Source organism: Lotus japonicus, chromosome 1 (assembly GCF_012489685.1).
Source record: "Lotus japonicus ecotype B-129 chromosome 1, LjGifu_v1.2".
Taxonomy (NCBI): Eukaryota; Viridiplantae; Streptophyta; class Magnoliopsida; order Fabales; family Fabaceae; genus Lotus; species Lotus japonicus.
The window spans coordinates 66,848,896-66,991,875 of record NC_080041.1 but is presented as its reverse complement, the minus strand read 5'-3'; the positions used below and the strand labels follow the sequence as shown (position 1 = coordinate 66,991,875).

General features: G+C 38.7%; 9 protein-coding genes and 1 non-coding gene across 12 annotated transcripts; 3 read left to right on the top strand and 7 right to left on the bottom strand.

The window, feature by feature from the left end:
* The first annotated feature begins 11,857 nt into the window (after positions 1 to 11,857).
* On the top strand, positions 11,858 to 11,966 carry LOC130734870 (small nucleolar RNA R71). The gene has a single exon (XR_009018208.1). It is a non-coding gene; the product is annotated as a small nucleolar RNA R71 (small nucleolar RNA).
* Positions 11,967 to 41,248: 29,282 nt separating this feature from the next.
* On the top strand, positions 41,249 to 43,881 carry LOC130740665 (protein trichome berefringence-like 7). The gene is made up of 3 exons (XM_057593341.1): positions 41,249 to 42,601; positions 42,911 to 43,069; positions 43,374 to 43,881. Exons 1-3 carry the CDS (start codon positions 41,706 to 41,708, stop codon positions 43,663 to 43,665), a joined length of 1,347 nt encoding a protein of 448 aa, XP_057449324.1. The 5' UTR covers positions 41,249 to 41,705; the 3' UTR covers positions 43,666 to 43,881.
* A 245-nt stretch (positions 43,882 to 44,126) lies between these two features.
* On the bottom strand, positions 44,127 to 46,806 carry LOC130740674 (alcohol dehydrogenase 1-like). Its single transcript, XM_057593352.1, has 9 exons — positions 46,635 to 46,806; positions 46,016 to 46,152; positions 45,876 to 45,922; positions 45,340 to 45,748; positions 45,170 to 45,245; positions 44,998 to 45,059; positions 44,783 to 44,878; positions 44,528 to 44,689; positions 44,127 to 44,435 (listed from the first exon to the last, which is right to left on the bottom strand). Exons 1-9 carry the CDS (start codon positions 46,669 to 46,671, stop codon positions 44,319 to 44,321), a joined length of 1,143 nt encoding a protein of 380 aa, XP_057449335.1. The 5' UTR covers positions 46,672 to 46,806; the 3' UTR covers positions 44,127 to 44,318.
* A 1,488-nt stretch (positions 46,807 to 48,294) lies between these two features.
* LOC130740683 (WAT1-related protein At5g40230-like) lies at positions 48,295 to 51,349 on the bottom strand. Of its 2 annotated transcripts, none has more exons than XM_057593361.1 (6): positions 51,010 to 51,349; positions 50,798 to 50,911; positions 49,345 to 49,579; positions 49,095 to 49,253; positions 48,848 to 48,999; positions 48,295 to 48,761 (listed from the first exon to the last, which is right to left on the bottom strand). In XM_057593361.1, the coding sequence occupies exons 1-6, from the start codon at positions 51,246 to 51,248 to the stop codon at positions 48,623 to 48,625; spliced, it is 1,038 nt and encodes a 345-aa protein (XP_057449344.1). In that variant the 5' UTR covers positions 51,249 to 51,349; the 3' UTR covers positions 48,295 to 48,622. The 2 variants fall into 2 exon arrangements, with proteins under 2 accessions (XP_057449344.1, XP_057449352.1); XM_057593369.1 differs by having other exon boundaries at positions 50,798 to 50,922; positions 51,010 to 51,142.
* A 3,899-nt stretch (positions 51,350 to 55,248) lies between these two features.
* Positions 55,249 to 57,918, bottom strand: LOC130740640 (alcohol dehydrogenase 1-like). Its single transcript, XM_057593308.1, has 9 exons — positions 57,760 to 57,918; positions 57,141 to 57,277; positions 57,001 to 57,047; positions 56,465 to 56,873; positions 56,295 to 56,370; positions 56,120 to 56,181; positions 55,905 to 56,000; positions 55,650 to 55,811; positions 55,249 to 55,557 (listed from the first exon to the last, which is right to left on the bottom strand). The coding sequence occupies exons 1-9, from the start codon at positions 57,794 to 57,796 to the stop codon at positions 55,441 to 55,443; spliced, it is 1,143 nt and encodes a 380-aa protein (XP_057449291.1). The 5' UTR covers positions 57,797 to 57,918; the 3' UTR covers positions 55,249 to 55,440.
* Positions 57,919 to 61,492: 3,574 nt separating this feature from the next.
* On the bottom strand, positions 61,493 to 64,317 carry LOC130740649 (alcohol dehydrogenase 1). The gene is made up of 9 exons (XM_057593319.1): positions 64,161 to 64,317; positions 63,463 to 63,599; positions 63,328 to 63,374; positions 62,745 to 63,153; positions 62,559 to 62,634; positions 62,320 to 62,381; positions 62,106 to 62,201; positions 61,856 to 62,017; positions 61,493 to 61,772 (listed from the first exon to the last, which is right to left on the bottom strand). The coding sequence occupies exons 1-9, from the start codon at positions 64,195 to 64,197 to the stop codon at positions 61,656 to 61,658; spliced, it is 1,143 nt and encodes a 380-aa protein (XP_057449302.1). The 5' UTR covers positions 64,198 to 64,317; the 3' UTR covers positions 61,493 to 61,655.
* A 1,893-nt stretch (positions 64,318 to 66,210) lies between these two features.
* On the bottom strand, positions 66,211 to 73,456 carry LOC130740628 (putative transcription elongation factor SPT5 homolog 1). Of its 2 annotated transcripts, XM_057593298.1 has the most exons (22): positions 73,009 to 73,453; positions 72,011 to 72,252; positions 71,778 to 71,924; positions 71,529 to 71,687; positions 71,367 to 71,450; positions 71,189 to 71,259; positions 70,736 to 71,090; positions 70,306 to 70,461; positions 70,120 to 70,217; positions 69,980 to 70,028; positions 69,737 to 69,889; positions 69,521 to 69,664; positions 69,326 to 69,419; positions 69,051 to 69,212; positions 68,927 to 68,972; positions 68,749 to 68,843; positions 68,574 to 68,652; positions 68,172 to 68,226; positions 67,973 to 68,087; positions 67,733 to 67,876; positions 66,803 to 66,900; positions 66,211 to 66,640 (listed from the first exon to the last, which is right to left on the bottom strand). In XM_057593298.1, exons 1-22 carry the CDS (start codon positions 73,364 to 73,366, stop codon positions 66,395 to 66,397), a joined length of 3,150 nt encoding a protein of 1,049 aa, XP_057449281.1. In that variant the 5' UTR covers positions 73,367 to 73,453; the 3' UTR covers positions 66,211 to 66,394. The 2 variants fall into 2 exon arrangements, with proteins under 2 accessions (XP_057449281.1, XP_057449276.1); XM_057593293.1 differs by having other exon boundaries at positions 68,927 to 69,212; positions 73,009 to 73,456.
* Positions 73,457 to 86,271: 12,815 nt separating this feature from the next.
* On the bottom strand, positions 86,272 to 88,284 carry LOC130743456 (uncharacterized). Its single transcript, XM_057595711.1, has one exon. It carries the CDS (start codon positions 88,282 to 88,284, stop codon positions 86,272 to 86,274), a length of 2,013 nt encoding a protein of 670 aa, XP_057451694.1.
* A 14,541-nt stretch (positions 88,285 to 102,825) lies between these two features.
* LOC130740600 (psbP domain-containing protein 4, chloroplastic) lies at positions 102,826 to 106,220 on the top strand. Its single transcript, XM_057593263.1, has 5 exons — positions 102,826 to 103,281; positions 104,062 to 104,165; positions 105,281 to 105,392; positions 105,529 to 105,756; positions 105,878 to 106,220. The coding sequence occupies exons 1-5, from the start codon at positions 102,960 to 102,962 to the stop codon at positions 105,940 to 105,942; spliced, it is 831 nt and encodes a 276-aa protein (XP_057449246.1). The 5' UTR covers positions 102,826 to 102,959; the 3' UTR covers positions 105,943 to 106,220.
* A 17,139-nt stretch (positions 106,221 to 123,359) lies between these two features.
* LOC130740581 (pentatricopeptide repeat-containing protein At3g21470) lies at positions 123,360 to 126,040 on the bottom strand. Its single transcript, XM_057593243.1, has one exon. It carries the CDS (start codon positions 126,033 to 126,035, stop codon positions 124,428 to 124,430), a length of 1,608 nt encoding a protein of 535 aa, XP_057449226.1. The 5' UTR covers positions 126,036 to 126,040; the 3' UTR covers positions 123,360 to 124,427.
* Between the last annotated feature and the right edge of the window lie 16,940 nt (positions 126,041 to 142,980).

Genomic DNA, 142,980 nt, shown 5'->3' with positions numbered 1-142,980 from the left:
TTCAACCTTCATCTTCTACCTAAAACCTTCAACCACTCCAAAATGGTGAGACAAACCAGAAGAGATACTGCAGATGCAACCCAGTTCCCTCATATGGTAGTGGGTCTAGCAACAGGTCAAAGGGGTCCTGAGAATCCGAATCAAGATCAAGGTCAAGCTCAAGAACAGATCATTCCGATTGCAGAACGGGGCTGTGCCGTTCACTGCGTATATGCTCCTGAGGAACTTCAAGTACTGGCAGAATGGAGATTTGACCTCGACAATCTTGCTACAAATGGGTATGATCTTCGTCCTGAAGTCCGTGTTCAAGACTGGGAAAATTACTTCAACAGGCTTCGAGGACCGGTGTATGACAAATTGGTCAAGGAATTCTGGAAGCATGCCGACTGCGATGATACTCAAGTGGTATCCTACATTCTTGGAAGAAGGATAATAATCACGGAGAAGTCATTTGTGAAGTTGCTAGGTGCAGAAACTGCAAATGGGTATCGATTTCAACTGACAGAATCGAAGCTGAAACCCAACACCAAGAATACAATCAACAAAGCCCTGTACACCACTTACAAACAGGGCAAGACCGATTACAAGGTACTGGACCTTCATCCCAAGCTCAGAATCTGGCACAAGATTCTGCTCAACTGCATCAGCCAGAGACCAAAGGGCAGTTCCCCAGACTACATCAACTTCAACCAGAAGGCGATGTTGTTTTTCATCCAAGACAAGAAGAAGATCTGCCTTCCCTACTTCCTGTTCTCCTACTTGAAGGAGTGTATCAAGAAGTCCAGAACTACTGCCTCCATCAAGTCAGCAATCAAGTATATCCCTTTTGGGAGATTGCTGTCTGATCTCTTCATTGAGAGCGGCCTCATTCAAGATCTGGTCAATGCTGGATGCACAGAGGATCTGACCACCATTGTCAGTGATGTCTTCACTGCAAATTCTCTGAAGAAAATGGGTCTAGTCAAGAAGAAGATTGCTCCTGCCCATGAAGACACATCTTCTGAAATCAGAAGTAGAAGGGTGCCTCTGAATGACTACCCTCTGTGGACACAGGCAGACAATCCTGAAGCTATTAGGTGCTATGTTGAAGACCTAAGGGCTCAAGGCTATGAAATTGATCTCGATGAATTCTTCAGAAGACTGCCGCCAGCTCCAGAGTTTCCTTCTCCTACCAAGAAGAAAGTTCAGAGGAAGATGATCTTAGAAGAATCTTCTGAGGAATCAGATGTCCCTCTGACCAAAGGGAAGAAGGCTGGTCAATCCAAGAGAAAACATGATGAAACCAGCAAGCCAGATGATGGTGATGATGGTGATAATGAGGATGGTCCTCCATCTCCCAAGAAGAAGAAGAAGCAGGTCAGAATCGTGGTGAAGCCTACTCGGGTGGAACCAGCTGCTGAAGTGATCAGAAGGATTGAAACTCCTGTCAGAGTGACAAGATCATCAGCACAATCATGTAAGTCTGCAGTTGCTTCTGATGATGATTTGAATTTATTTGATGCACTCCCCATCTCAGCCATGCTCAAACAATCTTCAAATCCACTCACTCCCATTCCTGAGTCCCAACCAGCTGCACAAACCACTTCTCCACCACATTCCCCAAGGTCTTCATTTTTCCAACCTTCTCCAACTGAAGCACCTCTCTGGAATTTGCTCCAGAACCAACCATCTAGGCCAGATGAACCAACCTCTCCCATTACCATCCAGTATAACCCATTAACTTCTGAACCCATAATCCCTGAGCAACCAGAGCCCAACCAAACAGAACCTGGACCCAGAACCTCTGATCACTCTGTCCCAAGAGCATCAGAACGTCTGGCTCCCAGAACCACTGATACAGATTCTTCCACAGCCTATACACCTGTATCCTTCCCAACTAACATTGCTGACTCTTCTCCCTCCAATAACTCTGAATCCACTAGAAAATTCATGGAGGTTAGAAAAGAAAAGGTGTCTACCTTAGAAGAGTATTATCTCACTTGTCCAAGCCCTAGGAGATATCCTGGCCCTAGACCTGAACGTCTAGTAGACCCAGATGAACCTATCTTGGCCAATCCTTTGCATGAGGCAGACCCTTTGGCTCAACAAGCTCAACCTGCCTCTGACCAACAAGAGCCAGTTCAACCAGAACCCGAACCAGAACAATCTGTATCTAACCACTCCTCAGTTAGATCACCCCATCCTCTGGTTGAAACTTCAGAACCTCACCTTGGAACCTCTGAACCAAATGCTCAAATTTTTAACATTGGCTCTCCACAAGGTAACTCTGAAGCTCACAGCAGCAATCACCCAGCCTCTCCTGAAACCAACCTCTCTATAATTCCTTACACTCACCTCCGACCCACATCTCTCTCTGAATGCATCAATATTTTCCATCATGAAGCTTCATTGATGCTACGCAATGTGCAAGGTCAGACTGACCTAAGCGAGAATGCTGAATATGTGGCTGAAGAGTGGAACAGTCTGAGCACTTGGCTAGTGGCTCAAGTTCCAGTTATGATGCAGCTTCTGAATGCAGAGGGAAGTCAGAGGATCGAGGCTGCAAAGCAAAGGTTTGCTAGAAGGGTGGCTCTTCATGAACAAGAAGAAATACATAAGCTACTTGAAGCTATTGAAGAAGCCAAAAGAAAGAAAGAACAAGCAGAAGAAGCTGCACGTGAAGCAGCAGCTCAAGCTGAACAAGCCAGATTAGAGGCAGAACGACTTGAAGCTGAGGCTGAAGCTCTTAGATGCCAAGCACTTGCACCAGTAGTGTTTACTCCTGCTGCTTATGCTTCCATTCCAGCTCCTCAAGCTGCTCAGAATGTTCCTTCCAGCTCTACCCAGTCAAGCTCGTCTAGACTCGACATCATGGAACAAAGACTTGATACTCATGAGTCTATGCTAATAGACATGAAGGAAATGATGATGGAACTTCTGCGTCGATCTGCTAAACCCTAGTCTTAGGATCTCTTCGTTCTTCTTCTTACCCTAGTTTTATTTTCTTTAAGTATTTTTTTTTGTTATTATTCCGTTATGTATTTTCGTTATTTATTTTTGCACATCATACATATATATCTATCTGACATTATGTTTGCAAAATTTTCTTTATTCATCACAAACTGCATTTACATCATACATATTTTTCTTTTACCTAACAATCCTAGAATGGAGGATTCCTCTTCATTCTTCTGCACTCCTGGCGCTGCTCTGACCTTTCCTTCTCCAGACGATCCAGTGAATACTGGATGTTGTTGAGATTGACAATCTGCTCATCCCTCTCCAGAATTTCTTCTGAAGTCTTGAGTTTCTTCTCTATATTTTCTTTCTCTTCCAGCAGCTTTAGTTCAAGCTGGCTGAGTTCTTGCACTTCCTCCACGAAGGCAAGAAATTCCTGCAAGTCTTTCTTCAACTCTGGACGCAGGTCCTCCTCCAGCAGTGTCCGTGTTAGCTCTGAGATGGTTGTTGTACCCTCTGGATGCCTAATATTGAGGAACAAGTCCTCCTCAAAGGCCTTCTTTCTCAGTTCTTCTAGTGCGCTCATGTATGATGCCATTTTTTTCTGTGTTATGATCTTGCTCGCTTTGTGAAGCTTACCCCATTCTCCATCGCCTTATATAGGCTTCACTTTCTGAAAGTTAATGCTCCTACAATTTCTCGAGGTTAAGTTCTTGGTAACTGACCCTTATCTTTACTCCTTTGGCCGGTGGTAAACGTTCTTCTTTTGCATTAACTCTTCTCTTTAATTCGCCTAACTCTGATTCTTGCATCGTTTTTAATTTTCTTAAGACTTAGACCTTCTCAAAGGGGGAGTACTTTGTACTTCAAGCTAAGTTTTTCACACCCCACGCTTTTTGCTTATGACAAAAAGGGGGAGTACAACCCAGTTTTGATGTGTAAGATGTGTTAGTGTGACTTATTTTTTTCTTTTGGAGAATTTAAGAGTTCCACCTTTATGACCATAGATGTGTCACTGGGCAAATACAAGGAATACATTTCACTTCTTCTGAAGTGATTTTAGATTGACTCTGATACCCAAGACTCTGATACCTTGTCTGATTACTTATGCGCTCTGATTACTCTATTTTCATCTATGTCATAATATTTTTCACTCTGAACTCTTATATTATTTAGCTCAGAATCTAGACTTCACTAACGTTTTCATCAAGTATTAGATTCAGGGGGAGTTAAGCTTAGAATCAAGCAGTGACTTGAATTCAGAATGAGCAAGACAAACTATTCACATCAGGATAAGTTTTATTCTATATCCCTAAACTCTGAGTGAATTCAGTTTATTGTTTAAGAATTGTTCATCAAAAATCTTAGTTTTGTCATCATCAAAAAGGGGGAGATTGTAAGATCAAGTTTTGATCTAGTAGTACAACTCTATGTTTTGATGATTACAAGTTAACCTTTTGATATGAACAATTGTGGTACTCTAACGTGTTTTTTCTGAGTGCGCTATTTACAGGCTCTGACCTCAATTCAATCCCACACAAATCAGAAGGACTGTGCATAAAGAGTGACCCAAGCAACGCTTTCGCATTGACCATGTTCAGTATGAACAGTGGAAAAGCTTCTGAAGTTCTGAAGTTACACAAACTCTGATGTGGACTCAGTCATTAGAAGTTCTGAAGATCCAGAAAGTCTGATAACCAAGAAACACTGAAGGTTCTGATGTTCTGATGGTGTAGAAGACTCTGAAAATCCAGAAGCTGAATAGTGGAAATTCTGATGTCCAGAAGCAAGATACTCTGAAGACCATGTACTCCCTCTGAGTTCAGAATCAGAAGATACAATGGTCAGAGGATCTGGGCTTTCCCTCTGACTCTGATCAACCGGCTTCACAAGTTCCAACATAAAGCTTTCTCCTGATCAGAAGTCTCTGTTGGTCAATTCGCAAGTGTACGAATACCTCCGGGTTTTAAATTATCGAACCACAGGGAATTGGTGTGGCAATTCAGTTTAAGATTCAAGTTTAAGGTTGAAAAGCAAGTAAAATTCAGTTTTAATAATTGGTTGTTTCTTGAGTTTGTAAAAAGACAAGTAATCAAGTAATAAAGCAATTGAAAAACAGAGATGAGATTGCCTTGGGTTCTTGTTCAACTATTTCAGTTTTAGCAAACCTTCCTATTCAATTAATCCCGAGTCTCTCCTTGATGTTCTAGCCTAGATAGTCATCTATCGATGCCTCGTAAAGAAAACCCTTTCTAATCAAAAGATAGATTCAATTCCTTGATAACCTAAACATTTGTTAGAAGCACTAAGCATGCAAATCAGGCCAACAAACCCCAACTCTTCCTCTATTCCTAGTAGCAAGTATAGAAGGAGTAATCTCATAACAAGTCCCAATTCTATAACAAACTATCGTTATGATTATAGAAAAGTAAGAAGCTAGCATGCATTCAAGCTTGAAAGATAAAGCATAGAAGTGAGATTCAAGGGTTTACTCAGAACATCATGAATAGAAAAGGATTGATAGCTAAAACATTCAAAGTCTTACAAAGAACCCAAAGCAAAAGGGGTTTTAGCCAAGCATGGCTATAGAATCCATACAAGAAAAGAAGGATAAAACCTGGAACATGAACTTGGAGAATGCTTCTCCTCAAGCTCCAGAGCCTAACCTTACTTCTAACTTATTTAGGAATGTATAGAAATGACAAAAGTTACAAAAGAAATGACAAAAAGCCTATTTATAGGCAAACAGGTCGAGTCTGGGCGCTCAGGCGCCAATTAAGCACGCCTGAGCGCCAATTCCAAGCCAAAACAAGCTCTCTGGAGGTAATTGGCGCTCAGGCGCTCAATCAGGAGCGCTCAGGCGCCAATTCCTTTCTAGCATCTTGTAAACATCGATCCAATTGGCGCTGAAGCGCTCAACACGAGCGCCTGAGCGCTCTCTACATGCTAGAAAGCCTCTTGACCTTCTTCTTAACTCCCCTTTAAGCCTACCTTCAATTTTCCAAGCCTTTTGACCTTCTTTCTTCATCAGTTTTCAGACCTAGCTGCTTGGGAACAAAGCAAGGAAAATATCTAAGATTTCCAAGAGTTTATTAGCACAAAAGACCCTCAATTCAAGTAGAAAAGATATGCAAGTACTAAACTTACTTAAAATGCAAGAAAGGTCCCTATAAAACTATAAAATTACCAAAACAAAGTAAAAACTTAAAGAAAGATTAAAATGCATGAGAATGCATGAAACACTACATGAGACTCAACAAAAAGACACAAAACTAACTAATAAATGACCCTAAAAACACTACTAAAATAGGGTCATCACACCACTATACTCAACGACAGCTCGCCCTCGAGCGTAAACAACACTCGCTTGCCCTCAAGCGCAAGAAATGCTTCCAAACAAGTGCTCAACAAGGAATACTTATAAGAAAACCGGGGGATTTAGCAACCACAGCTGGTTCCAAAAGAAAGACACAACAATCCACTTCATGCAACTTTTAGACAAAGGAAAGTGTAGAGTCCATCATGAGAAGCATATAGATCTAAAATTCCTAGGATGAGATATACATTTAGTGCACTGAGCACACAAGCAGTTCATAGGTTTTGGATATCATTCACTCAAGAGCAACAAAGATCAAACATGCACAAATTCAAAGAGACTTTCAAAGGGTTGAAATGTTGGCTTGGTGAAGTACAAGGTGGTTGGTCCCTAAGGAAGACTAGGCTTCAAAACTATTGAGTGTGGTCCAATCACATAACCCCGGAGCTTTCATCAACAAACTTTACAAACACCAGTCTCTTGACCCCTTTCTCAACTTCCTTTTCTTTTCTTTTTTTTTTTGCACTCCAACTTTGATTAGGAGTTCTTTTCTTTTTATTCTTCTTCTTTTTCAATATTTTTCACTTGGGGCAAGAGACACTTTCAACTTTACTTAGCTCCAAAACAATGCAAGGACCAACACTCCCCAAAATCCAACCAAACATCCGTCCCAATCACCTGGCTACAACAAATTCTCCAATAAGGCTCAAATGGGACAACTAAAGACAATGTTCAAACCAACAACTCTGAAGCTCAAAAACCTACAAGTCTCAAGAATTGTGCAAGTATCACAAAGCATGCAAAGAGTGAAATCAATACAGAACCAAGAAGTACGAGTGAGTCAGGATCCTCCAGGGAAATTTTATGGTGAAGGGCCTAAGATGGGCCCTTATGGACTCACACCAACTCTATCCTTAAGAAACACTCGGAAGACCGAAGTCTCCTCCTCTCTTCCCCAAAGCATGCAATCACTCATCCCCAAAAGAAAACACAAGTATTCACAAAAACATTTTCAAAACTAGCAACATGTTAGAGAGCATAACTACGGGCAAAAACATGTGAGTATAGGGAAGTAAAGACCCAAAAACGACTCTAACAAAACAATGCATGAATAAAAGAAAAATAAAAGCTACAAAAGAAAAATATGCAAAAATGCATGAGATAAACTAAGGGAAAGAGTCGACCTCCTTTACAAGTTACCATGGAGGCCTTAGACACACCTCCTACTCCAGAATTCAGGCTCTCATTCCCTGAAAAATGCAACAAACCAACAAGCGAAATAAAACAAGACTTGGGTTGTCTCCCAAGCAGCCCTAAGTTATAGTCCTAGGTGGATTCTCCTTCCTTTGATGTTAGGAAGGAAATTCCTTACCATCAATCTTTCTTCCATATGTACAAGGTAGGAACCTTGCACAAAACTTTTGGAACATCTCCTCCCAATAGAGGGTATCATCTAAACCATCATACCAAATCCTTGCTCCCCCTTTCAAGGAGTGAGGGAAGAGCTTAATCATGAGCTCATCACTAGTCACACCTTCCATCTTTACAAGGTGACTAGCTTGAGTGAATCGGGCCGTGTGGGCTTGGAAATTCTCATCTTTAGACCCCCCATACTTGTTTTCACTAACAAGCTTGATGAGAGCTTTATTAAGCTCAACATCTTTTTCACTTACCTTGGGGGTCTCCTTTGAAGACCTGGACAAGCTTTTGATCATGTCACAAACAAAACCATCATTAATGTTAGTTTGCAAATTAGGATTGAAAACCGAAAATCTTACCTTGTCCTCACCAACTCTGAGAATGAGCTGACCCTTATCAACATCGATCTTTGCCCTGCTAGTGGCTAAGAAGGGTCGGCCAAGAATGAGAGGAATCTTAGCATCCTCCTCCATGTCCAGCACCACAAAGTCCACAGGGAACACATACTTATCCACCTTCACCATAACATGCAAAAATGCATGAGATAAACTAAGGGAAAGAGTCGACCTCCTTTACAAGTTACCATGGAGGCCTTAGACACACCTCCTACTCCAGAATTCAGGCTCTCATTCCCTGAAAAATGCAACAAACCAACAAGCGAAATAAAACAAGACTTGGGTTGTCTCCCAAGCAGCCCTAAGTTATAGTCCTAGGTGGATTCTCCTTCCTTTGATGTTAGGAAGGAAATTCCTTACCATCAATCTTTCTTCCATATGTACAAGGTAGGAACCTTGCACAAAACTTTTGGAACATCTCCTCCCAATAGAGGGTATCATCTAAACCATCATACCAAATCCTTGCTCCCCCTTTCAAGGAGTGAGGGAAGAGCTTAATCATGAGCTCATCACTAGTCACACCTTCCATCTTTACAAGGTGACTAGCTTGAGTGAATCGGGCCGTGTGGGCTTGGAAATTCTCATCTTTAGACCCCCCATACTTGTTTTCACTAACAAGCTTGATGAGAGCTTTATTAAGCTCAACATCTTTTTCACTTACCTTGGGGGTCTCCTTTGAAGACCTGGACAAGCTTTTGATCATGTCACAAACAAAACCATCATTAATGTTAGTTTGCAAATTAGGATTGAAAACCGAAAATCTTACCTTGTCCTCACCAACTCTGAGAATGAGCTGACCCTTATCAACATCGATCTTTGCCCTGCTAGTGGCTAAGAAGGGTCGGCCAAGAATGAGAGGAATCTTAGCATCCTCCTCCATGTCCAGCACCACAAAGTCCACAGGGAACACATACTTATCCACCTTCACCATAACATGCAAAAATGCATGAGATAAACTAAGGGAAAGAGTCGACCTCCTTTACAAGTTACCATGGAGGCCTTAGACACACCTCCTACTCCAGAATTCAGGCTCTCATTCCCTGAAAAATGCAACAAACCAACAAGCGAAATAAAACAAGACTTGGGTTGTCTCCCAAGCAGCCCTAAGTTATAGTCCTAGGTGGATTCTCCTTCCTTTGATGTTAGGAAGGAAATTCCTTACCATCAATCTTTCTTCCATATGTACAAGGTAGGAACCTTGCACAAAACTTTTGGAACATCTCCTCCCAATAGAGGGTATCATCTAAACCATCATACCAAATCCTTGCTCCCCCTTTCAAGGAGTGAGGGAAGAGCTTAATCATGAGCTCATCACTAGTCACACCTTCCATCTTTACAAGGTGACTAGCTTGAGTGAATCGGGCCGTGTGGGCTTGGAAATTCTCATCTTTAGACCCCCCATACTTGTTTTCACTAACAAGCTTGATGAGAGCTTTATTAAGCTCAACATCTTTTTCACTTACCTTGGGGGTCTCCTTTGAAGACCTGGACAAGCTTTTGATCATGTCACAAACAAAACCATCATTAATGTTAGTTTGCAAATTAGGATTGAAAACCGAAAATCTTACCTTGTCCTCACCAACTCTGAGAATGAGCTGACCCTTATCAACATCGATCTTTGCCCTGCTAGTGGCTAAGAAGGGTCGGCCAAGAATGAGAGGAATCTTAGCATCCTCCTCCATGTCCAGCACCACAAAGTCCACAGGGAACACATACTTATCCACCTTCACCATAACATGCAAAAATGCATGAGATAAACTAAGGGAAAGAGTCGACCTCCTTTACAAGTTACCATGGAGGCCTTAGACACACCTCCTACTCCAGAATTCAGGCTCTCATTCCCTGAAAAATGCAACAAACCAACAAGCGAAATAAAACAAGACTTGGGTTGTCTCCCAAGCAGCCCTAAGTTATAGTCCTAGGTGGATTCTCCTTCCTTTGATGTTAGGAAGGAAATTCCTTACCATCAATCTTTCTTCCATATGTACAAGGTAGGAACCTTGCACAAAACTTTTGGAACATCTCCTCCCAATAGAGGGTATCATCTAAACCATCATACCAAATCCTTGCTCCCCCTTTCAAGGAGTGAGGGAAGAGCTTAATCATGAGCTCATCACTAGTCACACCTTCCATCTTTACAAGGTGACTAGCTTGAGTGAATCGGGCCGTGTGGGCTTGGAAATTCTCATCTTTAGACCCCCCATACTTGTTTTCACTAACAAGCTTGATGAGAGCTTTATTAAGCTCAACATCTTTTTCACTTACCTTGGGGGTCTCCTTTGAAGACCTGGACAAGCTTTTGATCATGTCACAAACAAAACCATCATTAATGTTAGTTTGCAAATTAGGATTGAAAACCGAAAATCTTACCTTGTCCTCACCAACTCTGAGAATGAGCTGACCCTTATCAACATCGATCTTTGCCCTGCTAGTGGCTAAGAAGGGTCGGCCAAGAATGAGAGGAATCTTAGCATCCTCCTCCATGTCCAGCACCACAAAGTCCACAGGGAACACATACTTATCCACCTTCACCATAACATCTTCAATGATCCCATAAGGTGTTTTTAGGGATCAGTCCGCCATTTGTAAGGAAAGCATGGTCGGGGTGACCTCTCCTAAGTTCAGCCTTCTAAACATGCTAAGCGGCATCAAGTTGATGCTCACTCCCAAATCACACAAGGCTTCAACCACTGTCAACCCCTCAATCTCCACTGGGATAGTAAAACTCCCAGGATCCCTTCTCTTCTTAGGCATTTTCCTTTGCAAAATGGCACTACACTCCTCGGTCATCATAATAGTTTCATCTACCTCACTCAACTTCCTTCTCTTATTTAAAATGTCCTTCATGAACTTAGCATAGATAGGCATTTGTTCCAAGGCTTTAGAAAAAGGAATATTGATGTGGAGTTTCTTAAAAACTTCCAAAAACTTAGAAAACTGTTTATCCAGATTTTTCTTGAGCAAAGCCTTGGGGAATGGAATCTTACTAAGTTCAGGAGAAGGAGTGCTCACAACTCTAGCTTTCACAGGTTCACTCACTCTCTTCTCCGTAGCACCCTCATCTTTTTGCTCTACCTTCTCATTTTTCTCTCCCTCAACTTGTTTTTTTGACTCATGTAACACTCTCCCACTCCTAGTGGTAACCACAGCAGAATTTTCTTGTTTAGACAAAATTAAAGAATCGGGAGAAAACTTACCTTGAGGTATCTCGGCCATTTGCTTGGCTAGCTGGCCAAGTTGGTTATCCAAGTTCTTGATAGCCGCCTCTTGGTTCTTATGGTTGTTGTTCATGCGGTTGATGCAGCTCTCCAATAGCTCCTCTAAACTCCTCTTGCAATTCACCTTTCCAACAACTTGTGTTTGGACAAGAGGTCCATGATTTGAGGATGGAACTATGCTTCCTTGAGCTATAGCTTTGGCTTCATTGCTCTCAGCATTGACAGTACACAAGTTACTAACATGAGGTCCACCACAAGACTTGCACTCCACACAAGTCATTCTTGCACCAACAACCTTGGTCTCCTTAATATGCATTCGAATCTCCGCCACTTGTTCGGTGAGTTGCTTGTTGGAGGCCAAGAGCTTGTCATAAGCTTCCACTTCAAACTTACTCCTTCGGGTTTGGCGATCATTTTCAGAGTTCATGGCTCTCGCTGCCATCTTTTCTATTAAGTCATACCCCGCTTGTGGGGGAAGAGCATCGAACTCGCCATTTGAAGCCGCATCTAGGCCAAACCTCCAAGAGTATTGTAGACCATCATAAAATGTTGCAACCAATTCAGCTTGGGTGAGATTGTGTTGAGGATATTTCCTCAAGAGCTTCTTGAAGCGCTCCCAAGCTTCATAGAGATTTTCCTCAGTGGTTTGCACAAAATTCATAATGTCTTTTGGCCACCCATGGTGGTGTCTCTTGTGAGAGTAGCCTGAAAGTTTGATACTAAACAGAGAAAGATTAGTAGCACCAATTCTAGACAAGTTTAAAACAAAAATAAAATCACAAACTAAAAACTTAAACCAAAAACCACAAACAATTCCCCGGCAACGGCGCCAAAAACTTGTTGGTCAATTCGCAAGTGTACGAATACCTCCGGGTTTTAAATTGTCGAACCACAGGGAATTGGTGTGGCAATTCAGTTTAAGATTCAAGTTTAAGGTTGAAAAGCAAGTAAAATTCAGTTTTAATAATTGGTTGTTTCTTGAGTTTGTAAAAAGACAAGTAATCAAGTAATAAAGCAATTGAAAAACAGAGATGAGATTGCCTTGGGTTCTTGTTCAACTATTTCAGTTTTAGCAAACCTTCCTATTCAATTAATCCCGAGTCTCTCCTTGATGTTCTAGCCTAGATAGCCATCTATCGATGCCTCGTAAAGAAAACCCTTTCTAATCAAAAGATAGATTCAATTCCTTGATAACCTAAACATTTGTTAGAAGCACTAAGCATGCAAATCAGGCCAACAAACCCCAACTCTTCCTCTATTCCTAGTAGCAAGTATAGAAGGAGTAATCTCACAACAAGTCCCAATTCTATAACAAACTATCGTTATGATTATAGAAAAGTAAGAAGCTAGCATGCATTCAAGCTTGAAAGATAAAGCATAGAAGTGAGATTCAAGGGTTTACTCAGAACATCATGAATAGAAAAGGATTGATAGCTAAAACATTCAAAGTCTTACAAAGAACCCAAAGCAAAAAGGGTTTTAGCCAAGCATGGCTATAGAATCCATACAAGAAAAGAAGGATAAAACCTGGAACATGAACTTGGAGAATGCTTCTCCTCAAGCTCCAGAGCCTAACCTTACTTCTAACTTATTTAGGAATGTATAGAAATGACAAAAGTTACAAAAGAAATGACAAAAAGCCTATTTATAGGCAAACAGGTCGAGTCTGGGCGCTCAGGCGCCAATTAAGCACGCATGAGCGCCAATTCCAAGCCAAAACAAGCTCTCTGGAGGTAATTGGCGCTCAGGCGCTCAATCAGGAGCGCTCAGGCGCCAATTCCTTTCTAGCATCTTGTAAACATCGATCCAATTGGCGCTCAAGCGCTCAACACGAGCGCCTGAGCGCTCTCTACATGCTAGAAAGCCTCTTGACCTTCTTCTTAACTCCCCTTTAAGCCTACCTTCAATTTTCCAAGCCTTTTGACCTTCTTTCTTCATCAATTTTCAGACCTAGCTGCTTGGGAACAAAGCAAGGAAAATATCTAAGATTTCCAAGAGTTTATTAGCACAAAAGACCCTCAATTCAAGTAGAAAAGATATGCAAGTACTAAACTTACTTAAAATGCAAGAAAGGTCCCTATAAAACTATAAAATTACCAAAACAAAGTAAAAACTTAAAGAAAGATTAAAATGCATGAGAATGCATGAAACACTACATGAGACTCAACAAAAAGACACAAAACTAACTAATAAATGACCCTAAAAACACTACTAAAATAGGGTCATCAGTCTCCTAGGTTTAAAGGTCAAGTCACTTTCAAAGTACAAAAGCAATTGTACCATCCTGACGACCTACCTAACGCTCTCAGCCACAGCAGAAGCTGGAATTTCCAGAACTGCCCTCCAACGGTAGCATTTCCCATGCAACGTTCAACCCTAATCCTTGGAGTATAAAAAGAGGCTGAAGACTGAAAGAAGCGGCTAGAAGCATTCACATACGCGCAAGAAAAATTCAAATTCTTCTAAGTTTTCTTTCATCTGAAATTCATTGAGTTTACTATTAGCTTTTTAGAAGCAAATCTCTTGTAAACAATTCTTTGATAAATAGTTTGTTTAGTTCCTTTAGGAGATCAAGGTTGATCGGATCCTAGAGAAGACTAAGAGAGTGAATCTTAGTGTGAGCTAAGTCAGTGTAATTGTTAGTCACTTGTAGGTTTCAAGTGCAGTTGTAACTCTTACCTGATTAGTGGATTGCCTTCATTCTAAGAAGGAAGAAATCACCTTAACGGGTGGACTGGAGTAGCTTGAGTGATTTATCAAGTGAACCAGGATAAAATCCTTGTGTGCTTTTCTATCTCTTATCTTTAGCACTTAAGTTCTCGAAAGATTTGTCAAAATCTTTAAGGTGGAAGCTTTATCTTGAAAACGCTATTCAAACCCCCCCCCCCCCCTTTCTACCGTTTTTCATACCTTCAAGGAAATGCAGCAAGGTGGTGATCAGGGTGTTGATCAGCAAGCTTCCAGCCCTCTTCTTCAAGAAACTACACCTATTCCTGTCGAGATGGCTTCGGCCAAGAAGACCTCCAGGAAGAAGTCTAGTCGTAAGTCTGGCAGCTCCTCTTCCCACCACTCCAAGAGTTCAACCAGTTCCAGTCCTCTCAAAGAGTCTGGCCCTAAGGTAAATCATTATGATTCACATTTTGTCTTAATTTGCTTTCTTTTCTTCCCTCTCAATCATTTTCACTTTTATTCTTCAGAGGGTTGGCATGTCTAAAATGGCTGTGCCTCGAGCCACATGGTTTTCTTCTAAACCCCCACCAGTTGTCCCGTCTAGCTCTTTGAGCAGTTTAGAATCCTCGAGCTCGAGTTTGGACTCTAATGAGTCAGACCCTGTGTGGGACAAGTTGACATTTTATTTTAACTCGAAACCATTCACTTGGCAACATCCTGGTTGTGAACCCTATTATACTAAAGAATGTCGAGATAACCTTTCTAATTTTCCTCCGCAGGATGTTCAGAACGTGTCTTCCCTTGCTCGTGAAGAGAGTGTGCCACACATCGAGGTACAGAGTGGTGAGGATCAAGTGCCCCCGATCATTCAGCCTGACCGGGTGATTGGTGTTATGCTCCCACCAAAGGCTGATGTTCCGGCCTCGACTCATCATGAACCTTCTCCTCAACAGCTTCAACCTTCTCCCCAACAGCTTCAGCCTTCTCCCCAACAGCTTCAACAAGGTGCCAGGGTCGCTTTGCTTTCTCCTCATGCTAAGGGAGGTTCAGCTTCTTCTAAGACGGCTGCTTCTTCCCACACTTCCGGTGAGAGGCTTAGTGCTCTTTTGGTTGAATATCCTCTTTCCATCTTTCAGAGCTTCTTCGATGGCACTCTGGATCTCGATTCTCCGCCACGCCAAGCTGAAACTACTGAGACTGCTCAGTCTGGTGGAGTAGTTAATGATGGACAGATTGAGGAAGCTTTTGGTAAGTTGAAAAGGCTGATTTTCGATGAAGGTTTCATCGACGGGGTCCGGGCTAACCCTCGACTAGGCCAGGAAGTTAAAGAGCTGCTTGCCTTCCTCTTGGGCCAACGACTTGACCAAACTCGGGCAGATGCTCTCGTCGAGCTTCAGACTCTCTTTGTCGATATCGTGGCCACACTTGACAAGGCCATTGCGGTGGAACAACTTATTGAGACCAAAAAGGCACAAGTGGCTTCCAACACCAATGGACTCTTGCCCGCGAAAGACGAAATTCTCAAGCTGACTGCTAGGAAAGCTCTTATAGCAGCTGAGTTGTCAAGTGTTGATGCTCGACTGGATGAGCTTCAAACGGAGGTAGCAAGGCTCGAGAAGCAGAGAGCAACGTTGATTGATGAAGGCCCAGCTGTGAATTCCCGGCTAAACACTCTAGCTGCCGAGTGCACAAATGTGATGTTATCGACATCTCAACTCTCTAAGGATGTTGCAGCGGAGCAGCGCGTGAAGCAAAGCTTGGATTCTAGGATTGCTGCTGCCAGGGTTCAACTTGAAGCTTTCAAGTCGAGGGTTTAGGTTTCATGATTATTACTTGTTGTAGTGGCCATGGATTTTTGTGGCCTTTGTTGCCAATCTTGTAGTGTTCATTCTTGTAATTCTGTTCGACATTTAATCAATGAATGAATTTCGTATTGGTGATACTCGACATGCTTTACTTTTCGATTTGCATTTTATTGTCGATGTTTCAGTCTTTTGTTAAATTATTTCCTGCGTGGTATTGCTGAGTTTCATACCATTTAGCTTGGCATCTACTCTAACTTTTCATCTTCTAAATCTCCTTGGAAACCGCAGTAATTTATGACGCTCCTTTATCACGTTCTTGTTCAACGACTTAAGAACTTCCTCCACTTGCGGTGGTGGCTGACGTGGCTTGCCGTGTTTGGCTGACGCTTTGGCAACTGCATGCTCTGCATTAATGCGGCTGTTTGTTACATCCCTATTATAAATGGAGCCGTTTTTTACTCGTCTTTCATCAGTAACTTCTCTTCTTTCCATTCTCATCTTCTTCCTGCAATTGAGAACCTTCCCTCCTTGACTATGGATAGCAGGCTCATTCTTCGTCGTATCAGGGGCCTGGCTTTCCAGGATGACCTTTTCCAGAACCTGTATGAATCCTCTGCTTGCCTTGATGAGCTTTTGGGGCTCATTGATCAACTGCTTCGCAGGCCAATCATTGCGCGTGTTAGAATTCCTCTTCAGGAATTCCAGGGGCTTCTCTTGGAAGCCAAGCCTCTGTTTGAAGAGTTTAGGGAGCTTTCAGTAATGGTGTTCTTTCAGGAACACCAAATAGATGAGTGGAAGGAGAAATTCGATTTTCTCCAGGCCTCTTTGGGCCAGCAAGACCCGGAAGGTCTTGTTCGACTAGCCGTCGAGATGTTTGCAGTCTCCTTTGAAGACCTGGTTGCTCGGAAAAAGAAGGCTCGACTTGAGGACCAAATGGCGGCGCTGGTGGATCGATTAGCACCCATGCTGTAACACCCCATTTTCTGTTATTCGGTTATTTATTATTTTATTTTAATTAGTATTATGGTATATGGTAATTAAGTGATTTTATTAGATAATTAAGTGATTATGTGATATAGATAAATAAGGTTTTAGGGTTTAGTGTGAGTAATTGAGAGTGGGGCCCATTGTATGGCTATTTAAGGGTTAGGAGTGAAATAGAAAGAAAGAAAAGAAAAAAAATAAGGATTAGAAGAGAAGCAGAACAAGAAACACGTGAAAGCAGAGAAGGAGAGGAGAAAAGAGGAGAAAACTTAGAACTGATCTACAAGAGGTAAGGGTTTGAATTCATGTTTTATGGATTGGTATGATAGTGGATAATGATAGAAAGCATGATTTAGGAACCCTAGGTTGCAAAAATTCCCAAATTGAAATAGTTAGGGTTTGGCTTTTAGATGATTTTGGGGGTAGATGATAGGCTTGCATGATGCGCAGAAATTTACGTTCTCTTGTACCCTTTTTCGTGCTATGTTAATGGCCGAATTTGAAGAAGTAGTCTTCATAAAAGTTGTAGGTTTTTCTGTTACGAAACTTTTGCCACTGGTTTCACGTCATTCCGACGTCTGTAGCTCGAGTTATGTGTATTTTAGTGAGTATAGGTTAAGCTGTCCAGTTTCTTACGAACTGCGGTTAGTGTACGATTTTTCCTGATTTTTGTACTTTGAATTGTGACTTGAAAATTTATAGAGGTTTACAAAACGTGTATACGGAACCATGATAAAAATATTAGATTTTTCTGAGTATATTTGATAATTTACATCTGTTTAATAGTTCATTAGATGTGTGGTGCGCGCACATGGCGAGTTGCGCAAGAAGATGTCGCAAGATGTCGCGACATGGCGAGTTGCGTAGGGAGATGTCATGAGATGTCGCGACATGGCAAGTTATTCAGCGACATGGCGAGTTGCGTAGGGAGATGTCGTGAGATGTCGCGACATGGCGAGTTGTGCAGTGAGATGTCGCGAGATGGCGAGCATGAGCATGTCGCGAATTTTTGGGAAAATTTAGAGAGAAATCCAGTCTTTAGGAAATAGTTGCAGAACCTGTTATATATGAATTATATTTAATTTACATCTATTTTTAATAATCATTATATGATGTTGTTTCTGAATTGATGTTATGTTTGAGATGCTAAGTTGTTGTGATTGCAAGTTGTATAATTGATAACATGTAATATGTGTTTTGTGCAACTGGTGATGAATATGCTAAAATAATTAGGACTTGGAGATGGTCTGAATATGCATATGTTAGTTGAGTTTTGCACAATACACTGCATAGTTGTCAAGAGGCAATGTTTGCTAGTTCTCGTGGAGGCTAGTGACTTGTCCCAAAACTGGAGTGGTTTTGAAGCCTAGAGCGAGGACTTTATTGGTCGTTATCTGTCTGGAGTGGACGCGGTGATACCGCTAAGGATAACAACTTTGGTACCAAAGGCATTTGCACGGGTCTCACTTGAGTCATATGTGTTATGGTGATATTTTTGGAGAGATTTGATGTGGTGGTAATTAGAGACTATTATATATGTTCTAATTGAGCTATAATTTATGGAGTATTTGCCATAACTGTGAACTTGATTAATTATGTTAAAATTACATAATTTATTATTTGTTAGTGAATGTGAGTAATTTATGTGGAGCATAGATAAGCTTTTACATTATTTATTATTATGCTTATCCATATGATATGAGTTCTCACCCTTCTGTTGGAATGATGTTCTATGCGACATCGCTCATGTACCGAAGATAGTGGAGCTTCTCGCGAGGGTTAGTTGGAGGAGCTAGTCTTTCATTTACGGTTTAGTTAGGGGAGTCATGCTCTGTTATGTAACACCGGGAAACGTTTAGTTTTGTACCTTGATGTTAAGAGTTACCTATGAACTCTCTTTATGTTAAATTTTGGAGTTGAAATAAATCCGCTGTGCTATGCATATGATGTTGCAACATTAAAGTTGGAAAATTTATATATTTATTATGAGCATGACAGGTGTTTTGATTTATGTTTCTGGAGAATAAGTGTGACACCCTCTGTGTTATGCATTTTACTCTGATTTATGATATATTATTATGCGGGGTTTAGAGGGTGTTACACATGCAAGCTAGATACGTCGGATACAAAGCCAGTTTTCCATTTTAGGCTTCTAGTTTATTTGTATTTTGCCATACCTGTAATGTTTTTTTTTTCAATCAATGAATGCGATTTGGCAATTTCGACGCTTATGTTTCATTCGATTTTGATTTCGTGCAACATTGGCTTATATGTTTTCAGATACTTGCCATTTATCGTAATGTACTGACGCTGATTGCTCAATTCCTCAATCACGTAGGCATTATTTGGTAACGCTTTTTCGACTTTAAATGACCCTTCCCAATTGGGGGTCCATTTCCCGTAAGCCCTATCCTTCTTATCCATTGGGAGGATAACTTTCCACACGTAGTCTCCTGCGACAAAAGATCGATCTTTAACCTTTTTATTCTATGCTTTAGCTATGCGATCCCTTTGCCTTGTTAGAACGTCTAGTGCCGAGATTCTTTCTTCGTCGAGGTTAACCAGTTCATCTAGCATCATATTCCAATAAACTTCACTTGGGATTTCCTCTTGTCTTTGAATTCTACACGATTGCAAATATACTTCTGCGGGCAGCACGACTTCTTGGCCATAGGCCAATCGAAAAGGCGTTGTTCCTGTTGCTTCCCTTGGTGAATTCCTGTAAGCCCACAGGACTTGGCTCAAAGACTCATGCCAGCTTTTTGGTTTTCGACCCACATGTTTTTTGATTAAGCTTATTAGGATTTTATTGGCCGCCTCTACTTGGCCATTAGCCTGAGCGTAGTAAGGGGTCGAGGTTAAAAGTTTGATGCCCCAGGATTCTGCAAAGGCTGCCACTTTGCGTCCCACGAACACTGTGCCTTGGTCCGTCGTGATTGACTCTGGTAATCCAAATCGATACACAATATGGTTTTGTATAAATTCGATTACCGTTTCTTGTGTCACGTTCTGTAGTGGAATGGCTTCGACCCATTTAGTGAAATAATCGACTACCACTATGATATATCTGTGCTGCCTTGATGAGGCTGGGTGAATTTCGCCAATTAAGTCTATTGCCCATCCCCTAAAAGGCCATGGCTTGATAATAGAATGTAATTCGCTAGCTGGCACGTGTTGGATTCCTGAATGTTTTTGACAATCTTGACAGCCTTTTGCATATTCGATGCAATCTTTCATGATGGTTGGCCAATACAAGCCTTGCCTAAACAGAATCCATTTCATTTTTGCCCCTGCTTGGTGAGCACCACACAGGCCATCGTGAGCAGCTGATACGGCTATGAATGCGTCGCCCTCGCTTAAACATTTCAACAATGTGTCGTCGACGTTCTTTTTGAACAACTCGTTGCCTAGGATGGAATAACTTAGAGCCATGTACTTGACTTTTCTATTAGTCGACCCTACTGGTTTCTGCAAGTACTCGACAATTGGCTTTCTCCAATCATTGGGGGTTAGGTTAACAATAACCATAATGTCGAGTTCCAAAGGGCTCAGCTTTTCTTTGATCTTAATTAACTCTTTCAATTTTAATTTATCTACCCTGTACCCGGAGGCTATCTGTGCCAATTCATTGGCTTCTTGGTTATCTATTCTAGGAACGTGACCTATTCCAACCTCGTTGAATTTAGCCAACAAGTTATTTGCTTTTACATAATATCTGGCTAAATTCTCGCTAACGCACTTGTATTCTTTGGTGAGCTGCTTTACTACCAACTCAGAATCTCCTTTTATGACAACGTTCTTTGCCCCGAGAGCTAGCAAGATCTCGAGGCCTGATATGAACGCCTCATACTCAACTTCATTATTTGAGCAATTATCCTCGATTCTAAATTTGAATTTAGTGGGGATGCCCTGCGGGGACACTATGAACATTCCAATTCCGGTTCCATCTTTATGGCTAGAACCGTCGAAAAATAACTTCCAAGGCTGGATGCCTACACAAGTTATGATTTCTTTAGGCAGAGTATGATCCGCCTAGAAATCAGCCACTGCTTGCCCCTTAATCGCTTTTAATGGGGCATAAGTTAGTGAATATTCGGTTAGGGCCAAAGCCCATTTACCAATTCGACTGTGCAAGATAGGTTTGGATAACATGTGCTTTATTATATCATAATGAGAAAAAACCATTACATCGATTGGCTTTATATAATATTTCAGCTTTACACATGAGAAGTACAAGCATAAGCACAATTTCTCGATCATGGTGTATCGAGTTTTTGCGCCATTCAACACCCTACTTAAGTAAAATATGGCCCTTTCATTGCCATCTTCATCTTTCTGAGCCAGCATGCTTCCAATGGTTTCATCTGTGGCGGAGATATACAGCTTCATTGGCCTCCCTCTTACGGGTGGTACCATCACAGGTGGGTTGGACAGGTACTCTTTGAGTTCATCAAATGCCTTTTGGTGCTCTGCTTCCCAGTGGAACACATCTTCCTTCTTCAGTCGAAGAAGCGAAGAAAATGACTTGGTCTTCTCGCTGAGGTTGGTGATGAATCTCCTTAGGAAGTTAATCTTTCCCAGTAGCGATTGCAGTTGCTTCTTGCTGGTTGGTGGACTTGTGTCGAGAATGGCTTTAGCTTTGTTTTTGTTGATCTCGGTGCCCTTTTTATGCACCACAAAACCCAAAAAATCACCTGCAATAACACCAAAGGCACATTTAATGGGGTTCATCTTCAAGCCATATTTTCTCATCCTCTCAAAGGATTTCCTTAGATGCAATAAATGGTCATCCCTTGATGGGGATTTCACCACAATATCATCGATGTACACCTGCATAAAAGTTTCAATAAAATCATGAAAAATGGTATTCATTACCCTTTGGTAGGTCGCGCCAGCGATTTTCAACCCAAATGGCATGACCACCCACTCATATGTCCCCAAGGCACCAGGACATCGAAAAGCTGTCTTCGACACGTCCTCTTCCGCTATGAAGATTTGGTTGTAGCCTGAATAACCATCCAACAAGCTTAAGTATTCGTGGCCAGCAGCTGAATCCACCATCATCTCGGCAATGGGCATGTGATACTCGTCTTTTGGAGTGGCAGCGTTAAGATCTCGAAAGTCAATGCAAACTCTCATCTTTCCATTCTTCTTGATCACCGGGACCACGTTGGCTAACCAATCCACATATCGAACTGTTCTGATAAATTTGCCCTTAAGGAGCCTTTCGATTTCTTCCTTGATTTTTACCAACACATCTGGATGGAACCTCCTGGGTAATTGCTTGACTGGTTTCTTGTCTTCCTTGATGGGCAACTGCAATTCCACCAGTTCTCGACTAAGTCCTGGCATTTCATCGTAATCCCAAGCGATACAGTCTTTGAATTCTTTGAGTAATTTCACCATCCTATCCTTTAACTCCGAGTCAATAAGGGCGCTGATGTATGTTGGCTTCTTCTCTGAGCCATCCCCCAAATATATTTCTTCTAGAGGATCCTGTGCTTCCATTTTCTTGGAAACATCGATCACTGGTTTCTCGAAACCCAATGGGCTATCATCATAGATGCAATCTAGCCTCAAATTGCGGAGATCTTCGAATTCTTCGACGCTCTGCTCGTCTTCTTCCAAGCACGTGTAATCCTTATTTGTTGTTGCCTCATCCTGAAGTGTCATCTCGACAGGCAGAATTGAGACATTGGTAGCTTCATCAATAGCCATTTCCTTGGCCATCCTCGCGGCCTCTAAGGTCGTTCTTATTCTGTTTTCGGCTGCGTAAGCCGAAATTCGAGCTATGCTCGAATTAATCATCTTTACCATTGTTTTGCCACTTAGTAGTGGCATCTTTTTCTTCATCGCTGTGCCATCCGCTCATGGCATCAGGTTTGCAAGCTTCATTGAGGTTCAACCCCTGGATGGGATCTAATGAATACTCTGAGTATGGATTGAAATACTGATTGGCCACTGTGTCTAAAGGAGCAATTGTGGCTAAGCTCTTCTCGAAATTCTTCTTGCCAACGTAACCTGTCTCTGCTATATAGTAGCTTTGATCTGCTTGTACGTTTTCGACAACCCCATCCGATTTCCAAATGGATATACGTTGGTGCAAAGTTGAGGGCACTGCTCCCATGCCATGAATCCATTCTCTCCCCAGCAGCAAATTGTAATTGGCCTTTGAAGGGACTACAATGAACAATGTGGAGCGGGCCACCGTTCCTACGGTTATGTTCAGCATGATTGCCCCCAGGGAAGAACCCGTCTTTCCTTCATAATCAGAAAGTACCATATCATGTGGGATTAAATCTGCTTCAGTTTTGCTCAACTTCTTGAGCATAAACCTAGGCATCAGGTTGATCGCAACCCCTCCGTCGACAAGGACCTTGTTAACTCCTTTCTCCTCGACTTTAGCCCAAACAAATAGTGGCTTTAAATGGCTCTTCATCTGTTCGGTTGGCCTCTGGAAAATAACTCTCTCATCCTCGACAGATCCTTTCTGCATCACATAATAACACAAAGGGTAATCATCTGGCTCTTCCTCGACATAGTAGTCTTCCTCGCTTTCAATAACCTCTGAGATTCTATCGAATTCTGCAGGTAAGATAGACACTATGCAAATGATGTTGAGTTCTTCTCCATCACTGTCATCGAAATCTTCTAGCATGTCTTCATCCTCATCTTCAACAGAATCTTTTCCCTTTTCCTTGGCCGGGTTTGGTGGCACAGTTGTTCCCTGTTTGATGGCGTGGTCCAGCTGATTGATAATCGACGCCACGCTAGGTTCATTGCTAGGATTGTCTTCTGGCTTTATGTCCCATAGTGAACGAAACTTGCCACCTCTTTTCCTTTCAGCTTTCCTTTTCCTCAGGAAACGTCTGAACTGAGTTCTGGTCATTTGCTCAGGAGCATAGTAGTTCCCGGAGCCATATGAGTAGCTTCGCGACACGCGGGAATTGTTGATGTAAGAACATCCCTGACCCAAGTCGATTTTCTGCCACTTTTGGTGTTGTTGTGGCCTTGGAGGTGCTGGCCTGAACCATTGGTTTTTTGGTAATCCAGCATCAGGGACGTAAGTCTTGTCCTTGCCTCTTAACTTCTGGCCTTTATGGCCATCGAGTTCCTGATCTCTCTCAACCCACTCCTCGTGGGGATACTTCAGCCTTCTAGACACAGGCACTTTCTTCTGATAATGTTTTTTCATTTCAGAATCTTGGTAGGCTTTGGCTGCAGACTTGTCGAAGACGGCGCTGCATCGAGGGCACAGCATGACTTCTTTCTCGCCATCTTTGCTCCAGGATAGAAATTCAACAAGAGTTTCTCCAGCCTTGGGGTAAACTTCATCTAAGCTCACCTCTTTCTCGACCTCTGGTTCCTCGACAGCAGTGTTTTCCTCCTTTGCCTCCCCGAGTGTCAGGCCCAGATCTAGCTTTTCAGAAATGTCGACCATGCCAATATAGAAAGGTTCCACATAGTTGGTCTCAGCTACCTGCAACGGATCAGAGTCAATCTTCATTTGGCCTTTAGCTTTCTCATCATACTTGAGTCTCCCTGAATCCAATGCCCCTTGCACAAGGTCCCTAAAACGAACACACTGTGAGGTCCAATGACCAAAAAAGTTGTGATACTTACAATATTTCTTCCCTTTCCTTTGTTCAGGAGAAGGAAGCTTTTGGTCTTTAGGGACCACAAGCAAACCATCAGACACAAGTATATCATAAATTGCATCACATTTGGTCATATCAAAAGTATAAGTTTTTACAGCAGGAGTAGTATCCTTGGGGATTTCTTCCTCAAGTTTGTTTTCATAGGAATTTTCTTTCTAATAGAATACTCTAGGCCCCCATCGGCTAAGACAACTAGTTCATGTTCAGGGACATGAGTGAAACATCGAGATTTAAGCATCCTAAACCTGTTTAAGTAATCATCAATGGACTCTGCTGTCTTTCTTTTGACACTAGCCAAGTCCTTCAAGCTCACCTTGCACTCTCCCCTAAAAAACTGTTCATGGAAAATTCTTTTCAATTGGGTCCATGTATGGACTGACCTTGGGGCGAGGGTGGTAAACCAGGTGAACGCATTCTTAGTTAAAGAACTTGGGAAGTACTTCATTTTTAAATTTTCATTGATGGCTAAGTCCCCTGCTTCAATCTGGTACCTGGCTATGTGCTCTACAGTAGACTCTCTTGAGTCCCCAGAGAACTTGGTGAACTTGGGGACTTTCCAGCCTTGAGGAAGTTCAGATTCGAGAACTTCTTCTGTAAAGGCCGACACAAAATGGGGTCTATTCGCGAAACCTACGTTGAAACCATGTTGGTTCAACAATTGCTCCACTACTGCAGCAACATTTTGTTGCCCCCCGGCGTTCTGGTGTTGAATTCTTTCTAGCACACCATCAGCGTGCTCATCCCTGTTCACCATATACACATTTTGCAATGGTGGTTGCGCTCCCTCGTTTCCCCCAAACAAATGGTTCGCCCCCAAGTCTTGGTGTTTGGTGCTTGATAGCGCACAGGAGCTGGGACATGGTTAGGCACTGGGATTTGATTAACCCCTGGCGCCGGTTGGATCTCGACTGGTGCCCCCAGGGCTGTAGCCAAGCGACCCATCTGATGTGCCAAATGCTGATTATTGGCATTATTATTTTGGAGCACGGGGTTAATTATTTCACCTATCTGTCGAGATAGCATGTTAACCATTTCATGGTTACTATCATCCACTTGCTGCCTAATGGCTTGAAGTGAACCAGAATTCATACCTGTGGACAAATAAATTTGTGTGTGAGTTGATATTCTTCGACAACAATGAACAATTCAAAAGAAACTGGATTTCATTAAACACAGATCAATTACATGAAGATCAAAGTGTAACAAAGTGAAACGAAAACTGCAAGAAACGTAGATTTCGACAGGAAACTAAACAACAGGACTGGTAAATAGCAAGCTTAAATGCAAGAAAACTAAACAGCTGGTTCTGTAACATACTCCTCCATCATCACGTCTTGCTCCTTGAGTCTCATTGATGCGGACATTAGAGCTTTTTAGTGAAGTTTTTAGAGTTGAGTTGGGAACCCTTTTCCTGATGATTCTTCTCATATTTATAGTGTTTTCTCTTCCCCCACGTTCTTGACGGTTGTTCTTCAGTGTACGAGGGCTTCGTGGGTTTAAATTTTGGCGCCTTGCCCCACGTTCGGCCAGAAGTTTTGAGCACGTGACCTTAATTGTTTGTTTGCAACGTGGGTGACCTTGATTCGTGGGTAACCGCCGCCATTCGTGGCATTGTGGATACACGCACGTGCTGACGATTATCCATCAGCTGGTAACTGCTTCCTCCGTTGAGTTTGTCCAAATGTTGCCTTTACTATCTTGTCTTGGAGGACGCTACTTGCTGAGCCACAAGTCTTACCATAGTCTCTTCTGTCGAGCAACCGTCTTTCCAACACTGATGTCGAGAAATGTAATGTGAATCATTTTAGTTCAACACACCCACAAGCTAGTTCACCATAGATGCCACGTAATAAATATACGGTTTCTTGAAATTATGAACATCAAAATAATATTAGTGTTGTACTAAACGCAGTGAAAAAACAAATATATCCTAAGAAATCTCAAGAGGACATGTTTAGAAATACTTTTTCTAATTGATTTTAAAGATAAAATAAATTAATTATGTGGAAAGACATAAGTTAGAATTGATATTAACGTACGAATTCCAAAGAAATACAAGCTGACCTAAAACAACTAATTAAATGTCCATTCATTGAAGCAACCCTAGCCAGTTGTTCAACTTTTAGAGTTGATAATCTTTAGCTAATATAATAAATATTTAATTTTGACTTAGTTGTGTTGTTAATGGGGTTAAATCATTCTGCTAGGAAATAATTAACATTTTATTTTATTTATTTTGCGGTTTGGCTGAAACTTCGGTCAATTATTTGTCACGGAAGCCATTACAGTTGGAGAGAAATTGCTTGAATTGGCTGGCAATTGAGTTTGATAGCTAGTGATTGTCTACCAATTACACTTGAGAGTGGTTAAGTAGTTTTCATGATTTTAAAGTCGTGGTAATGGTAACCATTGTTGTTAATTCCTAGAGATATCTCTTACGATATTACGATATCAGGTATTGTTCCGTGCTAGAACATAGAGAGGGAAGGTAGTACCCAAAATGTGAGGAAAGTGATGTGAATGCTTAGAGAGAGAAGATATAACTGAATTTCAATGCTATTATTTCTCAAATGAGCTAAGAGTCCCTTACAATTGGTATTCCCCTCCTATTTATAGAGGTGGAGTTGGGCCTTGGCGCCTCTATCCTATCCAAATGGGCCAGTTGGGCCTCGGGAAGGGAGGCCCAAGGTCATGACGCGTCTCACACCCAAGGTCGGGTCTCCTGGGCGAGGGACCCTGGGGTCTCGCCCAGTCCACAAGTCCACAAGACACCGAGCTCGAAGCATGAGAGCTAAGTGTGTCTTTAAGCAAGAAACAAGGCGAGAGCCCTAAGGACGCCGACTAAAACTTAAAAACTTAAAATCTAGAAGTAAAAAACGATGGCCAACATGGCTTGATAAATAAAGCCTTTTGCAATCGACACTTTGGACCTTTAGCTGCGCCCCCTTCTTTTGGGCGACCCCAGTCCACAAGCAGGCTTGTGGCGGCGGCTTCTAGTCCGCCCGCCTCAGCATAGTTATGCACGTCCCTTGAATCGTGACACTCTGTCGCGTGTTGTGTCCATCCCACGCGTCGAGCCTTGAAGTGACGCCAGGGTTAGTGAATCCACAAAATCTCAACTGCTACCTTTGACATGCCCCCTCTAGTCACGTCACAACTTTGACAATTTGAATTTTAACCAATCGGCAGCAACCGTTGCAGCTTTTCATTTAATGTGTCTTTCTCACTCCCCAGAATTTCGCAACTGCAATCATGTCATTTCCTGACGTCATAGGGCTCAACCTCTCTTTTTCCTCCACATCTCTTGGTAACCGTCCACAACTCCTTCCTACACGTTCCCCTCTGCACGTCACTCCACGCTTATAACAGCATTATCTTACTAACCCCTTTCGTTCCTTTACGATTACGAACCTTTGCTTCCTCACCCTTACGCGAACTTGTCCAGTGTTAAAGTTACTTTTATTTCTTGCAATCCCTCTTCAATGACTCCAAAGCGCCAGACCAAAAGTTCCAAACGTAATGTCGTCGCTGCCACCCCTCTCCGGTGCGTTCCTCATGTTATCTCGCCCCCTCCAGGAGGCGTTCCTCTTGAAGAAAAAGACGTCATCGCCTTCCGAACGAGGACTTGGAAAACTTTAAGTGCTCCCGCCGCGAGGGCTTTGCCCGCCGGGACAATGCCTAACCAACGGTCAAGTTTGGAAAATGAATCGTCCATTTGAGAGATTTCCACAGAATCCGGCGGATTTTGTCATGAAAAACCTCTTGACAAGCTTCTGTATGTCAGTGTCTGCTCACCCCTTGAACGCCCTTGGCTTCGTCCCAAAGACGACTTCGTGGGTGCTCCGCACTTCTTTTACGTGTATGGGTATATGTTCACAAATTTGAAGATTAAATTTCCTTTTTCCCCTTTTATTTGCTCCGTTTTTCACAATATCAATGTGGCTCCTAGTCAACTTCATCCCAACAGTTGGGCCTTCCTTCGGTGTTTCGAAATTCTCTGCGACGCGATTCACCAAGAACCTGAACCTTCGACCTTCTTTTATTTCTATCGCGTATCTGTCCAGCCCTCCCCGCAGCGCAGCTGGGTTTCCTTGGAAGCTAGGCCTGGTCGGCAGCACTTCAACCCTATCTGGCCTAGCATCACCGTCGATTTAGCCCGAAAATTCTTCAGGGTTGTGGTGTCCCACGAATATCCTGAGGTTTTCACACACAGAGATGGCGCCGCTCGATTTCCTTTCTACTGGACTCAGGGCGCGCGCCAGATAGTTGACCCGTCCGAGGACTCCCTCACTCCTGAACACAAGGCTGTCATCGACTTTCTGGCCCGTCTCGCCGTTTCAGACTGCTCTCGCGTGATTGGTAAATCTTCCTCTTCTACCCCTCGTTCTTTCTATTTTCTACCAGCTTACCTTTTCCTTCTCTTTTTTTTTTTTTTAGGGCAAACTCACCGTGCCGATGAGGAGCTTCTGGCGGCCTTTGAGAAGAAAAATGGCGTCTCCTTTCCCCCTCGAATAAATTTGAAAGGCGACAAGGCGTCCTTATTAAGAATCCAGGCGAGCGGAAAACGGCCCCTTGGCGAGGAGGATCCTCGCCCTTCCCCAAAAATGTTGAATTTCGGCGAGCCCTCAGGGACCATTCCAGCCCAACATGGTCTTGTTGACGGCTCACTTTCCCGTCCAACAGTTATCTTGTCTGCGCTTGGTCCAAACCTGACGTCTTCCGCCAACGCCCCTCCTCCACCTATTCATACTTCCACCCTCTCCTCAGGGTCTGTAAGTCGGGGATTCCCGTATTCTTTAACTTTGACATCAGCCCAAATGGCGCGAATGGATGAAGTTGTTAAGCAGCGTGGTTTGGATAATGTCTTTGAAGGGGTTGTGGCGGGAGTGCTCCACGCGTTCCACTGCTATAGGCGCTCCGCCCAGGATGCTGACGAATTACGATCCGAAGTGGCGCGCCTCCGCTCTCTCAATTCTCAACTTGCTAAGGATCGCAAAGTGCTCATCGCTCAACTGATCGCCAAGGAAAACTCCTTTTCCAAAGAACTAGCCGAGCAGTCCGCTCGTGCTGAAGTTAGCTTAGAGTTCCGCGATAGGAGGATTTCTGAATTGGAGAAAACTCTTACAGAGCTGCGGCAGGAGGTGCAGCTAGAATCGAGCGCGAAAGCAGACCAAATAGCTTTGACGGAGGCCGACCTTGAAAACCTTCGATCTGACCTGGCGAAGAAAGATGATCTTCTATCCTCAGCGAAGACTCAAGCCCTTCTTGACGCGAAGGCCTTAGAAGAAAGATTGAGGTCAGAGGCTGCTGTTGCTGCCGCTTCTGAACGCGGCCGAGTCTTCTTCCTTGCCAAAGCCCAAGTCGAAAATCTCCATCCTCTGATTGATCTCAGCCAGATGGGAGCATTTAAGAGGGTTACACCCACAGGATTGGTCGGGCCCGACGATCCTCCAGGCTTCGTCGCCGAGCGTTTCCTGGCGGAAGAACATGTAGAGCCAACTCAAAATGTTAGGAGTCCTTAGATTATCTTTGTTATCTTTGTACCAAGGGTCTCCCCTCTTTTTTTTTTTTTAATGAGAACCCCAAGTTTTTACTGCTTTTGCTATGAGTCTTAATTGTACGCCTCCCGCCGAGAGATAAACTATGCGGGATGTTCCTCTTAGGGAATTTCAAACGTCTGCCCAAGTGCTTCTTCCCCACATTCCAATGGTTCACTGTTGACCATCAGCCACGAATGCTCAAGCCTTTATTGCAAGTCGCTCCTTTTCTAAGAAAAACTCCTCGAGAAACTGCTCCATCAATAACTTCCGAAGACTGAACCGGGCTTATAAATGAGAACCAAAACGCAACAATCTTCACATCTCATCTGCTTTCTAAAAAATCAAGGAAATGGCATCCTACATTGCCTGTTTGGAAGAGCTCAGGAAGAAAGCTTTTGATGAAGACCTCTTCATCAACGTCAGGCATCCGGAAGATCCCAATGTCTACGACCTGACCAACAAACTGTTGGGAATGGATCTGAGTCCTGAGATGGACGCTATCCTCCGAGATTTTCTCTGCTTCGTGGAGGAAATTCAAGAGCTCTGCCGGCGGGAGCTGGATCTGCTAGAGGAGAAAGAAATGGTGATAACAGCTCTGGAGACGGTGAAGGAAGGTCCTGAGAAGCAGGAGCTGAGCCGGAAACTCTGCAACTTAGAGTACAGGCAATACCCGTTGGAGCTTGAGAGGACAGAGCAGCGCAAAGAATGTAGGAAAATGAGGAGAGAACCCCCCCCTTTTAAATGTATTAAGTCAAGTATTTGCATAAAAGTTTTGTTTCTCGCATTGTTTTGACGTGCACTATTAGAATTATGCGAACAAACAAATAACCAAGTTAGAAAATCGTAACGACGTAAACAGATAAATGAAGGAATGAATGAATAATTAAATGAGCGAAGGATGGTTAAGCGGGCGAGGCGGGCAGCCCGCTACTTATCTTCTCCTTTCGTTCGTCGCCGGTTAGCACGTGTTTTCAGTGCTAGTTTCCCGGTTTTGTGTGAGTATTTTTCGAGAGTGTGCTACACATAACTAGGGCTTTCGCTCGGTATTTTACCGAGGCTTTCGTTTGCACCAATATTTCCCGTAAAAGCAGGTGCGGCCCCTCCAGCATTATTAGGTGGGGACTTACAGTTGCTCGGGGCCCAATGGCCATATGAGTTTACCCGAGACTTTTGGTCTAGTTAAAAATGCTTCCCGCGTTTCAGGAAGACTCGACTCGCCCAAATTTCGGGGAGGTGCTTTGGATAAGGAGCTTTATTCGCGCACGTCGCCAACGGGTGGCGACGGGAAGCTCATCCGCACACGTCGCCTGCATGGGCTACGGTCAGCGCCGGACTTTCCTGAGCGATCCCCAGACATCAAGGTAGTGTTGAGATCGCCACCTTCTGTGAATTTTTCCCACCAGGCTGCCGTCTCAGTTCGATAGCTAGGAGTATTGCTAAGAATATCCTTTTGTATTTGATTTGTTTAAATTTTTACATCGAGGCATGCCTCGTTAAAAAAATCCCGGGTCGGAGAAAAAGAGTGCATCTTTATTTTGGTCCTTGCCTTTTGGTCTCCTTTTCAATCAGAGTATTACTCCCAGCATCCTGTCTTCCTCGCCTCCTTTGCCTTCTCTGCCGTGGCGAGGGATCTGTCCCTGTCCTACCTCGCGATTGGCGGGCCGAGCTGACTTCGTTGGTCTTCTGTCCCCATCCCTTTGTTGCTTGCCCTTCCTCTTACCCCTTCCTTCTGCTCTTTTCGTTCCTTCATCCCCGGTCTGGCGAGGAGTTTCCCCCTTTCCTGCCTTCCGAGGGGGCCAAGCAAATGCAGGCGGCTCCCCACAAACAGTTCCTCTTTTCCCCCAATCGTAGAGGTCAACGTTATCTTCTACTAGTTCACTCAAGCGTTCTTCTTGTTCCTTGGTGAGTCTGGGCTCGATTGCCAATATTCCTCTACTGGTAGCGTTCCTGTCCCAGTTCTCGTCATACCACTCATTACCTTTTTTAGCGTAGAGCTTTCCTTCCCCTATCCTACGGGATTCTTCGCCCTGATTCCTCCCCTTCCTTTCGTCGCCGTCGTTCTGGCTATGTGCTCCCAAACGCTCTTGTTAACCTTCGCCGCCTTCAGACATCCCAATCTCGTGGCACCTATGCCCGTTGCCAGCTCCTTTTCTGCCATATAGGTTGAGGTAATGGCTATGGCACTTCCTCGCCCCCTTTTGGTCTACTGCCAGTTTTCCTATCCTTCCGCAAAGTAGGGGATACTTTACCGCAAGGTGGGCCATAGATATCACTGCATGGAGGCGATTTAAGGTACCTCACCCTATGATGACGTTATAAGCTGCCGCGACTTGTAGGACCAGATATTTCATCCTCAAGAGCTCGGCGTCCTCGCCCACTCCTAAAACTTTATCCAACTCTACGTAGCCACGCACCTGAACTTGCATCCCGGAGAAGCCTACATAACTTCCTGTGTATGACTTTAAATCTTTGTCCGCCAGCCCCATCTGTCTGAATGCGTCCTCATAGATTATATCCGCCGAGCTGCCCTGGTCTAAAAGCACCCTCTGTACATTGAAACCTTTTATTCGTACCATTACTACTATCAGATCGTCCGTATGGGCCATGATTCCCTTGAAATCCGCGGTTGATATCACTATGTCCGGATGTGGGCACCCAAATGGTCCTGGATACACCTCTACCGATGTTGTCGCCCCCGCTGTCTCCCGACCCGCCGCCGATACGTCGTTGCAAACTTCGAAACCTCCAGCGATTGTGTTCGTTTCTTCAACCGTTCCTCCGCCCTCGCCGCTATCAGCTTCTTCAAATTCCTTCCTCTTCACCTCTTGCGGTCGTTTCGCCCTGATTAGCTGCCTGATTCGACCCTTCAGCATGAAACAGTCAGAGGTGTTATGGCCCTCTAAGTTGTGGTACTCACACCACCTCAACGGATTCCTCGCCTCGCTTCTGGGGTCCTTTCTGCGTCGCCGACTCTGTTCATGTTCTCAATTTCCGCCTCAAGAAGTAACTTTACTAACTCCTTGTTTGAGCATCCCTGCGACCTCATTCGCTGGCTTACCTTCGCTTCTCGGCGAGGGAACCAGTGCTTTCTATCCCTCGTTTTCGGGCGGAGTAGCTGTCCCTTATTCTTCTTTATGAACCGGCCAGCTTCTCTAAACCTCTGCTCGTGACTTGCTTCCTTGTCTTGTATCCTTTTCCTTACCAGCGACACCTTTGCTGCTCGCTCGCCCTTCCTCTTGTGCGCTTCAATTTCCTCCTTGAAGATGTAGTCCTGCGCTCGGGCGCAGACTTCCACCATTCAGCATGCCAGCTCCCTACTTAGCTCGCAATAAAATTCTCCCTAGGATAGACCGCCTTTGAAAGCGCACACACACACGCACACGCGTGGCTGCAATTCCTCGAACCTCGCGGATATGGCACTGTATCGTTTCACATATTGTTTCAAGGTTTCACGTTCCTCCTGCCGAATATCAAACAGATCCTCGATCGTCCTCGCAGAGAAATGGTCAAGGAATTTTTATGAGAAATTGCATAACCTAGCTATGGATCCTGGAGGCAAATTCGTGAACCATTCCTTTGCCGCTCCTCGAAACGTTGATGGAAGCATCTTGCATTTCACAGCGTCGGAAACCGCGTACTTCGCCATCTTCGCATCAAAAAGAGACAGATGATCCTTTGGACTGGTTTGTCCGTCGTACGCCTCCAACACGAGGTTCGTCATACCGTCCGGTACAGTTACCTCTCGTACTGCCGCCGAGAAAGGCTTGGTTCCGGCCGTAGACGCAGCTTCCTCCTCCTCTTGATTCCACTGTCGGAGGTGGTAGTACCTCAACTGCTCTTGTAAACACTCATTTTGCATCTTCAAATCGCCACTTAGTGCTCGACGTGCTTCTGCACAGCGATTTCTATCGTTCCTTGCGGTGCGCGGGGAAGAGACGTCGTTGCCACGTCGTTGGCGAGGCGTCTTCATCAAACTTCGCTAATGAAAACGAAAATTCTGCGAAAAACCTTTCGAATCACGATCCACATAGTCTGGGAATAGAAATCTGCCGATCCCCACAGACGGCACCAAATGTTTCGTGCTAGAACATAGAGAGGGAAGGTAGTACCCAAAGTGTGAGGAAAGTGATGTGAATGCTTAGAGAGAGAAGATATAACTGAATTTCAATGCTATTATTTCTCAAATGAGCTAAGAGTCCCTTACAATTGGTATTCCCCCTATTTATAGAGGTGGAGTTGGGCCTTGGCGCCTCTATCCTATCCAAATGGGTCAGTTGGGCCTCGGGAAGGGAGGCCCAAGGTCATGATGTAAGGCCCAAGTTTTTAAACTTATGCCAACTAAATAGAATCCTATTCACGATTAGGGTTGATGTATCGTGAAGGGAAACCTGAACTAGAGTTTACCAAATGAAATAAATTTATGAAGGAGAAAGTTCAGGAAAAGTCAAAGGATTGTATCGAAGTCGATTTAAGTTATAGCCCGATCGTTATACGCTTAAACCTAGGTCAGAAACCCTAGTATATAGCTAGTTTTCACTTATAGGCATGATGGAAGTTAATTCCAAAAATCTTCAGAGAAATGTTAGAACTTCTCTTATTCATGGTATGACAATCGTTTCGAGGCGAAACTCTAGGATCTACGAACGTCCGATTCCAATCATCGGAAGTTTGCCGAAACCGAATCCCTGGTATTTCAAAACCCTAGAATCACCCGACAATGAAGACTTTTTCTATTCAGAGCTTCAAATGAAGATTCTAAACGCGTGCACCCATTTCTCTTGATGATTTCAATCTTTCTTCAGAAGGAAGTTTTCAATTCCGACATCCGATGCAAAAAGCAACTTATCGGGTAAAATAGTTTTACACCGACTTTGCATTAGTTGCCAAAAATACAAGGAGACCTCATTTTAGTTTTGGAATTCTTTCGCCAAAACCTATCTTAGAATTCACGGAGAATGACGCCGGAAAAATCAGATTCGCGAAACTTTCATTTTACCGCGTTTTGCCAACCTCTATATATAGCAAGAAAGGTGAGAAAAATTACAAAAACTCCTCCATTTTCTCTCCAAGGCCGCGAGCTCCATTGAAGGAAGAGGAAGAAGAGCTTTTCTTCATTTCTTGCTTGATCGTCGATTAATCAGTTGCTACTTCAAGGTTTCGAGGTATAGTCGCTAATTCTTACCTCTGGTCGCTTTTTCCATAGCTTTTCTGTAGACTTTTCTGAGCTGATAGTTTTGAGGTTTTTGCAAAACTATCCTGAATATTTCATTTCTGATTCTAAACATCTTCCTTACATGCCCAAGATCACTTCTGCCGGATTAGATTTTCCGTTATGCCGCCGGATTTCCGCCAGAATCAATTTTAGCCTTAAATACCCATTTTTGGAGCAAAGCTTCAACCTTTAGGCTGAAAACTATCGCCTTAGCTTAGTGCTAGTAGGATTAGTTGTCATAAACGTCGTTAGTAACGTCCCTGTCAAATTTGCTTTTTGGGATTTCAGTTTTGAAATTCTAAGTTAAAAATCATGACCAAAATACCCCTGCGACAGTTTTTGATCCGATAATTTTTCCGAGTTCAGAATACCCTTAGTTACGGCTAATGAAAGCATAGGAACCAAGTTTGATCGAAGAAAAATCGAGTCCTACAATTACCTAAAGTGGTCGAGCCCTATAGGGGGGAGGAGGAAAATTTTATTTTCTGAAAACTTGTCCTTTCGCTCTAGATTATCGTACCTCGGAGTATATACTACTTCGTGTAACCTTAGTGAGTATTGATTACTGAGTTTCTGATAGTCTTTGATGGAATTCTGTGGTTTTACTCTAAAGGTTCTTTTGAAGAATTTCCTGAAGATCAAGGAGCTCATTGTGAAGGAACGTTTGAGGAGAACGCTGGAATAATTAAAGGTAAGGGCAACTTACCTTGCTAGCTAATGCTTTAGGTGTCGATGAATTCGACTTGATTTATTGTTTATGCACTTGTTTGTGTTTGACTGGTAAAATGTTTTCTGAGGCTTCGGCTGACAATGTAGATGATTCATCTACTGAATGCTTTTGAGATTGAATTTCATGCTAAGTGCTAAGTGGGTAATTTAGGATGTGTGGTGCATGCTTTATATGCTAAGTGTTGAGTTAATTATGCTTTTGCAATAAATTCTGAGATTCTGTGTAGTGAGAATAGCGGGCAGGTCATGCCGATTTTATTTTGAGAGTTTTGAGAAAGTTTGATAGGACGAATGAGATTCGGGCCTTGTTATGGTGTTTTATGGATCGAGACATTCTCTGGAGTCATTTGGGGATTTGGAGATCCCGAGAACTTATAAGAATTGCGATAAGGCTAAAAGGATATTATTTTGTGAAGAAAACTCATAAGACCTTAAACAACCTCTAAATCTTTAAGTAATGATAATAATCTCGAAGGAAGCTTAGGAGTCGAATCTTAGTTTTGGAAAACGAGAAGTGTTGTCTGATCCAAGTGTTGAGATATTGAGAGGTTTTGAGTATGTTGATACTCTTGTGCTCTGGGAGCAGTTGTGTTGTTGGGCTATCTGAGAGATAAGCCGGGAAACGGGTACTTTCCGAGCATGTTGATGCTCTTTGCTCGTTGAGCAGTGTTGACCATCGGATAGAGATGAGTCGGATGATTTGGAGATCATCATGAGATACAGTTTATGCCTTCGGGTACAGTTTATGCCTTCAGGTACAGTTTATGCCTTCGGGTACAGTTATGCCTTCGGGTACAGTTTATGCCTTCGGGTACAGTTTATGCCTTCGGGTACAGTTATGCCTTCGGGTACAGTTTATGCCTTCGGGTACAGTTTATACCTTCGGGTAATTCGGACATCGACGGGGGATATGATCGACCGTGAGGTTAGGATCGACCTGTTGATTGTCGGGCATAGCGGAGGGAAAAGTCGACCCGCAGGGTTAGGACTGATCCGGCTATGTCAAGGTTGTAAGTGACACTCGAGGGTTATGGTCGACACAAATGCCAGTGTTAGGACCGACTCGATCGTGCCCAGCCTACTCTTTCTGGAATTGTCGAGATTTACGTTGCATTGACATATCATGCACTCTAATTATATTCGTTGGGATTTGGATGAGTTGATGTTGATAAACATCGTTATGTGTTTAGAGGAGTTGATGTTGATAAACATCGTTATGTGTTTTGATGAGTAGATGTTGATAAATATCGTTATGTGCTTTGATGATTGAATTGTACTAGAGATTTGATAACATGCTATGTTTAAACCCTAGGGTAGACAATGCAAAACTTACATGTATATATACAACATATATATACCCCTTATACTTTACCTGTTGTCTTGTATTCTCTATACTATATTCCGTAAGTTGACCCTTGCGCGCGCTACCTGTGTTTGGGGGGCTATGTATGCCCTTTTTGTCAGATGCCGTTGATGGATTCTTTCGTGATTCTTCGTCGTTCGGGGAAGACCCGGAGCGACATGACTACTACTGAGCCTTCGACGTGGACCCAGGCTGAATGCATGACCAGATGAGGGTCGACGATGGAAGTTTAAGGATGGGTGTTTAGAGTCTACTAAGGTTGGGTGTTAGTGTCCTTGCTCTGACTTATTCTTATTTTTGAGGGCTTGTGTTGCTGACACTTGACCTATCCTTTTTGGGATTGTACATTTTGCCTACGGGCGTTACACTTTTCTACTTTCCGTCACTGGAGGTTACTCGTGACGAGGTTGCTACTTACAGCGGGGGCTGTATTTATGTTATATACTAGTTTTGTTATCTTTTGTTGGGAGTTTATTTCTTTCAGTCTTTGATTCTATTATCAAAAAAAAATAATTCACGTTTCCCGCTTTAAGTTTCTTGTTGGTTACTAAAGTGACGCCACCGAAAACGGGGTGTTACACATGACGCGTCCCACGCCCAAGGTCGGGTCTCCTGGGCGAGGGACCCTGGGGACTCGCCCAGTCCAGGTACAAAAAACGAGATCAGCATGGGGTAATAACTATTTTTTCATATCTCAGGTAATCTCTAGAGATATCTCTCAATCTCTTGTAATATCGCGAGATTACAACGAGATTACGAGATTAGCTTATTTGGTCTGAAATATCAAAAAATGAGTAGTACAGAAGCATTTCATACATTTAACCTACCAATTTAAAGTTTTTAACAAAATCAATCCTCATTCTTGCATTCACAGTCACTGTTCCTTCCACTCACATAACTTCTAGTGATCTATTTGTTCTTGTCTTACATTTATCATTATTTGTATTGATGTTTAATTTTGTTAATTTGTTATGACTTACGTACCTTAGATTTGAATATTTGATCATTTTATGCATGATTTTAATTGTCGTTGTTGAATGATTTGAATAATTTTTAGTACTATTAGTGTGACTTCGTCATTTTTATGGTTTTAAAAGTATTATTTTTGCATGAGGTAATCTCTTACGAGATTATGTTACTATATTACGTTACGAGATTAGCTTCCCTCCACGAGATTAGGTAATCTCTAGAGATTGACAACCTTGTTGGTAAGCCTTAAGCCTCACACTCTATTGATGTTGGTATGAAAAGAATTTTTCCATGAGTTTCTCTATTTTGTTAATAAACTTCAGAAAATCGAGTTAATATTCATCAATTTATAAATTGGTTTGGTAGCATGTGTACGAAAATGCAAGCTTAGCCATGGAAGTTTATTAAGTGATGAAATGTTGTTTTATCACACTAGTGAATTATGTACTGAATGGTGTATGATTGGTTTAGTTGCAGGAAAATGGATTAATTATCTCAATGAAGCCTCTTACTGTCCTTGGGATTTCAAATCCCCAAACATGTTGGTATAATTAGTTTCTTTGATTTTTCGCAGCCCTCTATATCTCAACTAATTTAAAGCTATCATTTAGTTATCAATATGTTTCTAGCTAGGAAGTGATAACTTCATACCTTTTCATAGAGTTTGTTGATGAGCTACTTCCGGCTTTTGTACATAAGTGTTATAGTTTATTTTGAAAATTACAGTTTTGGGTACTTTTTTTATTTATTTACCAAACTAGTATAAATCGCCACTGTCAGTGGCGATTCTTTTTTTCTTTTTTTTTTTACTTTTTTAAAGAATCGCCAATGCTATTGGCGTTTTTGTTTTTTAAATAAATCGCCAACCTAAAATCGCCAACACAGTTGGCGTTTTCTTATTTTTTTTCTTAAAATCGCCAACACAGTTAGCGTTTTCTTATTTTTCTTTTTATTTATTTTTTTCTTAAAATCGCCAACCCAGTTGGCGTTTTCTACCTTTTGTTTTTTCCACCGATATTTTTCAAATCGCCAATCTTGTTGGCTTTTTATTTTATATTTTTTTAATATATTAAGACCCTATAAATATGCACCTTCATAAGCATATTGTTACACAACAAATACATACAAATGTTTGGATTAAACACTTGAGCTCCTTCTGTTTACTAGAAGATTTCTTGAGTTGTTTCTTGAATTTCCAAGGTAAAATTGTGACTTTTGTTTATACATAGTTGTCTTAGCTTTACTCTAATTCTCATTTATATTTATAAAAATATTCATATGGTCTTTTAAAATTTGCAGATGTCAAATAATTTCATTGGTGGTTCAGGTGTTTCTGATAATACTTTAATTAGGGATAATGTGTCTGATTTTAGTGAAGAAGAGGATAATATAAATGAGGAAACGACCCCAACGTGTGCGGAAAAAAATCCATTGCTGCTCGACTCCACAATAAAAAATAATTTTCTCTTGAATTAAATTATGTAATGCATATGTTTATCTTTAAATATCGGTTCAAATATTTTTGATCAAAGTGTTGCAAAAGTGAGTAATGACACAAAATTACGTGTGAGTATCATTTGATTACATACCATTTTAATTACTATTTTAAAAAAAATTAAAAAAACAAAAAGTAGAAAAAGCCAACTGTGTTGGCGATTTTAAGAAGAAAAAAAACGCCAATATGGTTGGCGATTTATTTAAAAAACGAAAAAAAAAAAAAAAAAAAACGTCAATAGCATTGGGGATTCTTTAAAAAAGTAAAAAAAAATAGAATCACCCCTGACAGTTGCGATTTATACTAGTTTGGTAAATAAAAAAAAAGTACACAAAGTTATAATTTCCAAAATAAACTATGAGTTTAATAGATATGCACTGACAGTGTAAAATAGTTTTACACAGTCATCCAATCAAAGCATGCCACATAGGAGAGATAATTACATTTGACTTTAATTTTAATTAAAAGAATAAGATATTTTCTGATTTGGCGAAATTCAATTGGATGTCTGTGTAAAACTATTTTACACTGTCAGTGCATATTCATATAAACTATACCACTAGCGTAAAAATCCGCTACTTGCCTACTTGGTTTATATTTAACCATATTTGTTTTGTGTTTCAATTCTTTCGTTCTAGGTTATTAACTCAATTTTGCTGTGGGTGCCAACTTCACATTGCTTGTGCGAATTTTAATGATTATAAACAAGAACATATTTTAGTATAGTAAATTGTTAGTACTTGAGTGTGTCCTGGGTCCTAGTATATTTATTGGGTTTAGCAATGAAACATCATGTATAATCTTTTTCTTAAAACACTAAAAGTGTGACTATTTTTGTAATTTGACTTTTTCTTCTTCTCCTTTTCTCTTTCCAGAAATTCAGAAAGCATCATTCGCCGTGGATTTGTTCGCAGTTGCATCTTTCGTAATGGAGTCGTTTTCCATCACCATTGCAGCGCTGCTAGAGGTAAGAGACGAAGGGGGCTTGAAGAAAGAGAATCAAGAGAAAGAGAAAAAAAATAGAAAATAAAAGAAGGGTGAGAGAAATTACTTATAGGTATAAGGGAGTGGGTATTTTTGTCCAAAAAAAAAGTTGTTAACTGCTATGCTACTCCTTCTTAAAACATGGTGGGTGTATCATAACATTCCTCAATAAATAAATATATTCAAGTAGTTTATACATCACATTTTTATCATTTCGTATTCATCATTTATATGGTGGATTAAATAATTCATCATATTTAATGTATAAGAGGAGATTGATGTATAAGTTTATACAATACAATGTGAGTATCAAACAATGAATAAGTCTATAATGTATTGTATATGTTTATACTAGCATGTCTAATATTAGAATTAGGGAGACATATACTCAACCACAAAAACTAACTTAAGAGTTGAGGTTTGCAATACTCTTATAAAAACTATCTATGTTCTATCTCTAGCAAATGTGATATTTATAACATCTAATAAGGCCTACAAAACAAACTCATATTTTTATTTTCTTTCCAAAACTTGGGTTCGTTTCCTCAGCAGCACCGACATATTTACATGTGCAATTGCATTCTCTTCTACGTGTCTCTCTTTTTCCGAATCCAACCAAGGCATTGTACAGCGTAACCTGTACCAGAAAATGTTGTAATGCCCGAAATTACCCTCACTTACATTTCCACTCTTTCATGTTACTCAACAACCTTCCTTCGTTTTCATTCTTCAATGACAACCACCAACCTGATAAAGCATTCTCCAGTTTCACAAGAAACTTCACTTCATAAACCTGCAATCTTCCATTTTACTTGCATCTCCATTTCTCTGTCTTCAAAGTTGCCATTTCCTAGTCCTATGTATTTGTTCTATGAATGTTTTGATTTTGTTGCAGCTAAGATGTTTGTGTTTTTGTTCACTAGCTTTTTCAGTTTTCAGCTTTCATGCTCATGTTAGTAATAGTATGGTAACATAGATGTAGAATCTGATTTCTTTTTGTGTACATTTATAATGGATATTTGGGATAGTTTGTGGGTTGTGCAATTTATGCAGATGCTGGGTTTGTTTAGTTTTTGGGTCTCATTTTCAAAGTTTAGGACTTTATTCTCAAGAGCTTTTGGTTTTGTTCAGAATATTGTTAAGGAGAAATGCAATGCATCATGGATCTTAGTTTCTTTCAATGGGGTAGTCACAACTGGGTCATTGATATCCTTAATCTTGGTCCTTTCCTGGGCATATTCATATGCATTTCCGAGTCCTACCACTGTGGTTCAGAGTTTTGAGATTCCCAACAGTTCTCACACACTGGTTCAGAGCTATGAGGTTCTGAAATCCAATGTTTCTGTGGGTGCCTGCAACGTGTTTGATGGAAGTTGGATAAGGGATGATGGCTACCCTTTATATGATGCTTCTCACTGCCCTTTTGCAGAAAGGGGTTTTAATTGCTTTGCTAATGGGCGTAAGGATAGAGGCTACACAAAATGGAGGTGGAAACCCAAGAATTGTGACATTCCAAGGTTTGATGCCCGTGGAATACTTGAACAACTTCGTGGGAAAAGGGTGGTTTTTGTTGGCGATTCGTTGAGCCGGACGCAATGGGAGTCCTTGATTTGTTTGCTGATGACAGGAGTTGAGGATAAGAAGAGTGTGTATGAAATCAAAGGCAATAAGATCACAAAGCAGATTAGGTTTTTAGGTGTGAGATTTAGTACTTTTGATGTTAGAATTGATTTTTATCGATCAATTTTCCTGGTGAAGCCTGGTCCTGTGCCTAGACATTCACCCCAAAGGGTGAAGACAACACTGAGATTGGATAAGATGGATGATATTAGCCATGAGTGGATTGATTCAGATGTTCTCATATTCAATTCAGGTCACTGGTGGTCAAGGACTAAGCTTTTTGACATGTGAGTTGCTTCATTCTCCAAATATAGATGTTTTTTTACCTCTCTGTCCATCCATGTTTGCATGCAAGGAAAAACCACCAAAATCACGGTGGACAGAGGCATTTTTCCTTAGTTTTTGTGGCGGTCCACCATGATTTTGGCTTAACCTTGATTTTGCACCGTGTATCCAAACATCCACGGAGTTAGCCAGACGTGAAAATGTTTGGATATTCATGTATAACTAATATATGTGTTAGTTTTCCCTACATGACTAGCCTAAACTTTTCTTGAAGAATGTCTACTATTGCTACTAACATGCTCTTCAGCCAGGGGCTGGTACTTTCAGGTTGGTAACTCACTGAAGCTTGGAATGCCAATTAATTCTGCTTTCAACACAGCTTTACTCACCTGGGCCTCTTGGGTAGAGAATACAATTAACACAAACAGGACAAGAGTATTCTTCCGTACCTTTGAATCATCTCACTGGAGGTAAGTTTTAACACCATTTTTATCTATTTGTTTTGCAAGTTTATAGATGAGACAATGACTAAACATAACCAAATTAAGGGTTTATTTCTCTATTCTCTTGGCAACACAAGGGCCATCAAACTTAATGGTAGGCGCAAAGTGTGAACTATAAGAGTTAAGGCTTATAGCATGTTTAGAAATCTTTCTGCAATTAAGAATCAATTCTAGTGAGAAACTTATGTGAATAGCTTTTAGATTTCAAAATTGATTTTGTGGAAAGAGAAGTTAGTCAAACATGCTATTAATATGCTTATCTTTGTGGCAGTGGACAGAACCGCCACGCTTGCAAGGTGGCCCGAAGGCCTTGGAAGAGAACAAATGGCAGGGACAAGAGTCCAATTTCAGACATGATCAACAGAGTTGTGAAAAAAATGACTGTTCCTGTGACAGTTCTGCATGTTACACCCATGGGAGCATATAGGAGTGATGGACATGTGGGTACATGGAGTGACAAGCCATCTGTGCCAGATTGCAGTCATTGGTGTCTACCTGGTGTTCCTGATATGTGGAACGAAATTCTCTTCTCATATTTGCTACCAAAAGATGGAGCAAATTAACATCAAAGCTGGTAACATATAGCTACATTTAGTCTTTGTATTAATTGATGTTGTTTTCAAATTCAACTGTAAACATTATAAGCACTGATCCCTTTTAACTTGAGAGTTCATCTGTGGAACCAATGTTTATGCTAAACAAAGATACTAGAACTGTAATGTTCCTGTGCCAATCCTTGGATGATTGAAGTATACATTTAATCTAATTGCATCTTAAAATATTCCCCTTCTTGTTGCATATAGCTATCAAGATTTCACCCTTATAAACATATCTTCAAATGCTATTTACAAACTTTCTCACAAGCTCCTAGACTCCTAAATATCAAAGACAGCACCAGTTCTTAGATTATTAACCTTACAAATAGTCAAAACGAAGCTCTCCGTTTAACTTTAGATTATTAACCTCAGACAACGTTTTAACTTTAGAATGATGAAAATAAATTATTAACTAGAACAGCAGCAAATTGAAAAAAGCCACATTTTATTTATTCTGTATTAGACAAGCCCAGAAGCAAAGGCCCTGCCATTCTATACATTCAAACATCACAAATTTCATAATCCTCATAAGGGATTATTTATATATGCCTTTTTTCTTTCACAACCAGAAAGAGAACTCAGTCCCCAAATAGGGACTCACACATCATTGTTTTTGGGTTTTACTCCCCCATGCGGATGATGCATCTGATGGACTCTCCTTTCAGCATGTAATCAAAAGCTTTGTTAATCTCAGAGAACGAAACTGTGTGGGTGATGAATTTCTCCAGTTCAAGTTCCTGCAAAAGTATCACCATAAGATGCTTAGCAACAAAATTGTACTAGTTCTACTTGAATGACTTTAGGAAAATCATTTTATAAGCTTAATTACCCCTCTCATGTACATCTCTACAACATTAGGAAGATCAGTGCGGGGTTTGTAGTTGCCATAGAAGGTGCCCTTAAGAGTCCTCTCATTCAAGAAATTCACAGGATGAGTTTTGAATGCATCATCTTTGTTTGGCACTCCAACAAGTACAGCAACACCCCAACCCTGTGAAAAAGAAGAAGAAATCAATCAAGATTAGGCCTTGGTTTATAGGAACTCTTCAGCAACATAGAATAAAAGAGTTCTGCTTTCGCATACATCATGGACACATTCAAATGCAGAGATCATGGCCTGGATGCTGCCAGTGCATTCAACAGCACGATCCACACCTCCATTGGTCATTTCAGCAATTACCTGCACACCAGCATTCACATTTTTAATTCATAGCATCAGAATGTGAAAGTATAAGTTGGAAAAGCATAGCTTTAAGTCAACGTAAATATAACATAATATGAAATTTTCAATGAATTAACCTCTTGTACAGGTTTGTCGTGATCTTTTGGGTTCACGAACTCATTGACTCCAAACTTCTTGGCTGCCAACAAGAATAAAACCAGAAATACAATCAAGAATTGAATATCCACTTCATTTATGTTGAGCTGAATCTTCAAGCATTTTGTATGGAAGAAGAAGAAAACATTTTACCTCCTTCAAATCGGCTGGAAACTAAATCAACCCCAATGATTCTTGATGCACCAGAAACCCTTGCCCCTTCAGCAGCCTAAATTTTTTGTCAATATTAGCCTCTATGAGTTGCTATAAAAAGTATAAGTATAACACATGCACACACAAAAGCAAAAGGCAAGGTAACATACAGCAAGGCCAACAGCTCCAAGTCCAAAGATGGCAACAGAAGAACCAGGTTTTGGTTTTGCAACATTGACAGTAGCACCAAAACCTGTGCATATTCCACAACTGAGAATACAAACTTTGTCAAGTGGGGCAGCAGGGTTGATCTTTGCAACACATCCAGCATGGAGAACTGTGTATTCACTGAATGTTGAGGTACCAACAAAATGGTATATGGGTTTTCCTTTTATGGAGAATCTACTCTGGTTGTCACTGATCATGACACCCCTATCAGTGTTGATCCTAAGAAGATCACACATGTTGCTCTCCTCTGATTTGCAATGTGGGCATTCACCACATTCTCCTGTGAATACTGGGAGAGCATGGTCCCCTGGTTTCAGATGAGTCACACCTTCGCCTACGCTCTCCACAATGCTGAATAACATCATGCCAACATTTTTAGTAAGGTTTAACCAAAAGTATTTCATGTTCAAACAAATGTATCAAAAAGGCATAGATTTATGATATGTGATTGTGTGCTATACTCAGAAGAGAAACATACCCTCCAGCTTCATGACCAAATATCCGAGGAAACAATGGAGTCTGACCCTGAAACAAGGGGAAAATGAAGATCATATTAAACAACTTGAGCTAAATATAAATAGAATGTAGAGTGGGTAATGCAAGTTTATTGTTTGTTACCTTAGCTTCCCAGAAGTAAACATCAGTGTGGCAAAGGGAGGTGTAGAGTATCTTCAGACGCACTTCACCGGCCTGCGGCGGCGCCACCTCCACTTCTTCAATCACTAGTGGCTTCCCTGCCTCCCATGAAACCGCGGCTAGTACATTTCCAAGTTCCAACAAATCAACCAAGACACACAGTTAGCAACACATTATCACTGAATTTATAGCCATACCCTCGAATATTCAACAATAAGAAACAGTGCTCAACAAAATTTATAATTTTCTATTTATACAGAGAAGGATCTAAAAAGAGGGAAAGGGTTTTAAAAATTTTCTGGATAGAATAAAAAATCAGCGAAATAGATCAAAACTTTGTTAAACATTTGAAGTTAAGTAGCCATCAAGAGTTTAAGTGGCCATAAAAAAGTGTGAAGAACATGTCTGATCCAGAAATTAGATTAGTTAGAAGATTAGATATTGATGAATGATGATCATAGTTAGTTTTAGTGTAAACCTGAAAAATCAATTCCTATAAAGTAAAATAAGTAAACTAGAAATAGAGCAGGTAGCAGATAGATAGATAGATCAAAACAGAACAGAAGGAAAGATTAGAGTGGATGATGATTGTGTCACTGACCTCTGCATTTGATGACTTGACCAGCTGTGGTCGACATAGCTATAGCTTTCAGAAATTAAGATGAACTGAGAATGAATTGATGAGTGAGCTGGTAATGAATGGTATTTGTTTGTGGAAGAAACTGTGAGTCCGTGAAGGTTATTTATAGAGATAGAAGGAGAAACTAAACCACCGAAAAATGGATTTTTAAAACAAACAAACGTACTGTGTAGAATAAGAATACCGCTATCCCTGCTCTTGTTTTATTTCCAAGCGGCGCCTTAAGGTTTAGGACACATAGCCAGCCACGTTGTAAAACTATTGCTGGTTTCTAGTTTCTTCCTTCCTTCCTTGTTTAGGAAATTCCTAATCAAATGGTATTACACAAGTGGCTAGTTAGTTTTCTCTGATTTTTCTTTTCCTTGTTTAGGAACTTCCTTTTTTTTTTTATGGTTGTTTAGGGACTTCCTAATCACAATTGTGGGGCACCATCAAGTGGCAATAACATAATAATTACTCAAGTTGTAACTTTGTCTAGTTCTTCTTTCCCTTTGTCCTTGTTTTTCCTTTTCCTATAGCGTCTTGGCAACTTATCCTTGTTCAATTTGTGGAATTTAACTTCAAACCCATTAATTTAATGATTAAAAGGGGGGATAAGGATGTTTTAATAAAACCGTCATTTCTGTTAAAAAAAATAAAACCGTGATTTGAAAGAATACATATTCTTTGTAAAACACTGAAACACAAATATTCAAAAAGATTAAGCTATTAAGGGTTAAATGAATTATTTTATATTATATTTTAACACGTTCCCTCATGTAAGAGTTTTTTAGGCTTGAAGCGTTGACATTGACAAGTACACAAACCATGTGCTTAAATTCAACTTTATTTATAAGAAGAATTGAGGCTGCAAGAATTAAACTCTAGACCTTGGTCATAAAGACTTTGATACCATGTCAAACAATCAATTATCTTAAAAGTTTCAACTATTGGGTAATGGTCAAATGAATGATTTTATATTATATTCTAACACTCTACCGTCTACACCATCTATCTAGTGTGCACTTAATTAAATTAGTCAATTTTTAATCAATCAATTTCTATTACTAATATAAACCGTTGGTTATAAAATTTAATGGCTGTAATGCTGCTGAAGAGGATCCATTTTCACTTTGAAACTCCTTGTATTTGCTTCCAAGACCTTTTGAGATATGGAAAGTTTTGTCTACATCTGAGAGAGGTTTCTCAATTGCAGCTAGTTTGTCACAAATTTCCTTGATTTTTTGGATTTATTCATCCAAGGACAAGGTTCCCTTTGATAAGTCATCGAGGTTGTTTTTCAAAGTGGTCTGTCTCACTATCTTCGTTGTTGGGCAGTAACTGGTCATAGTTTGAATTCCAAATTGAAAAAGTTGTATCCCCTCCGTAGGTCATACTATTAGATTGTACTTCCTTCATGTTACATTGAAGCCATGAGGTGAGTAATCCATCATTTATCGCCCATTGCTCTTTTTCTGCATTTTTTTTATTTATTACCAGCAGAATCAATGACATCATCTGCTGGTTTTTCTTGGCTTGTGATGTGAAGCTCTACGTTTAGGCTTCAAAATCAATAGTAGGAATTGAGATTTCCAGAGCAGAAAATTTGTGATGGATTATTTGATTGAAACTAAGCTTGAGATTTCCATGAATCAATGCTATGCATTTATTGATATTTTCTTCCAACAATCTAATTGATTGCATGTGGTATTTATGAATAGTCATTATTCTTAACAAATACACCAGTGCTTTTTCCCCATTGGTAGGAGCTACATGAATACAGAATATCATATATATCAAAATTTATGTCTAAATACAGATCAATTGAATCAAAATATTTCTTAGAAGATTTACCAGATAGTTTTCTTGTAACATACTTCAGAGTCAGAGCTTACTCCCTTACTCTGAGTGAAACAATCGAAACTGCATATTTGCGGCAGAATTGTAGCAAGCATCCTTTTAAATGTACTTTAAATGTCTTCACTGCTGTTTTCCTTCAAAAGAGGGGTCTGTTTCCCCCTTGATTCCAAGCTTTTCACTTCAATATCTTTGGATTTCCCCCACAGTACAGAATAAAACCCAAGAACAATCACAGTTGCACCAACCAGACTGCATTGAAAGACAATGAATTCGCGATCGTTGAATAAACTCAACAGTACAACTGAACACAATATAGAAGAGAGACACAAACTTACCTTCCAAGATAGAATGCATCTCCAAGGATGGCAACACCTACAACCACCGATATGACAATGCCTATGGGCTTGAACATGGAAACAAAAACAGGTCCTGTCTGGTGTAAACACCAAGTAGTAACACCGACTTGAAATGCAGAGCCCATGACTCCCTGGAATGTTTACAGATGATGTTTCAGACTTCTAGGCCAAGATAAGCAGTAGTTACTAGTTCTAAGCTAATCAAATTAATTTACATTTTGATTACCGAGTATAAAACAGCAAGCAACCTAAACATTGGTTCCAAGCTCCAAGCACTGATGTCTCTTTCCACAACCAAACAGGTCACACCAGATTGAATGGCCACAAAGAAAGTATAAAAGAATACAGTAATCAACCCTGCTGGATATTTCTTAAGAATAGAAGCCTGAAATATAGCCAATTATATTCAACCCATTGTGTACCATGCAAGTAGAAAGCATTAATCATGAAGCTCTACTTCTACTTGATAATTTTACCTGTAAAATTAAAAATCCTGAAGCCATTACGCAATCAGCTGCGAGAAATAATCCTCCAAGTATCCAATTAGAATCTTGAGAGGAAACTGGCTGCTGAGATGAGTTTGAAGGTGATAGCCCCATCAGAAGTGCAGGGCCTTTGTACAATGTCGCAATAAATGCACCAGTAATTGATACTATTGTTCCCAGTGATTTAGCAAGGGTACTAGAGCTTTTCCAATCCAATAGTTCCATTCTGAAAGCATATGTATAGCAGTGAATGACTGGTTTGATTGAAAGAACAAGTATGTATCTTTTGCTTTACAATGAGTGTGCATATTTGGTCAGCCTTTTGTCTAGAAAAAAAGACACAAAACATACAAAACTTTCAAAACCCTGAGGAGTTGCTTTTACTTAAAAGAATTGCAGAAGGTTTTCTGATCAAATAAATCATTATGTGATCTGAACATATGATTATTGAAAACAAGAATCTCAAAGCACTCGTGTTAGCACCAGGTGCCTAAACTCCAAAAATGGAACATTTTTCATTTTCAAGACAAAATATGATTAATTGTGAATCTTTAGTTGGAAAGAATTTTGGGAAAATAAAGAGTGCAAAAAATCTCAGCGACATGATTCTGCAGTATAACTATTTCAGTAATTGACAACTATTTATGCATGTTGGTAAACCAAATTGATATATGAGAGAATTTTAGGTCAAATTACATTGTAATAGGCTCAATAGAGCAATTCCCTTGAGAATTGATAAATTAATTTGACTTCATTTGGAGCCAGAAAAGAGACAAATCCAAGAAAATGATTGAGACTTGGACAGGTTATATGCCAGTTGAATTAACCCTTGCAAATTACTTATGGGTTTGCAGTCTATCCAACAACTAAGAAATAAAACTGAAGGAAAAAGACTTAAAAAGTTAATTCTATCCTCCGTGTGTGTTTGGATACAATTGAGTGTAATTTAAACGGATTTTCAATCCATGGAAGAGTTTTGTTCACTTTTTTGTCTCAAAATGAGATACTAACAAGTATCCAAATACTAGTGAGATAGAGAAGTACTGCACAGCTGTCACTCAAGATAGTTTGTAATTCAATGTGAAACATTTACTTCATCCTAAAGTGAGGACATGGTAGTTCCAACAAAATGCTACTTCAAAATCTCCATGAAATAGGAGTTGATGGCACCAATCCTTCATTAGGCGGAAAATTAGTGATAACAGAATTGAAGAAAATCCATCACAAGGCACAGTCATGATATATTATTCACAGAAAACACATTATTTATATTTATAAATTCTCATTCAACCAGAAAACACAAGTGTTACCAAAACTAGAATGTTCAATAAGCTCAAAATTTCCTCTTTATTCACCCAAATAGAATAATGACAACTAGCCAAAGTGCTCAAATAAATTTGTCTGAAAGAACAGAAAATTCTCAAATAATTCAAAGTCACTGAACCTGAAAGCAACTGCAAGTATGAAGGTAAAACCAGGAATAAGGTTGAGCATGGCAGTACCAAGCGTCGGTGAGCTGTAGTTAATCCCAGCATACCCAAAAGCCTGAGCCAAAAATCTGAAAACAAACTAAAAATGAAAAAAAAAACCATGTTATTAGAATAGAACTCACAATTTATGCATAATCAATAAAGGGGTAGGATTAAGTGAACTTGCCCGAGTAATCCAAGCAAGAAGAATTGGCAAAGGATGGAGAAAGTGATAGGAGGGCGTTGAAATCTGTGGACTAAGAATGAAGTGGGAAGAAGAATGAGGGAAGCGATTGTGTTGGAGTAGAAGATGAAGATGAAATTGGTCATGCCTTGTGCCATGACTTGTTTGCTCAATATGATTAAACCAACTTGAGCACACTCTGCCATGATCATTCCCACAAACGCAGCTCTCACCTTCCCCATTTCTGATTGATTCTGAAACACACAGACAGACACCTTCAGTTCTGAGTTCACCTCACAGCTTACGTCTACACTTGACTCCTGTTGTTGTGTTTTCCCGAACACTTTATGATTGGTCGATGCATTGATATTTTAATAGTACGGCCGCCGCCTTCATCATTGCTAAGTGTTACTCCCTCCGTTCCAGTAAGTTTGTACTTTAAGGTTGTTGCATAAAGAGTAAGAAAACAATTATTGATAGTATAATTTGACTAGATTGCCCTTATTTAATTTTACTAGTATGATGTGCAACTATTAAAGTATACTTAGATAGAGAAAAATGTAATTAATAGAGAAGAGTTGTAGTTGGTCAATATGAAATGTGATAAGTGAGAGAAAATATATTAAATGAGGGTGTAGGTGGAAAAAATTAGCAAAAAATGCATTAATTTTCTAAAACAACAAACATTTTGGGATATTGAAAAATGGTGTAAAACAACAAATTTTCTGGAACGGAGGGAGTAAAAACACTTTTGCTTCATTTAAAAAATAATTTTAGAACTTTTTTCAGGATTTTTTTTTTTTAGATTGTTGTCGTGATCTAACTGTGGTTGTGGTGCATGTTTGGTTTAATGGTTTTATTTTTCAACACCTCTTTTATCTCTTAGGGTCCGTTTGGTACGTTGTATAGTATAAGGTCTGATAGTATAAGTCCTGATTGTATTAGGCCTAATAAATTTTTAATACTATACAGCGTTTGATCATACACTGTATAATTTGGTGGCGACAATCGTGGTGTAAGGTGATGATGGTGGCAGTAGTGGTGGATGGTGGTGGCGGCGGCGGTGGTGGTAGTCGTGGCGATGGCGCCAGTGGTGGTGACAGTGGTGGTGGAAGGTGGTCTTGGTGGCGGTCGTGCCGGAGGGTGGGGGCGGCGGGCCGGCGGTAGTGGTGGCAAGAAGGTATCAACGATGGTGACAGTGGTGGAGCATGGTGGCGGTGGCGACAGTGGTGGTGGTGGTGGCGGTAGTGGTGGCGGTGATGGGGGAGGGTGGTGGTGGCGACAGTGGTAGTGGTAGTAGTGGCGATAACGATGACTAGAGCGTGGTGGTGGTGGTGGCGACGGTGATGGAAGTGGAGGCAGTGGTGGTGGTAGTGGTTGTGGAAGGTGGTTGTGGTGGCGGCGACAATGGTGATGATGGTGGTGGCGGCGGCGGTAGTGGTGGAGGCGGTGTGGTGGAGGTAGAGCGTGGTGGTGGCGACGATGGTGGTGGTGGCGGCAGTGGTGGTGGTAGTGGTGGAGGTGGAGGGTGGTGGTGGTGGAGGGTGGTTGTGGTGGCAGCAGCGGTGGTGGTGGTGGTGGCGGCGACGGTTGTGGCGGTAGTGATGGTGGTGGTGGTAGTGGTGGAGGCGGTGGTGGTGGAGGGTGATTAAATATATTCAAGTAGCTTATACATTGCACTCTAATCATGTCTTATCCATCATTTATAGGATGAATTAAATGATCCATCATTTTGGTGTATAAGAGGAGATTGATGTATAAGTTTATACAATACAATGTGACCACTGACCACCAAACAATGGATAAGTCCATAATATATTGTATAAGCTTATACTATCATGCCTAATACAGTGTACCAAACGAGCCATTGGACTTTGTACAATGGTTTTGTTTTTCAACACCCTCGTTTTTCACTTTTTACACTCTACATCATCTTCTTTCTCCTCCATCTAATAATTCAATTCAACACACATTCAACTTTTACTCACTACAATTGTCTTGTTTAATAAATTCAACACCCTACCCCACCACTTTTATTTTATATTCTTATTTTCTTTTATGTTTTTGTTTTGTGATTATATATTAATAACAATTATCGATTGAAATTAAATTAAAATAATTAAGAGTTAACTTTTTTTCTTTCTAGTTTAATAATTTATTTGAATTTTATTTTTTAATTTTATATTCTTAATTAATTTTTTCTTACAAGTAATAAAGACGAGATATAGGGATAGTCATTATTAAAACAAGTAAAATTACAAAAAACTTAAAATTACAATACAATACAGTACAATACACTAAGCAAACAATCTATTTAAGGATCAGAAACAGTTAACTAACAGAATTTACAATTTTCTTTATTTACTCAGAAGGATCAGAAAAAAGGGAATTAAAATTTTCTGGATACAGAAGAAAAATCAGCTAAATAGATCAAAACTTTGTTCAACATTTGAAGCTAAATGGAGTTTAATTAGCCATAAAAAGTGTGAAGAATATGTCCCATCCAGAAATTAGATTAGTTAGAAGATTAGATATTGATGAATGATGATAATAGTTAGTTTTAGTGTAAACCCGAAAAATCAATGCCTATAAAGTAAAATAAGTAAACTAGAAATAGAGCAGGTAGCAGATAGATAGATAGATCAAAACAGAACAGAAGGAAAGATTAGAGTGGATGATGATTGTGTCACTGACCTCTGCATTTGATGACCTGACCATCTGTGCTCGACATAGCTAGCTTTCACAAATTAAGATGAACTGAGAATATGATTTGATGAGTGAGCTGGTAATGAATTTGTATTTGTTTGTGGAAGAAACTGTGAGTCCTTAGTTTTTGTGGCGTTCCACCATGATTTTGGCTTAACGTTGATTTTGCACCGTGTATCCAAACATCCACGGAGTTAGCCAGACGTGAAAATGTTTGGATATTCATGTATAACTAATATATGTGTTAGTTTTCCCTACATGACTAGCCTAAACTTTTCTTGAAGAATGTCTACTATTGCTACTAACATGCTCTTCAGCCAGGGGCTGGTACTTTCTGGTTGGTAACTCACTGAAGCTTGGAATGCCAATTAATTCTGCTTTCAACACAGCTTTACTCACCTGGGCCTCTTGGGTAGAGAATACAATTAACACAAACAGGACAAGAGTATTCTTCCGTACCTTTGAATCATCTCACTGGAGGTAAGTTTTAACACCATTTTTATCTATTTGTTTTGCAAGTTTATAGATGAGACAATGACTAAACATAACCAAATTAAGGGTTTATTTCTCTATTCTCTTGGCAACACAAGGGCCATCAAACTTAATGGTAGGCGCAAAGTGTGAACTATAAGAGTTAAGGCTTATAGCATGTTTGGAAATCTTTCTGCAATTAAGAATCAATTCTAGTGAGAAACTTATGTGAATAGCTTTTGGATTTCAAAATTGATTCTGTGGAAAGAGAAGTTAGTCAAACATGCTATTAATATGCTTATCTTTGTGGCAGTGGACAGAACCGCCACGCTTGCAAGGTGGCCCGAAGGCCTTGGAAGAGAACAAATGGCAGGGACAAGAGTCCAATTTCAGACATGATCAACAGAGTTGTGAAAAAAAATGACTGTTCCTGTGACAGTTCTGCATGTTACACCCATGGGAGCATATAGGAGTGATGGACATGTGGGTACATGGAGTGACAAGCCATCTGTGCCAGATTGCAGTCATTGGTGTCTACCTGGTGTTCCTGATATGTGGAACGAAATTCTCTTCTCATATTTGCTACCAAAAGATGGAGCAAATTAACATCAAAGCTGGTAACATATAGCTACATTTAGTCTTTGTATTAATTGATGTTGTTTTCAAATTCAACTGTAAACATTATAAGCACTGATCCCTTTTAACTTGAGAATTCATCTGTGGAACCAATGTTTATGCTAAACAAAGATACTAGAACTGTAATGTTCCTGTGCCAATCCTTGGATGATTGAAGTATACATTTAATCTAATTGCATCTTAAAATATTCCCCATCTTGTTGCATAAAGCTATCCAGACTTCACCCTTATAAACATCTTCAAATGCAATTTACAAACTTTCACACAAGCTCCTAGACTCCTAAATATCAAAGACAGCACCAGTTCTTAGATTATTAACCTTACAAATAGTCAAAAAGAAGCTCTCCGTTTAACTTTAGATTATTAACCTCAGACAACGTTTTAACTTTAGAATGATGAAAATAAATTATTAACTAGAACAGCAGCAAATTAAAAAAAGCCACATTTTATTTATTCTGTATTAGACAAGCCCAGAAGCAAAGGCCCTGCCATTCTATACATTCAAACATCACAAATTTCATAATCCTCCTAAGGGATTATTTATATATGCCTTTTTTCTTTCACAACCAGAAACAGAACTCAGTCCCCAAATAGGGACTCACACATCATTGTTTTTGGGTTTTACTCCTCCATGCGGATGATGCATCTGATGGACTCTCCTTTCAGCATGTAATCAAAAGCTTTGTTAATCTCAGAGAACGAAACTGTGTGGGTGATGAATTTCTCCAGTTCAAGTTCCTGCAAAAGTATCACCATAAGATGCTTAGCAACAAAATTGTACTAGTTCTACTTGAATGACTTTAGGAAAATCATTTTATAAGCTTAATTACCCCTCTCATGTACATCTCTACAACATTAGGAAGATCAGTGCGGGGTTTGTAGTTGCCATAGAAGGTGCCCTTAAGAGTCCTCTCATTCAAGAAATTCACAGGATGAGTTTTGAATGCATCATCTTTGTTTGGCACTCCAACAAGTACAGCAACACCCCAACCCTGTGAAAAAGAAGAAGAAATGAATCAAGATTAGGCCTTGGTTTATAGGAACTCTTCAGCAACATAGAATAAAAGAGTTCTGCTTTCGCATACATCATGGACACATTCAAATGCAGAGATCATGGCCTGGATGCTGCCAGTGCATTCAACAGCACGATCCACACCTCCATTGGTCATTTCAGCAATTACCTGCACACCAGCATTCACATTTTTAATTCATAGCATCAGAATGTGAAAGTATAAGTTGGAAAAGCATAGCTTTAAGTCAACGTAAATATAACATAATATGAAATTTTCAATGAATTAACCTCTTGTACAGGTTTGTCGTGATCTTTTGGGTTCACGAACTCATTGACTCCAAACTTCTTGGCTGCCAACAAGAATAAAACCAGAAATACAATCAAGAATTGAATATCCACTTCATTTATGTTGAGCTGAATCTTCAAGCATTTTGTATGGAAGAAGAAGAAGAAAACATTTTACCTCCTTCAAATCGGCTGGAAACTAAATCAACCCCAATGATTCTTGATGCACCAGAAACCCTTGCCCCTTCAGCAGCCTAAATTTTTTGTCAATATTAGCCTCTATGAGTTGCTATAAAAAGTATAAGTATAACACATGCACACACAAAAGCAAAAGGCAAGGTAACATACAGCAAGGCCAACAGCTCCAAGTCCAAAGATGGCAACAGAAGAACCAGGTTTTGGTTTTGCAACATTGACAGTAGCACCAAAACCTGTGCATATTCCACAACTGAGAATACAAACTTTGTCAAGTGGGGCAGCAGGGTTGATCTTTGCAACACATCCAGCATGGAGAACTGTGTATTCACTGAATGTTGAGGTACCAACAAAATGGTATATGGGTTTTCCTTTTATGGAGAATCTACTCTGGTTGTCACTGATCATGACACCCCTATCAGTGTTGATCCTAAGAAGATCACACATGTTGCTCTCCTCTGATTTGCAATGTGGGCATTCACCACATTCTCCTGTGAATACTGGGAGAGCATGGTCCCCTGGTTTCAGATGAGTCACACCTTCGCCTACGCTCTCCACAATGCTGAATAACATCATGCCAACATTTTTAGTAAGGTTTAACCAAAAGTATTTCATGTTCAAACAAATGTATCAAAAAGGCATAGATTTATGATATGTGATTGTGTGCTATACTCAGAAGAGAAACATACCCTCCAGCTTCATGACCAAATATCCGAGGAAACAATGGAGTCTGACCCTGAAACAAGGGGAAAATGAAGATCATATTAAACAACTTGAGCTAAATATAAATAGAATGTAGAGTGGGTAATGCAAGTTTATTGTTTGTTACCTTAGCTTCCCAGAAGTAAACATCAGTGTGGCAAAGGGAGGTGTAGAGTATCTTCAGACGCACTTCACCGGCCTGCGGCGGCGCCACCTCCACTTCTTCAATCACTAGTGGCTTCCCTGCCTCCCATGAAACCGCGGCTAGTACATTTCCAAGTTCCAACAAATCAACCAAGACACACAGTTAGCAACACATTATCACTGAATTTATAGCCATACCCTCGAATATTCAACAATAAGAAACAGTGCTCAACAAAATTTATAATTTTCTATTTATACAGAGAAGGATCTAAAAAGAGGGAAAGGGTTTTAAAAATTTTCTGGATAGAATAAAAAATCAGCGAAATAGATCAAAACTTTGTTAAACATTTGAAGTTAAGTAGCCATCAAGAGTTTAAGTGGCCATAAAAAAGTGTGAAGAACATGTCTGATCCAGAAATTAGATTAGTTAGAAGATTAGATATTGATGAATGATGATCATAGTTAGTTTTAGTGTAAACCTGAAAAATCAATTCCTATAAAGTAAAATAAGTAAACTAGAAATAGAGCAGGTAGCAGATAGATAGATAGATCAAAACAGAACAGAAGGAAAGATTAGAGTGGATGATGATTGTGTCACTGACCTCTGCATTTGATGACTTGACCAGCTGTGGTCGACATAGCTATAGCTTTCAGAAATTAAGATGAACTGAGAAGATTGATTATGACGAAAAACTGAGAATTGATTGATGAGTAAGAATGATTGTGGTTGTGGAAGAAAGTGTGAGTCCATTGAGCTTATTTATAGGTATAGATAAACGTGTTGTATTTGTATGTGTCGAATACCGCTTTTCTTTGTGTCTGGAAATGAATTCAGCTGATGTTTTATGGCTAAAAAGCATTTTTGGTCCCTGATGTTTTAAGTTTGTGCAAATTCTGCCCCTACTCTATTTTTGTCGACGTTTCTACCCTTCATTTTTTCAAACAGTGCACCGTCTACCCCTCCGTCAGTCATGCTTTCTCAGGAGAGGTTCCTGAGTGGATTGGAGTGAGTGGATTGGAGAGATGAAGAGGAGTATATGAAGTTGATGATGATCAAGGAAATGATATGAATTAAATTTGTTTGATGTATATATCAATTATGTATGTAACTGAACTGGTTAAATGCATGTTTTTCTACTTACAAGTCTTGAGTTTGAATCTCTCATGCCCATTTTTTCCAATTTCACTTGTAATTTTCACGTGATAGGTCCAAAAAATATTTAAAAAAAGCCAAATCAGCTCATTTCAATAGTTTTTTAACGTCTGACTGACGGAGAGGTAGACAATGCACTGTTTGAAAACATGAGGGGTAGAAACATCGACAAAAATAGAGTAAAGGCAAAATTTGCACAAACTTGAAACATCAGGGACCAAAAGTGCTTTTTAGCCATGTTTTATTTACAAGCGGCGCCTTCGGAACACTGTTGCTGGTTTCTAATCACAATTGTGGCCCACCATCAAGTGGCAATAACACAATTACACAACTGGTTTGGTTAGTTTTCTCTAATTTTTCTTATCCTTATATGTTGTGTGCTGGTTTTTCATTTCCACAGCATTTTGTCAACTTATCCTTGTTGGTCAAATACGTTAATTTAATGTTTGAATACTGAAATTTTAAAATGTCAACTCATTTCATCTCCATCCCCAATTATCTTTATCTTGGTTAATCTTAATTTTTTCTTTAATCTTTCCATAAGAATCATTGGTATTAGTTCCTGAACCACATCACTAAAAACCTCACATTATAAAGTTAAGGGGTGAATTTGGGAGAAAATTTTATTCATAAACCAATACCTATAATTTACTATAGATTAGTTCAGAGACGAAAAATATATTTAACACATTCAAAATGAAAACCTAGTGAATGAAAAATGGATAATTCAACAGTTTTAATAGGGTGGACAATGATTGACTCAAACCTTACTTTTTCTCTCATCTCATTTCCACACATTTTATTTTTATTTTTCCTTACATTTTTAGTCACATTAGATATCATATCACTCATTTTTCTTTATATTTATTCAACGTGAAGGTGAATAAAAAATGAGAATAAAACATTATTCGTTTCAATAATATCCTATCCTTTGGTGTTTTAAGTTTTCCACTTTGGTGTGAGTGGAAAACTCATATGAGTGAGATCCACTAAAATGAATATCTCTCACCTCCATTTTCCTTTCCAATCAAACACAAAATATTCCATAACCCTTCTCTTTTCTATTCCCTCCTTATTTTTTCCTTCAATTTTCCATTTTTTTTTTTGGGTACATCGGAAGATGACTTCAATTTTCCTTATAAACATAGAGTTAATGTTGAAGAATTAATAAAAAAGGCCAATTCAATTCAACCTACTCTATTTTTCGATATACCAAAAGAAAAATTCAACCTACTCTATTTAGTGGTTAATTAGTGTGTGAAAAATGGTCCAGGGTCTCAAAGCACTCTCACGATAACATTGATAATTTTTTGGAAAGAAAAAATGTGGAAAATGAGAATATTAGTAGAGAAATGAAAAGAGTAAATTTACATGTTACTGGAATAGGATGTGTGATACACATAAAATCATTGTATAACGTTTTAAAAATAACTAAGCAATATGTTCATACCAACACTAAGGAAAGGATATATGCTCAAACAATAAAATAGGTAATTTTGGTGGTCTCAGCTGATCAGCTCAGCTCCGTTGGAGAGTTGGGTGGTTCATCTGTCCCACAAAGAAGGTCCTATGCCGTCTTACATCATCACATTGGGGTCTTCCATCGTCACGTCAAGGGTTCTTTGTCGTCAATCTGGGGGCACCAGAGGGATATACCTGCAAAGGCACTCCAGCGTCCAAGTCACATAAATTTTGGCAGGGTAACGTTAGGGAAAATTGTGCGTACTTGGTGAAAAGTGGCATGCATTATTTATAGAGTGATGTATATTATAAGTCTCAGCCGTGTAGTGATAACATACCCTGAAGGGCTAACTATAGGGCATGAAAATCGTTAGGTTGGGATAGAGAACGTCCTCGATCGTATTACGTTGGAAGACCCAGATGGACTCCATGGTAGGTGCTTTATGTTTCCCTTCTCATGTAAATATCTCAAATGACCTGGAAGGTTGATTCTGAATCCTTCTGCAAAGATATTCTTTAAGACCCTTCTTTTGTGGGGTATGATATGGATTATAGAGTCGGGTCAAGGCGTCCATGATCGTTAAAATGGGCAGACTTCGTCTGCTTCGGTCAATGAATGTTATGCATCGTATCCTATGGTGGCCAAATTGTGATGGGTCGAGCCATGGAGCCCCAAGTCGGAACAGAAGCCCCCTACAACTTAAGCTTCTTCAGAAGTCGAGTATGTTAAGTTTAACATGAAAATCATATTGGTAGACTTGGGTTTTATAGATCTAAAAGTGTTGTCAGGCCTTTAGTCATAGTAAGATTTTTTCGTTTATCAACTTGCCTTCATCATGGTTGTTTGGAGTCTTTCTTGATAATTTATGCTTGAAGAAAGTGGTTCTTCAATGATTGTTCATATCGACTTGATCCCTTAAGTAATTTAGTATTATCATATCATGTTATTTTTTTTTTCTAGAAACAACTCTTTTTATTGCTTATAAATTTATTTTGTAGGTGGTAGATTGGACTTTTAATTATTTTCAGGGCCTACGGAGCCCACACATTAATGTGTTTTCGAATCATAGGAGCTAGTAATCGATGGTACACTTATATTGGGGGCATTGTTGTTGTTGTTGTAATCAAAGAAGCAATACCGAATATACCTTTAGAAAGATCAGAAGAATATGACGGCCAGTAAACAACCAATGCATCTATAGAACTATAGACTGGACAAGGGGTAAATTAATCAAATTTGCTGAAAATGTCATGTCATCAAATAATTAATGAAGTATTTACATACTAGCAAATCAATTCACAAAACAAGTCCTTTATTTGCAACCCTAGCCTATAAAGCATGGACATATGTCTTTAAAGGATCATGTAACGAACAGCGAGCACAATATGCTTATCTAAAAAAAACCGAGCACGAACATATGTCTTTAAAGGGGTCATGTAACGGACATCGACACCTGTACTACAGGTGCCAGACACACTTTTGTGGTGTATGAGAAAAAAAAACTTTCGCTCGGACACTTCAAGCTGACAACTCTCGTAGGATGGATATTTGTAGGACATTGATATTTTTTTTTAAATCCATCAAAAAAATTATCTTTTACATTTTAAACTTGGGTTAAATATACTCTAAGCCCCTAACATGTAGAGTCTAATTTAAATTAGTCCCTAGGAAAAAATATAATAGCTTTCGGTGATAAGCAAGAGTGCAAGAGTACAACAAATTAACAAAATCAAAATTTTATTATCATCTGTAAGAGAATACAGAAACAAAGGCCTTATCATTCTCACCATTCAAATTTCACAAATCCTCACAAATATATATTTTCACAACCAGAAAGAGTACTCAGTCCCCAAATAGGCAACCTCTCACATCATTTTTGGGTTTTACTCCTCCATGCGGATGATACATCTGATGGACTCTCCTTTCAGCATGTAATCAAAAGCTTTGTTAATCTCTGAGAATGAAACTGTGTGGGTGATGAATTTCTCCAGCTCAAGTTCCTGCACCATAAGATTGATCACATTAGCAACAAAATAGTACTAGTTCTACTTGAAAGACAAGATCAATTTATAAGGTTATTTACCCCTTTCATGTACTTCTCCACAACATTAGGAAGATCAGTGCGTGGTTTGTAGTTGCCATAGAAGGTGCCCTTAAGTGTCCTCTCATTCAAGAAATTCACAGGATGAGTTTTGAATGCATCATCTTTGTTTGGCACTCCAACAAGTACAGCAACACCCCAACCCTGAACAAAAGATGAAGAAATCAATCAAGATTCAGCTATAGTAAACTTCATATAAACTTTTCAAGCAACAAGGTTCTGTTTCGCATACATCATGGACACATTCAAATGCAGAGATCATGGCCTGGATGCTGCCAGTGCATTCAACAGCACGATCCACACCTCCATTGGTCATTTCAGCAATTACCTGCACACCAACATTCACATTTTTAATTCATAGCATCATTCAAAACTCAGAATTGAAAAGGCATAGCATTAAGACAGCATAACTATAGCAAATTATACGAAATTATCAATGAATTAACCTCTTGTACAGGTTTATCATGATCTTTTGGGTTCACGAACTCATTGACTCCAAACTTCTTAGCTGCCAACAAAAAAGCAAATTCAGAAATACTATCAATAAGTGACATGTTTAGAAATTAGAAATCATTCTATAATTGATTCTTAGGACAAAATCAAATATGAGGAGAAGCTGAATGACAAAATTGATTCTGAGAAAAAATTAAGCTGATCCAAGCATACTATGTTGAGCTGATTTTACCTTCTTCAAATCGGCTGGAAACTAAATCAACCCCAATGATTCTTGATGCACCAGAAATCCTTGCTCCTTCAGCAGCCTAAAATTTGTAATAAAGAAGAGTGGATCAATATTTGCCTCTATCAATTGCTATAGAAATGCAACACATGCACACACAATGACACAAGGGCAAAAGGCAACGTAACATACAGCAAGGCCAACAGCTCCAAGTCCAAAGATGGCAATAGAAGAACCAGGTTTTGGTTTAGCAACATTGACAGTAGCACCAAGACCTGTGCATATTCCGCAACTGAGAATACAAACTTTGTCAAGTGGGGCAGCAGGGTTGATCTTTGCAACACATCCAGCATGAAGAACAGTGTATTCACTGAATGTTGAGGTACCAACAAAATGGTATATGGGTTTTCCTTTTATGGAGAATCTTGACTGGTTGTCACTAATCATGACACCCCTATCAGTGTTGATCCTAAGAAGATCACACATGTTGCTCTCCTCTGACTTACAATGTGGGCATTCACCACATTCTCCTGTGAATACAGGAAGGGCATGGTCCCCTGGTTTCAGATGAGTCACTCCTTCCCCTACGCTCTCCACAATCCTGAATCACGTGATACCAACATTACTATAGAAGAACAGAACATTTAAGTATTTAACCATAAGTAGTCCATGTTGAAACCAGAAAGAATTGAGAAAAATGAGCCAATAGATCAAAAGATATATAGAGGGTACAAATTTATTAAATGTGATTCTGTTAATTGCAATATCTACATACCCTCCAGCTTCATGACCAAATATACGAGGAAACAATGGAGTCTGACCCTGAAATAGGAGAAAAATGAAGATCATATTAAACAACTTGAGCTAATCAGCTAAATATAAATAGAATGGAGAGTGTGTTGTTTGTTACCTTAGCTTCCCAGAAGTAAACATCAGTGTGGCAAAGGGAGGTGTAGAGTATCTTCAGGCGCACTTCACCGGCCAGCGGTGGCGCCACCTCCACTTCTTCAATCACAAGCGGCTTCCCTGCCTCCCATGAAACCGCGGCTAGTACATTCCCAACAACATACCAATCAAGACATACATTCAGTTAGAAACTTAGTATCACTGATATAGAAATACCCTCAAATATTTAACAATGGGAAACAGTTAAAAGAATATGTAAACCAAATTTACCCCGGCCAATTATGTAAATTGACCATGAGATTGTTACACAAACTTTGCATACCATCAACCATTTTTCAAGGCTTATAAAAAAAAATCAAACATTTTTCAAAATATCCTTAAAAAAAACCATTTTTCAAAATAAATAAATAACAACCCAAAGGATAGGGGAATGGTAGCTCAGGGAAATGAAGGAATTTGCAGGGTGAAGGGTGAGAGTTCAAATTATGGCAAAGAAATTAATTTACTAACAATTAACAACTAACATTTACTAATAAAGAAAAACAACCGAAAAGGATAAAATATTATTTAAAATTATAAAAGGAAAATGATGATCAACATAGATCTAAGAATGGGAATTGTAATTGCAACTAAATAGAAAAAAGCAAAAGATAAATGTGATTATCATAAGATCAAAACAAGTGGATCAGAAAAATGTGTCACCTCTACACTTGATGACCTGACCAGCTGTGTTCGACATGGCTAACAAAAGTAGAACGAATTGAAGTAGAATGAGTGAATATTCAACGGTTGATAGTTGATACAAGTGATGTTGAGTTGGTGTGTGTTTGTTTGTGGCAGAAAAGCTTGTTATATAGTGTGGGGAAAACACGATTCTTAACTTAAAACCACCTTGGTTTGGGGTTAGCTAGCGCTGTTGTTTTAATTCCAAGCGGCGCCTTCGGTAAACAGAGACACGTAACAAGCTGTTGTCGGTTTTTAACAGGCGACTTTTTTCTTAATTTCATTATTTCTTTATCACTAGTTGCAGTGACAACTGAGAATATATGGAGAGCAGTCAAACATCATCTTACTTGATCAATGATGGTTTTCCACATCGCTAATTTAACATATCTTAACTGATCAATAAGATTATCCGCGTTGATCGGTGTACATTAAATTTTTTTTTTAATAAAATGGTAGAATAGAGAGACAGTACCTCTAAAATCTAGACGCTTATAAAAAATAAAACCTCTAAAATCTAGACTATTGGGGCATCAGTAGTATGATGGGGATGCTAACAGAGGTTCACTTCTGAGTAGGAGCGTGGAGGAATCTCTCTGAAGAGAGTTGTCATCTTAGGATTTTACTGACATTAAGGGATTCGAACCCTCGACCAATTGTGTCAACTCATGTTAGCATTAATTTTTATTTTTACATCAACAACACTCATGCAGTTTATAGAGGTTCTCATTCGTTGAGTAAAAAATAATTGCAAAGTGTTGTTGACATAAAAAAAATTGATGTACACCAATTATTTTGTATTATTATTTATAAGAAATAAAGTAGGTAATTCATAATTCATTTAATGTAAATATTCATATTGCCCTTAGAATGCTATTAAATATCCTCATAAGTTATAAGTGATAAATAAGTTCAACAAGTGTTTGAATCATCGTTGGCAGAATTGAGTTTGACAGAATTGTCGTAAAAATAAGTTAAAGTGGTTTAGGTTTGGATACTTATGAATCAAAAGTGATTTCTTTAAACGATATTTGATTGGATAACTTTTATTATAATTATCTTAAAAAAGATTATTAAAAAAATTGGAGTGTAATTATTGACAAAAATGAGTATTGAAATGTTCATACTAAATTAATTTACACAATGTCTCAATTAATTTTTAACTTTATACTAATATAAAGAATTGCTTTTGTAGTGTTTTTTATCTGGTTTTTAGAAAGATATAATAATTAATATTAATATTAATATGTAATATTTAACAAAAACACATACACATGAACACACTATCTTTGGAAGTGTCCCCGAGTGATAGTTCAAATTGTAAAAGCTAGAGTGCATATGAGTTAGGGTACAAACACTAGCAAAAACTAAAAACCTCCATTGATGTTTTCTTGAGGTTACCGTTGTTTGAAAGTATATGAGGGTTTTTTTTTTTGGTACATCGGAAAATTAAAATATGAGGGTATTGACGGGAATATTCCATATTCCAACAAAACACACAACTCGGTTCAAATCCCTTACATAAAGAAGCAAGATCGAGTGGCTTTAGCCACAATCCATTTAAAAATACCCTCATATTCAATCCATTTATTGGAAGATTAATTCTAAGAAGTTATTATATGTACCTCCATTAATTCTGAGAAGTGGATGTGTAAACGTATTTAAAAAGATACTTATATGTATCTTCTAATTTTATGTCTAGACAAACATGTTGAATTCTCAAGTTGTCGATTATGGTATCTCAATAGATGCATTTTTTTGGGGCGAATTGATATTACCAAGACTTAATTGCACTTTTCATTTTTTTTTGAAAGAATTCCACTTTTCAATTTTCATATTTAATTCAACGCAATTGTGTATTTCCCCCTAAAATCCCAAATTTTACACCTATCTCAGCAACATGCCAGTTTCAAACTAAATTTGGAAAGGAAACCAAACTCAAGCCCTAAAAAACCCAACACAACATCTTTACATTAGTGATACCTAAAGGTTTCACCCGTTCTAGGTCACCCATTTGTAAGGGAAGCAATAATTTTAATCGCTCTTAATTTGAAGAGAAAACAGTGTCTGCAGTTGGGTCTCATGCATGCAACTTCACTTAATCAAGTTCTGGGGGGAGCGATGAAACTTATTAAAGACATAATAACGCAAAAGAGCTCCCAACAGATGAGAATAAATATATGCATTGACCAATTTCTCCACAAGAAGCTTTATCAAGGTTGAGCTAATTTGGCTAAAATAACCAAGTCTAAAATCTTAACGTCCAATGTGTCGTCTACCTTTACAATACCATCAGTACCATCTACTCCAATCAACTTGCCGGTGGCACCACGCAATGCCCCACCCATAATTTTAATTTTGTCCGATTTCCTCGGTACTACAGCTTCCATTTCAGTAGGAAGGACTGTTAATGTTTCACCATTACCACTAGGCCCAAGTGCTACCCTGCAAGAGCCATCCTGAAGAAACAAACAAATTGAATGAGTAAATAAGAGAGAAGTTAGCTTCATGCATTAAAATAAAGCATATATAACCCCCCCTTCCCAAAATAGCAAAAAATCAGGCATGATGTCTCCAAAAGCATCAAACAAACATATACAAGCGCTTCTTAGTAAACATACCTGAAGAATCTCTTTTATAACTCCAATAGATTCTTCTCCACCCCTGTGTACATTGACTAATATATCTGGTATAAACCACGGCCCTTCGTTGTCCCCACCTACAATGAAATCAAGGCATTAAGTTGGCAGACTAATGTAAAAGAAATAGTCCTTTTTCAAATATTTCCAATGATCCAATTTCACGTAACATATTCAGGAATATGCTCGGTAAATAATGTTGCAATCTCCCCTTAACTATGCAAAATCAAGGTTACTTAAAGGTCTGCCAAAGATACAAAGGTAATCAAATTGCTAATCGGGATTATTGCGGGACTTTGCAACATGAGGCACATAAGGCAATATATTTGTTTGAATTAAAACCGTCCTAATAGATCAGCAATAATTGATATTAGGACGAGATATGATGTTTGAGGACTAGATTAACCACTCCATCCTTGACCATGTATGGCTTGTGCCTGCACTCAAATGAGAAAAAAAAAACAAGTGGCAAACCAAATATTATGTGCAGAGCATATTTGGTTTGCCAAGTTATATTTCTGTATGTCACTTATCTTTCAATTTATAACTTGATTTTATGTGTGTATGTATCTTACAATACATAATACGATACGATTCACAATTCCAAAAATGACTCTTCCCCCATTCACGATTTAAGAACTAATTGGGCAGAGCGCTAATAAACTTCTTATTTAAATGCACCATAGTATAGAATATTTGACGACCAACATCAATCTATGATATGTTTGTTTTAAGCCTACCACTAGCAGTACATAACAGAGAATATGTTTGTTTTAAGCTACATGCTATCATAAATGAAGAGAATTAGGTACATCAAATTGCAGCATAATATAACCAAATAGACATGCCACAAAAACCAAATATTGTAGATACAAAATCTCTGTCATAGATTGACAGAGAACAGTAACTTACCTAAAACTGGGGACATCATGTCCAGACCACCAGTTCCTGGAGTCATAGGCTGTCCTCCCGGGGTGCCAGGAAGATAAGATGCAGAATTTGGTGTCATAGGCTGTCCACCAGGTGTTGACGGTAAATATGGGCTTGGAGCATTGGCTGCAATTCAACACCCAACCCCCAATAGAATATTAGTATAAGAACTAAAACTGAATATACTATTGATATCAAAGGGCAAGTAAGAAATGGTTCTACCGTAGGCAGAATTGTCCCTTGGAGTCCCAGCTTCACTATAATTGCCACCAGGAGTGCTTGCCCAACCAGCACCAGGAGTTGGGGCTTCATATGGCCGGGAAGGAGGACTTCCTGGCTGAAAAGATTAAAAAGAAGAGATCAGTATGGTTCTTCATATAAATTACTGTTGCAGAGGATCAAGTTTGATAAAACTTCTGACCTGGTACTGTGGACTGGCTCCCCAAGAGCCCGGATTTCCATCTTCCCAGTTATCCCTGATTATAAGCTCAACGTCAGAATTCATAAATCACATCAACACATTACTCCATTACTAAGCGTTGCAGACTACAAACTGATAATATTTCTTTTAACAACCAAATTCCATATAACTCTCTTGCTGTAGTTATCTTCCATTTAGGACATTGACATCTATTAGAAAGAAGATGACTTAGATTTTAAACTAATTCCCTTTACGGTTCAGGATAAGAAATCTTAACAGAAGGTTCAGCAAAGAAAACCAGAAGGAAAAGTCCTTTTACTAAAACAGAAAACTGGATTGTGGGGGGTATAAACCACAGAAGTGAATATTAGCTCAGGAAGGATGGATGACATTTGGACAAACCTTGGAGGACTCATTGGTGTATAAGGATTCCATGCTCGGTCACGCATTGGCGTCCTCATTCCATCATGAATAGGTGTTGCTACAAATAGCAGTACATTTGAGAAATATTAGCAGTCATGTCTACCAATCAAATAATAGGCTCAAGTATCAACCCTATAAAATAAATCAAACAAACCTCCAGGATCTCTCATAGGGGTCATATATGGATGTAAGGGAGTTCGAGATGGATGCATTGGGGTTTCACTTCCCATCCCATATCGAGTTGTATCACTGGCAGAAAACATAAGAGTCAGATGGTTGAATATCTTCTGATGCGGACAACAAATCACAAACTATAAGTATATATAAATTACCGGTATGGGGTTACAGCCACATTGTCAGATATATGGTTGCGATCAACTGCAAACAACCAAGTCAGAGACCATGTACTACAAAATCTCACGCAGCTAAAGTGTATGCCCAAATTAAAAAATTTACCTGTTACAACCTTCATTTGGGATTCTAATTCAACCCGAACCATTGCGCCTTTAACCTCTATAACACGCCCACGATAACCTTTATAGGGACCCTGGCGTACTTTGACTGTTGTACCTGACAAACCATCATGTCCCCCCCTTCCGCCCCTATGCCTCCCTCCAGCTATACAGCACATCCAAATAAATCAACATCAGTCACCGTTTTTATAAAAAGGTATATCAAAATGACAGTTATTTAATGTTCCGGCATTGAATACACGAAAGATTTAAACATACAATCAAATCCTCGCCCTCCTCGAGGAAACCTCTTCGGGGAATCTGGAATAGGAGGTGGAGTTCTGAAGGCCGAGAGTTTTGAGTAGGCATCACCCTAGAGAGTAGAGAAATAAATTGAGGAAAATGCTAACACGAGAATAAAATTAAAACTTCAGACCAAAATATCATAAGAATAAAAATAGGAAAACTGGGTACATTTCTGTCACCACTGGAACGGGAACCTCCCACAACTACACATGATTGGGCCTTAGCACATATAAAGCCAGCATGTTCAAGATGATGACGATCAAAGATAAACAAGATTCTTCTATATATGTGCTCCACAGGACCTTGTTTGCCCTAATAAAAAAAAGGTTAAAAATCTGAATATCAACTTCCAAGAAATAAATCTAGCCAAAGTCAGAATCTCACTCTACAGGGACCCTCAACAATCCGCACAACGTCCTTTGACGATACTGTATTCTTCAGCTTATCCTGCACACTCATTTTCCTATCTATTTTCCTCTTGATCTCTCTTAATTTAACAAGCACAACTTCAGGTCTGTCAGGAACCCCTTTAAGAACCTAAAAAACAGTAACAGAAATAAATACGATGACAAAGCTTTTGATTTTAACAAAAATCATCTTAAAATGTTCATTTACTAAGATACTAACCTGAACTGCCTCGCTTTCTACACGTATTATCACACCAAAGTTCGAATTACTGCACGAAGTTTATTTAGAAGTGAGAAAAGTTTGAATTATAGAATACAGAGGCAAAGCGATATGCATATTTCAGCCCAAGAAAATCTTACTCAAGCTCTACAAGATCACGAAGTTCATAGTCCCCAATTTTTGTAATTCCGGTGGTCACTTCAGAACTCTCGACAACATCATCTGCGAAAACACGGATCTGAAGAAAGGATATTTTTTGTCATCTATGCATTAAATATAATAGAAATTCACAAGTCTTTCAGTAACTCTATGAAGGGACTACTCACGTGCTCCTTTGTCGTGTCTGATATTAATATTAACACGTGTTGATCCACCTTTACTACCATGCCAGTAGCACCTTCTTGAGCACCGGATACAACTTTAACATGATTTCCAGGTTCAAAATACTTACAAAGTTCCTTTTCATTAAATGCAAGAGTTTTCTGAAAAAAGGGGAAAAGAAGATAATTAGATCCTCATGTAAGCAATTTATTACTAAACATAAACATCAAGATAAGAATTGGAGCAGCAGTTATCATTTCTTCCATATAACAACGAGGTCATAATTTCAAGTCATAAATCAGCCTCTCACAAATGCAAGGTAAGCCTTCCTTGGATGCCACCAAGGTGGGAGCTGCCCTTTTGCTAATCATCATCATGCAAAACTATCAAATTATCCAGGGAAGAAAATATAGTAAATCATAAATTTACACATACCGGGAGATCCTTAAGTTCTGGTTTTATATGAACATTATCTTCATCCACTTTCTCCACCCATCCCTTCAAGTTCTTTAAATCGCCCTTGACGACAATGACAGCATCACCTTTCATAAAATGTCCTTTCTTTCTGTTTGCAAACAAAGTTGAAAGACTAGCTACATCACCATCTCCACCATCTCCGGGTTTCCGAAATTTGTCAAGTTCATCAAAAGTAGGGTTGATGTTCTGAGCACTTATTGATTTGATTGATACTATTTTGTATAAAAATCCATCTTTGAACATCATGCCTCCAATGGCATCATATCGTTCCCCATAGGAATCTTTTTTATTCTCCACACGGATATGTAGTTCCCTGATAAAAAGCATAAATTCTTCAGTCAGACAAGGAACTGAAGAAGTTTTCAAGAAATAGAGAACATTCAGTAATATAAAGGAGAGAATCCCAAGTACCTAGCTTCATCTACATTCATAAAACGAGGAGGAGGAATAAATGCCTTCTTTTTCACAACTTCCTTACCTTCCTGCATGATAAATGAGTTTTGCCCAAAAATAGGTACTCAAGTTATTAAAACATCAGATTTGACAAATAAAAAGCATGAGTTTAGCAAGACACTGAAAAATTTCATACCAATTTGTCTGCGAGGGCCTGTAAGTCTACCCTTGGAATTAGTTTCACAGTAACCCTCTGCCGCACATTATCAACATCCACCACCTATAGAAGAGATATATGATGGTAAGTAAAGAAAGTAAAAAGAAAGGAATCACAAGTTTCGTATAATGTGATGCACACTTTGGCAAGGTCTCCTTTATATGTCCCAATCTTCATTCTGACCCAAGTATCTCTCGCAAGATCAATAGCTTTGCTTTCAACTGACAACACATCAGTCATTTCTCTGATAGGAACAAGTGTTATTTTTTGGCCATATATATTGCGGAGACCTTTGCAAGCCTGAAACATAAGCAAAAATATTAAAGAAAAATCAAAATTTCATCCATAAATATATGCATGATATACAAGAGATATTTCACATGACAATACCTCTCTAACATGGGCTTCTTTATCTGCTTCCACATATATATAATTTTTTAAATGATCAAGAGCAATAGCTGATCTAATTTGCAACTCGGAGCCCTTATCTATGTACTTTTGCATGAGACAAACAGCTGTTTCTCGTTCACGACCAATCTGTTGAACAAAAACCAAAGAATATATATCATGCTTTAATATCTTCGCCAGAACAAGAAAATAATCACAAATGGATAGAATCATACCAAACATTTGACCATCCACAGCTTGGGATCTCTCACAGATGGCAAAAGAGCTTGTTGTTCTACATCTGTAGTTTCTTCATCATACTCTGGCATACGCTGCTTTCCATATCTTTCATGAATTCTTTGTGCCATAGCTTCAAGATCTTCATGATCTTCATGGTGTGGTGGCAGCATACGAGTATTTCGCACCCTTCCAACATGCTCTTCCTCTTGCAGATCAGGTCCACCGTCAACAATGAAGTCTGCATATTTCAGACAGTAGTAAGCTTATCTACACATATAATTGGCGTACTATATATACAATACAACAGAGAGCCTGGAACACAACAATTTTACAAAAATCGACCAACCATGTGCATAACAGCAGAAACTCAAGAAGTCCAATGCTTATCTAGAATTCATATAAAATCCAGCATCACAACAAAGCATTCATACATGTTAAAAGGCTCGCAAAAACTACGATTCCAGTCACTTGATAACAATATCATTCAACTTCTTATAAGAAGATAGGGCAATCAGAGGACACAATTATCAACTGTACTGCCTACTATCAAATAAACGCTCTGAAAACAGCACCAACACCACCGAAAACTACTAGTGTATACCCTCAATCTATCATAGTTTAGCTAATCACATAAAACAATTGGAATTTGCAGAAGGTAAGACGAACAGGGTTTAACTCCAAGATCCCATGCAAATGCAATGGAGCCATATTCACTCACAGTCTGTTAGCCTCAGATTTCAGATACCAGAATCAAAACCAAAAATCACTTCTGGATGACAGATGCTAAAAAAGCTAAAAAAATTCCTTCACCAAACATGCATTTTTCCAGAGAAAACAAATTTTAACAAACAAGCACTATTGAACTGATAACCCTAAATTCTAAATTCCAAATTCCAACCCAAATTTCTTTCCCTAATTGAATTGATTCCCCTTCCTCCAATCTAATCGCAACAGAAACTAAGAGAATGAAATACAAAGGGAAGAAGAAACTCACCGTCTTCGCCTTCTTCCTCTTCCTCCTCCTCATCGGAATCAACCGCGGCCTCTTCATCGAAGAAATCCGACGCGGAAGCCTTGTTGTTGCGCTTCCGTTTCGCTCGGCCGCCGCCGCCGCCGCCGCCGCGGTAATCCTCATCCTCATCATCCTCTTCCTCTTCATCCTCATCCTCCTCGGCGTCATCAGCGATGAAGCTAGATCTACCACGCTTCCTGCCGCCGCCGCTGCCTCCTTTGCCGTGCACGTCGTAATCTTCATCCTCCGCCGCATCGTCGTCGTAATCGGCGACCGGCTCATCGTCCTCCTCCTCGTACTCATCCTCGTAATCGTCCTCGTGTTTTCCACCGCGAGCCATGATGCAAACTGCAAACCCTAGCGCTTGTGATGTGAGTGCTAGTCTCTGTTGTGCTTCGAGAGATTTATGTAACACCAATGCTAACGGAGACCGTAAATTTAAATTAAATCAAAAATAACTAACAAGATAAAATTGTATCAACTGTAAATCGAGGATGTGGATTCCTGTTCAACTATATTTATTTATTTTTGGTATCCCTAATGTCTAATGAAGAGAGCTGATGACTTTAGGGGGGATTTTATATTTTTTTTTTTTGAAACATCCGGGGGGATTTTATACTTTATCCCATCAAAATAGCTGAGTTATGGACTTATTTTAACCCCAAACAAAATCGAATTTGGATCCTCTCCAGCCATTTATTCTCTTCAGCCCCTCCAGCACATCTTCAGCCATTGATTTTACAATCCAATGGTTATAATTAATTTAAGAAAAAACCAAGTGATAATTACATATATATTAGATATTATACCCGTTGCACGAGTTTACTTTCAATATTTTTTACCATTATATATAAATTATCATGGTTTAAATTAATAAAAGTTAAAATATTTTTAATTATAAATATAAAAAATTTGTGTTAACAAATTTCAATAAATATAAGAGTTTTTTCGTGTAAATAATTAATATTACTCAAACTTAATATTGATATTTAATTATTATCATATAAATAATTTTAACAATTTAATTTTTTTATTTAATAATATGAAAAATTATTAAGTTAATTTGAAATATTTAAATTAGTTAAAAAAATGTTAAGTAATAAGTGTTTAATATCATGAAATAAGTTTTAATATAATTTTTAATACTTTTAATCGGGAAAGTCATTTATTATGACCTATCAAGACCATGAAAAATAAACTAATTTTAACTTTTTGAATTATAATAAGTTATAAATTAAATAGCAAAAAATATTATCTAGTGAATTTAAATTTATTCAACTTATTTGGTTTCCAAATATTTCCTCACAGATGATAGTCATGACACTAATCCCTCGAGGTTCTACGATCATGTTAAGTGGATAAGTCTCTCACAACAAAAATTTATACAACTTGGGTCATTATTATTTTTCGCTATTGTGGTTCCTCGAGTGATTTTTAATAATATATCATAGATAAAAAAATATATTTAAATATTTTTTTCGATAATGCGCATATTTGTTATAATTCATATTAAATAACTTTTAGCAGCATTTTTTAATTTTGAAACTATTTTATCTAAATTATTTATTAAAAATATTATTTTAAAAAATAATTTTAATTTTTAATATTTTCAAATGAAAAAACTCAAGAAGAGTTTAGTTTTTTTTTAAAAGTAAATTTTAAGTTGATAAATGTTGTTATTTAATGTAATTAGTTGAATGGTTTTTGAATATACAATTATTTTCGGTTTTCAATTATTTTGTAATTTTTTTTAGTAAGAGAAATTAGTATTTTTTTAATGTGTTCTAATACAAAGATATGAGAGTTTTATGGTTTAATAACTTTAATGTAATAATGCTCAAATTTCCTTTACATTTAAATAGAAAATTTTAATTTTTAAACTATTTATCTAAATTATTTGTTACTAAATACTATTTTATTATTGACTTTAAGTTTTTTATATTTTTGAAATGAAATACTCAAGTAAATTTTAAGTTTATGAATGTTGTTATTTAATGTAAGTAGTTAATAGTTTTTGGGAATACAATTTTTTTCAGTTTTTTATTTTATTGATTAATATATTTATTTCAAAGAAAATTATGATTGTTTATTAGAATGCTTTTAATACAATTCAATACTTGAGTTTTGCTTATTTATTTAATGTTAAACTCAAGTGTGTTTTACACATATATATATATATATATATATAGAAGATATAAAAGATAGAAGATTTTAGTAGGTAACTTGAATAAATTATTAACTTAAGAAAATTTATTTAGTTTTTTATTTTATTATTAAAGATATTAATATAAAGGAAATGCTTTAATATTTAATGTCTTTAATGTAAAGGAGTGCAAAAGCTCAAGTCTCCATTACATATGTATATAGATAGATAGATCATCTCTCATTTTATACTTGTTGGATGGTGCAGCAGCAGGAGAGGATCTGAATTCAAACAAAGTCAACATTTATTTAAATGTTTTTAAATTTAATTGCTTTTGTAATTTCGGCGCGGGAAGAAACACTTATGGCAATAAACTCTTCTTATTAAGTATTTAACGTAGTGACGAAGACTAAACCTGACAAAGCGGAAACTTTGTTTGTTTAGATCTATTATATCTCGAGATTAATCTTTTTTCTATTATAAGGAGGGACTAGGTCCGAAAAGAAAAACTAACTGCGAGAAGAGCGCGGGAACGACACTCTCGAGACATCAAACAAAAGTAAATTTGAACACCTCGGAGGAGGACAATCCAAAACTTGAAGTCACAACCTTAGATCACGTGTCATGTTGGCTAAGCAATCTGTCACTTCATTGACCTCCCAACCGACATGAATACAAGAAAAAAAAATACATTACAGAATTTTGAGATTCATGAATATACATTATATTCAATGACGTTATATTTTTAGAGTGATTACATTTTTTAAAATTTTAATTAGAATAAAAATAAATTTCTTATTGGCGGAAATTAATTGAATATATTTGTAAAAAAAAATTACACATATGATAAATAAATCATTTTCTCTTATAACATTATCTATTTTTTAAACTTATATCACTACCTTACTTTTTCAAAAAAAAATTATAGATATTTCGTTTTGGAGTAATTTTTTTTAAATGGTTCATTTACCGTTCACAAGGATTTCTTTATGCAAGGTTGCACAAATCCTAGTTTTACGTGTTATTATAGGTTCCTTACATGTAATCTTTTTTAAATTTAAATATTTATGTATTTACTTCCTCCTCATCTCCACCACATGTCGTCCCGCCAACCTCCACTCGCTGCCACCAAATCTTCTTCTCCCTTCCCCTACCAATCCCTTCCTCAACCCCATTTCCTTATCTTCCCCTTCTTCCTACTTCTCCTAGAACCCAACAACAATAACACCAAAAAAAAACCCATCCAACAGAACCACCACCACCCATAACTCACTCACTTATCCACCACCGAAAAAACAGAGCCAAACACCATCCCAAGCCCAGTCTCCACAAATGAATCAAAATCACAACTAGAGAGAAAGTAGACGAAGGAGAAAAGCCATCCAACCCAAAACCCTGAAGCCAACCATCACATCACTGAACCAATAACAATTGAACCATATCACTAGACCTCGAGCTTCTCTTCACCGCCAATGGCTTCCTCCACCGTTGAGATCCTAAATTTCCTCAAGCCACCACCCCACTGAAATCAAACAATATCCGCCCTAGGTGTAACACCCCATTTTTCCATTATTAGGTTATTTATTATTTTAGTTTAATTATTATTATGCTTATCCATATGATATGAGTTCTCACCCTTCTGTTGGAATGATGTTCTATGCGACATCGCTCAGGTACTAAGGATAGTGGAGCTTCTCGCGAGTAGTCGGAGAAGCTAGTCTTTTATAGGTAGTTTAGTTATGGGAGTCATGCTCTGTTATGTAACACGGGGAAACGTTTAGTATTTTACCTGGATGTTAAGAGTTATTTCATGTACTCTCTTTATTTATTCTTGAATTATGTTTTATTTTGGAGTTGAAAAATAAATCCGATGTGCTATGCATAAGATGTTATGACACTAAAGTTGGAAATTTATATATTTATTTTGAGCATGACAGGTGTTTTGATTTATGGTTTTGGAGAATAAGTGTGACACCCTCTGTGTTATGCATTTTACTCTGATTTAAGCTATAATATTTATGCGGGGTTTAAAGGGTGTTACATTAGTGGTATCAGAGCATGATCGGTCAGTAGGCTAGGGTTATTAGCATGTCTAATTACTTTTGTACTCGATATGTGTTTATGACACAATCGATAGTGTTTTGGAATTCATATCCCGAGTTGTTCGTTTAAGGTAATTTTCGAGGGCGAAAATCCTTAAGTGGGGGAGAGTTGTAACACCCCATTTTTCCATTATTAGGTTATTTATTATTTTAGTTTAATTATTATTATGCTTATTCATATGATATGAGTTCTCACCCTTCTCTTGGAATGATGTTCTATGCGACATCGCTCCGGTACTGAGGATAGTGGAGCTTATCGCGAGTAGTCGGAGGAGCTAGTCTTTTATAGGTAGTTTAGTTATGAGAGTCATGCTCTGTTATGTAACACAGGGAAACGTTTAGTATTTTACCTGAATGTTAAGAGTTATTTCATGTACTCTCTTTATTTATTCTTGAATTATGTTTTATTTTGGAGTTTAAAAATAAATCTGCTGTGCTATGCATAAGATGTTATGACATTAAAGTTGGAAATTTATATATTTATTTTGAGCATGACAGGTGTTTTGATTTATGGTTTTGGAGAATAAGTGTGACACTCTCTGTGTTATGCATTTTACTCTGATTTAAGCTATAATATTTATGCGGGGTTTAGAGTGTGTTACACTAGGCACCATCGCGCAGCACCACATCTCCACTGTTTCAGTCTACGAGGAAAATTCCCGGCGACTTTCGCATCTCCACCAGAGGGTCGCCACTATTGGGGTTTCTTCACAACCCTCTCTCATCTCTTCTTTGATCTCATTTTTGGTATCACCCTTTTCCCATCTTCCCTCTTTTGTTCGACGCTTGAGGTTGGGTTCTTTGGGTTTAGATTTGGTGAGAGGGAAGGAGAATAGGGTGAGCGCGAGTAGAGAAGGAGGGATCGGGGGGAAGGAAGGGGGTAGATGAGCTTAAGACTTGTGGTGGTGTCCTTTAGTGGGGTGGTTTTTGGTGGTTTTGTTGTTGGGTTCGAGGGGAAGGATGCAGGGGAAGAGAAGGAAGGGGTGGAGTCGGTGGTGGAGGAAATGAAGGGTGGTGATTGGTTGGGGAGGGGGAAGAAGATCTGGTGGCAGCAGCAGCGACGATTGCAGATGACATGCAGAGTTGAGAGGAGGACGAGTGGCCAAACCCAAAAGTGAAAACACATCACAATATTTATTTTTAAATGTAAAAGACATAATTGGCCTGCTTTAGTATGTAATTATAGGATTGTGCAACCTTGCATAAGAGAAAAGTTGTGTATGGTAAATGAATCAAAACAATTGAACTATAAAATATTTTATATAATAACAATACTAATAAGACTTTGAAAATAGAACACGAGTATCTATCTATCTATCTATCTATCTATCTATCTATCTATCTATCTATCTATCTATTTCTATCTATCTATCTATTTTTTTCTATCTATCTATCTATCTATCTATCTATCTATCTATCTATCTATCTATCTATTTCTATCTATCTTTTTTTTTTTTTCTATCTATCTATCTATCTATCTATCTATCTATCTATCTATCTATCTATCTATCTATCTATCTATCTATCTATCTATCTATCTATCTATCTATCTATCTATCTATCTATCTATCTATCTATCTATCTATCTATCTATCTATCTATCTATCTATCTATCTATCTATCTATCTATCTATCTATCTATCTATCTATCTATCTATCTATCTATCTATCTATCTATCTATCTATCTATCTATCTATCTATCTATCTATCTATCTATCTATCTATCTATCTATCTATCTATCTATCTATCTATCTATCTATCTATCTATCTATCTATCTATCTATCTATCTATCTATCTATCTATCTATCTATCTATCTATCTATCTATCTATCTATCTATCTATCTATCTATCTATCTATCTATCTATCTATCTATCTATCTCTATCTATCTATCTATCTATCTATCTATCTATCTATCTATCTATCTATCTATCTATCTATCTATCTATCTATCTATCTATCTATCTATCTATCTATCTATCTATCTATCTATCTATCTATCTATCTATCTATCTATCTATCTATCTATCTATCTATCTATCTATCTATCTATCTATCTATCTATCTATCTATCTATCTATCTATTATCTATCTATCTATCTATCTATCTATCTATCTATCTATCTTTTTATCTATCTATCTATTTCTATCTATCTATCTATCTATCTATTATCTATCTATCTATCTATCTATCTATCTATCTATCTATCTATCTATCTATCTATCTATTATCTATCTATCTATCTATCTATCTATCTATCTATCTATCTATCTATCTATCTATCTATCTATCTATCTATCTATCTATCTATCTATCTATCTATCTATCTATCTATCTATCTATCTATCTATCTATTTCTATCTATTATCTATCTATCTATCTATCTATCTATCTATCTATCTATCTATCTATCTATCTATCTATCTATTATCTATTTCTATCTATCTATCTATCTATCTATCTTATCTATCTATCTATCTATCTATCTATCTATCTATCTATCTATCTATCTATCTATCTATCTATCTATCTATCTATCTATCTAATCTATCTATCTATCTATCTATCTATCTATCTATCTATAAACTATATAAAAGGAGAGTTTTTGCAGCCTAGGGGTAAATTTGTCAATCCACAAATAATTTCAAAGACTATGAAGCTTGACCATGGATATTTTGGTAAAGATGTCTTTTATTTTACTTGGATTGAATCTCAGCCGTCCATTTCATAGCAATCTCATTGTCTTTCTGCATTCCCAAATGCATTCACTAAACTTAATTGTAAAAATCAATGCATTCATTCATATGGGGTCCTACAAACCTTTGAAGAAACCTTCAATATTCTTGAGTTTTTTAAACCTTTCATCTTCTTCAAAGCTTAAACTGCATGTATAAATAGCCCTTTGCTCCATACTTTATTTGCCAGTTTTCTTACATTTATCTTTGCTTTTTTATTTAGTTTATAGTAGATTCGGTCATAGCGCTTCAAGGTTGATCAAACTCCCAAATGGTGAATGACTTTTCATTGTACTTTTTGCTTTTTCCTTCTATTATATCATTCTTTGTCTTTTGCCAATCTTTTAAAAAGTGAGTGTGTATATCAACGTTTGAGATTCTAATTTAGAATATCATAATTTGGTTTTTGTTCATTTCAGGTTCAAACTGTGCGAGTGGAGACACATGTGTAAAGAAATCATGATTTGAAAGTTATCTAATAAATTTGTATTTCTTTCCTTTAAACTTTCATGCTTGAATTTATAAATTGTTATTTTATTGGGTGAAGACTCAACTTGCATCATTTTTAACGTGGCTTTGAAACACAAAAATAAGAATTCGTGTTTGGAATTTGGTTTAAGTAATCAAGATGAAGGAACTCTTGCTTCCATAGTTGAACAACTTGGAAGATAAACTTAATTTCCTAGGAAAATGCACGTTATGAAGGGTAGTTGCTTTAACAGTTACATGATGTGGTATCTATTCTTTACTCTTCTTATATTTTTTTTATCCTTAAAAAATGAATATCATTATCTCTCATCCATATATCGTTCTAATATGGGCAAGACTTTGTGTTAAGTATTTCAAGTGATTTGTTTTATTAGTAGCGAAAAAGAATGAGAGATATTCAACTGCAACAGAGACACGTACATCTTTAGAAGTGTGGATTAAAGAAGAATGAAATAGACGGCGGCTGAAGACTCCAACATTTTTCATAAAGGTTTTATAATTTTGTGGAAGAAGATTGAAAACTCGGGTGGCTCATAAAGTCTCCATAGTGCAAAGCCTGTTATGAAAACCATAAAAGTATGGTAGACAATGAAACAGAATTGGAGGGGTAATAATGCAGAGAAATGTTAAAGCAACAAGTGCATCGATTTGAATTACTCCAAACAAATGTTAAATCTAGAAATTTTACTTAAATCTGATAGAAGAATGTTCAAGTTCATTGGTATATTGTTTCTTTTTATTTATGTTGTTAGTAATTATAATAGTAAAAGTTGTACATATTAATATGTATTTATTAATATAATAGAAATTTAACTCTAAAATTGAAACACAATGAGTTGAAGAATATTATAGAGAACTTGATTGAAACTAATGGGTTATCCATGTCCTTAAGTAATGAAGCATATGTGAATTTGTTTAGGGTATTCTTTGTAAATTGAAGTTTAGTTTTGTCTTTGAACCTCTTTGCATAAAAGAATTAGATATTTTGTCGTAAAGAAGTTATTGTTCCTTCATGAACATCGAGATGAGATATAGTACCTAAGGTGCAAGGAACGTGATGTGAGATTCCTAGAGAGAATGAGAGCGTAACCGCTTAGAGAGAGAGTGTAACTGAATTTCAAGTTTGTTATTTCTCAAATGAGCTAAGAGTCCCTTACACTTGGTATCCCTCCCCTATTTATAGTTGGCGGAGTTCGGCTTAGCGCCTCTAAATCTTTCTAATGGGCCAGTTGGGCCTCCGGGTGGAAGGCCCAAGTCCACAGTTTGCTCATCGCCCCAGGCCAGCGCTCCTGGGCGAGGGACCCTGGGGTCTCGCCCAGTCCACAAGTCCACAAGACACCGAGCTCGAAGCATGAGAGCTAAGTGTGTCTTTTAAACAGAAGAAAACAAGGCGATGGCCATAAAAAGCTAACTAATGCCAAACATAAGGTATGGAAATGAAGAGCAATTGCCAACATGGCTTGGTAATTTAAAGCTTAAAAATCTAAAATGTTGAATGCCCTGTCATGCTCCCTTGGCGGCTCGAGTCCACAAACAAGCTTGTGGCAATGATGCTGGATCTGCTCGTCCCACCATAGTTATGTACGTGCCCTGAATCGTGATTTTCTGAAATGTGTCGGGCCTGCTCCACGCGTTGCGCCCTGAAGTGACGCAAAGGTCAGCAAATCCATGGAATCTCCACCACTACCTTTGAAAAGTCCCTTCGAATCGTAGTAAAGCCTGACAATTTGAATTCAAACCAATAAGCTTCAACCGTTGTAACTTTTCATTTAATGCGTTGCCTTCGTGTCCCGAAATCCGCGCCACACTCCCTTGAGTGAATCATTCCACCTTTGCCATGATGAGGCACGATTCCCCAACCGCTGCTTATCTTAACTTTTAAAATCTCCTTCCCTCACTCATTCACCACTTCTGAAATTCTCACAATCTGTTGAAATTGACAAACTAGCACCCTCTTCCTAGCAAAAATGACCCCCCAACGCCGAACCAAAGGATCCTCTCGATCCCGCAGCGCCGCTCCCGCATCTCCTTCTCCGGTTAACCCTCCCCCTTTTGGGGGATTTCCCCTTACTGAAGATGAAAAGAACGCTTTCTGGCACCAAATTTTCGCCACCTTACCCCAGTCCATAACTCGAGACCCCACTCAAGAGACCATCTGCCAACCTTCTGAGCAGTCCACTGACAAGTCTATTGCCGAGACAGTCCCTCGAAGATGTCCTCATCGCCGGTCGGGGCTTGGAAATCCGCCGCCCCTGGCAGCACCACACAATCGAATAAGGCGTGAAGCAACCCCACTTCTTTTATGTTTACGAGTACCTCTTCCTCGACCTGGGGATCAAACTACCCTTCTCCCCTTTCCTCTGCCAGGTTATGAGGGAAATCAATGTAGCCCCAAGCCAACTTCATTTGAACGCTTGGGCCTTCATTCGGTGCTTTGAGATTCTCTGCGACGCCGTCGGTCTTGAAGCAAAAACCTCCCATTTTTTCCTACTTCTACGGCGTGGAGCCAAAATCCTTGAAGACCCCGACTCCTGGGTGGGTCTCTCTGAAATCTCGTACGGGCCGGCAGCGCCTCTACCCTTACAAGAGCAACATCAAGAAGGGACCCGGGCGCCGGTACTTCCGCATACTCGTACATCCTATTCGTACCTACCCTGAAGCTCTCACCCGCCGGGACGGGACCGCTCTGTTCCCTTTCTACTGGACCGAGAGTCCTCGCGATGTCCCACAACCATCTGATACATCGCTGAGTGATGAAGATAAAGCCATCCTTGGCTTTTTCGCTGAGCTCCCCATCCTTGAGTGCTCACAGTTGCTTGAAGCCGCTCGCAAAAGCACCCTCCGCTCATTTCTAGGAGGAATGAACTTCACCGAAGTCGCGCTCAAGCGCGCCCTAGCTGCTGACTCACTTGAGTTTCCTCCCGTTTTTAATACTAATGAGGTTAAGAGGAAACGTGCTGTCACGGATGCTGATGTCGGGGTCGCCGCCTCCCCTCAAAAGAAACGGAGCAGAAGATCCGGTGCTTCCCCTTCTGAAACGGCTGTGGCGGCCCCAAACGCCGTTGCCACGGGGTCTGACGATTCAATACCAGACCCCATCCTTCCGCTGGAGATTGACGAGCCGGCTCCGATGTCCACCGGCGATGCTGTTCAACCTTCCCCAACAAGAAAATCCCAAAAATCCAAAAGGGTCGCCCCTGGCACAAATGAGAAATCGAGGGTCGCGACCCCCTCGCCTCAAAAGTCAAAAAAGAAGAAGAAGAAAACCAAGAGACCCAGGGTTGGCGAAACATCTGCCCCTCGCCAAGACCTGGTAAGCGGGGAAAAGCCAGACCCCATGGGCGATGCGGGGTTCTCGCCCTTTCCTGAGGAAGTCATCGCTGATCAATATGCTTCTGAAGACGTTCCCTCTGGCGCTCCCCAAACGACCCTCTCTCCTGACCGTTCATGTCGTCAGGCTGAGGCAAGCCCACCTAGGGTCTCCCCTGTTCCCACCATGAGTGACGGCAGTGAAGACCAAACTCCCACTGCTTCGCCATTCTTCCCCCGCCGCTAGCCATCCGATTGTTGTTGAGCAGACATGCTTTGTTTCAAATCCGCAGCCCTCCCCTGCTGACTTTATGCTAACTGACCCTTTTCTTGGCAGCATAAGAGGAACTGAGACTCCTGACCTTGATGGTGTGGCGTGAGAAGCCATCTCGTACCTTTTGCGTGCGGGGTGTCTTTTCGCCAGGTTGTCGCAGGATTCAGCCACAGCCGCTGAAGTTGAAGAGCTCCGCCAGAGGGCTGAGGGTTACCGCCACGCCGCACTCGAAGCGTATGGCGAGCGTGACAAGTTGCTGACCCAGGTAGCGGCTTAACTGACTAAACTGAACAATTTGGGTATCGAGATGAGCTGTCGCGAGGAGGACTTGTCCACTTGTGAAGAGAGAACAGAAGAGCTGGAGGGCGAGCAGGACGATTTGCGGCAGGAATTGAAAGCCAAGGCTGAGGCGATTGCCGCGGGCAGGGCTGCCTGCCTCGTCAAAGACAAAGAGATCGCATTCCTTCAAAGTGAGTTGGGGTCGATGAACGAATCTCTCGCCGAGGTGAGATCTGAATTAGAAACGAAGGCCAAAGCTGTTGCGGACGCGGAATACCGTGCGGATTCTGAGGTCAGAACTCTCCGGGCAAGGCTGGCGGCCAGGGCTGCTGCTGAGGTCGTGGAAGAGCGTGGTCGCGGTTTCTTCCTCGCCAAAGCTCAAGTTCAATATCTTTATGAGGGGATTGACCTCAGCGGGACGGGAGCTTTCAAGAAGGTCACCCCCCAGGGATTGGTCGGCCCGGACGATTCCCCGGGTTTCAATGCTGCATATTTTGCGGCTGCTGAAAACGCAGGAGAAACCGAAGACGTTAATGTAGTGTAAATATTTTGTATTGATTTTTCTGACCTCTTTTTTTTTTAATTAATATCACCCCACGTTATTTAATGAAAATTTGCTGCGATTTCGTTTGTCCATTTTTCTCCTCGTTCGCGCCCTTGCGCCCTTCGGGCTTTGCATTTTGTGCTCGTGTAGCGATTTTGAATGTGTACTAGCGAAACTAGGACTTTAGCTCAGCCTTGGACTGAGGCTTTCTCCTTCACACCAATATTTCCGGTAAGAGCAGGTGCGGCCTCGCCGGTTTTATCCCAGCGAGGGCTTACGGTGCTAGGGACCCAATGGCCATATAGGTTTACCCAGACTTATGCCTAGTTTTTGTTCTCGCCCATATTTCGGGGAGGTCTCGTTTGCCCATATTTCGGGGAGACTTTTTGGGATAAACTGCTTGCCCTTGGACAAGGAGCTTTCCCGCACACATCGCCAACGAGAGGTCAGCGATTCGCGCCAGACTTTCCGAAGCAATCCCCAGACATCAAGGTCGTGTTGGGATTGCCACCTTTAGGGAATTTTTCCCACCGGACGAACGTGACATGTTAGTTGAGTTGCTATCTGGGTAGCAGCGGTTCGCGTCGGACTTTCCCGGAGCGATCCCCAGACATCAAGGTCATGTTGGGATCGCCACCTTCAGGGAATTTTTCCCACCAAGCGACCGTCGTATTGTAGTCCAGCTAGGAGTATTACTTGAGAATATCCTTTTGTATTAGATTTGTAAAAATTTTACATGGGAGGGATGCCTCATTAAAAAACTCCTGTGGCGGAGAAAAAGAGTGCATCTTTATTTTTGTTCCTAATTTTGGTTTTTTTGTTGTGTCCTCGTTCCTGCTTCCTTTGCTGCGTCCTCGACCCTGCTTTCCACACGCTTCCGCTTCCAGCCCCTCGAGTCAAAGTATCATCCCCATCACCACATCTTTTGAGCCCGACGTGCTCGCTATCCACTCATCGTTATTTTTGGGCTGCCTTCCTTCCATGCCCGCCTCGTGATAATGAGGAACTTCTCCTATCTTGCCCTTCTGCTTGTCGCGCTTGGACGTCCCTGGCTTGAAAACTACCGAACCCACAAGCTTCCAATATTTTGACTCTCTTTTTGCTTTACCCGGGTGACGACTCACTGGGTTCCTTTTCCTCGCCTTCCTCTTGTCCTTAGACCGCTCGCGCGCCTTGTTATCTCTTTTCTCGTCGCTGCCCTACTGGACGATTCTCTGACCCATTCCTTGAATCGTGATTCCTTTTCCCTTTTACTCATCTCGCCCTGAATTCGAGAGATTCGGTTTCCTAAACATTGGCAGTTCCCCGAGTTCCGGGTCCTTTGAGCTCCAGCTGAAGAGGTCAAAGTTGTCCTCTACCAGCTTCTCTAAGCATCCCTCTTGACTAACCGTGAGCCTGGGCTCGATCGCCAACACCCCCTACTGAATTTATATGCCTCTAAGTCTGCGATCACACTCACCCAACGCTTCTCTGCGTGAGCATCTGTGAACTGTCTGGCCCTTCCCGTCCTGCCATCTATCCTGTCCTGTCCTTGGTTGCTCCCTGATCTTGCTATCTTCCTGTCAACCCCCTGCTTCGATTCCTCTTGCCTGCCCTGATTACCTTGGACGACCTCAACCTCATGACACATGTGTCCCTTGCCAGTTCCTTTCTTTCCATACAGGCTGAGACAGTTGTTGTAACATTCTCTCGCCCTCCTTTGATCAACTACAATCTTTCCCACTTTTCCACTCATCAGCGGATATTTCACCGCCAGGTGTGCCGTCGAAATTACTGCACAGAGGCGATTGAGTGTGTTCCGTCCAATGATGACATTGTAGGATGCCACAACCTGCAACACAAGATACCTTACACAGAGTAGCTTGGCGTTATCGTCGATACCAAAGACTGTGTCCAGATCTACATATCCGCGTACCCAAACTTGCTCGCCCGAGAAGCCTACCAACGTTCCTGTATAGGGCATCAAATCTTTGTCCGTCAATCCTAATTGATCAAAAGCATCGCCGTAGATGATATCAGCGGAGCTTCCTTGGTCCAAAAGAACCCGCCGCACATTGAAACTGTTAATCCTTATCATCACAACCACGGGATCGTCTTTGTGTGTCTTGATCCCTTCGAAATCTTCCGACGATATCACAATGTCTGGATGCTGGAAACCGAATGGAGTTTCATACTGTTGCACTGACGTCACTGCTCTCACGTGCCTTCGCCTTGCCGACGCTGTGTCTCTGCCCCCGCCGAAGCCACCCGCGATTGTGTTTATTGTCCCAACTGGCGGCTCAAGGTCTTTATTAAAGGTTTCTTCCGCCCCCTTCTTCCTTGTTGCCAGTGTTTCCTTTTTGTCAGCGGTTGGCGTACGTCGGCGTTTGTCTCGCCTGCGGTCATCCTGCTGACGACCCCCTTTGTACCGGTTCCCTTGCTGTCGTTCTCCATTCCACCAATCGCCACGGTCGTTCATCTGCGATCGTCCCGCTCGAATGAGCCTCTCAATCTCGTTCTTCAAGGTAAAGCAATCTCCCGTGTCATGGCCCGCTGAGCGGTGATACTCGCACCACTTCGTTTTATCCAACGTCGTTCGGGGCGGGTCGGCCTCTTTCTTGCCTTCCTCAACCGCGTGGGTTGCCTTGACCTCTCGAAGCAACTCCGTCAAATGTGCATTTAGAATCATCCCTGACTCTTCTCGCCGGCGAGGGTCAGCTTGATGCCACGGTTTGCGGCGCTCAAAATTTTCCCTCTTGGGGTACAACGGCTCATTCGCAGCCTTCTCTCCTGTCCTCACCTTCCTGTCTCGCTTTTTGCTGCCCTCTCCTCTCTCCTTACTCCGTTTCTCTTCTGGCGAAGCGTCCTCCTGTTCGCCGTCTTTCTCATTTTTTGCGCGCCTTCGCTTGAAAGCATCATCCTCCTCGTCTAGAATGTAGGTGTTTGCTCGCGTCCGAATCTCCGCCATGGACCGAGTCGGCTTGCGGCTCAACTTGCTATTCAGCTTTCCCGGCTGTAACCCGTTCTTGAAGGCACGCGCACAGGCGTGCGGCTCTGACTCCTCAATTTTTACTGATTCCGCGCTGAATCGTTTTACGTACTGCTTCAGAGTCTCACCCTCAGATTGGCGGACGTTGTAGAGATCTTCGATTGTTACTTGCTTGGTTTTACTGGCGGAAAACTGAACAAGGAATTTTGATGAGAAGTCACGGAAATTAGTAATGGATCCTCGGGGTAGCGTGGTAAACCACACCATGGCTGTGCCTTTGAACGTAGCTGGAAACATCTTGCACTTCACAGCGTCGGAAGCGGCACTGATCACCATCTTTGTATTGAAATATAACAGGTGCTCCTTGGGATCAGCTTTCCCGCTATAGGTTTCAAGGACAATATTCTTCATGTTATCTGGTATTGCAACTTCCCTCACTGCCGCTGAGAACGGCTCGAATTCAGCTACGGCCTCCGCTTCGCGCTCCCCTTCATCCTGCTGCTCGGAACGATAATATTCTAGCTCTTCTTGTAAATAATCGTTTCGTTGTCGTATATCGTCAACGCTACAGATCAAGCGCCTCCAATCTTGGTCGGAGATCGGTGCTGGAGTCTCCTCCCCCGAAGCTCCGAGTAAGTGCGCTGGTGATCTCTGCTGCTCCGGTGAAGTTGGCGGAGAAGGTAACAGAGGCGTTGGAGAAGGAGGTGGAGGTGGTGGTGGAGGAGGAGTTAACTGATCGGTTTCTTCACGGCGAACTTACTCGCGTCGCAGCCTGTCTCTCACGCGACGTGGAGGCGAATCACGCCGCCGCTCCTGATCCTCGTCGCGTTGTCGACGACGTGTCTCCATCAATCTTGGTTAATGAACCGGAGAATTTCAAGCGGAAAATTAAAAGTGAAGAAAATTCACTCAGAGAATCGAACTTCTCTAAATCCAATCGCGATCCACGTAGTCCGGGAATCAAAATCTACCGTTCCCCACAGACGGCGCCAAATGTTCCTTCATGAACATCGAGATGAGGTATAATACCTAAGGTGCAAGGAACGTGATGTGAGATTCCTAGAGAGAATGAGAGCGTAACCACTTAGAGAGAGAGTGTAACTGAATTTCAAGTTTGTTATTTCTCAAATGAGCTAAGAGTCCCTTACACTTGGTATCCCTCCCCTATTTATAGTTGGGGGAGTTTGGCTTAGCGCCTCTAAATCTTTCTAATGGGCCAGTTGGGCCTCCGGGCGGAAGGCCCAAGTCCACAGCCTGCTCATCGCCCCAGGCCAGCGCTCCTGGGCGAGGGACCCTGGGGTCTCGTCCAGTCCAGTTATGATATGGTGTTTATACATTAACGGATTAGATTATATATGTTTTGGGGGCTGCTATCTGTTGCTATACATTTTTCTCTTCGAACAAAGAAACTTAAATTGTTTAATATTTTTATTTGATTTAAGGTAATAATTTAGCGGTTAATGCTTTTTTTTATCTACATTTAGTGATTGTTAGTCGACAATGTTTATTTGCTTTTTCGATCTATTTTGTCGAGAGTCCAAGACCATGTGCATTGCACCATCACATTAGATTGATTGACTTCTCATGGGATAAATAGAGTGAACTCTATGTCGTTCCAATTTTAAGGAAAATATATTAAAACACATATTTTGTTTCAAATAGATAAAATAAATAAATAAATTGTTCTATATTACTATTGCAAAAAATAATAACAGACCAAGACATATAAATATAAATCATATTTTTAAATCTACTCATAAATTAATAAATTTATATAAGTCATAGAACTTGAAACAATGTCATTTACATGGAATTTGGGTGAAGCTTGCAAGGAGATTGTAAAGGGACATAAGCTATAAAATTGAAGTGCATTCAATAAATTTATAGTGAAGCTTGCAAGTGGAATGCTAAACTTTTCAAGTTCCATTCTATATTAATAATTATAATAATTGATATCATAGTTAAATCTTAATATATGACACTTACTTTTTTTATTGTAGTGGTAGGATGTAATAAATAATATAAATGAGGTATGCGAAAATGTTGGAATTTTTTAAAATTATAAGAATAATATATGAAACTTGATTAAAAATAATTTAAAAATATTTAAGGAAGAAATGTTAGAGATATAGATATGAGATATGTATCAAATCAATGTATACTAGTGTTTTTTACCCGCGCGTTGCACGGGAAATATGTCTATTGTATTTGATACATTAATTAATACTTTGATTATTAAAAATATATTAAACAACGAATGAAATAGAAAAGTCAGAATTGAAGAGTAAAGTGGACATAAAGACTTCTCTTCTAAGCCCGATTGAGACCAAGAGGAACTCGTTCACATTCTTTGTAAATATGAAGACGATAACACAAATCATAGATATAAGGAATTATCAACATATTAATCTTAAAAAAAATTAATGTGATAGTAGCACAAATCAGGATTGTGTAAGATATATCATAAAGTATAACATTATTGTGTTTATTCCAACTAAGTAGGGATGACAATGGGTAGGTACTTTAGTACCATCTCCATACCCGCGTTTTTAAAAATTACATGTACCCGTCTCCATACTCACGTGGGTAGCAACTCGAAGCTCTCCACCTTTGCCAAAATCTAAATCTATGGATGACAATGAGTCTCAAAATCATAGGGTACCCGCAGAAAATATCCACTATGGGTAGAGTAAAAAACCGCTAAATGGGTATGAGGTTGAGTATAGATAATTACCCGCAAAAAATAAAGGGTATGGGTGCGGGTATGGGTACTATAGTACCCAACCGGCCCATATCCGCACACACATGTTAACATTATTATTATTATTATTATTATTATTATTATTATTATTATTATTATTTGGGAATATATTAACAAATTAACTTAAGCTATAGCTTTCAAACTCACTCTTTTTAAAAAAAAAGTTTGGAATATATTAATTAATACTCTAAAAATAAATAATAAATAAATTAAGATAAAATCAAGAAATAAACCACCTAAATCCTAATCAAATCTAAAATTTAAAAATGTATTTTTTTACTCTAAAAATAAATCAAAAATAAATTAAGATAAAATCAAGAAATAAACAACATAAATCCTAATCAAATCTAAAATTTTAAAATGTATTTTTTTTATGAGAATTAATCTGAGAATGGCACGTGTTATTTTTTTTCAAATTAGTGAATATTCTGCACCCTAGAAGATTTTCTTTTCCTCAATCCTTTTGCTTTTGATTAAGAAGATAAAAGCAGGAATCCTTAAAACATATGACATCTTAATTACAATTAGTTGAAGAACAAAATCAATTCATGAAGAAGATTGAAACAGAAACCCAAAATGAAGTCTTGAAGAACAAAATACCCTCTTTCACCAATTTGAAAGAACTGTGGTGAAAAAATTGTATTTAGTGTATTTGTGAATCTTGGGGTGGAACCCTTGTGAAACAAAAAATCAAAGGAACATTTCAGTCAAGAGAAACAAAAAATGGTGTATTGCCCCATATGTGCGCACCCCAGCAAATTATCTATATATGTAAGAAAAAAACAAAATAATTCTCTCACCCAAAATAATTGTGGTTACTTCACCAATAAACTTATACTAACAATCAATTTAAATTTAACTTAATGAAATATATAGAGTAAAGTAAGATAAGTCACCCAATTGGCATACTAAAACATGAGTATATGCAAAACTAATGAGTTTGAGGAAAACATGAACCAACATTAAGAATGAGCTAACCATACTCATGAAGATTAAATGTGGGCTCTTCATATGCTTTCATCAATTTGACTGACCTGCGCATCATTAAAAAAAAAATTAGTAAGTTGTGCATCATTCACATATAGTGCAAATAGTATGCTTATACACATGATGAATAAAAACGTGCAAAATTTGAGAAATGAATATAAATTCAGGCTATCCTAAGTTTCGTAAATTTCTATAAATTATACCAAAATCTGGTTTAGAATGGCTTCACACGCATGGATTTCTACAAACTATACTAAAATCTGGTTTAAAAAATACAAAAGCGGAAGAAGAACAATAGAAAAAACATTACGTCTTCAACAATGATTCGTTAAAGGGTCTATGCAAAAATTTGTAAACTTTTGGATCAAAACACACAAAATATGTGAAATTTAAGAATCCATGATTGAATTACGAACAAAGGATAAACTGAAATAGCACAAACCATCAATCACAACATGATAAACTCTTCTTCACGTAACATCATCTTACGGCATACCTATGTCGTGATCGCGACATGTGGCAGAGGTAGAAATAGCAGCTATCAAATCTCTGCGTGTCCATGGTTGCTTTGTGGACCCTCAGCACCAAATCAACTCCTTTTTCTTAGAATTAGCATTAAATAAATAATAAGATAAATTAAGATAAAATCAAGAAATAAACAACCTAAATCCTAATCAAATCAAAACTTTAAAAAGGTACTAAATAAAGATAGATAAAAACTACCAAAATCTAGCAAATCACAATAAAAAACTCATAAAATCCTGAATTAAATAAAAATATGAAAATTCAATAAAAAATACCATAAAAAATTCATTTATACTCTAAAAATAACTCTAACATAAAATAAAATAAAATATTTCATGAAAATAAAATTAAATAAATAATAAATAAAGATAGATAAAAACTATCAAAATCTAGCAAATCACAATAAAAACTCATAAAATCCTGCATTAATTAAAAATTCGAAAATTCAATAAAAATTAATTATTATACTCTATAAATAAATGTAAAATAAAATAAAATATTTCCTGGAAGTAAAATTAAATAAATAATAAGATAAAATTAAGAAATAAACAACCTAAATTCTAATCAAATCTAAAATTTAAAAAGGTACTAAATAAAGATAGATAAAAACTATCAAGTCTAGCAAATCACAATAAAAACTCATAAAATCCTGAATTAATTAAAAGTCTGAAAATTTAAGAAAATTTAATTTTAATTAATATTGTAACACCCCGATTTCGGTGGCGTCACTTTAGTAACTCAAGAATAAAATAAAGCGGAAAAGCAGGTATTTTTTTTTTGTTTTGTTTAAATAAAAAGACTTGTCGAAATCAGGTCTCATCCCAATCGCGATTAACAGCGATTAATATACAATACAAGCACACCCTTGCTGTAACTAAAAACATCATCACGAGTGTCCTCAAGTGACGGAAAGTAACATCAGGTAACTAAAAGTATTGCCCAACGGCAAACAAGTGCGACTCATAAATAGAGTCATAAGTTTTATAAATACAGTCCTCCGAAAAGTAAGTCAGCCCAAAACGGCTTCCAAGAGACTTCCTACGCCCGACAAACTCCCTGTGATCCTCATGGAAGAGAATCACACAAAAAGCTAATAGTCGGAAACCTACCCTGCCCCAAAATACAACTGATGAATCAGAGCTACGACCATGACAACCATCTCAAAGACTCTAACCACCCATATCCTACACCACTATCTTCGACCCTCATCTGATCTTCCATGAAGTCCGGGTCCACGTCGAAGGCTCAGTAGTAGTCATTTCGCTCCGGGTCCTCCCCGAACGACGAACCTTCTTGAATCATCTGTTGAACGTCTGGCAGCAGGCCGACCGCCCAAACACAAACATACAAACAAAGCCACGGCGCTAGGGTCAACTCACGGAATATAGTAGATAATACAAACAGCATGTGAAGAATAAGGGGGTATGTATATATATATGTTGTATATATATATTTATATGTTCTGTATTGCCTACCCTAAGGTATATACTTAGCATGTTATCAAGGCTCTAATAACAATTCAATGAATAATATCTCAACAATACAATAAGCATTATCTCAACAATTCCATATTGGGCGCATGTATGCATGCAATGTCAATTCAAACGTTGATCCCAAAAATAGGCATGTCAAGTCGATCCAACCCATTGGGTCGAACACAAGGACTCGCACACGCAGTAAATGACAACGCCAAGTCGGTTCTCTCATTAGAGTCGAACATACGGACGTTGCGCGCGTCTAATGACTATCGCCGAATCGATCCAATCCCTCGGATTGAATATAAGGATCCGCGCGTGTCGAAATATTATCGCTGAATCGGTCCAATCCCTCGGATTGAACTCACGGACTCACGCGAGTTTATATGGCGATGGCTGAATCGATCCAATCCATCGGATTGAATATAAGGATTCACGCGTGCCCGAGTGACTACCGCCGAATCGATCCAATCCCTCGGATTGAATATAAGGATTCACGCGTGTCAAACGATTATTGCTGAATCGGTCCAACCCGTCGGGTTGAACATAAGGATTCGCGCCCGTTAAGCCGAAGATAATGTCGATTATGCGACAACATGAATTAATCAAAAGAAGAAAGAATGAACTTGGAACTCATAGTTCCCGGCTAAACTTTAGATAGCCAAACAATAATCTGCTCATCGAGCGAAGAGTACCGAAGTACTTGGAAACTTATAATTTCCGGCTAAACTTTAGATAGCCAAACAATAAACTGCTCATCGAGCAAAAGAGTATCAACATACTCGGAAACTTGTAAGTTTCTTCTAACTTGGACTCGGCGACCCTTCTCATCTTTCAAACTAATATTCAAGCTCCAAGCTCTTATCTAAGGTTGTTACCATTATTCAATGGTTTTAGAGATTGATTAATGTCTTATGAGTTTTCCTTGAGAAAATAGGTTTCTTTTAATCTTATAATACTTCCTATAAGTTTCAGGGATCCCATAATCCCAAACAATTCCTTGAGAAGGTCTCGATCCATTAAAACATAACAAGGTCCGAACTCCGTTCGTCCTTTCGAACTCTCTCAAAAATCTCATAAAATTCGGCATGACTTGCCCGTTATCCTCACTCATCAGTATCACAGATATAAGTGGAATAGCATAACTAAATCAGCGCAATCAATAAGCATAAACAGCATATCCCAACACATCCTAGATTAACCAGCAAACGGCCGAAGCCTCTCAGAAAACATTTTTCCATAAAGCGATAAACAATATCCAAGCAATATTCAATATCAACACAATAACCCAGTCGAATTGATCGACGCCTACAAGGAAATAGCTAGTAAGTAAGTTGCCATAACCTCGAGTTGTTCTAGTCTCGCGGTGCAGGTCTCGCTCACAAGCTTGTTCAGTCAAGCCCAAGGTTTCCACAAACGAACCTTAGAGCAAACAAAGCAGAAATCAATCAAATTAAGTCGACATAATCGAAACAATACTAACTAGAGTTAGACAAAGCTCAAGAAACTTCAGAGTACAACACTTAGGCACGAATGAAAGGGCTTTCCCCGAATGGATGAGTTTTGACTCGATTCAAGTTTTGTGCAAAAACACTTTATTCGCTAAAACGTGCATAACTCGAGCTACAGAACTCGGAATGACACGAAACCGGCGCCAAAATTTCGACAATTGAAAGAGCTACGCAATGGCTCAGGTCATAGAGACCCAAAAATTATTTTTGGACACGGTACCCAAGCAAATAGGTTTCGGCCACTATGGAAAATAGGGTTTTCGAACTTTTTCTTCGATCTAAATCAATTCCTAGGTATTCTTAGGCGATATCTAGGCCAGGGAAACTCTCAGAAAAATTATCGGGTTAAAAACTGTCGCAGGGGTATTTTGGTCAATATTTTTAGCTCAGAATTTCAAAACTGAATTTTCGAAAAACAAATTGGATGGGAATGTCAACAACGACGTTTATGACGACTAATCCTACTAGCACTAAGCTCAATCGTCAGTTTTAAGCGTAAAGAACGAAACTTTGCCCAGAAATGGGTATTTGATGCAAAAATTGATTCCGGCGGCAATTTCGTCGACATCTGACAAAATCTAATCCGCAGAACACGCTCAGAAGCATGCAGGGAAGAAGTTTAGACGCTGAAATCAACTGATTTGAACAGTTTTTCAAAAACCTCAAAATTTTGAACTCAGAAAGTCGCAGGAGAAATGGACAGAAACGACGATTCGAAGGAGAGTATAGATTACCTACCTCGAGGTCTTCGATTAGTGACGATCGGTGAAGCAAACGGGCAAGAAACGAAGAAGATCCGGATCTCTCTCTCTCTCTAGGAACTCGCGGTTTTGGGGGTGGGGAAATGGGTTTTTTTTGCAAAAAATCTAATTTTCAAGCTATTTATAGGTTTTGGAAAAAACGGAAAAATGATTTTTTTGCGATTCCGATTTTTCCTGCGCGTTCCTCTGCGCATTCTAAGATAGGTTCTGGCGACAGAATTCCAGAACTCAAAATAGGATTCTTGGAATTAAACCAGGAGATCCAAGATCGGCATAAGTCGGTGTAAGTCGGTTTATCCCGAAAAACTACTTTTTGCAGTGATCGTCGGATGAGAAAACTTCCTTCTGAAGAAAGATCAGAATTGACGAGAGAAATAGGAGAACGCGGGTGGAATCTTCTTTTGCAGCTCCGAATAGAAAAAGTCTTCATCGTCTGTCGATCTTAGGTTTTCTCGAACTATCAGGGATTCCGTTTCGGCAAACTTCCGAGAATTGGAATTTGACGTTCGTACTTTCCAGGATTTCGCATCGAAATGGTTGTTTAAGGACGGAAAAGAGAAGTTCTAACATTTCTCTGAGGATTTTTGGAATTAGTTTCCATCGTTTCCTAAAACGTAAATTAACTATTCACTAATACCTTTGACCTGGGATTAAGCGTATGTTAGTCGTGCTATAACTCTTTCGGTTTTTCGATACATTCTTGGAATTTTCCTGAACCTTTTTCCTTCCCAAATTTATCTTAATCAAATAACTCTTTTATTTTATTCACTTATCCAAAAACGTTAAAACTTGGGCCTTACAAATATACTCTAAAAGTGAATCTAAAATAAAATAAAGTATTTTCTGGATTTCAAATAAATGATAAGATAAATTAAAATAAAATTAAGATATAAACAACCTAAATCCCAATCAAATCTAATATTAAAAATGGTATTAAATAAAGATAGATAAAAACTAACAAAATCTAGCAAATCACAATAAAAACTCATAAAATTCCGAATTAATAAAAAATTCGAAAATTCAATAAAAATTAATCAATTTCTTCTAAAAATAAATTTAAAATAAATTAAAAGACCAAATCTTATCTTTTAAAATAATATCAATCAATTATTTTAGAATATATAAAATTAAAACATATATCAATTGAAAATTATATCTTCTAAAATAATATCAATTAATTAGGTTAGAATATATAAAATTAAAATATATATCAATTGAAAATTATATCCTCTAACAAATTGACACGTGGAATAATTTTTATGAGAATTAATCTAGGAGCGACACGTCACTAACTTGGCCTGTGGGAGCGACACGTCATGCTAGAAGTTGTTCTTTTCTAATATATATAGATATAGATATAGATGGGTTGGAATCGATCAAACATTAATGCTCAAAGTATTTCCCCTGAATTAAAGCTGATTTAGGCAAGGAATACCAAAGTTTGATAAGTTAAGCCAATATACACATCGGGTCCTTAATGTAATATTAATTAATATTCTTTAAAAGAATTTCGTTTTTATTAACTTGACACATTGATTTTGCTTATTGAAGCTCTAATTTTCAAAAAAATATCTGTTTTTTTTTTAATTTGAAATAAATCAAACAGAGATCAGATTTTGAAAAAAAAAAATGTTTTAATTCAGCTTTTTTTATAAAATATAAAAAAAACGAAAATTGGTGTTTACTTACGAAAATAGTGGTTAATTAGAGAAAATCTGACATTGAATAATCAAATTCTTTTATTATGGGTTGGAATCAATCAAACGTTAATGCTCAAAGTATTTCCCCTGAATTAAAGCTGATTTAGGCAAGGAATAACAAAGTTTGATAAGTTAAGCCAATATACACATTAGGTCCTTAATGTAATATTAATTAATATTCTTTATTACCAAAAAATTTCAAAAATATTCCGACTTCTAATTAGGTCCTTTTTAAATTATGCCAATATACACATTAGGTCCTTTTTTAAATTATGATAGGTTCTGCAAAGAGTTTGGTTAAGTTAAGCCACGTAAAAAAAAAAACAAAAAGCAAGGAAATTTAAGCTATCAATTTATTTTCACATTATTAACAACGTTTTTTTAGTTTTTTTTTAAATGAAATACATTTACTCAACTTTAATTTACACCTTCAAATCAGAGTAACCAAATTGGATAATTAGAAGTTGGAATATTTTTTAAAAAATGGTAGTATTTTTAACGTGATACTCCGGTATATAACTTCTTTTTTTCTTCTTTAACATAACGCGTTTTCAAAAGTTAACATAACGCGTTTTCAAAAGTTGCTCAAAACTTGGCTGAAATAATATTATCCAATAACCTATATGGTTAATCACTCAATGTTTAAACAAACATAGTAAATTGAAATCGAACTCAGAAATACTTGAGAATTTCATAAACCTACGTATTTCATAGTTGAGATTTGTATACTTATACCGTGAGCAAAGGTTGAAATTCATACATCAAGTTATTTAGTCTGCCTACCAAAAACAAAAAAAGTTCTTTATCCTAATCTGTTAAGTCCATGGCCCTGCATAATGAGTAATTATAGGAAATGAGTAACTATAGGAAATGAGTAAGTATTTCAAATTTTTTTGAAAAATGATAATCAATGGTATATGTATTCAAATTTTATGTTAACAATTAATGAGGGACTCAAAAACAATAAAAACAAAATCAGCATTCAAAATGCTTTTAATAATGGGCCTCCATAAAAAACTAAAATCAAAATGGGCTTCTATTGTTTTGGTCCAGATCAATAAGAAGGTGACACTTGTCAAGCAAAGAGGGGGATTGAGTGAGAGTTATTCTTGGAGTGCCAAATCATCTAGGTGGAGCTCACAACCTTCCTCTTTTCTAAAGTATATAGATATAGATGTTCAAATTGAAATAAATACAAACGTTATACTTTAAAAGAAAAATTGTCTTTAATTTTAATTTTAAGTATCCAATATTACATTTTTAAATTAAAACCAATAAAAAATTAATTTAATTTTAATTCATATTTTATTGATTTTTTTTTGAAATATCAAATATATTTAAAATAGAACAAAGTCTGGAGCAGATACAGAGTTTGCTACAATGTTACAGACTCAGGAGCAATGAAGAATCGTGCTTCGAAAGCCCACCCCCTTACAAGTAAAACCCCATAATTCCTAACAATCGTTACAAGAAGACAAATGCGCACAACCTTCATGCCAAACACGCACACATATGGGGCCATTGTCTTTGCCCAGCATGCTCAATCATATTTTATTGATTTAATATTCAATTACATTGAAATAAATGATTTAAATACCATTTACTCATAAAGCTAATGTAATTTATTGTCATTAACAATTAGAAATTTAATTAATTTGAAACTAAAAGAAATCATTTAAATACCATTTAATATATTTATATTTTGATTGTGTAATTGAATGAATATTTAAGGTTGATATAACAATACTTGAGTTTAAATATCCCTTTCGTTTACCAAAAAAAACTATCCCTTTAAAATGTCTAATCATCACAAAAAATAAAGAATTAAATTCATGAGGCAAAAAACTTTTCACATTCATAACTTCATATAACATGTGTAATATTTACATATATTTAATATCTAAAACAGGTGTTTCATATTATGCATTCATAACATTTAGTAATCATAGACCAAATAAAAAAAATTATAATTTTATGAGTGTAAACTAAAAAAAATAAAAATGATCTCATTAAAAAAATAAACAATGTCATTTTAAAATAAAAAAAGGTTCTTAAAATGATGCTTTATTTTCCAAGACAAAGACTTCTTAAGTAACGTAGAGGTGAGTGCATTTAAAACAAAGATTAAATAAAACACCATTGTCCTCGAGGGGTAGCTCAAGTGGTAAGAGTTAGGGGACATAAAGGTTCGGTAAGATGAAGGGTGAAGTTTTCAGGGGTCGAATCCTGAGGAGGGATTAATTTACTAACATTACTAATAATTAACATTTGTCTATCAAAAAATAAAAACACCACTATTCAAAATAAAAATTATAATGCAATAGTTTTCTTACACTACTACTTTTATTGTTGTAGATTTAAAACTTACTAAGGAACAAATAAAAAATTTCGCATTTGCAAAAATAATCACTTTAATGCAAAGCAGTAGCATGTCATTAGTCGGCTTCCCCTACTCAAATTGATAGGTCTTCAATACCAACTTCTCAAAATAAGCTTATTATAGATGAATTATATTATGATAGACAATATCTAACAACATAGTATGTACATCTTATATCTAACATGACACCAGAATAAAAAAGTGTTTATAAGACGATCATGTCAACAATTAATTAAGATAAATGGGTGTTGTTTTTTCTATGGTTATGGAGGAACATAGAAAACTTTCATTTGAAGAGCATGAACAACAGCTATAAGATGAAAGGACGAAGAACTCAATATTCGCAAGCATTATTTTGAAGTTGTAGACTGAACACTCAAATATATTATAATATTTACTAATAAGCTTAGTTTCAACCAACTTTTTGGAGGAGTTGTTATTGTGGAATGACAATAACAACAGGACGTTTCAACTTCATGAAAATATTGTATCACAATTTTCAAAAAAAAAAATTCAAAACAAAAATTCAAAACTAGCTGAAATAAATGATGAAACAAAAGCATCAAAATTGACATTCACCACATCTGGAAGAGGTCGATCCCAGGTCGGAGGAAGCTCCCTAGAGGTTGGGCGCATATGCGGTATTTGTTGTCACCAAAGATGGACGCGACGCAGCAACACGTCACAACGAAGAACCCAACGAAGCGAGAGGCTGGTGACGGAACATGTATTTTAATCCCCTTGAATGGAGTAACATCAGCCAAGGTAAAAACAAATCACAGATAAAATCCTACATATAGATAATACAACCCACTATATTGCCAAGACAACACGCAAACAATAAGGGTTGTAAAACAAGACAAGTTAAAAGAATGTGGTGTGTCGTCTCAGAGGAGACAAGACACCGCAGACACACTAAATCCATCACAACGCCACGACCAAACAAAAAAACAGTTATAAAAAAAACCTTAAAAAATTCTTATACAAAATAATATATTTTAATACAAAAATATCTTTTAGAAAATAACGCAGAAATAATAAAAACACACAAAATAAATAAAATTGAAAATCCCCGATGCACTGGTAAAAAATACTAGTGCCACATAAATTTAGTTGAGATGTAATAGTGCACATCATCAAAATATGAGTAATGATTGGCGAGCATTCCGACAGTGAAAAACACTCAAACACCCCTCTTGTGTTTGAGTGTTTGTCACTGTTGAGATGCTCGCTTATTATTTTTGTCAAAATATTTCACTTGCGCTTAATGTATAAGTTTTAACATTTCCAGCATCATATAAAATAAAAAATGACTTTACCTCTAATTTTGTAAAAATAACATACTAGCATATATTTTAAAAACATTGGGTTTTATAGTTGAGTTTAATTTTTATGCATTAACGGTGTCAAGTTTTTTCACACAGTCAACCAATAAGATTTTAAGGATGTGAGAAAATATGTTCTTTTATTTAATTTCATTAATTGACGTGATACATCCTTATAATCTAATTAGTTGACGGTGTAAAAGAACTTTATACTATGCATCATACTTTTCTCTTTTTAGTTTACAAAGTGACTTTAATATCTAATCTTACAAAAATCACATATTAGCATATATAAATGCTCTAGAATGATGAATATCATATTTTTCTTTTTTTCACCATTTAAAAAAAATAAAAATGTGATGCTATATAAATGTTTATTATTAAATCATAAAATTATAATGGATTGTTAGAAGCTAAAGAAAATAAACTGTTAATACACTGCTATATGGAAATTAGTTAAAATAATTTAAGATTTTTTTAAAGAGAATCATTAAATTCTAATATTACAAAAAAAAAGCTTCTGTTAACGTTATGGTTTCTTGTTAATAGGTCCCTCTCTATCCCAACATTACCCGGATCATCACCTTTGCGTAAAGAGCAAAGAGCATGCCAGATCTCCATGAAATTTCTACGACAAACTGGGAAGCGGAGGATTGGCGAGCGATGTCCTTCTCCATGGATGAATAAATGATGATCTTTAATCTACCTAGAGGTGACTCACCATCCTCAAGTTTCCATCCCTTGGTGTTTCCCCATAAATCTTTGTTTGCAGGTTTAATGGTGTTTTGGAGCTTGAACAGAAGGAGCTCTCGCCTTGCGGAAAACTAGATCACGAAGGAAGGAGAGCCCCGAGCCCAACATGTCTAAGCCATGATGATCACAATGAAGTTCACTATCGTTCAATTCATAGGAGGTATGATGATCCCCTCTCTTTTACTCTGGGGGTTTCTCATGATCTTGGGTGTGTTCCTTTACCTCGCGACCAAGTGAAAACCCTTAGCGATATGAGATGACCCAGGAAAGCTAAGAAAGGAGAAAGAAAGAAGAAGGGATCTGTTGAGAGCTTTAGTGGAATTGTGGAAGCGGAAGACATTCATGATGAAGCAGAGCCAATAGTGAAGGAGTCAATGGAGTTGTCATAACCTTATGACGTTCTAACTAGGGCTCAAAAAACAATTTTAATGGAAAACACTTAAAAATGAAGTATGGTTGCACAGATGATGTTATCACCTACTAGATTACTTGCTTATAAAAAAATAAAATCTTGATTGCAGCTCAAATCAATGCACGTAGGTAGAAGAGGCAAAGTTTTGACTTTTGAGTGTTTGAGGGTCTTCAAGGGTTTTTGGGTTTTTTCCCTCGTGCTTTGGTTGTTTGTCCTTTGGCTTTGTGGGGTTGCTTCATATTTGGTGCTTTGGTGGATTTATTGTTATTATATAATTAAAAATCCAGGAAATTTACACGTGTTAGGCCAGAAATTGCATTGCATCCGTGTATTTATCAGAAAAAAAAGGAAAATATGAAATCAATATTCGAGCTTCACAAACAAGACAGCACCGAGTCCACAAAAATCCTAAGCTCAGCAACCTTAGCCTTCAAACCTCAACTTCTTCATTAATCTTTCCATAATTTTCTGCCAAACTCTTTCTTCCTGTTTTCTCATGGACATGGCAACAGCCTTTTCCACGACCAGTGTGCTTTCTTGGAGGAACCCGCAGTGCATGCATAACCCTCTTCCTTCACACACACGTTGCCACTCTTCAGTCCAAGATGGAATTCTAAGAACTGTAGCTGCTTCAGGCTCAAAAGAGAACTGTTTGGTTGATGGAAAAACCGAGAAGTGTCCCTCTTTGTTGGTGAACAGAAGAGCAGTTTTGGCTTCTGGGGTTTCTTTGTTGTGTTTCCCAGGTGAGAGTTTGGCTGTGGTGAAACAAGGTCTTCTAGCAGGGAGAATTCCTGGCCTGTCTGAGCCAGATGAACAAGGTAAGTTTACTTTGGATCTTCAAAACATTATCTTTATTTAGACTTTAGAGAGATCATTTCTATTTACCAGTCCTATGGTTGTCTAATTTAATAGAAATTGTTATTCGGTTGTTTGACAGTTTGAGAATCCTTCTAAAAATTGATCTATATCCAAAATGAATTGTGGGGAGAAGTTTATCAACTACGGGGAGAAGTTTTTGTAAGTAGCTTTGGCTGTTAGAATTGATTCTATGGAAAAACTACCAATTACCAAATGATTATTCAAGGGAAAATACTATATGTAGCATGTTTGGATCAAATTTTTTCTTTTCATCATAATCAATTTTGAAACCCATAAGCTACTCATGGAAACTTCTCTGTAGAATTGATTCTGGCTTCATAATGGCTTCAGAATCAATTGTGGAAGGGTTTCCAAACATGCACTTGGAAATCCTTATAAAATTGATTCTATATCTAATATCAATTATGAGCAGAAACTTCTGGACTTCTGGTTTCAGAATTGATTCTAAGCAAAAATAAGCTTATCGAAACATGGTTTTAATAGTTAATACTTAGTACCCTTTTGGAGGGTCAGCAAAGTTTATCAAGCTACCAATTACCAAATGGTAATTCCAGGAATAAAAAATCTCTTCTCTTCCATTTGCAGGCTTAAGGGTAGCATGTGATGTCTAATTCTGAACCTGTGTTATTATATGTCTTTCAAATTGGTTTTGAATTCTTTCTTTTGTTATGGATTTTAAGTGAATGTGACATAATGTAGGCAAATATTTGATCAGACAGGTTGGAGGACATATCGCAGGCCAGATGAGAAGTCAGGGGGACATGGTGTTGGGTGGAGTCCTATTATCCCATACACCTTCGCAGTGCCTCAAGAATGGGAAGAGGTGATGATTAATGGTTTCTTCTATTCATGAGTGGAAAAAATTCCTATATGATTTCTGTCCTGTCTCAACTGGTCTCAACTCCCAAGTATTAAAAAGTTGAAGTTAAGAAGCACCGCACTCTCTCTCTTGGATTCACCCACATTCCTAAAATTTTGCTCTCCCACTCTCTTTCAGCCTCCAATCACTCTCCTTCACCAAAAGGTCCAAAACAAAATCTCTAGTTGTTCTTTCTCTCTAAACACAAACACAGCAGCAGCCACCTCTTGCTCTCACCCACCAACCTTCAACCTTACAAAAAAATCTAACTCTCTTACTCATGTCTTCCACCATCAATCACTCTTCTGCTTCTCTGTTAACTGTCGTCTTCTTTTTCTCTGTTAAAATATAAAAATAATAATTGTTGCTATTGGTGTTAAAGCTTGCTGTCTGATCTGTTTTCTGCTTTTAAGATCGTTTTTTTTTCTCTTGTTTAACTTTCCTTCACTGCACTTCTGCTTTTCTTTTTCTTTTTCCTTCTTTTACTGCCAATACAGCAAAATAGAACCTACTTCATCAACATATATGGAGGATCTGAAGCTGAGGCAGACAGTTGTTTTCTTTTCTTGGAGTCCTTTGTTTGTTTGCTATGTGGGTGATTACTTTTGGTGGTTTCAAAGTATGAATGGTTTTCATAATAGAGGCAGGTGTGTGTGTGTGTATTTTTTTTACTGAAGCAGTGGTGCGGTGCCTTGTTTATGAAAATGCGGATGCCAAATCTATAATTATGAATGGGATGCTCAATCTTTTGTTCAATATAATACAAATGTAACTTTGGATGTGTGTACGCGCATGTTATATTTGGTCCGTGTGCGAATCCTTCCATATGATATGTTTTGGTTTTTGAAGTAAGTTAATTAATTGCGAATTTAATTTCAAAAAAACAAATTACAAAGTTTAAGTTAACAATGAAATTCCTTAGAATATGTCATGAAGTAACTTTTTGGGTGAGCAATTTACTTGTCTTTTAATCAGGAAGATGTCTCCTTGAATTTGATCATTTGGAGGAGATCATAAGTTTTTTGTTATGACATGCTCGCTTAGATTTCTGTAAACTTCAGCATGCTTCTGCTTCACAGGTACCAGTATCAATAGCGGATCTTGGTGGCACAGAGATAGATTTAAGATTTGCCAGCTCGAAGGAAGGACGCCTCTTTGTCATTGTTGCACCTGTTCTTAGGTTCTCGGATAGTGAGTTTGTCTACTTTTCTTTATCCATTTTAGTTTTCTGGAGACTAAACTATATTGAAACAGATTGAACTTGGAAACTTCTTGGTAGACTTTCCATTCATTACTTGGTTTAGATTATAACATTTTTACTGCACAGACCTTGGTGATGATGTGAAGATAGAACAAATCGGAACTCCAGACAAAGTGATCAGTGCTTTTGGTCCGGAAGTGATCGGGGAAAATGTCGAAGGGAAGGTTCTTAGTGCAAGTGTAGCAGAACATGAAGGAAGAACTTACTACCAATTTGAATTAGAGCCTCCTCATGTTTTGATTACTACAACTGCAGCTGGCAATCGCCTATACTTGTTTGGTATAACCGGCAGTGGTATAGTTCTGTATCCTCTTCTAAGTAGTTTGCTACATCAAGTCTGGAAAGCCATTAAAAAAGTTTACAGAATCCACAAGATTTCACTTTAAAAGAAAATCTAATGTTGTCTTAATTGCAGGCCTTCAATGGAAGAGACACTATAATGATTTGAAGAAGATTGCTGAATCTTTTAGAGTTGTATAATTGGAATCCTCTGGGAATAGAGAGATCCTATGTATGCAGCTTGTGCAGTATAGAAAAGAAGTTGTTTCCCAAAAAAATTGTGAGGCTGGGATTTCTCTGAATTGAGAGATCATATATGTAAAAGTCTTTGTAACTTCAACGTAATCAAATAATTTTGTCAAAATTTTATGCTGGTCAGAGTGGAAGGCAAATAGTCTGTTTAAAAGTTGACATAGCTTAGGGGTTGTAGTTCTCCCTTCTCAAGTACCAACCAAATGCTATTCTTTCAGGTTTGATCATGGAACTTTTTAGTCATTACTAATAATTGACCCATCTCATAACTTAAAGAACTTATCAATGAGGGCAATTTAGGAAAAGTATTAAAAATAACTACCTAACAGGGTTGTCCTCAGCTTCTTTCATCTCATGTCAGTTGATCTAAATGATCAACTTTTGATGATCTTACAAGTGCTATTAATTATTTATTTAAACTCCACACTAACTGTCTTTGATTATAATCTTCATTAATTCTTCATCAATTATTGCGACTCGACCCTTATAGATGGGTGGGTAAACTGTCAAACTATAGACCGTGGAAATTGATTCAAGACCTTAATCTCATTGACTTACTTTGTGTCGAGGTGGACTGCGTGGGGGTTAGCCACATTTATAGGGAATCAAGCGGACTATCTTGCTAAGACCGGCTGCAACAGATCCGTTCCAATTTGGGCATGTATTCAGATCACCTGACTTTTGACTGTGCTTCTTGCGGTTCTGATCTCTCATTGGTGATTCTCTCTTGCTGTTTCGGTTTTTTTTGGTAACCAAGTCTAATGGTCTCTTTTGGCTTGATCCTTGTCCATATTGTTGTACTGCTATGATTCTTGTACTGCTATGCTTCCTGTACTGCTGTGGTTCTTTTTACTAGAAATGAGGTTTGGAAGGTCTGATTATTGCTTTGAGTGTTGTTCCCTGTTTGTTTGCGGCTGATGCACCTGAATTGATGGGTCTAGTGTGGAGTAAAAAGGAAGTCTAGCTGCTGTTTTGGTATTGAGCCTCTTGTGCGAGCATCTGGTGCCTTGTGTTCTTGCTGCAGTGCGGTTTGGCCTATGTTATCTGCAACTGCAAGTGCATATGTGCAAGTTCTGTTTTCTTTGCAGAGGAGTGTCAACCAAGCAGTGGCGAAACCAGGAAAGAAATTTTGGGGGACCAAAATAAAATTTCAACACATAAAAATTGTTTTTGATTCTTGATATACTTTTCGTTGGAAAACTAATTAATTTGTTTTTCATTTTCTTGAGTAATGCTATGCATTACAAAACACTGGTAGACGAAAATGATGGAATTGACATAAAAATCCGATGGCAATAATTTCTCCCGTAGTGTTCTCTTTAATAAACTTTCCTAATAATAACCATTAAGTTTTGGATTCGATCTTATACATTTTTTACCTTTAAATAACATTTATAATTATTTTCATAAATCTTTCTCTTGAAAAAAAATTATTCTTTTACTTTTAATTATTAGTTTTTTAAGAGAAATTTATCACATTTTAGGTTGTTGTGATATTAAAATTGTTACATTTAAAACTCACATTTTTCTATATATGCAAGGAAATGATTGATATTCAATTTGAGACATTCTAATAATCACAATCAATGGTAATTCCCATGAAAAAAATGAATGATAAGTACCAATTAATCAAAACTGAAAAAAAAATGTGGGAGTTAATTCAAATATAAAGTAAACATTCTTGACGTATGCAAGTAAACATTCCGCTGGGGCACAAGCCTATTTGTGTCTATTATCGTCGTTGATTATATATTACAATTTATTGACACAATATTTTGTTTACATATATTTAATTTTTTCAAAGAAATTTCCAGATTTTGAGGGGGCATGGCCCCCAATGTCCTCAAGTAGTTCGGCCATTGCAACCAAGTTTGATCTTTTTCATGGTTGTTGGCTTGTTGCTAGGGGTGTTCAAAACTGAATCAAACCATATCTACTTTAAATCTAGTATTACAATTTTGATTTTTTAACGGATCCAGTTTTGATATCTCAAACCGGTTATAAAACTGGTTTTTAATCTGGATCCGGATTTAACCGGCTTTAATCAGTTTAAAACCGGTTATGTATAAAACCGATTTTAAACCAGTTTTAAAATCCGGATTTAGTTCAGAATCAGTTTTTAAAACTGGATTTGATTGAAAAACCGGATTTGGTTGAAAACCGGATTTTAAAATTGGATTTGGCTCAAACTGGATTTTAAAATTGGATTTTGAAACTATATTTGGTCATTTCAATTGTCTAATATGATATACGGTCAAATTTATCTAAGATGATTGACTAAAAAACGTGAATATAACTTTTATGAGTTTCCAGTAACACCAAGAATAGGATGAACATACACCAAATGAAATTATGATGAACATAAAAATATACTTATTCAACAAACAGACCATCATAAATAGCTGAATATTCCCGTCAACTGATCTAAAATGGATCTCCTATCATCATCAACAATAGCCATGTTATGATTTCCATTCCATAAGACAGCCATGAAATTGGCTCTGGCTTACAACACTATAATATATTAAATTCCAAAATAACTTGTTTCATAGCTTAAAACCAAAGCAAGTAGCACTTATATATTGCAAACACTAAGAGTAAAGAAGCTAAAACAGTGACATAGCAGCTAAAAACAAAGCATTGTCAAGGATCCAACAACATTACAAGACCTACATAATTAAGAATGAGCCTTTACATCCTAACACCTGAGTTGTAAACAAACACTAAATTAGACTGGCCAAAACTACACTAGGGGCCAGCAAACATAATAAACTGAGCAACAATCAAAGAATTCATTCATTCTTTGGAGGATTGTTGATCAATGACTTGTGAATGTGGGAGATGACACCACCACCAACAATGGTTCCCTTGACCTACATAACAATATTCAACAACAAGACCACAAGGTCCATTAGAGTAGCAAAATCAAGCAACTATCAACAAAACATGGAAGTAAACTTTTATTATACCCAATTGCACAAGCATATCCAAAAAGGTGCAACTAATTTCATAAAAAAACAAACTTTTATTACACCTTTCAATCTTCATCAAGCGCAATAGAGGTGGTAGCAATATCTTCAGTGGAGGCCACTTCTGCAAAATAAACAAATACTTCTAATTATCTAAAAATTCAGAATATTATAAGTAACAATAAACATATCATCAAACATAATTTGTTATTATACCTTGCTCATATTTCTCAAGCTCCATAACTTCCTCATTTGAAAGTAATGATTTTGAATATTTCCCCTTAATCCAATCTTGAGAACAGATAAGTGCTTCCAATGTTTTTGGAGTTAAGGAACTCCGATACGGATCAACCACCCTTCCTCCTGCACTAAAGGTGGATTCAGAAGCCACTGTAGAGATAGGTATAACAAGCAACTCTCTTGCAATGCTTGCAAGGATCGGATACCGACTTGCATTCAACTTCCACCAATTTAAGATGTCCAGTGATCCGCGTTCCTCTAAACCATCCTCCAAGTACTTAGTTAATTCATTTTTACTTCCACTTGAATCAAAGTATTGATTATATCCATAATGGTTATCACTGCTTTCAGCATAAAATTGCACTCTTCCTTGCGAGTTGTCACCTTGAGACCCATCTACCACACCTTTAAACTCCTCAAAAATTGCTTTTAAACACACCTCCAACTTACTTATAAGATAAGTTGACTCACTATAGTCAAAAGAGTCACTAATCAACCGCTTCTGAAATTCTAATTTGTATCTGGGGTCTAACACCAAAGCAATAAACATTAACATGTTAAAATTATCAGCTGTTCCCCTATACTTATCATATCTTGTCTTCATTTTTTCAGCCATTCGCTTTAAACTTGTATCATTTGACCAAGACATTTCCCTGATCTTTTTCCCAACTCCAAGAACCTCTAAGATGTATATATTACTTGTCCCATATGATGAACCAGAAATGTACATAGTAGCTTCATAGAAAGTCCTAAAAAATGCCATGACTAAACGCACATGGTCCCAATCTGAGTTTGTAGGAGGCCCCCTCCACGCCTCCAACTTGTCATCCTTCCCCTATACTAATTCATCAACAAACTTGGGGTCATTCAATTCAAGCTCTTCAAAATCTTTTGGTGTTTTAGTGCAGCTTCTAACATGAGATAAGTTGAGTTCCACCTCGTTTCACAATCTATAAAAACAAGGCCCTTGTACTCGATCTTTGCCTTTTCAACACATGCTTTAAACTTTCTCATTCTACCATCGGAAGCTCTAACATATTTTACAGCTGCACGGATCCTCAAAACAGAATCACCAATCACCTTAAGACCATTCTTCACAACCAGATTCAATATATGCGCAGCACAACACATGTGAAGGTGGTCTCTGTCAAGGACCAAGTTACTCCAAGATTGTAGCCTCTTCTTGAGATGTCCAACCCCAACATCATTTGAGGTGGAATTATCAACTGTAATAGATAAAATATGACTCAACTCCCAATCACTCAAACACGCCTCAATTGCCTTAGACATCACCTCTCCTTTATGGCTAGTGACTTGGCGAAAATTTAGAACCTTCTTATGCAAATTTCAATTATTGTCAATGAAGTGGACTGTCAAACACATATAGCAGTAGGTTTGGCATGTCCATGTATCAGTGGTGAGACAAACTCTGCTAGAATGATGGGCAAGATAGCTCTTCAGTTTGATCTTCTCCATAATCCAAAGCACAACGTATCACGAGTCAGTGTGGAGCGCAAGATACATTTAAACCTCAACTCAAAAACATGAAGAAATTCTAGAAAAGTTTCATGTTTCACTGCTCTAAAAGGAAGCTCCATTGCTACAAACATCTTCACAAGTGCTTCCCGACACTTTTCTTGGTCAAACTTTAGTGTAGAAGGGGAAGAACCAACATTGACCGTTGAAGACGAAGAGTTTGGATTAGACTTGCATTTATTACTATGATTTCTCATGGAGGTTGTTCCATTGTTGTGCTTGAGTGAAATGTTACAGTAATTACATCTCGCCATGTCGGTTGACACAACAACTTGTTGCTTTAGGTCCTGTACCCGGTGGTGGTGTGGTCTTTGCTCTCTTGTTTTAGTTTCTATTCCCTGTGTTTCAAAGACCTTGGCTATTAGGAGTAGATTTAATCTTTTTTGTTTTTTTATTACTTTGTTTGTACTGTGTTGTTGGTGGCCTCTTGGGGCTAATTTTTTTCCTACGTGAGATGTTGTTTTCATGACCATCCATCTTTCAATAATATTTTTCTTTTCCAAAAAAATTATTGGTTTATATATAAAATTCAACATACTTTTTAATTTTTTTTTACATTGAAAAGATAAATTGCATTCTCTAGGGATTGAACTCTAAACCTCCCCCACCCAACTCATATGTCCACTAGCTCTTACCACTTGAGCTTTCATTCGGGGACACATACCTACTAATTTAAACTTTCTAAAAGGTGTATTAATCTTTAAATTATCTTACCAATCACAGAGTGTATGTTATAAAAATTGTGTCCCTAATATTTCTCTAACTATTATTTTTTGAATAGATGGATCATTTAAAGTGTAGAACTGTTTTAACACATGTATCCTATCTGATATTAATCTAATTATAGATATATGGTCGTTCTAATTATCACCTAAAAATGCAGGAGTTCCTAAATATTCCAATTTAATTTAATTTATTAAATATGTTAAATAATTTTTTTCAAAAGCAAAAGTTTTATTGAACTAGTGATATAAATCTTCTCGGCAAATGATTACGTACAACGCCAACAAAGAACAAAATGCAAACATAACACAACACGATAACATGAAAAAATAAAAAGGGAAAAATCGCAAAACCCTATCAATCTTCACTCAGCACAAATACAATCTTCATCACCAAAATGTCCTTGCTGTCAAATATGACCTGAAAATAATAATAAACTTAATTAGACCACATAATAAAAATCCATTCCAAACAAAGTCAATTAAGCACAAAGAACCATCAACAATGACAAATTAAGGTTATGAAAAGTGGGTAAAATATTGCTCATAAGCTGCTGAGGACTGGACATAATCCTATCGTTGGGGGGTGAACCAGGATAAAAGTTTGTGTGTGATTGTCTCTTTTATTTACTGATGCTTATCCGCTGCGCCAAACGAAGTAGATCATCGTCTAATCATCATCCTTCGTTTGGATCTTAAAGTTTTTTTTTGGGAAACCAAATATTTTAATATATTAATAATAATAGAGAAGTGAGAGGCTAAAGTCGAGAATAGGACAAAGAGGAATACAAAAACAAAAATCTTCAATCATTCACAAGAATACACAATCACTTAACCATCCCTAAAGGATATAAACAACAAGAACCTCCCTAAACAAAAGAGATAAAAACCAACGGACACAAAAGCGAAGACCTAAACCAGATCCAAAAATAAACATCAACAACATAATATCGCTTAGGACGACCACCACTCCTCCATTTCTTATGCCAGACCGTGGATAGCTGCCTTGTCCCACCGTCAAACGTACAACCCACAAGCTTACCAAGCATCCACACCTTCGTGGCCCGCGTCCAATAACGACCACGAGGAGTGCTCCCTGAATCCAGCGGAGTGGGACAAACCGAGGTCATGATCGCACTTGAGGAAGTACCTCCACCATCAACCGCAACCAACCCCACACAACTCTCTGGGGGCACCTGGCGGGGTTTGCGACCTCTCTTGACCTTTTTTGGATCTTAAAATTTTTGAAGGGCACAATTCAAACCCTTCCTTTTCTTGCGCCATTCTTGGATCAACATTTTGTATTGTTCACATTGCATTACACTTTTTTTGTATAGAAGTGGTATCCGGTTATCAAAGAATCCGAAAGCCAATATATCTCCTTAAGGTGGTGGTAAGATACATCATCCATGAATGCCCATGTTTGAATAATTCAATGAAATCTCGTCCTTGAATCCTTGATTTTATCCACATATTTCATTTATTGATATTTGAGATTTTATTTGCAAACTCCCTACAATTGAAATTAAATTCTTGAAATGATTATTGACATTTTTTTCCACTAGGGCCAACAAGTATGTTTATTTACGTAATGAATTTGTAAACATCATCATGGACAATGTTGAACAAGATGTAACAATGGATCTGACTTCTTTACTTGTAGACCAATGAGATTTGTTACCACTTTTATTTCTTAGGGGGCATATCAGGTGAGATGAGTGGTTTATGGTGAGAGATGAGATAAATAATTAACCTTGGATCAAAATAAAGGGTTCACTTTTAAGCTCTCATGTGACCCTCTCTTTCTCTTCAATTCCTGCTTTTTGCACACATCATCGTTCGTTCTCTCTATTTTCCTCCTCGTCTCCCTGTCTACCAATATCCAAAGTATGTTCTTCCCTTTCCCTCTATTTCGGACTAATCCAGCTCGCACATGAATTAGGGTCGGTTTTTATTTTTTTTTATAGATATTTTTCCCTTCTTTTTATGATTCATGTAGTTCCAATTATTTCATGCACACATAACGGTGTGTTTTTTGAAGAAAGATTTAAGTTTTCAAGGCTATCGAGCAATGTAATGGAAGAGGGTATGTTTCCTTGGAGCTTGTTACCAGAAAAATCGACGTGGGTAAGGCTGGAATGGATGAACTTTGGAAGATTACCAGAGAGATTGTCGTGGGAAATGGTTAAAGTTTTGAGTATGATCATGTGGAAAATTGCTTCAAAAGATGAGAAGCAACAATCTTTTATCTCATGTTATTTATTTTTTCTTTTTTCCCATAACTGTGAAAATTGCTTCTTTTGCTTCCTTAATATCAAATGATTATGGAGCAACTTTGAAAGCTTTTGCTTCATTTCATTTGTTCTTTTTAAATTTGAAATACATAACAATTAGCAAGTTACAAAGTTGCAGCATCATTAATTTGAATACGTTTTTGTGTCTGGTTGGAAACATAAGAAAGGGGAAAAAATACAAAATAATAAAAAGTTTAATCCTGGTGCATTGACCACACAGATTGCATCACTAACTATTGTTAGGTCATTACTAACTTTTGTAAAATCAAACTATGAGTACTAGTCTGCATGACAATCAAATTTAATATGAAGGTATGTAATAAATATGGGAAAAACACATAAATATGACATATAACTTAATGAGATTCAAGTGATCGAAATCCAATTTAGTATATAAAACTAGCATAGATCATAATCATTTGCAGATGCATATATATAGTAAAATATGACTTGAATGCCTATCATTCATAAGTAGCCAAATCCTTCTAATTAATAAAGATAATTTGTTACTAATTTATAATGTGATTCCCATCACATTAGCCAAATCCTTCTTTTTGCCAGGCATGTACCTAGCTAGTTCCTCGTTTAATTTTTTGCACTTCTTCTGCTTCTTTTTCAATTTTCATAGCAGCCTCTACGAGCAATATTATTCCATTGGTAGTGCTTGAAGATTCCATAGTAGTCTTCTTCTTCTTCCCCTTTGTATCACCACCAGAAGCTTCAATTTTAACTTCCTAACACCATATTTAGACAAATAAAAAACCAAAATATTAATATTGTACAAGTAGCCGCAACCTACATATTATAGACAAATAAAATCAAAATCCATTTTCCTTCAATTATAATCAATGAAACTTACGGAGGATTTATTCTCATGACTTTTTTGCTCATTAGCAAAAACACGAGTAGCCGCAACCTACATATTATAGATACATCATGAATAAAACCAAAAAAAATTAATGTAATTAATATAACAAAGAAATCACATAGATATGAAACTGTGATTATATAAGTTCTTCTCTCCTCAAATCATATCTCATTTGTCTTTCATCCTTCTAATAAAGTTTCAAAACATCGCTAAAAATGCAGTGTAAGTTTGTAACCGCCTCACGACATTTGAATTGAAATTTTATTGGTGGAACAAGAATATGAAATACAAATATTTTTATCTACAATTTTCACTTCCTAAAACCATATTTATACAATAAAAAATTCAACATCATTTAACCTGAAGATGCTAAAATCAAAAGCCTTTTACATTTAAATATTTATCAAGACACTTACAGAGGATTTTTTCTCAGGACTTTTTTGCACATTTGCAAAAACATGAGAAGCCGCAGCCTACAAATCATATGCACATCATAAATAAAAATTAAAAATGAATAATGTAATTAATATAACAAAGAAATCATAGATGTGAAACTAGGATTAAAAATTCTACACATCCCAAATTGTGTCTTATTTGTTTGTCCTCAGGACATTTTGAAATTTTATTGGTAGAACAAGAGAACGAGATACAAAGATTTTCATCCATGAAACTGCATCCACAATTCATAACCTTACCTTGAATGCTTCCACTTGTTCTTGAGTAATTGTTTTCTCCATGGAATCTGGCCTTGTGAACTTCGCAGGCCTCCTGCTATATGCCATTGAATTTCTTAGAGCAATAGTATGTCTATTTACTTCTTTGGTGTTGGGTGAGAAATGTAGGCAATGATAGTGCTATAAATAAAGAACATTAATATTGTACAAGAACTAGGTTGAGTAAAACCATACATATTTTGCTAGCTTGGTTTCACTTTAGAAGCAAACAAATTCAAGCAGGTCTGGCATTTCATCACTTTTCTTAGCTTCAAATTGAAACTGTCACCGGCCTCAATTCAGATTCATGTGCATACCCATGCATAAGAGCAAGTTGTTTCATGAGGTCACTGTTGGGCCCACATACTATCCCTTTCATGCAACCTTGCATGATTTGTGCTCTTGCATTCTCTTTTTATCCGCGATTTGAGTCATTAAACAAGATTGTCAAGAGATGGATCATCACGTTTTTACCTAAATTTTAAGACATTGGGTAAAAGATTCATATCTCGTGTATCGTGTCCATTTTTAAATAATGTGAGATTCTAAGATCACACTTGAAAACTCAAAACTCATCGTTTAAGTTTGTGAGATTCATCATATATATAAAATGAACGATTGAGATCGCGAATAGAGAGTTGGTGGAAACAATTTTTGGCAGGACAAGAGGACGCTCAACATTGTTTTTACAGTTAGTGGAGTACATTGAATTTGACAAGTAATACTATAATGCCCTTGAAAAACATAGGAACACACTACTCCATTGCCCTTGCTTCTGAAGTCAAGTGTAGACCGTCATTAACAATGTCTTATTTGATGCGTGTCTTCTGTGTACCCAGTTTTTTTTGGATCTTGGATACCTTTAACTCTTCTCAGTTTTAACTTTATGTTATATCCTCGCGTAGAGTGCTCATGGTTGCTCACGTTATACTCGCATATATGTTTAACCAATTTAATAACTTAAAGAAACATTGCTCTTTGTCAGGTTCACCGGTTTATCTTTGTAGTCAAATTGCGTGTTCCAACACTATATTTGATTATGTTAGAAAAAAATTCACTATTGATGTAAAGGTGGTGCAATTACCACATTGGTGTCACGATAGCCACTACGACAAAATCAACCTGCATTTGTTCGTAATTCCACAACGCATTGACAACCACAATTGCGTGAGGATGTTTATCACAACTTTTTTTGACGTAATATTTATCACAACATTAGTAAAAGTAATATTGACTCACACTAATATCAATATTAATTAGTTACTAATAAACTTTTATGTTATCAGTTATAATAATTATTATTTGTAAAAAAATTCAATTTATTATATTTAAAATTAAATACTATTACTATTTAAATTTAATTATTAATCACAATTTTAGGAAATTTTTTAAATTAGAACAATAATTATAACAATAACTAAAATTTACTTGACCTTTACATTAATATTAATATATTTTTTTTGACAGACATTAATAACAATAATAATTAGTAGTTAATAATATTTTATATTTATAACTAATGTAATATTTTTTTTAAACTTATCCCCGCAGGATAGCTCAAGTGGTAGGAGCTGAGGACATATGAGTTAGGTAGGGGGAGGTCCAGGGATCGATTCCTAGCGGGTGTAATTTATCATTCTGATGTACCAAAAAAATAATATTAAAAGTAAGATGAATATGAAAAATAATAAATTAAAATAGTTACTATTTTTATATATAACAAATGTATTAAAATTAGAATACCAAAATAAGTATTAAAGTTAAGTATATCTAATTAATATATATATATATATATATATATATATATATATATATGTGTGTGTGAAATTAACTTGAGTTTTGCATCAATGACAAGTTTAATTAGTTGATTATTGTAATTTTTATTGTTATTTGTATATTAATTACAAAACATTTATACATATAACTAAAAATATTGATAGAAGTATTTAAACTATAAATTATCCACCTAAAGTTGATAAAAATATTATTGATAAGTATTTTATGCTATTAATTGTATCAACTATTAATTATCAATTTTTCCGCTTCTTATAAATATAAATTATCTAGTATTTTTCTTTGGGATCGTCTTTTATTGCGGGTGATTAGTTTTTTGTTGTTTCTAATAACCTTTGCCTGCCATGTCTCCTTTTTAGATTTATACAAAGATTGCGTCCAAGAATGAAGTTGTTAATACTTCCATGGTCGAGAATGTGGGGCCAAGGAATAATGATGATATGATGGGAAATGTGGCAGAGGTGGTTATACCTCAATCATTGGCTAATTTGGAGACTCCAAGTGAGGGAGCAGGTGTTGGTTCCGTTATGAATCCCGAGTCGGTGAATACACTTGTTCCGTTGGTTACCGAGTCAGGTGGGCTCGGATTGAAGATAATTAATGTTGGAAATAATTCCCCGGAAGCTGGCAGCGATACTACTCAGGGATTAACTAGCAATTTTCCCCCATTGTTCACGTCCCCCTCTGGTATTGGACAACAGGTTAATTTTTTTTATACCTTTCCAATCTAGGGGACCAGTTGTCCTAGGTGGCATCTTTGGTAGGAAGGAGTGTCAGAGTGGTGCGTCATCCTTTGGAAGACCTCCTGATTTTTCTAACCCTACCAATCCATCTCATGGACTTGAAGCTCATAATATGGAGAATATACTTTCAGCAGGGAAAGAGAGAGGAGTTTATCACCAGGCTCCTCGACGCGACCTAATTAGGTTGTTTTCTTGGTCCATTTCTCTATGGTTTCCATGATAGGTTTTGAAGATTTTATTATATTCATGTGGAATGTTAGAGGAGCTATGAATGCTAATGCTAAATTAGCTCTGAAGAATTATATCAGCTTGAGTAAGCCTGATGTTATTATTCTAGTGGAGACTCACTTTCAGTTTCATAGAACAGCTAGGTACTGGAAGAGCCAAGGTTTCATTCATGGGTGCATTGTGGAAGCAGTTGGTCAAAGTGGTGGCATTTGGGTGCTAATTCATCAACATTCCATGGCTATCATCTCTCCAGTTGACTTTTTCTCTCAAATGCTCACCTTTCATATTGCTTTTGGTGCTTATGTCTGGACTTGCTCGGCAGTGTATGCTAGTCCCGTGGCTATGCAGAGAGAGGCCCTTTGGGAGCATTTATCTCATCTTCGAGGTAGTGTTTCAAGACCTTGGCTTGCAGTAGGCGATTTTAATGAGATTCTTTACCCTTCGGAGGTGAGGGGAAGTGCTTTCCTTCCTGGGAGAGCTCGCTGTTTTGCTTCTGCTCTGGATAGTTGTGATTTGATTGACCTTGAGGCGAAGGGGGGTCAGTTCACTTGGCATCGGAAGGAAAGGGGAATCCTTCGTATGTCTAAGAGATTGGACCGGGCCTTTGCTGATAGTGACTGGAGACTTGCTTTTCCTGAGGCTTATGTAGAGGTTCAAACAAGGATGCATTCTGACCACAACCCTATTATAGTTAGATGCAATGTTCCTGGAGAGGGTCCAGTTGAGAGGCCATTCCGTTACCTTGCGGCTTGGGCTAATCATGATGGCTACCGATTTATTGTTAATAATGCTTGGAGGAGCCCGGGGGGAATGCTGCATGATAAGCTCTACCGTGTCCAGACTGACTCGATCTCCTTTAATAAGCACACCTTTGGAAATATCTTCCAATGGAGGAGACATGTGGAGGGCCGGCTTCGAGGAGTCTAGAGAGAACTTGATGTTCGGGTGACTCTAGTCTAGTCCAGCTTGAGGCTCAGCTTCAGGCGGAGTACCGAGATATCTTGCGGAATGAGGAGCTTCTTTGGTACTAGAAGTCCCGAGAGCAGTGGGTTAGATTTGGTGATCGTAACACTGCTTTTTTCCTCACACAGACAATTATCCGTAGGAAGAGAAATAAAATTCATAGACTTCAGTTGATGGATGGCTCTTGGAGCTCAGACGAGGGTGTGCTTCAGAGAGAGGCCCAGGATTTTTTCATGGATTTGTTTTGCTCTGGGGGGGATACTTTGCTTGACCACTTTTAGGTGCTGAACTTTCCGTCTATTCCTGAGGATTGCCGGCTGGATCTTCTTGAGCCTGTCACCATTGAGGAGGTAAAAAGAGCTCTTATGTCCATGAAGTCGTTCAAAGCCCTAGGGCATCATGGCTTTCAACCTGTGTTCTTCAAACAGTGTTTGGATATTGTTGGGGAGGATGTTTGGAGGGTGGTCAGTGATGCGTTTAGTACAGGTACTATCGATCCTTCTCTAGCTGAAACTTTGATTGTTTTGATCCCCAAAGTTGATGTTCCTAGTCAGATGAAGGAGTTTCGACCCATTAGTTTGTGTAACGTTGTTTATAAAATAATCACAAAGGTGCTGGTCCTTCGTATCCGCCCTTACTTGGATCAGTTTATTGGCCCCCTCCAGTCTAGCTTTATTCCGGGGCGGGGGACCACTGACAATGCTATCTTGGCTCAGGAGGCAATTCACTTCCTTGATCACTCTAAAGTAAGAAACGACTTTATGGCTTTCAAAATTGATTTGGAAAAAGCTTATGACAAGCTTTCTTGGGGGTTCTTGGAGGAAACTCTTAGGGACTTTGAGTTTCCAGACCTCATTATTCGCCTTATCATGAGCTGTGTGTCTTCATCCAGGCTTGCTCTCCTTTGGAATGGTTCTAGGCTCCCTTGGTTTAGCCCTATTCGGGGTCTCCGCCAAGGGGATCCGTTGTCTCCCTACCTTTTTGTTATGTGCATGGAGAAGCTTTCAGTTCGTATTCAGAATGCAGTGGATGCGAGTTTGTGGCATCCAATATCTCTTTCTAGAGGTGGTCCTCCTCTTTCTCATATTTTCTTTGCAGATGACGTGCTTCTTTTTTGCAAGGCCTCTAGATCACAAGTTGAGATGGTTGCTGAAATTTTGGAGGACTTTGGCTCGGCATCAGGTTTGAAAGTTAGTGCTGCGAAGTCAAAGGCTTTGTGCTCTGAAGGGGTTCCCCAAAGTACTCGTCGAGATATTGCAGTTTTTTGTCCCATCAGAATTGTTCGGAACCTGGGCAAGTACTTAGGTTTTCCAATGATCAGTGGCAGAGTATCTCATGGTGATTTTGATTTTCTTATGGACAAAATTGAGAGGAGATTAGCAGGCTGGAAGAGTCGCCTTCTCAACACAGCAGGAAAAATTTGTCTTGCTAGGTCTGTTATCACAGCAATTCCCACTTACTATATGCAAGCGGTCTGGCTCCCCAGGAAGACAATCCATTCGATTGATAGAGCGGCTCGAAACTTTATTTGGTCTAACTCCGCTGCTAGCCGTGGGTGGCATCGAGTTAAGTGGGAGATTGTTACTCAGCCCAGGCATGCCGGAGGGCATGGGATAAGAGACGCATCGCTTGCAAATACCTCCCTGCTTGGAAAACTGGTGTGGAACTTGTTACAACAATCTGACAAACTATGGGTCCAAGTGCTTACCCATAAGTATATAAAAGACCATTCTTTGTTGGAAGTCTTGGCCACGCCTAGTTCTTCTTCCCTTTAGAAAGGGGTGTTGCGTGCTAGAGATGAATTAAAGGACGGGTTTGGTTTCAAGTTGGGGAACGGTGAGTCCTCTTTTTGGTACCATGATTGGAGTGGTCATGGAAACTTGGCAAATCACATCCCTTATGTGGATATTCATGACATCCATGTGTCTCTTAGAGATTTGGTGATTGGAGGGGATTGGGTCACGACTAGTTTGTATACTGTTGTCCCTTCTTTGATTCTGCAGAAGCTGCACGACATCACTCCTCTGGTGGATGATAGACTCCATGATCATTGGACGTGGAAGAAGGGGAGACAAGGTGTGTTTACTGCTGCTGCTGCATACTCCTAACTTCTTGAGTCTTCTTCCCAGCTCCCCCCCTCTACACCTGATTCCTGGAAATGGATTTGGAAAATTCAGGTTCTGGAAAAAATTCGGGTATTTGTTTGGCTTATCATGCAGGGTGCGATCCAAGTCAATAGCTTTCGGTTCAGATGCAAGCTTGCAAATTCCCCTGCTTGCCCGCGCTGTCAACATCAATTCGAGGACATCTTGCATTGCCTCAGGGACTGTCGAATTGCGCGTGATGTCTGGGTTCGGCTTAATGCTCTCGGGTGGCCAGGCTTCTTCGTGAGTAATGCCCAAGCCTGGGTAAAATCGCAAGCTCAAGGTCCTCATGCTTCTCTATTTTTGACAGCAATATGGGATATATGGAGATGGAGGAATAATAAAGTCCTAGGCGATAACGATTGGACAGTGGTAAGCATTGTGAATTGGATTATTACGGAGCACAGGGACTATGATCTATTACTCACGAGAGGTCTGTCGTTGTCCATGGTCGACGATGCTCCAGTCCGTTGGGCTCCCCCTGTTTCCGGTGAGTACAAAATGAACTCAGATGGGGCGTTTAAGCATGATGATGATCGAATGGAAATGGGTGGCATTGTTCGGGATGCCCATGGTGCTTGGATATCCGTTTTCTATGCAGGTAGCCTCGGAGGAGATGCTCTTCGGGTGGAGATTGCAGCTCTAAAGCATGGTCTAACACTGTTGTGGAATGCCAATATTAGGAGAGCTACTTGCGAAGTTGATTGTTTGGATATTGTGGAAGCTTTGGAGAATGATCGGTATCAGTTTCATGCCTTGGCGTCTGAGCTCCTGGATATTCGTCTTCTCCTGGATCGGGATTGGACTGTTACTCTTGCTTATATCCCTAGAGAGGCGAATACAGCAGTTGATTGCCTCGCAGGACTTGGAGCTAGCCTCCTTTGCCCCCTGACTTGTCTTGAGAGCCCTCCTCAAGAGCTTCAGCCGATTCTGGCTAGAGATTTGTTAGCTTTGTAGTTTTTGTTTCTTGTCTGTTTAATTTTCTGATGTACAAAAAAAAAACTGTGATTAATACACCAGTTTGCTTTCATGAGAACCACCCTCTCACCAAAAGGATAAATCAACAAAACCCACCAAACAAAACCACCCCAAAGACCACACCTAGAGAACATGCCTCGTTGAAACTTTCCTAGGAAAAACCCATTGGACCCCTAGAATTGCCTTTGAGTCACTCTAGGCACAAAAAAAGTAGCCAATACAATAAAACAGGAACAACCCAAATATAACCAAAATAAGTCAACTAAAAACAACCATAAATGCAACACTGAAACAAACAAGACGAAAGGAAAAAACCCAAACCACAAAGAACTAAAACCTTCAAGGGCCCATACTTATTAGGATGGGTATGTTTGAGATGCTGCACAAACCCCTCAATGGCCTCCTCATCGGAACCTTCCCAAACACGACCAACTCTTTACCAACCGTCCACACCTCATTGCCCGCTCATTAACACAATCCTGAGATTAAGAAGACAACATACCCACATGATCCACCCTATCAAGCGCAGTGTCAAACACGCCTGACACCTCTACGACATCAGAACCAACAACCTGAAACCCTTATTTTTTCATTCTCCTCTTAATGACTTTCTTAGGCGACCTCTTTTTCGCCCAACATAAAAACCTGGGCCCTTAACAGGCTCCTTCTCCACAGAAGGACTACGGGATTAAGGCTCAAACCGAGAGAAAGTCACATCGAGGGGAACCAACGGGGGAACACCATGGTCCGACACTAGACACTGATCGAGTGCAATCCCTGGATCAACTAGAACTGGTACCTCATAAGCAACATGACTATGACTCAACTCACATCGATGAGTTTTTTTGACAAAAATATCAATGGGTTAAATTTGAGTAATATTAATTATTCTGAACCTTGCTAAATACAAGTCTGGTAGAATTCAAATATATTTTAGTTAGTTAAAAAAAATTAGTTATTTTAAAATGTTTTACTTAATTTTATATGATTTTCAATAGAAAAAACTTTTCATGGTCATTGTCTTCTAAAATAAGAGCTGACAGGAGAATGTATTCAAGAGAAGGAGATTCAAAATAAATACAGCTTCTAACTTATGAAAACCGAGTCTTTTTGTTACATATATAAATTAGACTATATGAAGAATGAAAAAATTGGCCTGAATGGAAAATTTAAATTTTCCACTAATTTCTGGTTATGAAGATTTGAAACAGATATGACTTTCAACATTTATAAAACTTCAGTGGGAAGATGGGGCAGTGATACAACTGGTTCAGAAATAAGACGAAAGCATGCATCTTTAAAGAGGTTCCTGTTTCTCCTTTTACACAAGTCACAACTAACTTCTATAATCTCTTAAATCTCTACTCCTTGGCAATATGAAGCCAATACAGCTTGTAACCAGCCCCTTAATTAACTCCCCACCTACTTAACAAATTTCTTTAACTCTGAATCCCACAACTTACTGTACTTGGGGCTCATCAGCCCTAGGACCAATGGCCTTCCTCTTAACATAGATATTTTTAATTAGAGGTATGTTATCAATATCAAAAGTCATGCAACTTGTCCTCAAAATGAAAAAGAGGAAAACTGGATTGCATAGCTGAGTAATTCCCAGGAGTTTTCACAATATGGGAAGCCAGCCCATTTGATCAACTCCACTACTACTATGATTTGGTAACTGCAGGCAATACGCCAGTGATCATCTCCGGTCTGTGATTTTGGAAGGACCATATAAAAATATGGGGCTATCTTTTGTTTTCTTGGCCAAGGACCATAACCTATAAGGCTTTACAAAAACCCAATCTCCCACCTGAAACTCCACATCTCTTCTCTTTTTATCAGCCTGACATTTCTTCCTGGGTTGTAACCCCTCCAAATTAGGTTTTAGTGTCACCCTTAGTCAACCGGTGGATCTCTTTGATCATAGAAGGGAAGGTAATTTCCCTTACAAATGAGAGGGGATTCACGCCCATATAGAGCCTGAAATGGGATACTTGCTCTAAACTCAGACAACACGTTGATCAGAATCACAAATCAAATAGCTTCAGTAATTAAGAACCCTTGTAATATTAGCCTGTGGTGGAGGAAGCAGGATCTTGGCATGGGACTCGGTAATTACAATTATGGTAAAGACAAAATCCCTTCAGCGATTACATCTTCTTTCCTGTATTGGTTCTTTAGTGTATCGAGCAGTGTTTATTTTTGTATTTCTCCTTGCTAAATTGCACTTAGTCTATTCATCTCAATGTGACACTTCTTTAGTCATACTTGAATCCGCAAAAAAATCACTAAATATGATAGAACTACACCCGGCTATCTTTTCAGACTCCCCATCTACCATGATCCCTCTCATCTTCTCAGCTTTCTCCCATTTTTCAGAAGCTGCATAGATATTTGACAAAAGCACATTGTGAGAATCAGCACGTGTAATAGAGTTTGTACCGATTAACTTAATTACTTGTTCTGCCATTTTCATATCTGAATGAGTCCGGCATGCACCAAGCATTGCCCCTAAAACAGTTTCATTAGGTTCCATTGGCATTCTTTTGATCAAGTCATAAGCCTCCTTCAATCTCCCTGCTCTGCCCAAGAGGTCAACCATGCATCCGTAATGCTTGATGCCCATTTCAATTGCATATGCCTCCATTTTGGATATTACTTCCAAAGCTTCACTGAGCAAACCCCCATGAGCACAAGCCGAGAGCACAGTGAGAAAGGTGATAGCATCAGGCCTTATATTTAAATTCTCCATCCTGCCAAAAAACTCGAGAACCTCCCTGCATTTTCCATTGATGGCAAAACCTGAAATCATAGCATTCCAGCAGCAGATGTTCCTCTGAGTGAACCCCTCAAACACCAACCTTGCATTGACCAAGTCCCCACATTTAGCATACATGTCAACCAATCCACTCAAAACAAACGGGTTCACCGTTAACCTTTTATGCTCTATCATGTGATGGATTTGCTTACCAGCATCAAGGAGCCCCAACTGAGCACAAGCAGATAAAACACTAACAACAGTGAACTCATCAGGCTCAAACCCTTCTGCTCTCATTTCCTCAAAAGCCTGCAATGCTCTCTCCCCAAATCCATTCTGCACATATCCAGCAATCATGGTATTCCAAATCTCCAAACTCCGGACCGGTATCCGTCCAAAAATAGTCTCAGCCTCTGCGACACTCCCCTTCTTGCAGTACCCAGAAACCATAGATGACCAAACAAAGCAATTCCTTTCAGGCATGAGCTCGAAGACCTCCCTGGCGGCTTCCATCTCCCCTTTTCTAGCATATCCATCAACCATCACAGTCCATGTCACAACACCCTTCAACTCATGTGGAGCCTCATCAAACAACCTCCTAGCAGTGGCAGTGTCCCCATTCCTAGCAAACCCACCAATCATCTGACTCCAAGTCACCCCAGTTTTCCCCGGCATCTCCTCAAACACAAGCGAAGCAGATTCCATGTCCCCATTTCTCATGTACCCACTAATCATGGCATTCCAAGTCACGACATTTCTCTCAGGCATTGCGTCGAACAGCTTGCGGGCATCCCAAACGACGCCGCATTTAGCATACGTTGTGACCAACGCAGTTCCGATGAAGACATCGCTGTCTGAACCGGCCTTGATGGACTCTGCGTGCAAAACCTTGACGGAGGAAAGAGAAGCACAAGCCTTGAGCAACAGAGGGACCACGTTGGGGTCGTGTTGTGCTCCTTCATGCCGAGTCTGTTTATACACAACAAGTGCATTTCTCGATGATCCTTGCTCATTGATTGAACAACGACACCAATGTGAATGTGGTGGCTTCAAACTCTCTCTGATTCCACGCAATTTGGTGACTTGCACCATCAGTCCATCACAGTCAATGTCAAACGTTGCAGTATCCCCTGCTTTTATATTTTTCACATATTACTAGTGTTTTTTTTTACCGTAGTTGCACGGGGAATATGTTTATTGTATTTGATATACATCGATCATATTTTAAATTTTAAAAGAATTTAAGATACTAAAAATGTAAGAAAAATCATAATGAAGCAGATGATAAACACATATTAATCATGAAAAAAAAAGAATGTGTCTATTGTATTTGATACATCGATCAATATTTTAAATTATAAAAAATTTAACATACTAAGAATGTAAGAACAATTATAATAAAGCAGATGATAAACACATATTAATCATGAGAAAAAAAGAATGTGATAGTAGCACAAATTAGGGTTGTGAAAGATAAATCATAAAATATGACATCATTTTGTTTATTTGAAGTCATAAAATAGCAATATATCAGACTTTGTACAAAATTTACGAACCTTAAACCGACAAAAATAATTTTGCGTAGATTTCAAAATAGCCAACATAGATTTGTTTTGGCAGTAAATTTTAGGTGCAGAAATTTCTCCTCTCCATTTATAACTGAATGCATTCGGTTGGTATCCCATTTGATTTTATTTGAAATTTAACATAATATCAATCAATTAGTTTAGAATATAATGATTGTTTAAAAAAATATAATGATACTTTTTATATAAAACAAAATCTCACGTTACATATACGTAAAGAAATCTCTAAAGTTGAAAAGAAGATTTTAATATTTTATGAAAAAGTTTCTCATATTTAAATTTTTTAAATTAGCCAACATAGATTTGTTTTGGTAATAAATTTTTGGTGCAGAAATTTCTCCTCTCCATTTATAAATGAATGCATTCGGTTGGTATCTCATTTGATTTTATTTGTAATTTAACACAATATCAATCAATTAGTTTAGAGTATAATGATTGTTTAAAAACAAATATAATGATACTTTTTATATAAAACAATATGTCACGTTATATATGCATAAAAAATCTCAAGTTAAAAAGAAGATTTTAAAATTTTCAGTGTAACACGTGTCAAAATAGGAGAAGGATTTACTTATACATAGGTGGCAACACCTTGAAACATCATTAGAACAAACATTGATCTTTGCATGCTCTTTTTTCCCATCATTTATCAAGAAGTGTGGTCCTTTAGAGCTGTATATATTAGCCACCAACTGTATTTAGAATAACACATTTTATACTATTCTTGGTGTAGAACTCATGCTCCATTTCTTGCAAATCCATCACATATCATCAATCATCGTCATGCTTCTTTGGTAGTTGGGAGCATCAATGTCTTTCTTTTACTCTACATCATTGGGAATGATCTTAAATTGTGCAAGATGATGCATCTGTTATAGAAAAAAAATACAAAACAAAATTGCAAACCAAGCAAGAGCTTACATTGCACATGTGAGATGGACAAAACAGATTGAGAGGAACAATGAAATAATGTTTAGGTAGTGGAAGACAATTGAATTACCAAAAAAAAAAGGTGAGCAGCAGACATGCAAGTCCATAAAACCCGGATAAGAGTTAATAATCTTTTTATACTAAGCAATCAGAATGTGTGAAGTCTATAATAAATTTCTTCCCTTACCTAAAATTGGGATGAGAAGTGATGTCCATAGAGCTCAGCAAAGTCCTTATCCTCATTATATGAACCAAGAACTGTTCATTCTGCCACCAATCTTATATCATAACCCCATTCCACATCAGATCAAGAATTACAGTAAAAAAAATGGAGACGAAAAGTAGAATGAACCACATGCTGGAAAAGTTACTTATTTGATCAGATTAATAATTCTAAGATCCAAAATCAACACAAATCAGTAGCTATAAATTTATCAGCAAGAAATGAGATAGCAAGAGCAAAGGCCATAAATTGGTGAATGAAAATAAGGAAATTTTATATGATTCATTCTCCTTACCCACATTCCCTTTCCATTCAGCTCATTAACTGTGTTAAGGCTTGCTTCCCACTAAGCAAAAGTTCAAGTATCAGTTATGAAGCCAAACTAAATGCAACTTATGAATTATAAAGATGCAGCTATGAGTACAACTAATACCCATGGATGTGACAGGTATAAGGATGCAGTTCCCGGACCATAACCCTAAACATTCTTGAGCCAAATAGGAAACTGCCTGAAAATCAAATAGAATCAGACCTTTAGTTAAGCAAATTTAGAATTTAAACCCATGTACTAATTGAAAAAAAGCTTCCACTATTGAGATAGTAAAGCAAAATAAAAGAGACTATAGCTATGTCTAAAAGCGATTTACAATTGACAACAAAAAAAAGCTATTAATTAATAAGAAAAATAGCAAAATATGGAATTGAAAGCAATCATATGAATAAGTATCTTACCTAAATCTCATTTCTTTAACTGGGATCCTAGGTCAAATTTGTTGGACGTCCCTTCTTCTGAAAGAGTTTCTCTGCCTACATGATGCTGACATTGTAGATGATGTTTTGGCAGCCAAAACTAGAAGACAATGATGCAATTAAATAAACTAATTTAGGTAAATCTTAGATAATTAAGAAAAATCTTTTAAGATTTTAATATTTTATGAAATTTTTTCTCAAATTTAAAATTAAATTTAAAAAATAGGTTTCAAGATTTGTTATGGAAATAAATTTTAGGTGAAGAAAAAGTTTATTTTTAAAAATAAACAACCTAAATCCTAATCAAATCTAAAATTTAAAAATGTAACTTTTTATGCGAATTAACCTGAAAATGACACGTGGAATTTTTTTTTCTCTGAGAATTAACGTGAGAATGACACGTCACTAAGAATTAACGTGAGAATGACACGTCATTAAATCTGCCTGATAGAAGTTCTTCTTTTCTAATATATATTGATTATGATAATTTTATTATTTTTAATAATTTGATTAATTATTATTTAAATTTATGTAACTTATTAATTTATTAATTCTTTTTATGTCAAAAAAAAACATATTTATGTTTACAAACGGTTTACATAATTTTATTTTGTGCTTAATTGTGAATTTGAGATGCGGTGGAATCTAGCATAGACTAGCTAAGAGTACGTTTGGTATGCCGTATTAGGCATGATAGTATAAGCTTATACAATATATTATTGTTCCGTCATGAACATTGAGATGAGGTATAATACATAAGGTGTAAGGAACGTGATGTGAGATTCCTAGGGAGAATGAGAGCGTAAGCGCTTTGGAGAGAGAATAACTGAATTTCAATCTTGTTATTTCACAAATGAGTTAAGAGTCCTTTACATTTGGTATCCCTCCCCTATTTATAGTTGGGGGAGTTGGGCTTAGCGCCTCCAAGTCATCCTAATGGGCCAGTTGGGCCTCCGGGAGGAAGGCCCAAGTCCCCGGTCTGCTCATCGCCCCAAGCCAGCGCTCCTGGGTGAGGGACCCTGGGGTCTCGCCCAGTCCACAAGTCCACAAGACACCGAGCTCGAAGCATGAGAGTTAAGTGTGTCTTTTAAACAGAAGAAACAAGGCGATGGCCATAAGAAGCTAACTAGTGCTAAAAAAAAATAAGGTCTGAAAACAAAGAACAATTGCCAACATGGCTTGGTAATTTAAAGCTTAATAATTTACATTTCGGATGCCTTGTCAAGCTCCCTTGGCGGACCATGTCCACAAGCAAGTTTGTGGCGGTGACGCTCGGTCTGCCCGCCCTGCCATAGTCATGCATGTGTCCTGAATCGTGACCCCTTGACATGTGTCGAGCCTGCGCCACGCGTTGCGCCCTGAAGTGATACAAAAGTCAGCGGATCCAAGGAATCTCTGTAAGATCAAGTTTTGATCTAGTAGTACAACTCTATGTTTTGATGATTACAAGTTAATCTTTTGATATGAACAATTATGGTACTCTAACGTGTTTTTCTGAGTGTGCTATTTACAAGCTCTGACCTGAATTCAATCCCACACAAATCAGAAGCACTGTGCATAAAGAGTGACCCAAGCAACGCTTTCGCATTGACCATGTTCAATATGAACAGTGGAAAAGCTTCAGAAGTTCTGAAGCTACACAAACTCTGATATGGACTCAGTCACTAGAAGCTCTGAAGATCCAGAAGTTCTGATAACCAAGAAGCACTGAAGGTTCAGATGTTCTGATGGTGTAGAAGACTCTGAAGATACAGAAGCTGAATAGTGGAAACTCTGATGTCCAGAAGCAAGAAACTCTGAAGACCATGTACTTCCCTCTGAGTTCAGAATCAGAAGATACAACGGTCAGAGGATCTGTGCTTTCCCTCTGACTCTGATCAACCGGCTTCACAAGTTCCAACATGAAGCATTCCCCTGATCAGAAGTCTCCTAGGTTTAAAGGTCAAGTCGCTATCCAAGTACAAAAGCAACTGTACCATCCTGACGACCTACCTAACGTTCTCAGCCACAGCAGAAGCTGGAATTTCCAGAACTGCCCTCCAACGGTAGCATTTCCATGCAACGTTCAACCCTAATCCTTGGAGTATAAATAGTGACTGAAGATTGAAAGAAGCGGCTAGAAGCATTCACACACGCGCAAGAAATATTCAAATCCTTCTAAGCTTTCTTTCATCTTAAATTCATTGTGTTTACTATCAGCTTTTCAGAAGCAAATCTCTTGTAAACATTTCTTTGATAAACAGTTTGTTTAGTTCCTTTAGGAGATCAAGGTTGATCGGATCCTAGAGAAGACTAAGAGAGTGAATCTTAGTGTGAGCTAAGTCAGTGTAATTGTTAGTCACTTGTAGGTTTCAAGTGCAGTTGTAACACTTTACCTGATTAGTGGATTGCCTTCATTATAAGAAGGAAAAAATCACCTTAACGGGTGGACTGGAGTAGCTTGAGTGATTTATCAAGTGAACCAGGATAAAATCCTTGTGTGCTTTTCTATCTCTCATCTTTAGCACTTAGTTCTCGAAAAGATTTGTTAAAATCTTTAAGGTGGAAGTTTTATCTTGAAAACGTTATTCAAACCCCCCCTTTCTACCGTTTTTCATACCTTCAATTGGTATCAGAGCGCAAGTTCTGATTACCACACCTAACAGTGTTCAGTGATCCGGGCCGGTGTGAAAAACAATGGCTACCACCAGTGAAACACAGAAAGATGGATACAACGCAAAGCCTCCTATGTTCGACGGTCATAGGTTCGAGTATTGGAAAGATAGACTCGAAAGTTTCTTTCTGGGTTTTGATGCAGATCTCTGGGATATTATCGTGGATGGCTATGAGCGTCCAGTTGATGCAGATGGCAAGAAAATCCCAAGGTCAGAGATGACTGCAGATCAAAAGAAGCTGTACTCACAACATCACAAAGCAAGAGCAATTCTTCTAAGTGCTATTTCTTATGAAGAGTACCAGAAGATTACAGATCGTGAGTTTGCAAAAGGCATTTTTGAATCTCTGAAGATGTCTCATGAAGGAAACAAGAAAGTCAAAGAATCAAAGGCATTGTCTTTGATCCAAAAGTATGAATCCTTCATCATGGAGCCAAATGAGTCCATTGAAGAAATGTTCTCCAGATTTCAGTTGCTTGTAGCTGGCATACGACCTCTCAACAAGAGCTACACAACAAAAGATCATGTCATAAGGGTCATCAGATGTCTTCCTGAAAGCTGGATGCCTTTAGTGACATCAATTGAGCTCACAAGAGATGTCGAGAATATGAGTTTAGAGGAACTCATTAGCATTCTGAAGTGCCATGAGCTGAAGCGTTCTGAGATGCAAGATCTGAGGAAAAAGTCTATAGCCTTGAAATCCAAATCTGAAAAGGCTAAGGCTGAGAAGTCAAAGGCTCTCCAAGCTGAAGCAGAAGAATCTGAAGAAGCATCAGAAGATTCTGATGAAGATGAGCTGACTCTGATCTCCAAGAGACTCAACCGCATCTGGAAGCACAGGCAGAACAAGTACAAAGGCTCTGGAAAGGCAAAAGGAAAGTCTGAATCCTCAGGCCAGAAGAAGTCATCAATTAAGGAAGTCACATGCTTTGAGTGCAAAGCATCAGGGCACTACAAAAGTGATTGTCCAAAATTGAAGAAGGACAAGAAGCCAAAGAAGCACTTCAAGACAAAGAAGAGTCTGATGGTGACTTTTGATGAATCATAGTCAGAGGATGTTGACTCTGATGGTGAAGTCCAAGGACTCATGGCCATTGTCAAAGACAAAGGAGCAGAGTCAAAGGAAGCTGTTGACTCTGACTCAGAATCAGAAGGAGATCCTAAGTCAGACGATGAAAATGAGGTATTCGCTTCTTTCTCTACCTCTGAACTGAAACATGCCTTGTCTGATATTATGGATAAGTATAACTCTTTGTTGTCTAAGCATAAGAAACTGAAAAAGAACTTATCTGCTGTTTCTCAGACTCCTTCCGAACATGAGAAAATTATTTATGAATTGAAAAATGATAATCATGCTTTGATCAATTCTAACTCTGTGCTTAAGAACCAGATCGCTAAGTTAGAAGAGATAGTTGCTTGTGATGCCTCTGATTGTAGAAATGAATCTAAGTATGAAAAGTCTTTTCAAAGATTCCTAGCTAAGAGCGTAGATAGAAGCTTGATGGCTTCAATGATCTATGACGTTAGCAGAAATGGAATGCATGGCATTGGCTATTCTAAACCAATTAGAAATGAGCCCTCTGTGTTTAAAGCTAAATCTTTATATGAATGCTTTGTTCCCTCTGGTACCATATTGCCTGACCCTTTACCTGCTAAAGTTGCTAAAACCCCTCTTAAAAAGGGATCTTTCTCTATGTCTAAATATCATGCAAATATTCCTTTAAAATATCATGTTGAGACACCCAAGGTGATCAGAACCTCTGGGGTAACTAACAAGAAAGGACCCAGAAAGTGGGTACCTAAGGACAAGATTATCTATGTTGCAGATATCCTTGATAGCTCCACTGAAACACCAATCATGGTATCTGGACAGTGGATGCTCGCGTCACATGACGGGAGAAAGGCGTATGTTCCAAGAGCTAAAACTTAAGCCTGGAGGCGAAGTTGGCTTTGGAGGAAATGAAAAGGGTAAAATTGTTGGTACTGATACTATTTGTGTAGATAGTAGTCCATGCATTGATAATGTGTTATTGGTAGACGGCTTAACTCATAACTTATTGTCTATAAGTCAATTAGCTGACAAGGGTTATGATGTTATCTTTAATCAAAAGTCCTGCCGGGCTGTAAGTCAGATTGATGGCTCTGTTCTGTTTAACAGCAAGAGGAAGAACAACATTTATAAGATCAGATTATCTGAGTTGGAGGCTCAGAATGTGAAGTGCCTTCTTTCTGTTAATGAAGAGCAGTGGGTATGGCATAGACGGTTAGGGCATGCCAGTATGAGAAATATTTCTCAGCTGAGCAAGCTAAACCTTGTCAGGGGCTTACCCAATCTGAAGTTCGCTTCAGACGCTCTTTGTGAAGCATGTCAGAAAGGCAAATTCACTAAAGTCTCTTTCAAGGCAAAGAATGTTGTCTCAACCTCAAGGCCGTTGGAACTTCTGCATATCGACCTTTTTGGACCAGTGAAAACTGAGTCTATAGGTGGCAAGAGATATGGGATGGTTATCGTTGATGACTATAGCCGCTGGACATGAGTAAAGTTTCTAACCCGCAAGGACGAGTCTCATGCTGTGTTCTCTACCTTCATAGCCCAAGTGCAAAACGAGAAGGCTTGTAGGATTGTGCGTGTCAGAAGTGACCATGGTGGAGAGTTTGAGAATGACAAGTTTGAGAGTCTGTTTGATTCCTATGGAATTGCACATGATTTCTCTTGTCCCAGAACTCCTCAACAAAATGGTGTTGTTGAGAGGAAGAACAGAACTCTTCAGGAGATGGCTAGAACCATGCTCCAAGAAACTAGCATGGCTAAGCACTTTTGGGCAGAGGCAGTAAATACAACATGTTACATTCAGAACAGAATCTCTGTGAGACCAATTCTGAATAAGACTCCCTATGAATTGTGGAAGAACATAAAACCCAACATTTCTTATTTTCATCCTTTTGGTTGTGTTTGTTATGTTCTTAATACTAAGGATAGATTGCATAAATTTGATGCTAAGTCTTCTAAATGTCTATTACTTGGTTATTCTGAAAGATCTAAAGGTTTTAGATTTTATAATACTGATGCTAAGACTATTGAAGAGTCTATTCATGTTAGATTTGACGATAAGCTTGACTCTGACCAGTCAAAGCTAGTTGAGAAGTTTGCAGATATGAGCATAAATGTTTCTGACAAAGGCAAAGCTCCAGAGGAAGCTGAGCCAGAAGAAGATGAACCAGAAGAAGAAGCTGGTCCCTCTGATTCACAAACTCTGAAGAAGAGCAGAATCACTGCAGCTCATCCTAAGGAATTGATTCTGGGCAACAAGGACGAAGCAGTCAGAACCAGATCAGCCTTCAGACCCTCTGAAGAGACCTTGCTTAGTCTGAAAGGATTGGTGTCCTTAATTGAACCCAAGTCCATAGATGAAGCTCTTCAAGACAAGGATTGGATTCTGGCCATGGAAGAAGAATTGAATCAATTCTCCAAGAACGATGTTTGGAGCTTAGTGAAGAAGCCTGAGAGTGTCCATGTAATTGGAACAAAATGGGTGTTCAGAAACAAGCTGAATGAGAAAGGAGATGTAGTCAGAAACAAGGCAAGGCTGGTTGCTCAAGGCTACAGTCAGCAGGAAGGAATAGACTACAAAGAAACATTTGCTCCAGTAGCAAGACTAGAAGCAATCAGACTGTTGATCTCTTTCTCAGTGAATCACAACATAGTTCTTCATCAGATGGATGTGAAAAGTGCCTTCCTAAATGGTTATATTTCAGAGGAAGTTTATGTTCATCAACCCCCAGGTTTTGAAGATGAGAAGAAGCCAGACCATGTGTTCAAATTGAGGAAATCACTCTATGGTCTGAAGCAAGCTCCCAGAGCATGGTATGAGAGACTCAGCTCATTCCTTCTGGAGAACGAGTTTGTAAGGGGTAAAGTAGATACAACTCTTTTTTGCAAAACTTATAAAGATGATATCTTAATTGTGCAAATCTATGTTGATGATATTATATTTGGTTATGCTAATCAATCTCTATGCAAAGAATTTTCTGAGATGATGCAGGCTGAATTTGAGATGAGTATGATGGGAGAACTAAAGTACTTTCTGGGAATACAAGTTGATCAAACACCAGAAGGAACATATATCCATCAGAGCAAGTACACTAAAGAACTTCTGAAGAAGTTCAATATGCTGGAATCTACAGTGGCCAAGACTCCAATGCATCCAACATGCATTCTGGAGAAAGAAGATGAAAGTGGTAAAGTATGTCAGAAGCTCTATCGTGGCATGATAGGTTCTCTTCTATACTTAACTGCATCTAGGCTAGATATATTATTTAGTGTTCATTTATGTGCTCGTTTCCAATCAGATCCAAGGGAAACCCACTTAACTGCTGTTAAGAGGATCCTAAGGTATCTGAAAGGCACCACTAACCTTGGCTTGATGTATAAGAAAACATCAGAGTATAAGATTTCAGGTTATTGTGATGCTGATTATGCTGGAGATAGAACAGAGAGAAAAAGCACTTCTGGAAATTGTCAATTTCTGGGAAGCAATTTAGTCTCTTGGGCAAGCAAGAGGCAATCAACCATTGCACTATCCAATGCAGAGACAGAATATATCTCAGCAGCAATTTGCAGCACCCAGATGCTCTGGATGAAACATCAGCTGGAGGATTATCAGATCCTTGAGAGCAATATCCCAATCTATTGTGATAACACTGCTGCAATCTCATTGGGTAAGAATCCTATCTTGCATTCAAGGGCAAAGCACATTGAGGTAAAGTATCACTTTATTAGAGATTATGTACAAAAGGGCGTACTTCTTCTGAAGTTTGTTGATACTTACCATCAATGGGCAGATATCTTTACAAAGCCCTTAGCAGAGGATAGATTTAATTTTATTCTGAAAAATCTGAATATGGACTTTTGTCCAGAGTGAAGATGGATCAGAACCTCTGACTATGATACTTCTTGATCAGAAGATGTCTAGTCCAGAAGGTAACTCAATCAGAGTGTAAGTACCCATTGGTGCTGACTCTGAAGCTGAGACAGTAACACGTGTGTCAGTATCTCTGATGCATAGTTCCTTGTGCCCGTGTGACAGTCTGTCATGATGTGTGTAGATGTGCTTCTCTCCTGTGTGTGATACGTGTATTTACTGTTACTATCATGTCTTTAATTTTTAACCGTTGATCTTAAAAATGCTTTTTGAATCAACAACGGTTATTTGATAAAACCCACTATACACACACGATCTCCTACACTTTCGGTTTTTACTCTCTCTCTCTTGTATTTTCAAAACCGCTTACCCTCGATTTCTCTCTCGCTCTCTCTTCATCTTTCAACCTTCATCTTCTGCCTAAAACCTTCAACCGCTCCAACAATGGTGAGACAAACCAGAAGAGATACTGCAGATGCATCCCAGTTTCCTCATATGGTAGTGGGTCAAGCTACAGGTCAATTGGGTCCTGAAGCTCCTGTTCAAGATCAAGCTCAAGAGCAGATTATTCCGATTGCAGAACGGGGCTGTGCCGTTCACTGCGTATATGCTTCTGAGGAACTTCAAGTTCTGGCAGAATGGAGATTTGACCTCGACAATCTTGCTACAAATGGGTATGATCTTCGTCTTGAAGTCCAAGCTCAAGGCTGGGAAAATTACTTCAACAGGCTTCGAGGACCGGTGTATGACAAATTGATTAAAGAATTCTGGAAGCACGCTGACTGCGATGACACTCAGGTGGTCTCCCACATTGCTGGTAGGAGAATCATCATTACTGAGAAGTCCTTCGTGAATCTGCTGGGTGCAGAAACTGCTCTTGGGTATCGATTCCAATTCACTGAATCGAAGCTGAAACCCCAAACGAAGGATGAGACCAACAAGGCCCTGTACACCAATTACAAACTTGGCAAGACTAATTACAAAGTGATGGATCTTCATCCCAAGCTCAGAATCTGGCACAAGATTCTGCTGAACTGCATCAACCAGAGGCCAAAGGGCAGTTCCCCAGATTACATCAATTTCTGCTAGAAGGAAATGCTAGTCTTCATCCAAGACAAGAGGAAACTCTGCCTCCCTTTCTTCTTGTTCTCTTACCTGAAGGAATGTATCAGGAAGTCGAGAACTACTGCCTCCATCAAGTCCACAATCAAGTATATCCCTTTTGGGAGATTGCTGCCTGATCTCTTCATTGAGAGCAGCCTCATTCAAGATCTGATCAATGCTGGATGCACAGAGGATCTGACAACTATTTTCAGTGATGTCTTCACTGCAAATTCTCTGAAGAAGATGGGTCTTGTCAAAAAGAAGATTGCTCCTGCCCATGAAGACACATCTTCTGAAATCAGAAAAAGAAGAGTCCCTCTGAACGACTTTCCCTTGTGGACCCAGGCAGACAACCCTGAAGCAATCAGGTGTTTCGTTGATGATCTTAGGAGTCAAGGCTTTGAGATTGATGTTGATGAATTCTTTAGAATGCTGCCTCCTGCACCAGAGTTTGATCCTCCTCTCACGAAGAAGGTTCAGAGGAAGATGATCTTAGAAGAATCCTCTGAGGAATCAGATGTCCCTCTGAACAAAGGGAAGAAGGCTGGTCAATCCAAGAGAAAACATGATGAAACCAGCAAGCCTGATGATGGTGACGATGGTGATAATGAGAATGGTCCTCCTTCTCCCAAGAAGAAGAAGAAGCAGGTCAGAATAGTGGTGAAGCCTACCCGGGTGGAACCAGCTGCTGAAGTGATCAGAAGGATTGAAACTCCTGCCAGAGTGACTAGATCATCAGCACAATCAAGTAAGTCTGCAGTTGCTTCTGATGATGATTTGAATTTATTTGATGCACTCCCCATCTCTGCCTTGCTTAAACAATCTTCAAACCCACTCACTCCCATTCTTGAGTCCCAACCAGCTGCACAAACCACCTCTCCACCCAATTCACCAAGGTCTTCATTTTTCCAACCTTCTCCCAATAAAGCACCTCTCTGGAATATGCTTCAGAACCAACCCACCGGACCCTCTGATCCAACCTCACCTATTACCATCCAGTATAACCCATTAACTTCTGAACCCATCATCCCTGAACAACCAGAACCCAACCAACCAGAACCTGAACCCAGAACTTCTGATCACTCTGTCCCCAGAGCATCAGAACGTCTGGTTGCCAGAACCACTGACACAGATTCATCAAGTGTCTATACACCTGTGTCATTCCCAATCAATGTTGCTGACTCCTCCCCTTCCAACAACTCTGAATCCACTCGTAAATTCATGGAGGTCAGAAAGGAAAAGGTGTCTTCCTTAGAAGAATATTACCTCACCTGTCCAAGCCCTAGGAGATATCCTGGCCCTAGACCTGAACGTCTGGTTGACCCAGATGAACCTATCTTGGCCAATCCCTTACATGAGGCAGACCCTTTGGCCCAACAGGCTCAACCTGACCCTGTCCAACCAGAACAATCTGTGTCTAACCACTCTTCGGTTAGATCACCACATCCTCTGGTTGATACTTCTGAACCACACCTTGGAGCCTCAGAACCTCATACTCAATCCTTTGACATTGGCTCTCCCCAAGGTGTCTCTGAAGCTCACAGCAACAATCACCCAACCTCTCCAGACCAATACCTCTCCATAGTTCCCTACACCTACCTGAGACCCACCTCTCTCTCTGAGTGCTTCAATATTTTCAATCATGAAGCTTCATTGTTGTTACGCAATGTGCACGGTCAGACTAACCTTAGCGAGAATGCTGAGTCTGTAGCTGAAGAGTACAATGGTCTGAGTACTTGGCTAGTTGCTTAAGTTCCTGCTATGATGAGTCTTCTCATTGCTGAAAGGGATTAGAGGATAGCTGCTGCTAAGCAGAGGTTTGCTGAACAAGCCAGATTAGAGGCAGAGAAACTTGAAGCTGAAGCTGAAGCCCGTAGATTGGCACCAGTGATTTTTACTCCTGCTGCTTCTGCTTCCATTCCAGCTCCTCAAGCTGCTCAGAACGTTCCTTCTAGCTCTACTCAGTCAAGCTCGTCCAGACTCGACACCATGGAACAACGTCTTGATACTCATGAGTCTATGCTGATCGAAATGAAGCAAATGATGATGAAACTTCTGCGTCGATCTGATAAACCCTAGTTTTAGGATCTCTTCGCTTTTCTTTTTCTTTAACTTTGTTTTATTTTGTTAACTTCTGTTTCTTTTTCTTTAGTTATTCTACTTTGTTCGTTTGTGATTATCTTTGCATATATATCTATATTTATTTGTCATACTGTGTTTGCAAAATCTTTTTTATTCATAATCACTATGCTTTTACATCATACATTTTCTTTTATCCTAAAGTCTAGAATGGAGGATCCTTCCTCATTCTCCTGCACTCTTGGCGCTGCTCTGACCTCTCCCTCTCCAGACGATCCAGTGAATACTGGATGTTGTTGAGATTGCCGCTCAGCTCATTCCTATCCAGAACCTCTTCTGAAGTCTTGAGCCTTCCTTCTATGATCTCTTTCTCTTCCAGCAGCTTTAGTTCAAGCTGGCTGAGTTCCTGCACTTCCTCCACGAAGGCAAGGAATTCCCTCAAGTCTCTCTTCAACTCTGGACGCAGGTCCTCCTCCAGCAGTGTCCGTGTCAGCTCTGAAATGGTTGTTGTACCCTCTGGATGCCTTATATTAAGGAACAAGTCCTCCTCAAAGGCCTTCTTTCTCAGCTCTTCTAATGCTACCATGTATGATGCCATATTTCCTTTGTTGAAATTGCTCGAGTTGTGAAGCTTACCCCATTCTCCATTTCTTAATATAGGCTTCACTTTCTCGCTGAAAGTTAATGCTCCTACAGTTTCTCGCGGTTAAGTTCTTGGTAACTGACCCTTTTCTTTACTCCCTTGGCCGGTGGTAAACGTTCTTCGTGTGCATTAACTCTTCTATTTATTTCGCCTAACTCTGATTCATGCATCGTTTTAATCTTCTTAAAACTTAGACCTTCTCTAAGGGGGAGTACCTTGTACTTCAAGCTAAGTTTTTCACACCCCAAGCTTTTTGCTTATGACAAAAAGGGGGAGTACGACCCAGTTTTTGATGTGTAAGATGTGTTAGTGTGATTTATTTTTCTTTTGGAGAATTTAAGAGTTCCACCTTTATGACCATAGATGTGTCACTGGGCAAATACAAGGAATACATTTCACTTCTTCTGAAGTGATTTTAGTTTGACTCTGATACCCAAGACTCTGATACCTTGTCCGTTGACTCTGATTACTTATGCGCTCTGATTACTCTATTTCATCTATGTCATAAGTTTTTCACTCTGAACTCTTATATTATTTAGCTCAGAATCTAGACTTTTCAAACGTTTTCATCAAGTATTAGATTCAGGGGGAGCTAAGCTCAGAATCAAGCAGTGACTTGAATTCAGAATGAGCAAGGTAAACTATTCACATCAGGATAAGTCTTATTCTATATCTCTAAACTCTGAGTGAATTCAGTTTAATGTTTAAGAATTGTTCATCAAAATCTTAGTTTTGTCATCATCAAAAAGGGGGAGATTGTAAGATCAAGTTTTGATCTAGTAGTACAACTCTATGTTTTGATGATTACAAGTTAACCTTTTGATATGAACAATTATGGTACTCTAACGTGTTTTTCTGAGTGTGCTATTTACAGGCTCTGACCTCAATTCAATCCCACACAAATCAGAAGCACTGTGCATAAAGAGTGACCATGTACAGTGGAAAAGCTTCAGAAGTTCTGAAGCTACACAAACTCTGATATGGACTCAGTCACTAGAAGCTCTGAAGATCCAGAAGTTCTGATAACCAAGAAGCACTGAAGGTTCAGATGTTCTGATGGTGTAGAAGACTCTGAAGATACAGAAGCTGAATAGTGGAAACTCTGATGTCCAGAAGCAAGAAACTCTGAAGACCATGTACTTCCCTCTGAGTTCAGAATCAGAAGATACAACGGTCAGAGGATCTGTGCTTTCCCTCTGACTCTGATCAACCGGCTTCACAAGTTCCAACATGAAGCATTCCCCCGAGCAGAAGTCTCCTAGGTTTAAAGGTCAAGTCGCTATCCAAGTACAAAAGCAACAGTACCATCCTGACGACCTACCTAACGTTCACAGCCACAGCAGAAGTTGGAATTTCCAGAACTGCCCTCCAACGGTAGCATTTCCATGCAACGTTCAACCCTAATCCTTGGAGTATAAATAGTGACTGAAGATTGAAAGAAGCGGCTAGAAGCATTCACACACGCGCAAGAAATATTCAAATCCTTCTAAGCTTTCTTTCATCTGAAATTCATTGTGTTTACTATCAGCTTTTCAGAAGCAAATCTCTTGTAAACATTTCTTTGATAAACAGTTTGTTTAGTTCCTTTAGGAGATCAAGGTTGATCGGATCCTAGAGAAGACTAAGAGAGTGAATCTTAGTGTGAGCTAAGTCAGTGTAATTGTTAGTCACTTGTAGGTTTCAAGTGCAGTTGTAACACTTTACCTGATTAGTGGATTGCCTTCATTCTAAGAAGGAAGAAATCACCTTAACGGGTGGACTGGAGTAGCTTGAGTGATTTATCAAGTGAACCAGGATAAAATCCTTGTGTGCTTTTCTATCTCTCATCTTTAGCACTTAGTTCTCGAAAAGATTTGTTAAAATCTTTAAGGTGGAAGTTTTATCTTGAAAACGTTATTCAAACCCCCCCTTTCTACCGTTTTTCATACCTTCAATCTCAACCGCTATCTTTGGAACGTCCTTTCGAATCACAGTAGAGCCTGACAATTTGAATTCAAACCAATAAGCTTCAACTGTTGTCACCTTTCGTTTAATGCATTGTTTTTCCTCTTCACGAAACTCGCGCCGCAATCCCTTGAGTAATCATTTTATCCTCCCACGTTAAGGCACGATTCCCCAACCGCTGCTCTCCCTGGCCTTTAAATCCTTTCCCCTTCCATCATTCACCTCTTACCGTCAACTGTTCCCATATTCATCCCTGACTCTCATACTGGCTCCCTTTGCCGATCTTGCGAAATTAAAGCTCCGACCCCTCTTGCTCCTCTTCTCACAGTCATTCCCTGGTTAGTTTCTTATCCTCTCTTTCTCCTTCTATTTTTACGATGCCTTCCGCAGGGGCCCTTTCCTCCGTGGAGGAGATCAAAGCCCATCTCTTGACAACCTTTGCCACTCTCCTTTCCCCCATCTCCGAGGCTCCTGATCAGGGGGTTCTTGACCAACCATCAGAGCTTTCTACCAGCGGATCCCTTTCTGACCTTGCCCACAGGGCTGGTGGGCTTTGCTGTTCTTCGCTATTAGAGGGCCTCCTTCGCACTGGCGACTGCCAAGAGCAAGATCGCCCTTGGCAACACCGTGTGTTTAATGACCCCAAGTATTCCCATTTCTTCTTTGTATACGAATACTTGTTTATTGATCTTGGTGTAAAACTTCCCTTTTCACCATTTCTCACCCAAGTGTTGTGTGACATTAACGTTTCTCCTTGCCAACTTCACCCTTGCTCCTGGGCTTATCTGAAGTGCTTTGAAATTCTTTGCCGCAGCGTTGATGTGGTGCCTTCCCTTGCCCTCTTTTCTTTTTTCTTCGAAGCAGATCCCCGATCTCTGGAGACCCATGGTTGGGTCATTCTGGTGCCCCGGCCGGGCCGTGAACGATTTGCCCCTTACCAGGTTGGCTCTGAATCTTGCCTGGCCCGCCGGTACTTCCGGGTCATCGTCCACCCTGCTTACCCCTCGTCGTTCACACAGGAGGATGGGAGAGCCCTTTTCCCTTTTTATTGGACATAGTATCCCAAAACCACATCCAATTCTCTCGAAACGCCTTCCTCCTCTAGAGACAATCTCGCCATTGGTGTCTTATCCCAACTTCCTCTTTTCAGTTGTGCTGACCTGCTTGGCGCTCCCCCAGGATCCAAACTGTTTCCTCGAGTT

What these genes read in the sequence shown, in the direction of transcription:
- LOC130740665 (XM_057593341.1), top strand. Translation starts at nt 41,706, where the DNA reads ATGGATATTTGGGATAGTTTGTGGGTTGTGCAATTTATGCAGATGCTG. An exon ending in AGGACTAAGCTTTTTGACAT is followed by an intron (nt 42,602 to 42,910) that starts GTGAGTTGCTTC and finishes CTCTTCAGCCAG; the next exon opens with GGGCTGGTACTTTCAGGTTG. An exon ending in TTTGAATCATCTCACTGGAG is followed by an intron (nt 43,070 to 43,373) that starts GTAAGTTTTAAC and finishes TCTTTGTGGCAG; the next exon opens with TGGACAGAACCGCCACGCTT.
- LOC130740674 (XM_057593352.1), bottom strand. Translation starts at nt 46,671, where the DNA reads ATGTCGACCACAGCTGGTCAAGTCATCAAATGCAGAG. An exon ending in TTCCAGCCGATTTGAAGGAG is followed by an intron (nt 45,060 to 45,169) that starts GTAAAATGTTTT and finishes TCTTGTTGGCAG; the next exon opens with CCAAGAAGTTTGGAGTCAAT. An exon ending in TAGAGATGTACATGAGAGGG is followed by an intron (nt 44,436 to 44,527) that starts GTAATTAAGCTT and finishes ATACTTTTGCAG; the next exon opens with GAACTTGAACTGGAGAAATT.
- LOC130740683 (XM_057593361.1), bottom strand. Translation starts at nt 51,248, where the DNA reads ATGGGGAAGGTGAGAGCTGCGTTTGTGGGAATGATCATGGCAGAGTGT. An exon ending in TTCTTGCTTGGATTACTCGG is followed by an intron (nt 50,912 to 51,009) that starts GCAAGTTCACTT and finishes GTTTGTTTTCAG; the next exon opens with ATTTTTGGCTCAGGCTTTTG. An exon ending in TGCTTGCTGTTTTATACTCG is followed by an intron (nt 49,000 to 49,094) that starts GTAATCAAAATG and finishes TAAACATTCCAG; the next exon opens with GGAGTCATGGGCTCTGCATT.
- LOC130740640 (XM_057593308.1), bottom strand. Translation starts at nt 57,796, where the DNA reads ATGTCGACCACAGCTGGTCAAGTCATCAAATGCAGAG. An exon ending in TTGGAGCTGTTGGCCTTGCT is followed by an intron (nt 56,371 to 56,464) that starts GTATGTTACCTT and finishes CAAAAAATTTAG; the next exon opens with GCTGCTGAAGGGGCAAGGGT. An exon ending in TAGAGATGTACATGAGAGGG is followed by an intron (nt 55,558 to 55,649) that starts GTAATTAAGCTT and finishes ATACTTTTGCAG; the next exon opens with GAACTTGAACTGGAGAAATT.
- LOC130740649 (XM_057593319.1), bottom strand. Translation starts at nt 64,197, where the DNA reads ATGTCGAACACAGCTGGTCAGGTCATCAAGTGTAGAG. An exon ending in TCAGGTCATCAAGTGTAGAG is followed by an intron (nt 63,600 to 64,160) that starts GTGACACATTTT and finishes GGAATGTACTAG; the next exon opens with CCGCGGTTTCATGGGAGGCA. An exon ending in CATTTGAATGTGTCCATGAT is followed by an intron (nt 62,018 to 62,105) that starts GTATGCGAAACA and finishes TCTTTTGTTCAG; the next exon opens with GGTTGGGGTGTTGCTGTACT.
- LOC130740628 (XM_057593293.1), bottom strand. Translation starts at nt 73,366, where the DNA reads ATGGCTCGCGGTGGAAAACACGAGGACGATTACGAGGATGAGTACGAG. An exon ending in ATAAAGGAGACCTTGCCAAA is followed by an intron (nt 71,451 to 71,528) that starts GTGTGCATCACA and finishes TCTCTTCTATAG; the next exon opens with GTGGTGGATGTTGATAATGT. An exon ending in CAGAACTTAAGGATCTCCCG is followed by an intron (nt 70,462 to 70,735) that starts GTATGTGTAAAT and finishes CCCTTTTTTCAG; the next exon opens with AAAACTCTTGCATTTAATGA.
- LOC130743456 (XM_057595711.1), bottom strand. Translation starts at nt 88,284, where the DNA reads ATGAAGAATATTGTCCTTGAAACCTATAGCGGGAAAGCTGATCCCAAG.
- LOC130740600 (XM_057593263.1), top strand. Translation starts at nt 102,960, where the DNA reads ATGGACATGGCAACAGCCTTTTCCACGACCAGTGTGCTTTCTTGGAGG. An exon ending in GTCTGAGCCAGATGAACAAG is followed by an intron (nt 103,282 to 104,061) that starts GTAAGTTTACTT and finishes TTGATCAGACAG; the next exon opens with GTTGGAGGACATATCGCAGG. An exon ending in TGCCTCAAGAATGGGAAGAG is followed by an intron (nt 104,166 to 105,280) that starts GTGATGATTAAT and finishes TCTGCTTCACAG; the next exon opens with GTACCAGTATCAATAGCGGA.
- LOC130740581 (XM_057593243.1), bottom strand. Translation starts at nt 126,035, where the DNA reads ATGGTGCAAGTCACCAAATTGCGTGGAATCAGAGAGAGTTTGAAGCCA.